The 121,896-nt window shown below is 39.7% G+C and overlaps 3 protein-coding genes across 8 annotated transcripts; 1 reads left to right on the forward strand and 2 right to left on the reverse strand.

Annotated features, from left to right (window-relative positions):
• Nucleotides 1-60,825: 60,825 nt before the first annotated feature.
• On the reverse strand, nt 60,826-73,850 carry CRELD2 (cysteine rich with EGF like domains 2). Of its 2 annotated transcripts, XM_071423841.1 has the most exons (10): nt 73,575-73,848; nt 72,477-72,559; nt 71,182-71,292; nt 68,840-68,931; nt 67,640-67,816; nt 66,396-66,494; nt 64,785-64,862; nt 63,924-64,019; nt 62,948-63,088; nt 60,826-61,397 (listed from the first exon to the last, which is right to left on the reverse strand). In XM_071423841.1, the coding sequence occupies exons 1-10, from the start codon at nt 73,743-73,745 to the stop codon at nt 61,339-61,341; spliced, it is 1,107 nt and encodes a 368-aa protein (XP_071279942.1). In that variant the 5' UTR covers nt 73,746-73,848; the 3' UTR covers nt 60,826-61,338. The 2 variants fall into 2 exon arrangements, with proteins under 2 accessions (XP_071279942.1, XP_071279943.1); XM_071423842.1 differs by lacking the exon at nt 66,396-66,494 and having other exon boundaries at nt 73,575-73,850.
• Nucleotides 73,851-73,991: 141 nt separating this feature from the next.
• Nucleotides 73,992-89,198, forward strand: ALG12 (ALG12 alpha-1,6-mannosyltransferase). 3 transcript variants are annotated; one of them, XM_071423837.1, is made up of 10 exons: nt 73,992-74,244; nt 78,012-78,201; nt 78,348-78,480; nt 78,999-79,172; nt 80,520-80,714; nt 82,028-82,131; nt 82,583-82,806; nt 83,521-83,690; nt 83,877-83,952; nt 87,885-89,198. In XM_071423837.1, exons 2-10 carry the CDS (start codon nt 78,037-78,039, stop codon nt 88,114-88,116), a joined length of 1,473 nt encoding a protein of 490 aa, XP_071279938.1. In that variant the 5' UTR covers nt 73,992-74,244; nt 78,012-78,036; the 3' UTR covers nt 88,117-89,198. The 3 variants fall into 3 exon arrangements, with proteins under 3 accessions (XP_071279938.1, XP_071279939.1, XP_071279940.1); XM_071423838.1 differs by lacking the exon at nt 73,992-74,244 and adding an exon at nt 74,738-75,327; XM_071423839.1 differs by lacking the exon at nt 73,992-74,244 and having other exon boundaries at nt 78,018-78,201; nt 78,332-78,480.
• A 6,374-nt stretch (nt 89,199-95,572) lies between these two features.
• On the reverse strand, nt 95,573-121,603 carry ZBED4 (zinc finger BED-type containing 4). 3 transcript variants are annotated; one of them, XM_071423834.1, is made up of 3 exons: nt 121,374-121,603; nt 114,703-114,779; nt 95,573-100,847 (listed from the first exon to the last, which is right to left on the reverse strand). In XM_071423834.1, exon 3 carries the CDS (start codon nt 100,446-100,448, stop codon nt 96,930-96,932), a length of 3,519 nt encoding a protein of 1,172 aa, XP_071279935.1. In that variant the 5' UTR covers nt 100,449-100,847; nt 114,703-114,779; nt 121,374-121,603; the 3' UTR covers nt 95,573-96,929. The 3 variants fall into 3 exon arrangements, with proteins under 3 accessions (XP_071279935.1, XP_071279936.1, XP_071279937.1); XM_071423835.1 differs by lacking the exon at nt 121,374-121,603 and adding an exon at nt 119,295-119,403; XM_071423836.1 differs by lacking the exon at nt 114,703-114,779.
• Between the last annotated feature and the right edge of the window lie 293 nt (nt 121,604-121,896).

Below are 121,896 nucleotides of genomic sequence, written 5' to 3' on the forward strand. Positions count from 1 at the left end.
GTCCCTTGTGATTTTTAAAAACCATTTAGGCAGCTAAGAGCAGCAGGTGTTCAGTGCTAGTGAACAGACAAGTTAGATTGCACTGCAAGAAAATAAAATACACATCTGTGAGGCAAGGTCAAAGCAGACTGACAGCACACAGATGCCCAGTGCTGGTCCCAGCTCTTCCATCAGCTAAGCCAGGATTCATCCCTAGAGAATTCAGCAATTGTATCTTGTGACATTGGGGCACTATTTAACATTACAAAATAGATGTAAGTTGTATCTTTAGGAAATTCCTCCCATTTGCTATTGACAAAGATCAAAACATGACTTCTGGGTCATATGTAAAAGCCTCTAAACAGAACCTTAGACCAGTTAACACCAACATGAACCAGCTGCTATTGCACTTTTTGAAACAAGAAAACAAAAGCCAAGCCACTTCTTGTTACTTTTTCATAAGGGTTTAAATAAGCAACCATTTGAAACACAATATTTTACACTGAAAAAGTAAGAGAGCCATGTTTCATTAAGAGCATTACTTTTTGTAGTCAGAAACAGCACCAAATAGATCAAAGAAATGGCTCTTTATTGATTAGTCCTCAGTGTGTGTTTAATCAGTGGCTGGCCTCTTCCAGGTAGACTGACAGTAAATTAACAGAGACGCTCATCTGTTCTTGGAAATGCCACTTTGCTGGACATCAGAAGGTTCTCTAAGTCCAGTGTTTTTAGTGAATTCATGTGACCATGGTCTAAATTATCAGCACACAGAGGATTAAAGATGTGTTAGTTAACGACCAATGGACAAGCAAACAAAAACTATTTGCATTATATTATGATACTCTTAACCTTGATAGTTACCTCAGTCTTTTTTTTTTACAGTTATTTTTCATAGCTGATGAAACCAAAGCATACCTTCAATTGAATTTATTAGGCTCTGTACTGCTGTTTCTATTTTGTTTCAGCTATAGGAAGACCAAGAAGGGATGGTAAATGCTCAATCAGAAAAAAAAGAGAAAAAAAGAAAAAGAAAGGAAGTAAAAGCCAGTCTGAGTCCCTTTTAAAAAGCTTTACTCATAACAAGGTGCTCTCCAATTCCACAAGTTTTGAAGACAGGTCCAGCCTCTATTTTCAAAGGCAGTGTAGCTGATCTACAGAAAATGTTCACCCACGTTTCATCAACCTGTGTTACTATTGTGATACCAGAAAGAAACTTTTTACTACACTGGCCATCAGCAATCAGACTACAGACAAACACTTCCCACAAAGAGCAGAACAGCCCTCTCTCCACGTGACAGTGTACCCAGGACTGGTGTTCCAGGAATTTCATTGCTTGCATGGCTGCATGGCACCAAGGCAGGCGGGCAGTGACCCAGGCTGGAGTGACACAGCACCCTGACCCGTGTACCCTGCAGCTCTGGGGGTGCCTGGCTCTCCCTTCTCTGCTGCTGAGCTTGTGCTCATCATCCTGCCTGACATAAGTCTGGACTTGATGAGGTTCATGCTTACATTTAAACCATTAGTCAAGCTGCAACAGGTGCTCTTATAGTGGTAAGGGAGATTATGGGTGGCACAGTCTCTTGTTCTCTCATAGATGTAGAAAATGCAATTTTCTATGAGCTGAAGGACAGGCCACAAGCCCATTTTACCTGCTCTTAGCCATCCTGCATGCTCTCAGCTGATGCAGCCTCACAAACTGTGTTCTGCTTGTGTTTCAACTGCATATATTTGCAACTGAAGTATTTTTTTCTGCAAACTTTACAGAGTAGTTTTCTTTTGTAAATTTTCTTCCCACTTTTTAAATGGGAACTGCCTCAAACTAGAGGGAATTTTTGTTAAGGTTCTATCCAGTAAGGTCTTAGAATTTCACATACCAGTGAATAAGGCAAGGTCTTTGTGACTCTGTCCTTGAGGGTCAGAAATAGGAGGGAGGGGAGGTTGCACATAAATGAGGCAAAAATGCAATCTTTATCTGAAAATTTATTTAGTACTTTAGAGACAAGAATATTTTTTAATGTCCCTAGGGGAGTTTCAATCTTCAGGACATATTGCTGCTACTGCTACAGCAGTCTGCTCACCAGCTAGTCCCTGGAGGAGATGGCAACTGCTTAAACAAGAAACACCACCCAAACTATCCAACACCTCCTGGATTTGCACACAGCTTAATCAAGACAGTGTGGGCTAATTTTTCTGCTCTGATAGGGAAATCTACACAAGCTCCCAGCACAAGAACTGATATCACTCCTGCCCTTGCCACAGTTCCACTAGGGAAGGGTACTCCAACATTTCATAGCCTGACAAAGGTCTGGCAGGGAGGGGGGCTAGTACTCCCTGTTTTGCAGCTCAAGACCTAAGACAGAGACCATGTGGAATGATCTGCATGACAGAAAATCTGAATCTGAGCAGGGATTCAACCTTCCATACCAGGCTCGCCTTGTGTTTTGGAGGGGGCTTTTTTCTTGCATGGTTGGATAGTAACATGGAATACCATACTTCAGACATAAAAAAACAGGAAAAGGTAATTAAAAGACATCCCATAATGAAATCATTATATTCTGATTGACCAAATCCTTTCTTGGGGAAAGAGTACTACCTGGCTGTTAAAGAAGAAAATCAAAGGGACAGTCATACTGACCCTGCCACACTGAGTGGTTTTCAGGAAATATTAAATTTAATATAATAATTCTAGGGCACTGTTTTGGCTCAGGGCATAGGAAGATGAGAAAATCTGAAATTGAAAAGCCAACTCTTCAAATGACATAAAACGGCCAGTTGAATTTGCATCAATCAAGGTGACAGCACAATTAATAATATAGGCAGCACTTCATTTGAAAATCAAAGGAACTGTGGATGTATGATTAGCAAAATACCTGTAAATCCTGTTTGAATAGAGGAGGGAGCTATGTTTTGTCTTATAAATCAGGATTTTAGTTGCTGTGGTAATGTTCCTTGTATAACTTGTCTACATAAATGAAACTCAAGCCCTGTTGTCTCAAGCCATAGAGGATTATAGAGTAATGAAAAACAAAACTAAACTGAAGGAACCTAGTCAACTGAAGACTTAAAACTAAAATTTTAAGTAAAAGTTAAACAAAAAGTTACACCAACAGATTAACTCTTTTTGATGTTTTCATTTCACTAAGAAAACAAACTTTGGAAACACTTTACAACTGAAAAACACAGTACTGATGGTAAAACAATCCTGTGCAGCTGGGTCTGTCTCCTGCACCTGCCTCTGGCACCTTGGGTAGATGTCTTTCAGGAAAAACACAGGGGTGCTGACTAACAGCTGGGGGAGAAGACAGCTGGGGATGGTCATGAACAAAGGCTGAGGTGGAGTATTATAAGATAATTGGGCAGATTTGAGGTCAGATAATAGACCAATCTAACAGTAATCAATGAACACATAGTCATTTTATTTCTTATAAAACTTCAAGGCAGTTGAAATTCATTTATGCTCTGTATTCTGGAAAGAGCAAAACAGACTTTCATCGTTTACTAAATAGAACTACACCATGGCCTGTGTTTTACTGGCTTTATCACTGCATGCAAAGTGTTGTACAAACATTGAGCCAGTGCATAATAAAGCAACAAGTCTGGACTGAGCATAACTGCCACCCCACAGTAAACAACCCTGGTGTAATCATCAAATATTATGAAGCCCTGGGAACAGCTTTTGGAAGACACAACATTGCACTTTTTCCAAGCGGCTGAAGCTGTTGGCTGTGGCAGGGCACTAGTTCAGGGTCCTCAGGGAAATCCATTTGCTTCCCAATGCTCACGTCTTTCTAGCTAAAGAGGGGCCAAAAACAGCAGCAGCAAGTGGACAAATGTCAGGATTGTGTAATCTACCACGTTATTTTTTCCCTCTTCAGGAAATAACTAGAGAAATTAACATAATGTATGCAAGCCATGAGATAATGTCTTATTTCTCTTGGTAGAGGGCATGGATTTACCTGTCTCTTACTGTAGTAGGATTTCACAGGCCATGTCTAACCATAGAGCTATGCTGACATGTCCCTGAATCTTTAAAAGAAAAGGAAAATCCCTCTACTGCACCCCTTTGTAAAATGCAAAATCTCCTGTCCTCATAGTGCTTACCCAGAATGCCTGGGGTACACTGAGCTGATTTTGCTATTAATCATTGAGTTATCTCTCCACCTAATTACCTGCCTCTCTGACTAATTGCATCTGGGAGGCCAGTAACTGCAAGGTAGAGAGGTTGTGTCTATTTATCTCATATTTGTACCTGACAAGCAGTTTAAACATGGGCTCCTCCCACAGCTGCCCTAACATGGCATAATATGCCTTGCCACAGGAATTGCATCAAGAAGCTGGTTCCCTTCAGCCTGGGTTATCAATGTTGTACATGTTTTTTCCCTCCTTTGAATGTCCCTTGATGGTGTCCCTTGATCACTCAATGGTTCATGCAGATTTCCCAAGAGGAGCTGCACACACACAGGCAATGCTTGAACCCATATTTGAGCAGTTTTCAGCTATTTCCAGGTGGACTTCAGACTGTTGATTTTTGGTCTGCAATTTAGAGGCAACTTTAGCAGCCGCACAGCAAATAGAGAAGTGGAGAGTGGAGGTAGAAAAGCACAGGGAATCCTTCTCTCCTCCCTCCCCCCCCCCCCCCCCATCATTTAAATTGGATACATGGTATGGAAGAGACCCCTGGAGCTGAGTATAACCCAAATTCTGACTGAATTGAAGAAATTAGTGTGCTGCAACATCTCACTGAGAGCTGGAGATAGGGCAGTGAGGCCAAAAAGAACAAGAACAGCATCTAGCAGAATTGCCTCCATCTTTGCAGGCAATAAAACCTGTATTAAGTCCCCAGGTCAAACAGAGACTGGTCTGGTTGCTTGTTGAGGGGGAGGTGGGTGGCATTTCAAAGCTTGCTGTATGGAGACTTTTTTCATCTATTTTTGAGGCTGTTGAGGGAAGTATGAGCTAAAGGCAAAAGACTGTGGGGAAAAATATTTGTAGAAAACATTTTGTAGGAACTTACAGGATTTTTTAAAAATTTATGTGGCAAGAAAGCAGAGACTTATATAAGTGCCAAAGCTGCATTATCAAAATGTTAGTAGGTAAAACATATTAATAAAAATGCTGTGAAATGAAGAATCATCTGAATTTCTTTTAACACAGAAGAGATGTTAATAATGGTCCCTCAACCCACTGCCAATATGCTTCAGGGCTCAGAGCTGCACATAACTCTGAGCTCCACAACTCATCCCATTTGTCCTTGCTTCCAGACTGCCAGAGTGCAGGTCGGTTCATGGTCAACAGTACTGGAGGCAGCTGACACATCCAAAAGAATCAGAATGACACCTGATCTTCATCCATCATTGACAAAAGATTATCAGCCAACACAAATATGTGCTGTGACTTCTGTTATCAAGTGGTTTGTAAACAACAATGTTTTACAGACAGGATTTCAAGAGAGATCAGTGTTGCCCTATCCAGGAAGAAAAACAGAACAAAAGTGTGCTTACATGAACTGATGCAAATTCAGTGCTCATAGCATATGGAGAGTGGGATTATCTGGCCATCTACTGAAGGATCTGGGATCTGACTGAAGGATTTGGGATCAGTTTCCTACAGAGAAGAAATATTTAAGGAAATAACAAAGATCAAATTGAAGCATATCATTGTGTGGAAGAGTGGTTTAAAACTGGGATTTATTTGGAACACTTTCTGTGTGAAACAAGTTTAGAAACACTCTGTTTCAATCTCTCAAACTGGGTGTCATGTAGAGAATTTTCATATGGCACATTTATTCCACAGATCAGTCAGAATTCATGTCATTCTGACTTTAAAGGTAATCTCTGGATTATTCTGTCCAAAATAGGGCTATTTTAATTTATACAAACAGAGAAAAAGGGAAGGGCTGCTCTTTGGACAAGGAGGCAATTCTCTCTGTGTGTGCCTCTTCTCGGACCTCAGAGACCAGAAAATAATATTCCTCCAAACTGGTAACGCTAACTTCTCCCTCACACCATACTGGTCCTCAGTCCCTTCTGTCCCAAGCCTTAAATTTCTCAGTCATTCCTGCCTAAAAGCTCTTTCAAATGTCTCCTGTGTTGAGGCTCCCCTTCCACATTGTCCCTTTCCAAGGCCTCTGCTGTTTCAAATCACCTTTCTCCCGTACAAAAGCCGCTCATGTTCCTCCCCATCTCTCCTTGCTTAGATTTACTTCATCTCTGACAATTATTTTCCCATAACTTTCACTAACCCTGTTCCTCCAGAGGCAGTCCTTGCAATCCCCAAACCCCTAAAACAGAGAAATAAGGCCTTCCCAATCCTTTTTGAAACCCAACCTTTCTTTCCCATCTGTCACCTTTCCTCTCCAAATCCTTGGAGAAGATCATTTTATTGAACATTTCCTCAGACCTTTAGTTCCCCTTTTGTTCCCAATTCCCATTTCCTTTCCTGCAGCCCACGTGCTCCACATCCTTAGTACTTCCAAACTCGTTCCCACCTCCTGAGTGGTGCCATTCATTTATAATTTTGCATATAGTTTGTGTGTTTCCCCCTGTTGACTGCCAAGGGACAGTACAGCCTTCTCATCCACCCCTGCCTCCAGCAGAGCCCTCCCCTTCCTTATGTTGTCCTCAGAGAAACACTTTGGAGTTGGCTGGGCACACACTTGGAGCCAGCTGCATTGGTTCCATCAGACATGAAGGAAACTTCTAGCAGCTTCTCACAGGAGCCAGCCCTGCAGCCACCCAGCCACCACAAACTTGCCATGCAAAGCCAAGACAAAAGTAATTATTCAAGAAGTATGTGCATCAAGTTTCATTTCCCTCCTCAGCCAGTGAGAATTAAAACTCATTTTTCCTCCTGCTTGGTGCTCTCTTTTTCATTTTGTTGGTCTTCTTTTTCCTGTGACTACTCCAACTTCAGCTCAAGAAGATGCATCAAAATATACAGAACAACCTGTATCTGAAGAGGTCTGGTGCTCAATCAAGAAATGAAAGACTTGACATTGAACTTTCTCAGTCTGGCCAAGAAAGGCCTGGAGACAAAAATTCACAATTTTTCCAAGTATTAGAAAAAGCTACTGTATCATATTATGAAGGAATTTTAAAACCTTCTTTCCTCTAAAAAAATATCCGTAACTGTGTTTTTCAAGCAGCACGCTGTTCTGCATCTTTGCTATGAATGTTCTGAGAATATATTCCAATTCAAAGGGATACTTAGGGGAAAATGCCTATTTCTGAAACCTGATCAAGTGTTGAACCAGCTGCTGAACTTCTCATACTAAGGCAATTTGAGATGGGCTGCAGAGAACTGAATTCTCACAATAGTAATGTTAAACATCAAACAGAGGGGCCCTGGTGAGTTTAGGTATCTATACTGGGCTAGCTGCAGCTGAGCAGGGGATTTCAGGATAATAATTACACTCAGCTACACCCAAGTTTATCCAGAACTTTTTCAACCGTGAGTCCTTTTGCAGATATGACCTTGTTTTGACTTTTTTCCTTTTAGTGCTCCAAAATCTCTTCCAGATCATTCTCAGAAACACAGGAGTTTGAAGTGGTTTTCTGCTTTTTTCCTCCGTACTTGGACACAAGACAATGGTTAAATGACCTCAGAAAGCTTTATGGGAGAGATTATGAGATGTTGTCATAGCAAATTACCAGCTCCTGATCAACATTGGTGTTGGCTCCTCACAAAAGCAAGAAACTCACGAGACAAGAAAAGCCTCCCCAGCTGAAGGGAGAAAGGAGACTCCCTGCCAGAACACTTTTCCATGGTGCAGAGAGGATCACCAGCAGCTGGGCTGGCTCTGTCTATTGTCCTCTGTTTGGGTAGCACATGAGGACAGTGCAACGTCCTCTCCATGTGCCCGGGGTGCTGGGATTCCCTCACGTCCTCAGGCTGGGAGCTGGAACCTCTCTCTACAGACCTGTGTCAGAAGGGATGTGGTTTTGACAGCTGGACTGACAACTGTCCTTTGGGAAGAGACTCAAATGAAGCATGTCAAAGTTGTCATGTAAAGGGTGACAACTGTCAGGTAACCATTGCCATTGATTACTGCAGTTATGTTTTTTACAGTTTACACAATATTTTGACTGCAAAATATTATCTAATTGCATACTTCCTAGTGGGAAAAATTGTTACTTTTTCTCATTTTTATTCCATGTGCTAGAATGTCTTTCCCATAGTCTTTTCTTACACATCCAAGCCTTGCTGTAGTAATTTAATAATTGAGGAACTAGCACTGAAAACAGCAGAACAATTTATTCCAGTTGTCACATCCACATCAGGGGGCTTACTTCTGGGGCAGATTTGGCTCTCCCATTTAAAGTTTTAAACTCAGTTTTTCAGTTGCAAAATAGAGCTTTTAGAGCAGCCCCCATACTGTCTAGCAAACTTCTGAAATAAAGCTGCAAGTCTTTTAAAAATCTGTTTTGCCTAAATGGCACTTTTTAATGAGGTAATTGTTTTTTTGAGACTAAAACAAGTGTGAGTAAAAAAACATTACACTGGGCTGTATCACTGGAGTCGCTAATTCTCCAATCTGTTTAAAGCCTAAAGAAAACTATTAAATTGAATCTCTCTGAAATAGAAACAAAATAATCTCAGCAACAATTATCACTCACTTCTGTATTACTTTCAAAAATAAATAAGGAAATATCTACCAGACCCATGATGTGCTGCAAAGAAGTTTTCCATTTGTTACCTCTCCAAACAGGATTCTGTTGCTTTTCTAGTAAAAGTTAAATTAAACGTTCTATAAATCCCTGCAAATGGTTTGCTTTCATTTCAGTACAAGGAAGATATCTATAGCACTAGTGATGAGAATAGGCCTTCTGTGCAGTGACCACTTCAGACAGCACTCAAACCTTTCACCTTCTGATTCAGGAAATGATGGCATGAGCTCCTTACTGCCTATCTGATTCCCATGCATGTGATTGACTAAAGTGCTTGCTGCAAAGATGAGCCAGGGCTCATCAGCAGTTTCTACACAAATTGCAGTCCTATGCAGAAACACCTGTCCTCACCTCTGCCATTCATTCAGCAGAGCTCTGGGGTCAGAGGAACCAGGTAATCCACAGAAACCATTTAGCAGGTGAGTAAATTTGGTCATTTCGAACTAGGCTGTGTTTTGCCACACAGAAGATGCAAAGACTACCAACAGAACTGGAAAATTAAAGCTGGTTTGTCAAGCATTTCCCTATTTTACTACATGGCAGCCAAAGGTCTGCCCTGATGTATTGGTTATTTGCACTGACCAATGCACTCTGAAACTTATGTGGTGCCAATAGCTCTCCTGGTAATTAAAATTTTCCTCATATGGATCCTGGAGTCTCCTATTTTGAGCTGGTGGCAGCCAGACACTGGGCCAGCAGCATGATGAAATGGGAGGCAGGAATAGGAAGGTTGCAGACAGAGTATCATCATGAACTGAGGGTGTCGTTACGTGCAAAGCACGACCACACATGCAAAATGCTGATTCCATCCAAACCCATAAAGCCTGACTTTAAGCTGATTTAGCTCTGTCTTTTCTGCTCCTTGCTGAGTCATCACAAGGCTTTCTTGTCCAGGATTAGACCTAATCCTTCTGTGACATCACCCTTTACACCCACTAATGTATAAAGTGAGGGCTGGACCCTGGCCACAATAGCTCCCACAGATTTGTAAATCACAGCATACATGAGACAGCTTTTTCCTGCCTGTGTTATAAAGTATCAGGTTTCTTTTTCCCTTTTCTAATTTCTGCACAGCATCTTGATGTAATTTGTTCTACTTTGGCGTTTTTTTACAAAGTGATATATAGCACAACCCAACATTTACAAAAATCACAATGATTTGTATTTTCTACAAAATATTTGCATTTCAGCTATAACCTTGAAGTTAAAAAGGAATGCTTTCTTCACATCTTACAATGGGGTTTATCTACCTTAATTCTAACATGTAGAAGTCTATCACTTCATGTAGAGGCCCTTTATTCTTCTTCCTCTCTTCATGCTTCCATTGCTCATTTTCTCATTTTACACTGTTCTTTTTCTGTGACTGCTTCCATTTCTCCATAAATTCTTTTACTTTAGGATTCTCTCATTCCTCTGTTCTGGCTCTACCATATCTTTCTTTCTTTCTTTCTTTCTTTCTTTTCTTTCTTTCTTTCTTTCTTTCTTTCTTTCTTTCTTTCTTTCTTTCTTTCTTTCTTTCTTTCTTTCTTTCTTTCTTTCTTTCTTTCTTTCTTTCTTTCTTTCTCTTTCTTTCTTTCTTTCTTTCTTTCTTTCTTTCTTTCTTTCTTTCTTTTTCTTTCTTTCCCTTTGGTCTTCTTCCTCCTCCATTTCCCTCTTCTCCTCTGATGTACCAGCTCCCTTATTATCCCTCTTTGTCACATTCCTACTTCTTCCTGTCTTTCCTTTCTCCTTCTCTGCAAGATACTCCTTCCCCCTTTCTTCTTCCTCCATTACCACCTGCTCTTCTGTGTGTCAGTTTTCCACTTTGATGTCCTCTCACTCTCACAGCTCTCATTCCCTCATTTCAACCTGCCTCCTCTAAGTCCCTATGTCTCTCACCATTTCTGCCTGCTCTTGCTCTACCATTTGAATTTGCTTGGGTTTTTTTAATGGCTTCTTTTCTTCTTCTTTCCTTCCCATTCTATAAGTGATTCTCCAGTGTTACAGGTTTTACAAATTCTGTGTGAGCCCAAAGAATAAAAATACCTGTCCTCCAAATTTCAGCTACCCAAAACTCCTGACAAGACATCTTGAATGGTGCCAAAGCTCTTTGGCTTCCCTAGGCCAATACATCACTAGGCCAAAACAGAAGTTTGAGTTTAGGTGGAAGGATAGTCCTTCCTTGTTTCTGGTCTTCAGATCAGGAAGGTCCTTGTGTAATCTCCCAGCTGTGCACTCAGGTTTTCTTTGGAAGGAGTGCTTATTGTGCTCCAGATTGCACTTCAGCCTGGACAACAAACTAGGACTGCATCCATTCAGCAGAACACAATGGACACAGCAGGATTTCCAGTTTCCCCAGGCTGGGGGATAGGAGGGTGTAGAACTCAGGTAAGTTGTGCTTTGATTTTCTCTGAGATGTACAATGAATTCTGCTTGTTTCCCACCATACTGTCCATGTACTAGGCAGGATACAGGACACAGGAGACATCACAGCTCTTGCTTGAGAGTATTCAGGTGTTTAAAAAGTCATTTCTCTGAAGAACAGGAAAGGGAGAAGCAAAAGGTACTATAGGTTATGTGGGTCTGAAATTGAGCAGTTTTCCTTTCTGAATGGGCCAACCAAGCTAAGAAGCAGTCCTGTAAATCCTGGAAAGACTAGAAGGCTGCAAACCCCAAAAGACGAGAGCAACATTGGCTTTGCTTTTTTACTGCTGTAAAAATCAATGCAGTAATAGAGGAATTGCAGCTCCTAGGGCCACTTTCCACTCTCTTCTTACATTTGGAAGCTCTAACTGCTCTATCCATTTAACACTCAGCCTTCTATCAGTAGGGAAAATACTCTTGGTTTTATTTGCTGCAACCTTATGTGAGAAAGAACGGAGTCTCACATCCAGCAACCACTAGGAGCTGATGCGTGTCCTTGGGTTCAGTGCTCTCAGCCAGCAAAGAGAACTGAGCTCCTCTGTCAAGGCCCATTCTTGCTAACTGCTAGGCTATTGCAATCTGCAGGAAGAATCTGATTCTTAAAAACAACTAAAAAGCAATTTGTCATCCCAGTAGAGTTTAAAGATACTTTTCTTAAGCCAGTTATGCATATCACCCAAAAGCAATAAGACATAGATAGACATAGATCCTCAAATATATTTAGATTCCTAAATCCCATTTATTTTGGTATAAATTTCACATGAACTGGAAAGGACCCAGTCTGCCCAATTTTTAACAATCCCAGATCCATTAAAGAGTAAATAGATGTAGATTAGTAATTCCATTATAGCAATGGGAAAAGAAAGGGCTTAAAGGATAAGGCTAAGGTCTGAGACATGAAAATTTCTAGTCACTGGAACAGGATCAATTCAACTTAACCAGGGAAAAACCAATGAGAGAAGGATTGTTGTGCAAAGAAAAAACCAAAGAGGAGTGTCAGGCTAGAAAAGAGAGTAAGGTATGTGGCATGGCAAAACTCACTATTTTCATACTACATAAAAAGCCAAGGTAGTGTTAGAAGGGGACAAACAGAATAAAAGGCCAAACTACAGATCCTGCACTAGAGCAGTCAGTAAGAATTTCTCAAGACAATCTTCTATCTTTCACCCTGTCAGTTCTTGGCACAGAGATTGCAAACACAGTCTACAATGCTCAGGGTTGATGAGTTTCCAGGCTGGAGACAACAGCCTGAGGAGTCATCTGTAGATTGTCTAAATGACACTGGAGACTTCTTAACTGAACGGCCTCAGCACCTCTATCAGCACAGTATGACCACTTTGAACTAAAAAACTCTCAAAATTGATCAGACAACTGACAGCTCTGAACATGCAGACAGGTCTAAAGAGGTAGAGCAGTTCCCAACAGCAACCAGCACACCCAGAAAAAAGGCAGCAAGGGAAGCTTGGGACCAGAGTGCTGGTGATCCTGTATTGCTCCCAGGTATCTCAGGGGATGCATGTGCTGCACCTTTCAATCACAGCTTAGATGCTCCTCTCCGCAGATGGAGTCACTTCTTTGGACAAAAGAATGAGCACATTCCTTTTGCTGTTTGATTTTGTTATTGAAATTATTGGATTTGGTCTGAATTTCTCGTGTAAATACATATAGCTGTGCTCAGCAAATTCCTTTTTGCAGTCCTTCCAAACGAGCCCTCGTTAACGCCTAGGCCTCCCAAGAATGGTGATAATGCAGCTGATTAAGTAACAGCAATACTGAAGCAAATTCTTCTGGAATTACATTACTTTAGAGTCTTCTGCTACTCCTCAGCATGTCTCTCCTAAAGAGTTATTTGGACTTTCACTCAATTAACTCAGCATCCCCCGAAGTGAGTAAGCCTCCAGATGGTCTCTTCTTTTGAGGTAGCTAAGATATTTTTACTGGGAGGGGGATGCAATTTCTTTCAGACTGCATCTGTGAGACATTTAGAATTTATATTGGTACTCACAAAATAACGATGCCTGTCCTGAAAAATCATCCTGCTCTTTTATGACAGTCTGTTTTAATTGGCTGCCTACCTAGTGTAGCTGTCATCTTGGCCCACACTTCTGCCTGATCTGGGCTGAGATGTCAAAAATGGAAGAAGAAAATGAATTATTTAAACCTTCATGTAAAAAAGCACCCAATTCTTTTTGTCATTACACTGATTTTACATTAGTTTGTAAAGTTTACCATTTATATCAGTACATTTTACGAAATCACTTTTAATTGACAGCACTGTGAGATGTCAAATTGGTATTAGGAGGTTGCTCAAACTTAAAGATGGCTCTTTATTCTGATATTTGGATTTAACACAAAACCTTTTTGAACCTTGATGTATTTGAATTCATGGCAAAGCTGATTCTGCATCATGGAATTCAGATCTGAATCCAAACCCTCAGTATCTACTGAAACTGCAAACTCAGTAACTATTGAAAAGCATTGCTCATGCTTTTCTATAGGGTCTTCTGAACCAAGCTGTCAACAATTTTTTTTTTTGTAATTGAAAACAGCCTCAAATATGGTTCCATCCTTTTTTGGTTTTATTTATTTTTTTTATTTTTAAAATTTTTTTGGGAGGGGGCATTAATTGAGATTGACAAAATTCCTAAAAAATCTTAAAATGCTCTACTACAGCCTTTGGCATATTTTAAAATATCACATAATATAATTTCCCACAAAACAGTTAAATTTACACTGATATTTATGAATGTCAGATAATTCTTGAAAATGTGTGTGTAAAACTCAATTCATTCTGGCCTTCTGCCAAAAGCTTGAAGTAATTTTTTGTTACACTAACTCAAATGACAAAATTATTGTTTGAATAATTTAAAATATTTTGGTTTGTATATTTTAAAATGTGAACTGTTTCAGTTGAGATTGACAACAGGGAAATGCTTTTAAGAAGTGGAAATGCTTTTAAAAAATTTCCAGGTATATAGCATTTTTTTAGTTAAATAATATTCTTTTTCAAAGTATCTTAGTTTACCAGTCCCTCTAGCCTCTATTTCAGAGCAACATCACTTTAGTATCACCTTGGTACTAATGGAAAGAATTACAAAAGGTATCTTAAATACTCTGATTCATAATTTAGAATATTTGTCAAACTCCAGTATAGCCCCCATATTTTACACTGAAACCTGCACTAAATTTACACCAAACAATCTTTCTACATTCTTATTTCTGTGTTCTTTCTTTTTCTTTTTTCTCCTTTATTCATCTCTTTGCTCTTATCTGTATTTAGGCTCCTTGCCCTTGTTCACAGAGGCTTTGAGAGCTGTTTCCTGACTGTTCTGGTTACTGTGGCTGCCTTCTGGTATATCAAGGACATACAGACATATATTAGGACAGAGTATTTGGTTTGAAAGCAGAAGTTTCATCATAAGTGTGAAGAGTAGGACACTGACTTCCTCCACCTTTCTAATTGTAATGAGACCAGGATTGCCAATTTGAGAATCACAGGGAGTATTTTGAAAATATAACCAACCCTCTGTTGAAAATATACCTGGCTTTTTTTTGGCTAATTGCAACACAGAAACACAGGAATAGATGGAGTATTCAATCTCATTTTTTAGTTGCATAGCATTTTCTCCCACACTGCAATTTTCCTAGGTAATAATATCACCCTCACATTGAAAGGGAGAGAAATATTTATAAATGTGTCAGAGCCCTAAAAGACAATTCTTTATTGAAAGCTAAAATTTGCTCAAGTAAGAACTTCAGTCATCAAATTTTCTGTGCCTTCTGCTACAGCATACTATTATTAAACTTCACCAGTGAGTATGAGAAACGTGACACAGTAACCAGTTACATAAACCGTACAGATGCTTCTGATGAAAGAGCTAATCACAAGCCCTGCTAAAATGTGCTGAACCGAGGGTAGTAGGATCTCTATCACTGATATAAAACTCTTCTTGCCATGTGGCTTGTGATTGTAACATTTGCTGTAATTTTCTGAGTGGATAACTGGTAAATGATGGTCCCTACATGATGGCAGCAGGACCCTGTCTCCAGAGCCTGTGAGACAGGGGAGATCTGCTACACTCCAAGTCTCAGGGGACACTCTGAGTACCTACCATGTTGCTAAGGTGGATACAGGTGGAATTTAATATCCATTCCCAAAGAAGAGAGGGATATCAGAAACCTCTATCCCGATATTAAGTTTTCTCACACCATACAAATCATGGAAATTCAGCACTAGGTTGACTGAAAAGCATTTCCAAATACTGCAGGCAGCAAGTTGCTGAAAGGCTTTTCACTGGAGAAGAAGTTTAAACCATCACTGTAAAACTCAATCTTCAACTCCCTCATCTTATGTTATAATTAATGGAATCATACAAAAATTGTTACTGTGCTTCCTCTTCTACCCATATGCAGAAAGAAAAGTATTCATCTCCAGACCAATTTAGTTTGTGTTTCTAGAAAAGCAGAATAAAACTCTAGATTCTAAAGACATGCTCCCATCCTCAGTATGCTGAGTTAGTGATGAGTAGCAGTGCACTTAATATATCTGTGGGTTTGGAATTCTGTGCACAGCAGTTAAATGCCTAACTGTGAGTTAAATTATCTATTCAGGAGACCAAGCACATGTCTGTGAGCTCCTTTAGTTCCTTTGGCTTATCTGGCCTAATGAATTTCTGGGTGTTCTTTAGGGAGATAGAGAGGTAGGCTCCTCACAGGGATCATTGGGAACTCAGCATTCCTGCAAGCCAGACCAGTTACCAGAGCAAACCCATTTCCTCACTAATACAGAGTTGCTATTCACTTGTTTCAAATAAACATACTCTCCTGCCCTTCCACACACTTTGCATTATTCCTCCAATTTTGCAGTACTTCTCCAGGAGGCACATATTCTGCTCTTCCAGCTATGGACCTAATGGTAGAGCTGTGTGACTCCAGACAAGGATGATAAAAGAATGGGCTGTTAGTTTCAGATTTTTGTTGTTGTTTGTCAGGAGCTCTGCAGTGACAGTGCATCTGTCCTTGGTTTGACACTGCTTTCTGTAATCTAGCCTGAATCCCACAGCTCTGAACCCCAGCAATTTTTCATAAGCAAGTCCTTTGTATTTGTCTTCTCATGGAAATTTGCACCATTCCATACCAGTTCTCCCCTACAGATGATCTTTGGATGTGATATCAAACATCATCACTGTGTACTGGAGAGATAACATGGCTCATTTGAACAAAATATCAATAACCATCCCCTCATGGACTGGAGTGACAGACTCTAAATTCTGGGGTTCTGTACTTGCAGTCAGGAATTGGTGGAATTGCCTTTATGTCCATCTTTCCCTTTCACCCAAACAGAAAGGAATGCTGCTGTGTTTGTAAGGAAGGTGCTATACTGAAAATGAAATGGCTGTGTGTTCTTGCAATAGAGCTTTTGGAGAACCACATCACTCAGGTGCAGGCTACACAAAACTCTGAGGAATGCATAGGAGCAGTGCTCTGAGGTCAGCATGAGGGCAAACAGGACAGAGGGTGGGTGACCCACTCTGCCTGGGATAAACCCTACCTGGTGCAGGTGCCTGGAGGTGGGATCAGTGAATGCACCAGCTGGCATGCTCAAGGCACCCTGACTGCACACCAGAGCTTACCTTCCTTAGACATTGTGTTAAAGAATTTGTGCCCAGTGAGACACTGGAAGCATTGCAACAGGACAGGCCAGAGGAAGATTTCTTGGTCAACAGGGTAAGAACCCCAGAATTACTGTGTGAAGAGAATCCACACTGCACACAGGTCCCATCTAGTGAGTGGGAAAGGAGGCTTCTCCTGCAAAATTTTCCTGTGCTGACTTTGCCAGCAAGGCTGCACTAAGCAGCAGTGTGATCACTTGGCAGAGAGTACACTCTTTCTTCTACCCTTTTCAAGTCTCATAAAAATAAAAGTGAACTTGTTGGTTCATGTTTTCATTGCTCAACCATCCCTAAAAGTTGGGAAAACCTATCCATAGGTGAGATACCAAGAAACGACTTTAAAAAAACCCAACCTTAAAATAACTTGCACTGTTTTCACAAGCAAATACTTAATAAAAGCAAGGATGCTCTTCTTGCTTTTTGTGCAAGTACCAAGCAAGATGCATGTCCATTACCTTGTCTTCCAAAAGCAATAAAAGAAATTCAGAATAAAAACATATCCATTCTTTTAGATTAAAAACACTGTATCATTTTTTTATATCTTTGAAAAGGTCTGGTTTCCTGGAGATTCCTGGTAATTCCAAGGTTATAAAATTACATGTAACAACGGAATTTATAAAAAACATGAGAAGACATGAGGTATCTTTTTTTTTCCAAAGAAACCATCAATTCCAGCTAGGTTTCTTCCTTTGAAAACTAAACCAAACCACAGTCATTTAAGGTCATTAGGCTGAAAAATTTCATTTTCTTGGAAGTACTTCCAAGTGTAGTAGCACAAGATATGAGGCTCTTTCCTTGGCTGTTTCCAACAAGTGCTCAAAGGAGCTCTGCAGTAGCAAAGGAGAGGAAACTTCCTGCAGCTTGCTTGTTCAAGGGGTTGCTCTGTGCTGATTCCATGCCCATTGTGACCTGGATGCATCTCAGGGCTGCTTAACCCAAGCTGAGTGGCCAGGGCACCTCATCACAGCTCCTTACAGAAACTGCCCCAGAACTCACAGGCAAATCTTCCTCTGTCCACAAAAGGATGCAGCCAAAGGCAAAGTGTAGCCACAAAAAACCCCCAGTAGCTGCTCATGGCAGCCTCTGGCACCCTCTGCATTGCCAGCAGAGCGCAGAGAGCTCCAAATGTGGCTGGAGTTGCTGCCTGCAGATTTTATAGCAATGGTTGTGGAAACGAAAACCCCAGAACTAACTTCATAGAAATAAAATTCTCTCTCTCATTCTCTCTCTCTCTCTCTCTCTCTCTCTGTCATTTACTTTACAAATCTTCTGGAATGGTAGCATCCAAGTGTTAGTTGTGCATCACTATCAAGCTGAGAGCTTGAGTAAACATGAAAAAAATCACAGATAAGCTCCTTCTGACTTGTGACAGCCAAAAGTGAGCTGGGATGTAACAAGGGCTAAGTGTGGCATGTCCTGTGATAAGGAGGAGCTTAATCAGGGAAGGGCCCTTGTTTTCAATTTGCTAATTTCCTTTTTCTACAACATTGTCAATAACAAGGGCGTAGAGGGTATTTTAATTGGATAATGTCCTATGTCTTCACTGATTCACTTGCAGGGTGTGGGTGGGACTTTCACCATTAGCACTACCCAACACTGTCCCAGTGCTTCAAAGTTTTCTGTCCCTCTGTATCCTGCATTGCAAGGTAAGGCAACCTCTTCATGTCAACCCATATTGCCACCAGGTAATATAGAATACAGTACTAAAAAGGAGACTAACTTGGAAGAGAGCTGGCTGAATCTCTAAGCATGGGGAATGACTAATGCCAGTGTGTAAATCAGCTTCATTCTTAGTGGCCAAATTCTGGTCTGATTTACACCTATGTGGATCCAGATAAACTCTGTGAAAGTGAAAGGAGGTCCTGTGGAGCTGCATCACAATAAGGCAGAAACAGAATATACCCCTTTGCTTAAATCCATCATGGTTTCAGGACTACTTCTTCCCAAAGAATTTGGGAAGACCCTTTTTTTAAGGCTTATGAACTAATGAAAAAGGTAATCCAGAAAGAAAAAGGTTTCTTTGGACTTTTACACAGTGAACAGAAACACAAATAGGGTGCTACTAAATTATTAATTTCAGAGTTGCATTCCTGGGAAAACAAATCAAAATAAAATAAAATAATGTAAAAATCAAACTCTAAAAGAGCAAAAGAGAAAATCAGAATAATAAAGTTTTCATTCTGTATAATGAAAACTTTGTATTTGTTTGTATTTGTTTCCACTTGGAAACAAGTTGTGCTTTATAACAGGTAAAAAACACATTAAACTCATTTGTGTGAGAGACAGTGTTTCCCCACATTCTGCATGGCAAGAAGCATGATGAACTGAGAGCTACACACTGGAAGTGACACTTTGCATCCCCAAATTCATAAAGTATCACTTTTGGGTTTTTTTTCTATGTACAACACAGTACCAGCTTTCACTGCTTGTTTCATCATAGTTCTAGTGGGCCAGAAGACCAAATAGCAGAATGCCAGGGCTGGTATAATGTTTTTAGCATAGAAGGATGGGGGGAACAAAGGTCATTGCTACTGGAAAAGAACAACCTACTTCACAGAAGCAAGACAGAACAGGGAGAACTGGAAACCAGCAGCTTTGTCTCTGGCTCCCATGCTGCACACACTGATCCTGCCTGTGAATTGTCACTGACTGGAAGTCCCCACTGATATCAGGATGTGAAGAAAGAGATGTCACCATTTTTCCAGGGGCATAAAATGAGGAAGGTAAATCCAGACTAGTGGAGAGATTCTCTTCAGCAGGAGGAGGAAAGCAACTGCAATGTTTCAGAGGGATCATACTGCAATGTTTCAGAGGGATCATATGTTTCTGTGAATTCAAGCTGTGAGAGCGCAGCAGAATGACCTGCTCAGTCACAAAATGGCCCCAAAATCCTGGCTGTTAGACAGAGCTGACAGATCTCAGCTTTCCTGCAGAAACCAGCCAGATGCTGTAGTCTCTCATATGGCTAGCTATGTCAGGCAGAACAGGGTATGTAATCCATGAGCCAGGAAAAATTTTGCAGTGTCTCCCTCTGCCCCACTTGTCTTGGTTTCCAAGGACTAAAATAACTTCTTGTGAACAGAAACAAGTACAATCCTGAGACACGGGACACAACCACAAGAATTTGATATTCACAGCTTATTTTCAATGCCAGTTCTCTTTCTGCTCCCAAAATGTAGACATAATCATCTCTGGAGAAGTCACATCCACTCAGCTTAGCTCTCTGCCCCTCCACAGCAGAGTAGTCCCATCCTTGATGTCCCAGAGGGAGAACAGTCCCTGGAAACAAGGCCAGGTACTTGTTGGTAGAGTCCTGGGTGAGCCAGTCAAACACACACCAGAGGCTGGGCTGTCACAGGAGAGACCCCAACCCTCCCTGCAGCTGTGATCCTTTCACCAGTGTACTCATGGCCCTCCAGAAGGCCAAAGGAGCAGGAGACTGCAGGGCTCAGCAGTAATGGCACTGATCTGTGGTCACCCTCTGTTACCTGCCATGGGCAGCTTCTCCTCTGTCCAATCACTGCAGCGCAGACCAGACTGGCACACAAAATTACTGTGCTCAGAGGAGCTTTGGCTACCAGTGTGATTGACTTTCCATAAAACAGTCCCAGTCAAAATATTTAAGATGAACACAAAAGACAGAAAACAAAAAATCCCTGTTCCAGAGGATCCAGTGAGGGAGTAACCTTCCAAAGAAGATGGAGCAAATTTCCTAAAGACACCTTCCAAAACATCCTGGCCAAAAAACAACAATGCTGTCACAACAAAAGCCTCTGCCCAACCCCATGGGAGAATGGCCAAGGGACGCTGTAAAATCTGCTTCTGGAGCAAGAACATGCTCAGATCTGATGCAGTGTGCAGACCTCTATAGATTGCTGAACAGTTCTGAAAATTCAACTAAGTTTAAATTCAACTAAGAAAAAGACACATAACACATATTTCTTGAGCCCTCTTAGCAATTTTCTTGCTTTATTCATTCAGGGCTCAGCGGGGATGCCAACCAATTTCCTTTGTATTGCCAGCAGTTTCAGGATTTCAGCATCACTGGTAAATGCCAAGACTTTCACAGTATCTGTGATATTTGAAACAGAGCTTTGGTTATGAGCATTTGTTTATAGAGTGCTTTCACTCCAAACTCCCAAAACACTGCCCACCACAGAAATTCCTGCTCTGGTACTAACAGGAATCCCTTCACTGGTCCTTGGCTTATTAAAACCTCTGGCAAGGCAGTAGCAGCTCTTATACAGCAGCTCTGTGCTGCAGTCTGAGGCAAGAAAGGAATAATAATTTATCTAACTAAATTACATGCACAAGTCAGCTAGACAAAATATAGTTACCCACATGGAATTTGGACAGAACACTTGTGTTAACACCCTAGCTCCTGGCCAAAGTGCCAAAGCACTTCTGGAAGTTAAGAGTGGCCAAGAACTTGGTTGTACAGCTCATCCAAAAGCCCATAATGTTTGCATTAATTAATGGATTATAGAATATTTACCATTTTAGTGACAAGTTGCAGCTCTTCATATGACGATTTTTTATTTTGGTGGTGGTGGTGGTAATGGTGCCTGACTTAAAATTATCTATTATTCACTGCTGTTGGTTTTTCCCATCCTGAGTGGGTTTAGTCCATTTAAAGTCCTGCAGGCACTCTTTCTTTTCTGTGTCTCTTGCTGATAAGTATTTCTACAGGAGTCGTTTATTCTGACAAAAAAAATCGAGACATACAGGTCAGATATTTTTTCAGAGAGCAACTCTTAAATTTAAGGAAAATGCAGATTTTGCACTCATCTGCAAAAGTTCACTGCAGTTCAAGGAGATTCTGTGTGACCTGCTTGTAGCAGATTTTAGCAAGTCACTCTCTTTCTTTCTTTCTTTCTTTCTTTCTTTCTTTCTTTCTTTCTTTCTTTCTTCCTTCCTTCCTTCCTTCCTTCCTTCCTTCCTTCCTTCCTTCCTTCCTTTCTTCCTTCCTTCCTTCCTTTCTTTTGTTTGGGCAAGTACAGGTGAAAAAAATATATGAACAGCAGAATTTATTAGAATCTATTGAGCAGCAGGAGAGACTATTATACAGCTTCAATACAAGACTGACACCACCTGGCTACTACAAGAGCTTGCAGGACTTAACAACGTTTGTGTGAACTACTCCTTTTATACCTGGAAAACCACAGTATTTTGAGATCCAGTTCCAAGTGGCAATCCCCAGGGAACAGTCAGCACCACCTGTGTGCACCCCATGGAAGCTGGAAAAGCAGAGGGCTTCTCAGCAGCAGACACCCTCCTGCTGCTCCTCCATCACTGCTCTCAGGGCAGGTGCAGGTATTTTATCACCACAGCTCTGCAATGTTGCCAACTAAAGCTGTCCTGTAGTGTAAGCAGTTTCTAGTAAAGAAATTGATTTAGCTTTTTTTATATCTGCAGGGTGAACCTCTAGCTTTTGTAGTATCTTCCCAGGAGCACAGAAGAAAATGAGGTGAGAAGCCAGAGTGTTCTTTGAGAAACTGCAGCGTTTCTCCCAGCAGATCACCGGAGGCTTAAGCCAATGCACTTGAACAATGTACCAAAGTCAATGAAATTGTTCATGCTCTTAAACTGAAGTGACTGGATAAGCACCTCTGAACAACAGCTTGAAAAACAAATTTAACTAAATGAGACCCATTATTTACCCAATTCCTGTACTGAGCTTGGATTCACAACCTATGAACTTGATTCCCTCCATCAGGAAAGAAAATAAGATAATGATCAAAATTACACTGCAGTTGAATATGAGATGACAAGAAGTAATTTCTCACTTCTCTAACTGCTTTTCCCCAGATACTTGCAGCTGACTTATTTGCATTTATTTGGAGCAGAATTGCTTTTTCTTTGCACTTTCCCAGAAAGGAGTAACACTGACTGCTTTCTTGAGCTCAGTGAGTCAGAATGAGTCAGACCACAAGGCGAGAGAAGGGTCCCTGGCACAGCACTCTCTGCAGAGGGTTTCAGGAAGAAGGGAGTTTCAAACCATACATGGAGCTCCCTTCGTGGAGCTTTTGCCAGGATGCCACAACTGCAGCACATCTCCCCAGTCAGATCAGAGCAAGGGGAAATGGAATTAAGTCCTTGCTGACTGACAAGGTGAACAATTGCGCTTTTGAGGAAGGAGTTATGCAATAAACAATAGAGAATATGATCCAAAGAAACCATCATTGCAATTATACAGAGAAACACTTCAAAGATATTGCAAGCAGATGGAGAAATAGGATTTTCAAAAGTACGATGTTTCCTTAATAAGAACTCCATCTGGGATTTAAAGTCTCCAGCTTTTTCTAGTTTCCATAGAAAACTATTTGCGTATCTTAACATAATATAGATTATTACCGTGTGTCCGCCAAATTTACTAAAGGAGTGTTCAAACTCTACCCAGAAAAGGAATTTTCATTCTTCACATTGCGTGTTAGGTTCAAATCTGTGTGTTCAAATCAAAAAGAGGTTAATTTTTTTTTCCCTCCATGCAATCCTGAAAACTGCATACAAGAGTAAATAAGCAGGAAAGAATTGTGAAATCTCAAATATACTTCCCTTCCTAAGAAATGGTCCAGCTTCCCAAATACGTCTTGGAAAACAGCCATCACCAGAACTACGAGCCAAAGCTATGTGAATATCTGTTTGTATCATTTGGCTGCCAAAAAATGATTAAATAATGAAATAAAAATTACTTTGACCTAAAATGAACTTTTGCTAATTCCTTGGAAAAACCGGACAAATCAGTGAAAACTATTTGAGGACAACAAACAAAAAAACCCCTTTTTTTAAACTTTGTTTTCTTCATATACTGAACCTACTACAAATGTTTACATTTGTTAGTATAGGATTTTCTTTTTCTGAAAATGAGGTAACTACTTTTAAATCAGGTTACCAGATTAAATACAAATGCTTCTCCCAGTGTTTGCTGTTCTGTGTTCTGTCCTTAGGAGGCTTCAGTGCTTCTGACCGTGCCCCATTATTAACATTTCAGCAGCTCTGAGATGGAGTTAAATGCTGCCGTGGGGAGGTGTTATTCTGCACTTTGTTGGAGAGCACTGGGCTGGCCTGGACTCTGCTAGGGAAGCTCTTCTTTTCTGTCTGGCAGTTCCTTGCTGCATATATGTGCTATTTTCTATCTTGTATCAAAACGGATAGTGACAATTTATTAAAAATTCACACAAGCATTTCCATGAGTTCACACTCTGTTCTTATCACAGATGGACCCAAATTGCAAAATCTGGATCCTGAATTAAATATTCTTTTGCTTTGGTATGCCAGATGCAAGGTCTCGCCTTCATTAAGGTAAAAAAAAAAAAGAAAAATAAAAAGAAAAGCAAAAGGTGTGTTCTCATTTTGAATTAGTTAATGAAACGTTAAATCCTAGCAAAGGCGAAGAAACTCAGATTTTATTTGGTTTCTCTACAGTCACCAGCTCAATGTGTCACTTATTTGAAGCCTATAAACTGCCCTGTCTTCAGTGGAGTATTGCTGTGCATCAATTGCTCTGAGTTATGGGTACCTATTATCCATCTTTAGTGAGGAAAATACCCAAGTACCTGAGCAAGGCCTAGTTCCAACCTCAAAAACACCAGAAACACTAAAGCACTGGACACTAAGATATTGATCATTTGGTTGTGCTGCCAGGACACACCTCATTGTCAGAGGCAGCAGTGAGGCAGGATCCCAGGATGAGAGACATCACCCAGATCTCCAGTACCACAGGAAAGTGGAGGAATTCTGCAGCAGATGTAAGGATTTTGCTGCTTTGTGTGCAGTGATAGGAAAGCATCATGTTTTGCTTACGCTGGTTTGTGACCAGGACCACTAGTAATAGCATTTTTCACACTGTTATTTTTGGCTGGTCTGTGTGTTATAACACAAGGAAGAGAAAATGAGGACCAGTCAAAATGTAGCATAAATTAGATGACTATGATGAAAACACTTAAATTTTGACAGGCACTCAACAGTTCTTCTGCACCCAGCAATGCTGGAAATAAGATGAACATGTCTGGCAGTAATGCCAGATCCCATAATATCACCCAGGATCAGTAATGAGAAGGGCTGCTCTCTCTCTGAAGATTACTGCAATCACATCTTTCCACGGAAGGTTTAATGCTCAGCAGTCTGTTAGGAAGAAATGTGTTTTAAAACAGAGTTGGAAATAGAAAAGATGATTATGACACAATTATGCAGAAAGAGAATGGCACAGAAGACTTCATAGAGAGGAGTCTGGGAGAAGTCAAAACAAACAAACAAACAAAAAAATGAAGCCTTTTTTTCTGTGTTACACCCAGCTTCTTAACAGATACCTCAGTGGGACTGCTACAGCTACTTCTCTGTATTGGTGTTTCTTCAGTCACTTTAAAAGATCCTTCTGTCCCATTCTGAACCTTCCAAAGGGTAAAATACATAATGCTGTGTACAGCTAAAATTCAGTGGTTCAAAAATATTGCAGCCAAGGCCAAAATCTTTGGCTTGCAGTGTCAGCTTTACGATAGTACTTTGTAGCACCAAAGTTGTCTCTTTCCACTTCATAAGCATTTTTTTTATTTGTTATGCTTTTTTGTATGCCTTTTGAAGTCCAGAAAATCTTACAGCACAGCATGCTGTATCACCAGACAATTTTCCTTTAGAATTTTCTTTAGATATTTCCTGGAAGATTGTCATCATGAAATTTATACTGTTCTATGATTTGTGCTTTTTCCCTGTGCCAAATAGTTACATGCTAATATATTACAATATATGCTCTCAGTATCACCAAGCAGAAACACACAATTTATTAAATGTTAACTAAGTTTCCCACATGAGATCATTTAAATTATGTTTAAGTGACTTCAATCCTCCAAATTCATTTAAAACCCCAAGAGCCAGCATAAGTCCAGAAGCAATCAAGGAAGCCAAAACCTACAGGAGATCGATATAAAATTTAAAATTTAGAGTCTCTGAATCCAAACTGCTGACAAAGAACTCAAGCTCAAAAAAAAAAAAAAAAGTAAGCCAGTTAATGGCTTTTCTAAGTAAACATCTAACATATTTTTTATCATGCAATGAAGCTTTTTGATGTATGTAATCTTTGCTCTTTTCCAGCTACTATCTCTCAGTGGAAATGTAATCTTTTATATACAAACAGATTAATGTTCTCAAAAGAAAAAAAAGGCGAAGGAATGCAGTATAGCAATCACTTTTTAGAAACACAGTTAACTAAACATTGAACATTTGACAGAGGACACTGTGAGGATAGACTTTATGTCAGAACACCTTTTCCTTGTTTTTATTTTTAAGCAGTGACTAACTGTAGAAGCAGCACTGCATCTATGCTACCATAATTAATGTGGTGACAGCTTTTCCACTATAAATTTCTGTTTTCAGGGGTTTGTAACTCATCTGTGGAAGACTGTTCCAGGCAAAAAAAAGAAATCTTTTTGAAGTGCAAAGATCAAAGATCACATTAAACTACATGTTTAAAAGAAAACTGTACCTTTTTTCTACAGCACAGCAAGCCAAAAGTTCAAAACAGCAGCAAAAGGATAAATGGATCTGGTCTGCTTTATTTTGACTTCACACTGGAAGAAGGGATAGAATTTATTTGTCTAATACTAAACACCAATACTAGAAGAACATTACACTGATTTTGAGGCAGCATGGAGACTGGCATTCACTATCACAATTTAAATTATTTCAATTCATTGCAAGACAAGAATGTGTCCTTAGAGTTTCAGGAGCAACTATTTTAATTTAAATTTGGGGTAACCCTTGATTTCATAAGACCAATTATTTTGCCCCCAGCAGATTGTACACAGCAAAAATTCAGCTTCATCATGGGAATGTTTGGGCAAATGGGATAAATAGAATGAAGGTTTATTTAAGTGTTGAGAAGAATGAAAATACTAAATCAAGCAGAAAATTTAAAAAAAAATAACAATTACATGAAGTCTATTACCTGTATCTTGTCACAAAAAGCAAAAAGCACTTCTATGTGTTGGTATTTCCATAGAAGTCTGTGCTTTTGCAAGGTAAAACTGAAATACAAGGATAGCTTGAAAACAAAATCAGACAGGCATGAATACCAGAGAGACAAACTATCAGAGAGAGCTCTGTCACTAAAAAAGCATCATCAACCCATCACACTATGCTATTTAGTCACCAATATTTTTAAAGCTTTTTCTTATTTACTTTTTAAATATGTGCAGTAGTTTTGATGCTACATGATATATGTTAAATAATAGGTTATGAATCATTAACCTGATGATAGTTTTTCACTTAGCATTTATGTTTTATTGGTGTGATGGAATTTTTTTGCAGTCTGTCTCTAATTATAGGAAGATTTTTTTTCCCTGTAGTTTATTTGACTTCATTCACCACTTCTCAACATATGCCCTATTTAGGATGTGATATAACTAAAATTTTGTGTGAAACCATGCCAGTTCTTCCATTTTAGGGCCAACTAAGGAATGCATCCCCTTTAAGTAAGCGTTTAAATGTCCTTTGGTTAAATATTATAATTAACCAGCAGACCACCTCTGTGGAGGTAAAAGTGATGCTGCTTGTAGGATAGAGCTTGGGCAGGTTATAGGAGACAGCCCCAGGGATGGAATTCCTTCAGGGTGGGCATCCTCACTGGCCTTTGCAGAAGAAACTCAGGAATCTTGCACACCAATCTTCTGTGAGTCCAAACTGATTCTGTGTCTCTTCTTCTAGAATGTGTCACTTCAGGCATTATTTATTTAGATATTATCTATTAATATGTTGACTTTAGACATTATATATTTGGCCCTTCTTGGTATTAATTTCTAAGCTATGATCAGAAAAGCACAAATAAAACCATTTTAGTACTTTTAAAAAATTATGTTAGGTCTAGCAAATCCTTGGGTGGAAAATCCATATTTAGTTTTGGCTGTTTCTTCCTCTCTCTCTCTGGCTGATAAATTTATTAAATATATGAAAGTTCTGCATCCCACCTATGTTTTATAAGCACAAAAGAAATCTACCCTCCAGATACACACAAGCCAAACCCTACCACATCACTTCCCTGCCAAAGACATATGCACTTCTTGAGAATCAAAAGCAGAGCCCAGAACAAATCTAAACCATTCACTTGAACAATAATGATACTAATAATAAATATATACAGAGTTTGTAACTTCTCTTGTACAATTGAAAAGGTCAGATTACCTAGTCTGTACTCTGACACATTACAGGTCATTACATTTTATCAACTTATCCTTCTCCTTCTATGTTTAAATATCTAAATTTAGGACTCTGAAAGAAATGCTCAAAGGCCTGAGTGGAGTTAAGCTACTTTTCACATGAAGTCTTCTGCTCTCTCCTTATCCCAAAGTTTCCTGCTCCTGTAGCCAGGCAAAAGGGTAATTGTCACAGCCTGCATCCTGTTGCTCCACCTTTAAACAAGAAAGAGGAGGTGGGAATACACCACTGAATGTACTGTCACCTCCAAAACCAGAAACTGGATCCAAATCTGAGCTCATCTTTTCAGCACTTGGGTCAAAATGCCCTGAAGCTCATCAGTGATCCTGTTTACAACAGGATCAAAGTCTTACCAGTGCCCAAGGCCCTTTATATGAAACAATACTGAAATTATTTCTATTGCTAATCTTGCTGTTATTCTCTGCATTTCCTTTGTATACAATAGTGATTTCAAATACAATTCAGATGTAAATAGCAGACTCTTTTATCCCTGGAGTCAGACTATTCTCCCAGAATACTGCAGAAGTCAGTAGGAGAATTTACACCCAGAATAGTTTTTGGTCTTTCCATTGTTTTTGACACCTCAAATATATGCAATTTTTTTCATGTGGGGCATGTGAACCATCTTCAAGATAAAATGGTCATAAAAGGCCACTGAAGAAAGTCCTTCATTGGTATGTGCCTTCCCCTGATTGGAGCAGTGCTGTCTCTGCTGCCTGTCTTCCTTCAGCTGCCTGATTTTTGACAGGTGATGTTTTGGGAGTTAGGATCTGAAAGGTGTCAAATGGGAGGTACCTCGGCAAATCTGGTTTTTCTAATTTCACGTGGAAACTTTTCTTCAACAGGTACCCATTAAAGAATCCTGTTTCAGCTTACACTGGGATCAGCCATCCTGAAATCAGTGGCCTGTCAATCCCTGCAGCACAACAGTCTGTTTGTGCAAAGCCATGAGGTACAGCACACGTGTCAGCCTGGGTCATCACTGTCTAATACTGAGTCTGCATGCATGAATCAGGGACCCAGACACCTTGGGGCTTGCTCATGGCAAGATGATCAATGCCATCTTCTCTTTGCCTCCTCTTAGGTTCTTGAAGAAAGTTCTCTATGAAAAGCCACCAGGAAGACTTATTCCTGTGAGAAGGCTGGGTGATGTAAACTCTGATGTCATGGCAACAGGCCAGTGAAGTTTTGTGCTATTTTTGCTTTATTTCAGGACACATGTCAATGCAAATGAGGATTTGCTCCCACTGATTAACACTGTCTGGTTTTTGTTGAGTCACCTCACAATAAAACTACTGATTTCTCTGGCTTAGTAGAAAAATAAAAGATGAAGCAAAGTTCCCATAAAAGTCATCTAGATTAGCCCTGTGATTGAGGGTGGTGCACAGAGATTACAGTAATTCAACTAAAATGTTTTGAACCTACTTAGTTAAAATCCATGACATTTCCGTATCCTTAGAGAAATTTATTTGACTGGATGTGTATTCATTTTAGGCACTGGGACAGATTGATAAGTTTTTACAAAAGGGAGTGAATCCCAGATTATCCAAATGAATTTACAAATTGAAAAACCCTATTTTCACACTGGGACTGAAACTTACAAATGTCTTTTTCTCTTATATTAACTGAAAGGATTACATGAAAGTTACTGAAATTAAAGTCATGTATTCCTGATTACTGTAGAAAAAACAAACAGCTTCTATATTCACAGTGCCAAAGACCAGAAGTATGGTGAGGCCATTTCTAAAAGATTTCTCATAAATTACCACAAAACTTTCTCACAAATCCAGAAATTATTTCTCTTATCAACCCAGGATTATTTTGGCATTAGGTCAGAGATTAACTCAGGCACTTCAAAAGTAAAAAGCTGGAAGAGGAGGGAAATATCTGGAAAAGTAAATCTGGTTGACTCCTGCTAAGTTTCTGGAATGTCAACTATTATTACAGTTGTACTTTGTAATGTGTGTCTCATAGGTCCCACTGTTCTACATTCTAAAGGGAAGATGTGATCCCTGACCCAACAAGTTTACACCTGCTTTTCAGTTTTGGAGCACAGAAAACACATAAGAAGAGGCCAAAATACAGAGCCTAAAAATCTACAGCAACGAGTCACACCTTAGTTTGATCATAACAAAGAACATCAAAGATTAGGTTTGGATTTTTTGTAACTAAGAAAAGAAACTTGGAGTTTTTAACTCATCTGTTAGACCAGGCAAATTAACAAGCTCAGATAAAACACTTGCTCTCCTGTATTCTATTTCAGAGGGATACATGAGCATTGCAAGAGCTTGCAATCTAAAAGACCACTTCTTTCTTTGGCCCTGGAGCTGTAGTGTTACATTATTACCAACTTAATGGATATTGTAATGGTAAGAAATGGACATTGTAATGGTGAGAAAGAAATGCAAACCTGGAAGGTCAATCCTTTCTGATTACTGATCCGCTTGTGTCCTTCCCTTTACACTAGTGCTGCATGGACTCCCATGTCAGTGACTGGTTTTGATGATAGGAGATATTGCAGGTTGTGTTTAATTGCCTATTACTGCCAGTTGAGGAAAACATGGGAGAGATGAGTTTCATAATGTGAAACTGGGGTAGTTTCAACCCATCACTGTGATGGTGGGTTTGTTTAAGCCAAAAGGTTATACCCAACTAGGACACCCTTAGGCAGTAACAGCTTCAGGTCTGTGCTTGATATTTAGATCCCCGTCTTCCATCTTTTTCCCTAGGTGTGAAGGCATTGAACTCTCTTAATTACTTCAGTGATGTTAAGGATTTACCAGCTCTGAGGAGAGACCAGAAGAAATGTCTTACATACAGATGTAGCATCTCACCACTCAGGCCATAGGATTAATCACAGAGGCATGGGAATGTGCACATCTGAGTGTGTGAACATAGGCACATTTGCAAGTGTTTAGGGAAGTCACATCTGTACACCATCAGGAGTCAGTGCCTCACTTTGAAACCACTTCAGAAATCCACAGAGCCTGTCTCAGGAGGGTGGAGGACAAGCTGAGACCCCAGGGAATGTGGTATGTGAGTATTTGTTCATCATTCTCCTCATAGACTGTCTGCATTTATTTATTTATTCTGCTGGCATTGCTTATGGAGGTCTTAAATCATCCTAAATGAAACATTTGAATAAAAATGCCTGAGATCTGTCAGCATGCAATTCCACTCTGTATTCTTTTCTAAGCTTTGCATCCAGCCTTCGCAGTACAGATGCTTGCAGTCTGGTGTGTTATAACTTGCTTTTATTCTCAAATAGTGCCTTTTTTCAACATTTCAGAGACACACAACCTCCATCAGGACATAATGACAGCTGAACACAGGTTTTAAATAGCTGCCTGATATTTAGAAATACCGCTTTCTAGGTGTCCAAGATTAACTCTGTGATTCATTCAAGGTTGAAAGAAGGAAGGTAGTGACTCTTCTCTGATGCACCATGGTTATGGAGAGGATCTATTTTTAAAAATCTCTGACTAACCAAATTGTAAAGCAAAGGAGAATGGCTAGTGTGCTAAAGAATGACCACTACATAGGAAGGTTGGTATTGACATACAGAGAGCCGTGGAGGTGTCCTTCACCACTGCTCTCCATAAGCTAAGGCTGCATTGTCTATAAAACCTTCAAAGAGCATTAGCAAAAAAAGACCAAAACAAAGCCCAGCAAATCTCTCTTTCTTGTCCATGCTTTGGCCCACAACCCAGAGGCAAGTGGAGCTGTGCAGACTTGCAGCAGCAAGATCTGAGGCCAGCAGAGCACGCAGGCTGTGCTGGCAGTGTCTCAGGACACTCAGCACAGAGCTGCTGTGTAGCTCATCCTCACAGGCAGGAGAGCAGCAGCACCGCTGGCTCTGCAGCCCTGAGACCGGGCTCCAGGCAGAGTTATCTCAGGCTCAGAGCAGTGCTCACAGCAATACACGGCTGCTGTGGCCATGTCAGCATCTGCATCCAGTGGAGCTGTAGACAAAGCCATCACTCAGAGCTGGTTCAGGGCTCTCCTGACAGTCCACCAGTGCAAAATTTTGTCTTGCCTCAATAGTGGCAGGTTAAAGCTCAAGAGTCAGGAATTAAATGCTGACTTTGTTATGTCTGACTTACTGCTTCAGTGACTCATTGCTCACTGCTGACTGTACTGGAGTCTCCCTCACTGGAGATATTCAGAACCATCTGGACACAATTCTGTGCCATGTGCTCTGGGATGACCCTGCTTGAGTGGGGAGGTTGTTCCAGATGACCCACTGTGGTCCTTTCCAACCTTATCCATACTATGATTCTATATAACTCAATTTAGTTCCACAATATTTTTTACAGAAGCAATTTTCAAAGAGGGAGCACAAAAGTAGATACTGAAATAAAATTTCTCAGTAAGCTCTGAAAACTGAGGTAACATTACCAAAGCAAATGTAGTGCTTTTTTGTATAAAACTATTTGCAAATTGCGAAATGTAGCTACTTTTTGTAATTGACTAGTTAAGAAATGTAGTACAAAGAAACAATCATAGCCGGCCACCTGAGACAATAAATATCAATCAAGTTTATTCTAAAAGTCACCAATCAAAATAGTTGGTCTGACATATTTTAACTGAGGTATTGTAACTAATTTCAAGTGTGCTAGTAAGGAAAAATACTGCTTATATAACTTTTCTAAACCAACTACTCTGTTTATTCTTTACATAAATTATATCTGAGGTCAAGTCCTAATGCTTCATTAGACTTCAGCTTCACTTTTTTTTTATTTAGAATGGTTTGAATAACTGACAGGATGACCCATTATCATGTTACTCATTCAGGCTTTGGTGGTCACTGCAAGGAAGGTTTTGGTGCCCATCAACCAGAAGAAAATTGGCTTAAATTTTGTTTAACCAATCACTGGCAGTTTAGAGATAGGAGCTTCTAGTCATCATACACATCTCTGCCCTTAATTCCTAGATTTAATAGGAATTGGTACCAATAATACATTGGTACTGTATCTCTCACCCAATTTAAATATCTTTCTAATGTCCTCTGAAAGTGTGTAGAATGCCAAGAAAAAATTGTCATGTTGCTATGATCATAGATAATAAATGACAGCTGACTGTAACTCAAGATACTGTCAAAATCCTTTATTAAAATCTCCTAATTTAGCAAGCAATATTACCCATATAAAGAGAAACACCAGCATATCCCGCACTATTCTCTGAACTAAGGGAAGACCATTCATTTATAATATTTGCCAGGATGTTTTTGGATTGTTTTTCTACCAGAGAAAGACACTAGCAATTTGATTCAGTGACTGATTTCATTGACTCCATTTTTTAATAGATTCCATGGAATACGTGAGTAGCACCATGAGTATGGTTTGGCAGGGACATAATTAATGTTAAACATCACTTGCCTTGATTACTGAAACGTCTAAAGTCTTTCCAAGATGAGATTCTGTTTTAAAGGACTTCTATCTATGCTGAAATGTGGACAGGCCCAAAGAAAACCCTCCTATCTGGAGATGAGAATCCCTTTCAGTTTCATGCAGCCCCATGGCATATCCAGCTCTACAGGCTGAAAACCCCGTGTGTACAGCCCACCTGCCCCTGGTGCCTCCAGCACTGCATTGACACAGGGACAAAGCTTCTTGCATGATTTCAGAGTGGCTGTGGGGTGCAGAGAGAAACAGAAGCTGGGGCAACAGCCTTGGAAGTGAGATCCTGAAGGCCAAGAAACCGCTGGAAGATCCAGAGCTGGGATAGCAGCATCACGGACAGATCCTTCCCTTTTCACAGGACCCAACACAGAGGGGAGAGAGCAGAAGCACTACTATTATATGACCCAGCCTGAGAGATATGCAGCTCCCAAATAAAATGCTATATATTGAAGCAGTCCAGCTGGAGAAAGATTGTCCTTCTTGGATGTCCCAGCTGGCTTTCCAACCCTGCTAGCAGTAGGGGAGCTCTATCCCAATCTCCGTGGTTCGGGACAGCACCTGAGGCAAACGCTCTGTGCTATGACAGCAGCGTGACCTTGTGGTAGGACGTGGCTTGGCTTGTGGCTACAGTCAGCAGAAATCAGACAGCACTCACCAGCTGTGGTGAATCCAGGTTTATTGGGCCCCAGGGGAAACCGACAACCGAAGAGCACAAGGGAGGGGTTGTAGCAGCTTATAAGGAGGGAGGGAAACAAGGGCGGAGTCAGTCCTTGGACGAATAGGGTTTCAGAGGGGAGTGGGATACAAAAGATTAACTTAGGGAAAGCCCCAATGGGGATAACTTGAGGGTGAGGCCCTGGTCCCTGAGCCAATCGCTCGACGCTCTAGCTGGAAGTGTCTGGAGAGTTCTAGAGAGAAAGGTGGGAGCACCAAGTGACGGACAGGGCACCGGGGAGGGATTTGAGAAAGGGTACATTGATCCCCAAGGCAGCTGGGGAGGAGTTGGGATAACTGGCAGCATAAAGGAGGGAAGGGAGAACCAGGGCAGAACCATTGCATGATAGGGGGAACAGAACAGTCCAACTTATACAGACACAACACAACCAATATATACTAAAAAAGAAAGATAAAAAAAGATTAGGTGTCTCTTCAGACATCTGTAAGGTCAGCATTCTCATTTCTTACATAAAGAAACAGTCCCCACTGTGCTGTTCCTCATGTTGGCACAGCCCATTCCCTCTGCAAACGCCTGGGCTGACCTAGCGCTATGTTGGCTCTGCCTTCCTATGTGTCCAGTGCCTCCTCCACCAGCAGGAGTAGCTCCTTCTTCCAGCATTCTCAGCAGCAGCCTACATGTGCTAAGCCTTTGTTCTCACCCCATTCTTATGTCTTATCACTCTTAACTTATGTCTTCCCAGATTCTTCCCATCTGGGAAGGACCTATTAGAAGTAATTTAACACCAATCTCCAATCTCACCGATCTCTGGCTGAGAGAAACAATTTAGGAGCCGTGGTGACTATTGATTAACATCACACCTCTCTACACTTTGCCATGACTGCCTCATACAACATAAAACCCCTGCCAAGTTGTGTTGAATTTATCTCATTATAGGTCATTGGATCAAGCACACAGACCAGTGTGGAAGCAGGAAGCAGAAACAAGGATTTCTCCTTGCTGAGAGTATTTCTATAAATAGTAGCCTGTAGATTTAGACACTTTTCTGCTTTCTGTTCTCTCATCAGTTTCACATTCTGCCTGTAGAATAAATGACCATTACCACAGTCTTGTCTGTAGGCTGCCAAGGAGTGCAATATCCTGGGAAGGACAATCTGAATCTCACCAGGATGAGAGGAATATTAAACCAGATCTCCCTTTCTGATTAACATCTACAGTCTTGTAGTACTATCTGTTTTCCTTAGCTGTGATTTGGAAAATGCTGGGTTTTTTCTGTGCTGTGTGATAGACAGGTCTAATTTGCTGCAAAATTTGCTTAGATTCAAGACAGGTGCCAGCAAGCTCCCACTAGGTATCACAGCCAGCCTCAAGGCACAAGCCAGAGAGCCCTGACCACCCCTGCAAGTGCAGGAAGGGTGGTTGTGCAGAGCATAGCACTGTCACCTGGAGAACCCAGGGACACTGAGCGACCTGGCTGAGTTCTGCAGTCCCTGTGGTTTGTGTGGGCCAGCTGGCATTGCTCAGAATTAGCTGAGACTGAAGCCTGTGTGAGCAGGGCTGAGCAGGTACACACCAGCCTGTGGGGCTGCTGATGGTGTCAGACAGATGTAGCCCCTTCTGGATGCTTCCTTCCCCTGCAGCAGGGAGGGCAAAGGGGCACAGCTCACAGGGCTGAGCCACAGCAGCTTGAGTGCTGGAACAAACTCAGAAACAAGCTCAGATGTTCAAGTGCAGCGCCGTGGTCTTTGTTCAGCAGTGCTTTGAATGTCTTTCTTGTTCTCTGTTGGCATTCTCTCCTTAGAGGCATTCTCTCCTTAGCAGGGATGGTATGAGAAAAAACACTGAATATTGTGAAGCTTGCAGGCATTTGGATAATGGGCCTGTGCAGTATCCACAGATGCATTGTTAGAAATTATATAGGACACTGGTGATTTCTTAGAAAATATTTGGTTTTTATTATTTTGTCTACATAGGTACATAAGTATATAGGGGTTAACACCCCTGAATCTTGCAACAGGCTAAATCTTTCTTTTCTATTTTCTGTCCCAAGGTGAAACCTTTTTTAAAGACACTTCAGTAAATTGCTTCATCCATCCCAAAGTTCTGTCAAGGTAAAAATTACATTTTGTTTCTCTCTTTTACAGAATTAGAAGAGTAGTTTTACCATGACAATAACTCAGGAACATTTAGAGAGGAAGAGACAGACTACCACCTACTAAACACACCACGCAAAATAAAAATACCTACCCTATACCTCATAGCTAGAATTATGGGGTTTTTTAGTTAAAGGTTTAACTCCATATAAGCAATAACATCAGTTACTATAGACTAAATGGCCTAAATTAAAATGGCAATATCAGACTATGAAGTGCACTCAAATAAGGTAAAAACCAGTGTGAAATACTCTTTCATCTGTGTATATGGTTGAATGAACCAATAATGAGCTTTGTTAGAGTCTGGCTACACCCAGGTGACTGCTCTGCTCTGGGTGACTGCTTTTGTATACAAATGGGGCCCATCCTAAGAAACCAGCTGCTGCACAAAACCCATCATTAGTTATCTGACAGTATCCTGATAAAACCCAAGGCAATAAAAGGATGAGGGGAAAAGGCATAAGACTCTTCTCATGTCAAAGGATTGGAGTTACCAATGGCCAAATGATGAAGTAGAAGCAAAAGTGTCAAAATGGACACCATGAAGCATATTTCATGTGTGGTCCCACTCAACATCCAGAACAGACTTAATAGATGAACTGTGCCGTTCAATGGTGATATGACGGTGAGAAGTTTATTAACAATGTTTATTAACAAATTCAATTTCTTAAACCACATTTAGCTCAAGCTAAATATAATCATCACAAAGCAATGAGGTGACCTCCAGCAGCCATGTTCATGTGCACGTTTGGGGAACAGGACACCCCGAGGTGCTCCTCTCCTTTGTACTTCCCGATGGAGTCCAAGCCTATGTCTGTGTCTGAGACCCGTGCCTGGGCAGTGCTGTGCCATATTGAATTTTTACAGCACAGCAGATTTTACAGATTTAAAAATCTTTTAGGGATAGCTGATCACCTGGCAGTACTATGAAAAAGGATATTATGACTGCCATAGTAACACAATGAGCAGTGCAGAAAAAAACTATCTAAAAGCTCTTCTGCATCAAAGATTATCAAGATGCCACTATTCTGGAAGAAGCACTACTTAAGAGTTTGAGAGCTGGTTAAAAGACAGAAAGCAAAAAATAGGGCTTAAGTTTCACTTATAGGATGGAGAAAATACTGGAGTATGTCCAGGTAGATATCCTGGAACTAGTTTTATTTAATATCTTCATGAATAACCTGGAAAAGCAAGTATGCAGTGAAACCCCCAATTATCCAGACCTTACTACTACATATAGTGAAATGCCATGCCAATGGAGAGGAGACACAGAAGGGCTTCCCTGACCTGAGCAAAAGTGTAAAGCTCCCCTTGAAAGAAAGAATCCCCTTCAGAACAGACTGCATCCGCACTAGTGCTCTTTACTGACACAGCTGTGCAAGAGAGGACTTCTCATGTGGGCAAAGATTTACTCCTTCTTTGGAGAGGCCATTATCCATGAGATTATAGCAATAGAAGTTCTTTTTTTCCAGGGAAAAATCTCAACCTTCATTTTGCTATCAATCACAAATTGCCATACTTCAGAAAGAAACTTAAGACTCAAGAAGATCTTGCAGGTCTTTCTTCCTTGCTGGATGAAATGTTGCATGAAAACAGGTTCCAGAGAGGAGTCCAGTAACACCTCCAGCTTCCAGACTGGATTCAGTAACTGATGACATCTTATTAGGTGTGAGAATACTGTGTTGTTCCATTCATCATTATAAATAAAGCAATATTTTTTACTTTCCAAATTTGAAGAGTTGTGAGGCTCTTTTTTTCCTTAGCAATTCAAGGAAGCAAAAATCTAACTCCTTCATATTTTCAAAGAATAATGAGATCAGCTGTCCTCCATCTTAGTTCAAGCCTACTACAAATTACTCCTGCCCAAAGCCTTCATCACTACTAACCCGGTGTGATGCTGGTAGCTATAAGTGCAGAGCTGAAGCCTTGAAGTCTGTTTTATTTGGAATGGATGTCACTGAATTTTTAGGAGTAGGATTTAGTTTTGGATTAAGACAATGAGGTCATGGTGTTGAAATTGTGTAAAGTATTCAAGGAATACTTGTAGATTCTTGTGCTTGTACTTTAGAGAGCTGAGGTACTTCAAGCCATTTGGCGGCAGCACGGGGCTTGCATATGACGCCGAATTTGCAAAATATTTGACGTTTCTTGGAACAGCAGGTGGTATGTCTCACAAGCATTTAAAATTACACAGGATCTACATTTAGATAACCGAATCCAGATGCACATGAGTCTACTCTAGAATGGAATAAACTTGAATTTTGGCAGCTTAGATTTAAACAGCTAACTTTTTGAGCAACTGGCATCAGATGAGCTCTATTTCTATCATATTCATGTAATGAATATAGGTTTCCTCCACATTTTCTTATCACCTCACACTCACTACACTACGACTTTAACTATCAGTGATCTCCTGTTCCCAGGTGGCCATGCAGAGCATGAGATCACAGCCCTCAGATTCACAAGCATTAAACATAGACACTGTGTATGTATCTCCAGCATGGATAGAAGCTGCATGACTGTGTCTCCAGATAGCTTTAGTCAGATCAGCCACTACACTGAAATAAATTTGCAGCAATGTTATCTTGGCTCTGGGCTGGGCACATGCTTTCCCCAGCTGCTCCCCAGCTTCCTCCCACCCAGCAGCCGCTCCACAAGTGGGCACGATCAGGCTGACCGGTGGCAGCTGGCATTGTGCTCACAGAGCAGAAGGGAGTAGGGTTTAAAATACATGTTGTACAGCATGCCAGTGCAAGGCAGGAGCCAGTTTTATGGCATTTGGCTGGTATGAAACGTCTATCCTCGATGCTTTAGGGAACGAGAAAATAAACAGCGCCAAATATGCAAATTGAAATCATTCTATTCCATACACGCATTTTACTAGTGTGAGAGTGTGCCTGGCAGTTCTGTCCTCAGCTAACCCTATAGCTAGGTAATTTCTCACTCTCCAGGCCAGACCTTTGTGATTATCAGTTATGAAATTTGTGTTTTGCACACTGCCTTGAAAATTTTTAAGTTGGGTGTTGCTTATGCATGCCTGCAACTCACTGCAAGCAATTTGGAGAAACATGGTAAGCAAGAGAAGCCCTGTCTTTCCACAGTGGTATGACTTGGCTACAATATCACCTGTAAATTGACATTTGTATTTAAATAATGAACTTTGTGTTGATCTTTCTTGAACTCTTGCACTATAAAATATGTATACAGGAGTACTTATGTGCAATGACTTTTTTATAGTTTTAAACTTTCAACCTGCTAAAAAAACTGCTGTAAACATGTTCTTGGACTCCTGCATTTTTCAGTACTACATGATTTCTGCAATACTATTAAATGAAGTCTTTCATACTTTTATCTGAACTAAAGGTAATATTTACTGGAGCATAATTCTATGGAATTTTTCAGCAAAAACCGCTTTTGCAAAGACTCTGAAATCCACTTCACACAGAGATGCTTCAGCAGCTTGGCACTTAACTATTGGATGTAAGAGGGATGTTGTGTGACATCTGAGGTCATGAAGCAGCTTACAGGCAGCATTCAAAAGCATGTATGAACAAATCCAAACTAACTGTATGAACACAAGCACCCTCCATTTACTTGTGAAGCCTGACTATGAAAGAGTTCTTTGTATCTGTGTGTGTGTGTGTGTGTGTGTGTGTGCAGATACAATCACTGGCAACTGGCCCTTCATGGCAGACCACATTCAAACAGCAAGTGAAAATGAGGTCATGAAGAACAACCTGCTCTGCAGTCACCTCAGTTCTTCCTTATATTTATTTTAATTTTTTTTTCAATGAAGGAGATCAGTTATGCCAAACAAGCAAGAAAGCAACCATGGCAATTATTCACAGTCCAACACAAATATGTAACCAAGCAGCAGAGAAATCACCCTAATAAAAAGGCACAAAGATAAATAAGTGAAAAAGGGGAAATGGTCTATGTTTTTTAGCATGGATATGAATAGGATAGGGTAGGATGTGCATAGCACAGGCTATAAAGCACCTGCTCAAAGTCAGGAGTTGGAACTTTTCTACCATATCCTGGTTACTCAGAAGTTGTTTTCTAGTGTTGTTGGTGTAAGCTTAAAGCCACCATGACACCTGATGGTGACTCTGAAGCACTGTCAGGAAAGAGAAAATGGCGATATCTGGGACTCCCTGAAAGTGGATGAAGTAGCATATTTCCAGCTGGACTTAAGAGGCCGGGATGTGGTCTGCCTGACTGTGGAGTTTTCATTCCCCTTCTACCTGGGGTGATTCACCTCAATCCCCATCAGTACTTAAAATGTCAAGTCACCCTAGGTGGCCACAGAAAGCCACAGAAGCCCCGTTTCTCACTGTGGCTGAACCACAGTGCTTGCTTCCTGCCTTCTGGAATTTCCTTATATAAATTGGAGCCCAGGGGATTCCCTCTCCTATTGCTTTTATAAGAGCTGATCCTAGGCTGTCCTCACTTTCCCCTTCCTGGACACACTGCTGCCTATTATGACACTGCACTTTTGACCTGCAGTTCCTGCCTTTTTTTTTTTTTTATTATTATTCTTTTCTTTTCTTAAGAAAAGGGATTTCCAGCTGATTTTCTTATATCATCTTGCTCCTGAGAAGCTCCTAAGCAATCTTGCAGATTTCTCCAGTACCTTTCTCTGAATATAACTCACATTAGAACTGCACAAACCAGAGGGATTGGGAGTCCCTGTTTGTTGGTCCCTTACCCCAGCAGAGAGGCTCCCACCTGTCAGCCAGCTCCTGACTGGGAGCCCCCAGCCCAGAGCCACTGTACACTCTGAGCTCCCACAGTTATGCCAGACCCTTGGAAAGCTTCACAGTCAGACACCTCACCCATCACACTCAGGTCAAACTCAGCCAGAGCTCAGATGAAGCAGCCTTCCAGTCGATTTTCACAAACAAACAAATCTCCAGTATGATCTGAGGGTGCTCTTGGAGCCTGGCCCTTGGCTTTGCTGCTCAGCTGAGATTTTGAGAGTGCTGAGGCAGTTAAATACTTTAACCATCAGCATGATTCTCCATCTCACAAATGCTTGAAAAACATAAGACAAAGATTACAAGTTTTAAAGCAGGATGGAAGGTTTACTCAGATTAACTTGAATCAGTGAAACATTCCTAGCTGACTCACTGGTTTGTAAGCTGGACTATTCCCAAAAGTTTTCAAGGCAGTTTTAGAGCTTTGGGGAGCTATAGGGAACACTACACCAAAAAAGTACAATAAAGCAAGCTGTGAGGAATTGGGAAGGTGACAAGACTTCAGGCATTTTTGGACCATGTGCCAGGGACTTGGCACTATACTCAGCCATAAGAAAATATCCCACAAAAAGGCGAAGATGGTAGCATTGATCCTGAAAAGAAATGGAAAAGGCATTATTGTTTTTTACTACTCTATCTCTGTGCTCAGAGCCCTTCTCTTGGCCCCGAGGGAAGCAAAGGATTTCATCTACGTGGGTTTACTCTTTTAAGCTGTCACATCTCTCCAATAAACGTACGGGACATGAAAACAACAGTGGACACAAACCAGGTGTTCCAGTTCTATCCGGAATCCTAGCTTACTTTATCCACTGTTTCTGAATAAATATCATAACTGCATGAGGGAATGCTATGTCCCAAATATATCCAGATAATGCATACATATTTTAAGCTTTATCCATTTCATAAAACCAAAGTAGCAGTTTCTTTACCATTTAAAGAAGTACCATTGGATGGGCTCTTTGTGAAGCCAAGTATGCATACACTTGTCTTGGCAATATGGAAATGATAGGCATGTGCACGGGTTAAACTTTGCCTGACCAGATTTCACGTTCCTAAGCAGGTTTCCCTGTGAACTGCCCTGGAGCACTTGTAGGTCTCTAGAGCCGAGTGTCGAGGGGACAGGAGGGGGTTTTGGGACCCCCTTGCCCTCCAGCCGTGCAGGCAGGAGTTGGTGCGAGGGCAGCAGCTCCCACCGGGATCTCCGTCCGTGCCCTCCGCTTTCCAGCTGGGTGAAAGGGAAAGCTCCAAGCACAACCTGCTCCTGCCTCTGCCGACTTATCATAGACACAGGCCAGGCCTGGCAACCAAACATGAAACAAACGCGTATTAGCAACAAAAAGTCCGTGCTCGTGAGCCCCTAAGCGCCGCTGCCCGGGCACGGAGCCGCGCTTCCCTCTGGCGGCTGCACCGCTCCCTGGGCACCTCCCAGCAGCTGAAAAACATCCAAGGTCTGTCCCCCCACCGCAGGAGTGTGTAACACGGCTGTACGGACAGATACACCCGTGTGTGTGCTGTGCAGGAAGAGGTAAAGATACGCACATGCAAGAAATCTTCAGTCAGGAATGTAAATGGTTTTGGCCCGAAGGATGATTATTTTAGGATCCGTCACACGCAGTGTTTAATACATTTATACACATGCATATACTTACATCTACATACAGACTTCTTAGTGCTGTTCCATCTGTGTGGGTTTTTAAATCAGCACCCTACTAGATAGCTTTTCCTTTTTATTTAGGCACTTGCTGTTCATAGACAGACATGAGCCAGAAAGAGATCAGAACAGATAAACATTGTATTCCCAGACTTCTTTCACTTTGCAAAGGAAAGTCCAAAAGCTCCCCAATAACAGGATGCAGGTTTCTCCAATGGAAAACACCCAGGGAACTCCCCAAGCCTTTCAGTAAGCCCAGCAGTTTTCCAGCCAAAAGCTAAAAATGACCTGATGAGCAAGTGGCACCTTCAGTAAGGGAAATGGCAGCAGGGAATGCATGAGGGAATGCTATGTCTTGACATGGCCCACACAGCATATTTTAAGCATGGATTTGTGCCATGCCAGGGAAACTCATCAGCCAGGATTTCTACCACCCCCTGGATACCACGGGTCGCAGATACGCAGATGCTGAAACATTCAAGGATGACACGTCACACCTTCCTGGCACTGCTCAGCAAGTGCTTTTCAGGTAAAAGCACATAAAGGAAACAACACATAAACACTGGCTTTCCCTCTAGTTGAAAAGAAGGAACAGAAAGAAACTTAACTGGGAAACTGAAGTAAAAAATTAGATTTGTGCCTTTGTAGTGCCTTTGTGTCAAAATAAGCAATTTAGAAGGTGGACTGCACCCATTGATTAAAAATGCAGCACTGCTTTTTGCTTCTGTTTGCTTACAACACAAACAAGTTTTGTGCCTTGCTGTCTTGGAAGGCTGCTGCATTTCACATTATTTGTGAGTTACATACTTTTAATAGCACCTAATGAGACATCTTGTGCAGAATCCTCCTCTGTTCATAAACGTGATCCATTCCTTGCATGTGTAGTATTACATACCAAAAATAGCTCACAGCTCTTACCCATATTCAGAATATATCACACAATAGAAGCAGCACAGAAATAGAAATCGTGGGCAAAGTGAAAAGGATTCTTGTAATTCAGGCTCCTGTAAGTGCATTGGCATTGTCTTTCCTTACACGGTGTCATCCTATTTTTAGTAAGATTCATATCTTATTTAGTACTTGCAGTTTGAATGAGATGGAGAAAAAGGTGAGAAAAAATGTTTTTCCACAATGGCTGTAAGCTTCCAAAGGAAAAAATATCTCTGGCAATTGAAATTAACCCTCACACTTTTACTAAGACTAATGTGGGGGGGGCCTCAATATAATGCCTAATCCCTTAAGTTTATAGAAGAGAGTGAGAGATTTTCATGAGCTCTGAAAGAAACAGGACCAGTTCATACCACAAAAAGTGGCGAGTGAGGATGCATGGTGAAGGTCAGGAGAGTAGTCATATGGTGAAGAATGTTTTTAGTGGTCACCACTTGTCACCCATTTTTGCTAGGGCTCCCAGTCCATCTGGGCTGGCCTCAGTCTTGTCTTTTCCACATCCCTGCCTCTGAAGTTTGTTCCTAATTTCCCCCTGGGCTGGTCCTGTTCTCCCTCCTAAAGGCTGGGCAGTAAGGGGTTAAGTTACCCCTGCCTTGGTCTGTTGAGGAAGCCTGGCTCCACTCTCACTCACCTCCCATCACTCCTGGATCCCAGGAGCACAGATTTCTGATTTCCTCTCCAAACTCCTCAGCCAGTTGCACCACCCTGGCTGGGGGCACCTCAGTCCCTTCCCCTCGTGCCCCTGCCTAGCCCATGTCAGAGTTCCACCTGCTGCCTTGGTTCTGCTGTCCCTGTTCTCCCTCTGTCCAACCTTATCTTGCACTTTCTTGGTCTTGCACTTTCTTACTGTTTGTTTGCATCCTTCAGAATTCATCAGCCTCTCTACTATCCATTATTTCCTTTCTTACTTTACAGTCCCAGATTCCTTGTACAACAAATTCCAGGTAATGCAGTAAATTAATCCAGCCATCATAGCAAACTTTATTCAAGTTTTTAAGTCCTGAGGAAAGCCAGGGGAAGAATGTCAAAGAAAAAGCTTCTAGAGATCCAGTGGAGACCATGTTTAGCCTCTTTAGTTTTATTAGGAGAGAGTTTTATATTTCTCAGGGGAGCCTGCCAAAGAACCCCTATGAAGAGGAATCACTTCTCTCTGCTGTCCTGGAGCAGAGTTGTGGAAGAATGAGTCATTTTGCAGATCAAAAGGTCTGGGAATTGTTCATGTTTACAAGAGACATGGATTCCAGATCTAAGCTGAAAACACACTGATTAGACAGGAGATCAAAGTAAGAACATCAAATACATCTGACCCAGATGTAACATGGCTACAAGGGCCTTTATGTTTTGTCATGTTATGCCAAGCCATATTTCCATTTAAAAACAAACAGTACCTTATCTGAGTAGAATGGGACATCACAGACAAATGCAAGTTTCACCATTTTGCTTAATATATGTAGTTTCATTTCTTTATCCAGGTGCTTGAATGCATAACATCTGTTGCTTTCATCCCTAATTCCCAAATGATCCACTGCCAAACCACTAAGGATGGAAGTTTTACTGGTGCCATGTGCTCCTAGTTCAAGTATATGTCATTTCAGTATTGTTGCTGAATTGCTTTGTCCTCCCAGGGAAACCTGACCAGAACTGCACAGAGACACCAAACAAACACACCCTGCAAAGCTGTGCTGGCCACGCTCACTGTGCAGTCACCTGAGTGTTACAGGAGGATGAAGGGAAACCTTCTCTGGGGAAGCAAATCACAAACTCATTCCACCATGCAGTACAACAGGCTCCAGTGCCACAGCCATGAAGCAAGAGGGATAGCTGTGGTTTTAAAGTAGATATGAAAAGCAGATTTTGTAACATTAATGCTTATGTAACTATTCATGTTTCAGAGTGACAACATGAATGTCAATCAAAGGATGTCAAAAGGAAAGATCAAGAAGTGCAAATGTGTAACATTTCTGATGATTTCTAAATTGCTAATCATAATTTTTGAATGATCAGTTAGCAGCTATTGTACAGCAAACAATTACATACATAATGTAAGTAGCATACAGTCTTCTCAGAGGTAATTTCTCCAGCATCTAAAGGCCTCATCCTATAAACTGATGCAAACTTACTGCAGTTTTGCCAGTTAATGATCTGCCCAATTGCAGTGAAAAGGGGTTTTATGTTTTTCTTTTACTTACTCCATTCCATTAGGTTAATTAAAATAACAAAGTATAAATAGTCTAAGTTATGAGGTCTCGCTATTTGGAGACATAGTGGTTTCAAATATTAGGGCAAAAATCAGCTGCAGCTTTAGGAGCACCCTATCAGAGACACCTAATGTATATAAGGCAAAAACTGTGATGTGCAACATCAGAACCTGGCATTTATAAAGCTAGTGTTTGAATTGTCTTGCTAAGGACAGTAGTAATAATGACAGCTACCTATTAAACACCTGAAAATGTTCTTTATAGTGTTTTAAAGATGTGAGGAGAACAGAGTTTCAAAACACCTCAGCATCAGTCAGCAAGAGAGGAGAAGACAGGGGATGAATGCATCATCTGCTGAGCAGAGGCACTAATTACCCAGTCAGTAGAGATGAGATCAACAAGCACTGGTGGGGCACTCACAAGGTAAAGCACCATTTAACAACAGGATTAAGTTTGTACCTAAGCAGGAGACCACAAGAAAGTAAAGCTCTTGTCATGGTCATTACCTCCTCAGCTGAAGTGGGAATGAAATTTATTTTGAGCTCTTCAGTGATAACCCATGGCCATTTTCATCATTAGATTCCAAACCAAACACAACCCAATTAATATAAAGCCTGGAAGGAATCCTGAAACCTAACAGAATTCTACAGTGCAGATAATCTGACTCCAGGTTGCAGTAGGTGAGGCTTATCATCTAACAGGCTGAAGAAGATACAAAAGATAATGAACACAAATGCTTGGATTCAAAGTGGAGAAGAGAGGGATATGCCATTTCCTGCTAAAAATGTTTTGTCTGACTCATTTGCTGAGAGTCATCTGCAGGACTCACTGCACTCACTGCTCGTGTTTCATACAATGCAGATCTCCCTTTTCCTAGGGAGGAAGTGGAAACAGGTGGCTTCAGTTACTTTTGTGAGTTACATTTGATGAATTGATGTATTCTGCAAAAATCTAAGTATTGTATGTATGTTATAACATAACATATGATGTATACAATACAATACATACATACATACATACATACAATACAACAATGATGTATTCTAAAACTATAAGCTTTTCTTTCTGTTCTTTTTTTTTAATGAACACTCAGCAAGTGCTGGATGACAAGAACATGGTATTTTTCCATTGTAGTTTAATTACTCTGAATTCTGAGAGAACTAGGAATCTCCTTTTCTCCTGTAATTTCATCACTTTATTGTCTCAGTGAGCAGACACACATACCATAGCTTTGCCTAGTTGTAAGTGCAGGAGAGGAGTATATCCTAAGAAGAAAGTAATTTCCTGCTCTGATTTGGTGTAAGCAATGAATCTCTAACACTTCACAGGTGGTTTTTATTGGCTAAACTATTCCTAAAGCTACCCTGAAAAGAGCTCTGTAATACAGAGGTCTGTTTCTGAGTGAAGATGCCTGTGTGGGTAGGGGCCATTTATGGGGTTTGGCTGACTCATCCAGGGCCTTGTGAGGAAACGTTCCCCTTGCCATGAGTGAGGAGTGGGCAGACTTGGAGCATGTGGAGAACAGTGATGAGCTTCTCCCACCACCTCTACCCAGCCAGAGGTCAAAGTGGCTCCTACCAGAGTTTATAACAGCACATAGGTTACTTCCAACCTAGCAGGGCAAGACCTGCTAGGTAAATAAGGGTTATGTTTCTAATTAAGGAACAAACTTCTCCTGCTGCTATGCTGTATTAATCCAGTTTTGGTGGTTTCTCTGCAAAGGGAATCACTGTCTGCCCTGATGGGTAAATCAACACCCACTTATCCTGAGCTACGTGCAACACAGACAACAGAAGTGCCTAGAGCTTCTGAACCCAAAGGTTTTGGTTTTGAATGTGGTCACAAACACCCAGGTGAAGATTTCTCAGACTCAGCTGCTGTGCACAGATAAAGCTGGCTTGAGGTCCCCATGCTGCTGCTCTGAAGAGAACCCAGCATGCAGATGGGTCAATGCCAAACACAGGTGCTGATCCAGAGCCAACACATCTACACTGAGGAGTCCCTGGGCACCTCTTGACCCTTTCAGACAGCCCTGGCAGTGTGGCTGTGGGCTATGGCAGTGGGCAGCTCATCACACAGTGCACCCAAGATATTGTAAACTAGACAGGACAGCAACACTTCAAGCCTTTTTGGAGAGACTTGATAGAGGAACAGGTAATTCCTAAGTAGCCCTAAAAGCCATCACTCCTGGGCACCACAAATTTTGTAGACACAAAGCTGAACAAAGAAAATTTATACTTTTTTTTTAGAAGACTTGGAAGATATTAAGCAGGTGTTATCAAAAATACCAAATAATTTAATTGCAACACACAGGTCTGATCCCAAAGGATACTCAAGGCATTTATCATCTTGTCATAAACTATCCTATTGTAATTACATTTTTGTTGGTTTTGGAGAAACTACAAATCTGGTCCAGAAAGCATATTCTCAGAGACAATTATTACCATTGATAATTGAATAGAAAATGATTTCATTAATAATAATGGAAAATTATTAATACAGTTTACTGAACTGAGAGACATAACCAATATAACAATAGAATCTTATATTGAAAATATACTCCTTGCATGAGAAGCTTCACCCTGGAGAAACGGCACGTTATTTATTAATAACAAAGCACAACACTAAAACTACTATACAGCTGATGTGATTTGGGATTAATTATCATTGCTATGAACCATAAAACTTCTGCAAGCATAAATTTTTATCAATGTGATAAAACAGGTGTTATAAAATATGTCTGTCAGTTGCCTGAGGGACATTCAGTGTCAGAAAAACACTTTCCAATTTAAAAAGGACACATTTTTCTGATTTTTTCCTTGGTGAAACTGCAATGCAGATCTGCCTTGAAAAATGTATGCTGATCCAAGCCCCGTTTGTATCCTCAGTCTGTGATAACCTGCATTCAAAATGGTGCAGTACTTCAGAGCCAGACTTGATTTCCATCATGGCATACCCATTTCAATGACATTTCTGCTAATTCAAGCCAAATTAAGCCTCCCTGCAGGACAAAAGACTATTAATTCCTGTACCAGGAGGGACTGACTTTGTTTGCTGAGTGATACTGTTTTCTCAGCTTCACTGGGGATATAATAGTCTGACTTTGCATTAAGTATCCTGACACATCCAGAACAAGGAATCATCATCAAGATAGCAGTATTTTCTTCACAAAGGGTACTAGCTTTTGTATTCAGAAATATTATCTGTGTTTTACTGGGGCAGCTGTTTCATAAATATTTCTACTTGCAGTTTTACTCAGCAGACAACCAGGCTTTGGTAAAGGTATATAAACATGTTGCCAGCCCCACTCAGTACTGCTTACCTCTTGAAGAGAAATCTGCAGTCATAATAAACAATTTGTGATATCTGTGTGAAACACCTACTGTGGGCTGGCACCGTACCAAGAGATTTTCAGCCACTCCAGCCCAGTGCAGTGGTCTGGAAGGAGCTTTTTAAGAGGCATTTGGCACCAGCAGGCCCAGAGATGCAGCTACCAGTGTCACCCAAATTACTGCTCCACTCACACTCAGTCCTTATTTGAAGAACTTCCCATGTGAGGGACTAGCTTATAAAGGTATTTTGCTTTTTCTTACATGTGAGCAAGCAAACCCATCTGCTATTCAAGTTATCCCTCTGTTTAGCTTCTACTCTTGTGTATCTTTGGAGTTGAGATTTCTCTTTGTGAGAGAGCCAGAATAAATAAAGTTTTATCTGTTATGCTATTGTCTAATTCTCTAATTCAAGTATTCAGACAGAATGCATTTATCTTTCTTCTCTTTTGATCTTTTGTTCCTTTCTGAAAGCTCATTCACTCCAATACAAGGAGGTGGTACCCACCCAATGACTAGGGTATTCTTGCAAGAGACCTCTTTAGAACTTTGGCAGGAAGGTTTCTGTTTTCACCCATTCATTTTCAGTGCTTTAAGGTCTCAGCCATGGTCCAGTTAAAAACCCTGGGTAAGTCTCCCACTGACTGATAGCAATGGTAACTCCTGACTTACAGAGATACCCCCAAGTGACAGGGTTGTCTGACTAGTTCCATCCCTTCAGGGGTGTTGAATTGCTGTGGATCATCCCAGTTTTTACTGGCAAAGGGAAGCATCCCATCCCTCTCTTTAGACACCAACAGAAGTGAGGTAAAACAACACCAAGTGTAGGAAAAAAGTAAGCAGCAAGCAAAGGCCTTTGGACAGCTGTGGTCTGAGGAAAGAGACTGGCAGCAGATAAGACCAAGAAGGGAGAGGGGAGAAATGCAGCAGGTGGGGAAGGGAGGGGCACAGAAAGCCAAGGGGTTAGCCAGAAAGAAATGATCCTCAGCATCACTTAATCAGTATGACCTGCCATCTCCAAAATCTGTTCAGTGTTGGAAGGCATTCTTGAACTTCTCCCTGCCTGCATGCACAACTTTACTAATTAGCTAAATGTTTGTCACTCACTGTGAAGCTGGAGAAGAATATCTAAATATAATAACTTAAGCTGTGTTTGCAGCTGGAAAAGAATAATAATTTCATTTGTCTGGTTTCATTGATTTCCACTACAATATCAATTCTGAAAATCTATTCCTACTTTAAACACTAATCACTGCATCTAAGAGCTTTATGTGGGAAAATCTGTTGTGACTCCTGCTAGTAGTAGAAACAAGTATTCTAGAAAATTGTTCATGACTTGTCACCACAAGACACATCACTAGCTATGGAAGAATGAGAGGTTAAAGAAGTCTGATGAAGTTTATTTCTTAACAAGTCCTCATAAGAAAAGGTGGCTCTGTGAAGAAGAAAGAACATTTTGTCCTGCTGTTATTGCCATCCCTTAAAAAGTTTTGTTTTTTCTTAGAATTTGTACTTTTTAGGTAAAACAAAGTGGAAAATTTAAAAATTTCATTTGGAAAAAAGAAGAGATTGAGACAATATGCATTTGTCATGTTGCATTTTATAATTTTCTGTCGATCTATTCTGTTCTTCCTGTGGGCATAGAGCAGCACTGATTCCCTGAATAAGAGGCTGTCTAAATTCCAATTATGACCATATAATCAAAGCCAACTTTTTCTCCCTGCCTGTTATTTTCCTTGAATTCTGGCCAAAATTGCAGCTGCCTGTCCTCAGAAAGTTTACATTGATTCTCGGATTGTTTGAACTGATGTGTGTTATGCTCCACAGTCCAAAGCCTGGAGTTGTTTCATCATTTTTTACACTTCACACTGGACTTTTGAGTAGTTCTCCCACTTCTGTGGTGATACAAATGTCACAGAAGCACTAGAAAGCACAAAATCACTATGATTCCTGTGTTCACTAGAGATGTTTGGTTTGCACCAGATACCACTGAGTTCATCCAAAGCCCAGGCTGCCACAGGCCTGTCAGGTTCTCCAGAGCAAGTCAGATAACCTACCGATGCCTTGAATAACAATGACTATGTGTGGCCACTTCACACATTAAATTTCCTAACTAAGGTTTTAATTCCTGAGTCTGGCCATCAAATTCAATGAGAGGCACCAGAGACATTCCACCCTCTGCATGGAGAGATGTGCTCTCCTACCTCACACTGGGATAACACTGCCCAGGCCAGTTTATTAAGTACAGGCCTACACAAAGGATAAAGCTCAATGAAGAAAATGATCCAAAAACCACACAAATAATTTACAGGAAGGCTACATCTAGAACTCAGGAATGTCTGCACTCCACCATGGATTTGTTTATGGATATGTTATCTGAACATCCTATGCTTTAAAAAAGGTACTTCAAAGGTGGACCTGGAGAAACTCAGAGCACTCTTTGTTGAAATCTTGCAGGATGCAACTGACTGATGCCTTGGTGTGCTGTCATTACACACATCAGTCATCTGTCCTTGCTGACAGATGTAAGTCAAAAAGCTTTGGAGGCATGTTCCACAGCTCTTCCTGTGGAAGAACTAAAGTAAAATGTCAGTGTGCTACTGGAATGACTTTGGTGGCAAGGGCCTGCTCATTCCATTTCACTGGTGCCACCTTTACCTTATATTCTGGGCTATCTGGGTTTTCAGAAGGTTCTGCATTTTGTTCTACATGTCATCACATCTATTTTTTCCTATAGTCCTATTGAGTTTTTAAAAAAAAGTATCGTTGAAGCTCACCTTGTTTGGATGCTTTGGCAAAAATCTTCTGCTTGCTTCTTATTCATAGAGAACAGTGGGATTAAAAGTGATATTAGCAATGACAAAACTCACCAGTGACTGTCTCCCACAACTTCCTATTTTAACAAATTCCCATCATCTCTTCCTTCAACTTGCTACTAGGAATTGTAAGAGGATTAAGGCTTTCCTGTATTTTCTTAAATACAGGCTTTCCTGTATTTCCTTAAATACAGTTGTCATGCTTAGTTTGCAGAATTATGACTTTTCTCCTACTTCTTTATATTTTTAAATACAAGGACTCAAGAAGTGTTGCCTGCCCATTCTTTTACTGGTAAACTCAAAAGCCCACGATCCTGTGATAAAATCCCTGCCTATTCCAAAGAACAGTGAAGCCTTTTGTTCCAGCATGAGTATTTCCTGGAACCATTTTTAAGTTCAGAAATAAACAAATTTCCCATGAAAGTTTATTCAACTGCTATTCAAAGAACACTAACTCATATAGCTGCTTCTTTCCAGTACTATGCTTCTAACTCATATAAACACTGTGTTCTTACTTCATATTGAGGGAAGTCCAAATATTATTACAATACAGAATGCAAGCCAATATGGAGCATGTACCTCCACTGGTGATGCTTTCCCTGGTAAATATCAGACTATTTTCAGAGTAATAGCAGATAACTCTTCAAAAGTACTACATATTCTTGTTTATAGAATTCTTTGAAAGCTGGCAGGTTTTTAAATTGCTGTTAACGGACGAATAAGTTTACAGGATTTGAAACACATGCTCTGATATAGCTAAACTCAACAACCACGGATGTTTCCCATGGAAGTGTGAGATGTAGAACAGGGGTCAGCATCTTTTCAAGTGCACTGTGCCAGACTACTTTTTCTCTCCAGCTAGAGGCTAAGTGCACTTGAAGAAGCTCAGTGGAAGCTAGAAAATACTGCATCTGAGGGATGACCTCTCCCCCACTTCTGTCATTTTATGTTGTTGACCTTGCCTTAGATGGAAACATTTCAGCCATATGCAGGCCTCTCTCTGCAGTGAACCCTCCAGGCTGATGTTGAACCCTTTCCTATTAGATTTAAACCCATCAATTACAGACTGAGATTATTCATAACCTTAAAATGAAACAAGTAACAGAAGACTAACCTCACCTTTCTTCAAGTAACAAGTATGGTAACTGCCTGGTCTATACATATTCCAGCACCTAATTTCCTCTTTGCTAATCTCTTACTTTTTCCAACCACGAAATCATAAAAAATGAAATGAAAGGAGAAGTATGCTAGACTGTGACCTTCACAAAACCATACTTGTTTTTTTGCTGACCCTGTGCATTTCCACAAGATTTTGTGAAGAAATAGGTAGAATTTAGTTGACCATAGTGTAAGGTGAAGGGTCTTGTACAAGACACTGCTATACTGCCCTTAATGAGTCCCCAGCTTTCATCAACTCATCTGGCTCATGTGGTGCCAGGTTGCAGACTGGTCATAAAAGTGGTTCCATTAGTTTCAGTGCTCTGACAATCCTGGGAGCTCCAGATGCACCAGCAAGAATTCTGAAAAGGTCCCCGTGTTTCTTGCCACCTCATTGTTATGCTTGTGATCTGCACAAAACATACAGCTGTAGACAGCAGGAGTAACTGGTGATAGAGTTGACTGGCAGAGGAGAAGATTGAAGAACAGTGATGGAGCAACAGTTGTACTTTAATAATCTCTGTTTCTACAATGAGTAATGACATAAATATATTTGATTTTTAGAGAAAGATTATGAGCCTTTAAAAATATAAAAGTAATACTTATAAGTAAGGGTTTCATCACTCTGTCAAGTTAAATGTGCATTTGTGCCTTGTACCTTGACTATCATATCACAAGAGAGATATGTAAGTTATATATATGAAAGACTATATTTCTTCTTGACATATTATTTTTCAAAGAAAAGATAAAATTCTGTTATTTTCTGAATAGACTAAAAATCCATGATCTAATTTTGTAGTTTAACTTGTAGTAACATTGTGTACAAATCTGTTATCCACAAACCTACAAATTTTAAGCTTCCTACATGATTCTAGCAAATTCATTCCATTAAAGGCAGCAGAACTGTTGATTTGAATGAAAACGGAGTGTAAATATAAGACTTAGAAAAATGGGATCTAGCTGAGATGGAGGAATGGACTAACAGTGCCTTATGAAACTCAAAAATGACAAGCCCGAATTGCTGCCCTTTGGAAGGAAGATCCTCTTGGAGTGACTCCATCTGGGGACTGAGAGCTGGAGAGCAACTCTGTGTGCAAAAGCCCTGGGGGTCCAGTGGGCAGTGAGAGGAATGCGAGCCAACAGCGCCCTGGCAGCAGAGATAATCAGCAGCCTTTTGGATGCATTAGGAGGAGCAGAGCCACTAGATCAAGGACTCACAGCAGTGCATGGCAAGAGGGCAAGAAACAGCAGGTGTAAGTTGGAACACAGCAGGTTCAACATGAACACACAGATGAACATTTTGCCTGTGAGAGCAGCTGCCAAAAGAGGACGTGCAGGCTACATCCTTATGGGTTTTCAAAAGTGGGTGAGGCAAGTACTCAGCTCTCACAGCAGCCCTGCCTCAGCACTTGTTTGGATGAGAAACAACCTGGAGTACCTTCAAGCCTGAATTTCCTAGTTTTTAAGATTGTATTATACTGACAAGATCTTGGTTTGCTGTGCTTTTGGAAAAACAGCAGTGTCTGTTTATTCAACAAAGTATGTGGCCTATTCAACACTTTTACTTAAGTACAATGAGGCCCATATAATTAAGGGCTCACATTTTCAGCCCCTCCCCTCAGCACAGTACCTCTGAGGCAGTAACCTCCTGAGACATCCATCCCATGTAACATATTCTGGGAAGCTCAAGAGTACCCTCTGCTGGCTTAACACTGAAGTTGTGAAAATCTGCGGCACAATATACTGAAACGGCATGGCAGAGAGAAACTCCTTTCTCTGAGCAGCACAGCTGTGCATCTCTGCATGGGACAAACAGCTGTGCTGTGGCATTTATCACCTACAACGGGAATGCCTGAAGCAACACTGCACCACAGGCCACAGAGCTCTTTCCCAAATAACTGGAATTCCAGAGATGTCCCATTAGAATGACTGTCTTGTCAAATAGCCTGTAAAATGCCATCTGTGTGAAGAGCTTTAGCCTAAACCAAAACTTATTCTAGGGACATTCTGTTTTGAACATGAACAGTGTGCAATTAATTGATAACAGAATTATGTCCTAAAAGACACAACAGCTTGTGTCTTAATGACTCATCTTTTCTCCCCTGCAAGCTCATGGGAAGAGTTTATCCAGTTTCTCCAGGCCACACTGCAATAAAATTTCTTGTTGCAAAAGTTGACATCAGGTAGGAAGAATTTATTTTAATGACTTTTCATTATTTTATGATGCATAATGAAAAAAAGTTAAAAGCTATGAAGTACTTCAATTGGCAGTTGTTTATCTATGGCACACAGGTCTATATATACCTACCTATGAAAGTGTTTCTTTATGAACATAAGCATTTCAATGTAAGATGAGTAAATGAAAAAAGGGAGTAGAGACAATTCTTTACACCCTCACCTAAATACTAAGAAGCTGCTGCTTCAGTCGAGGCTCTTGGTCTCATTATTAAAGAGCTCCAAGAGATTGCAGCTGAAGGTGGATACCTCACCATCCCTTCCTGGTGGTAGTTTCTGGTCTTCTTTGCTTTAGTGTTTGAAAATGTGATACTGCTTATTCCAGAAACAAAACAAAAACAAAAAAATAAAAATTGAAAGCCAACTAAAAGGCTGAATATTTTTTATGCTAAAGGTCAAAGATGAGTCTCAGTTCCCTGAACAGGTTCCTCTTCCACCTTTTGCAAAGGATTGTCCTTTGTGTCTGTGCATTACCTCAAACAAATGAGGCATAATCACAGCTGCATGTGGAAGAGTTCTTCTTTATTGTGCCAGTCATTAAAAAGAATTACTATCAAATTATAATATATTCTGATAGATAAAATAATGTGGGATGATGGAAAATACATTACCTCAGCAAATTTTTAATTAGATACTGCATTTCCAAATGGCACAGAGAGAGAATAATTCCACATTGGTGAGGGAAGTGTAAGATGACCCACAAGGTCTTGCTTGTTAGAATACTGACTAATTTATTCACATATCCCTTTTTTAAGCATCCATTTTTATATATGAAGAAAAAAACCAAATAACAAAACAAAACAAAAAAATACCCCAAAGAACAAAAAACCCAACGAAACAAAACCAAAAAAAAACCCAAATAAGTAGGACACTTTATTTCTTAGTATTAAAGTATGTATTGCTTCTTCCTCCATATCATTAAAAAAACAAAAATAAATCAAACTTTTTTTTAAACTAAGAAATACTAAAGAAAATCAATGTTTGTTTAGTTTTTAATGGCAGTGCTAGATGTGAATCCTACACATCAAATGCTGTGATGCAAACTGGGGGACAAGATAGGGCATATCTCTAACATAAAAAAGATGACCCTTAGTCCCAAAGAGCCTACAGTCACCCCACTGACTAAGACTCAATAAGAAGGGCTGGATTCATCAAAAAAGCACCACTAAGTAGAGAGACAATATTATTACCTCAGCAGTAGATCAAGAAATGTAACCAGGTACTATTTTGCCTTCAAAGCAGTAGCAGGACCATAACCCTTTATATCAGAATAGTAGACCTGGGCAGTTCAGGCATCAGCATGAGAGGAAAGCTAAGGCAGAGGGCCCTAGACAGAAGAGTCCAAGGCAGTTGGCTGATTTTCAGTGATCACTTTTCCCAATTCTGATGTATGGGAAATCAAGCAAAGGTGGCAGGAAGCTGACAAGCTGACAAGCATGAACAATGAGCTCCTGACTAAAGCCATAAAAAGGAACACACAAGGTGGAAACAGTGGCAAGTGACCCAGAAGGAATACAGAGCCACTGTCATAGCATGAAGGAATGGAATCAAGAAAGCCAAAGCCTGCTTGGAGAAGAACCGGCAAGGGGCTTGAAGAGTATTAAGGGCTGCTATAGGTATGTCTGCAGCAAATGAAACCACGAAATTCTACAAGGTGTGAAGCTGCTGAAAGGGATGAGAAAAATTCCATTTGATGCAAGGAAGGGGAAAAAAAAAAGCACAGGCATTTGCTTTGAAAACCTCAGAAGATTCCTTTCAGAACAGATAAAATACAATCTTGGGCAACAATCCATAGCAGTCTGACAGACAGAGGGCAGGGAGGGGTATCAGGAGGTCAACTAGGACCATTATGGACAACTGTCCTTTATATTATTGCTACATATGATCCAAGACTTCTTGGATTTTTTAAGGCTTTTATTTTGTTGCTGAGGGCTTTGTTGTTTATTTTTCTCTCAACACATTTTTTTCAGTTAGTCACTTGTTAAGGCAAATTGGAATGATTTGTGTGCCTAACTTTGCGCAATATTAAGAATGGTCTGAAAGTAACCTGAAGGACAGGGTACATCCTGTTCATCAGGGAGAATTGTCTCTATATATCCACATAGTGCCTATACACCAAGAACTTTATGCTAGAAGTATGATTTGGTGATTTTCACATTCTTGGTGTTTTGCAAGTTGCAAATGTCATTGTTTGACTCTTCAACTGACAACTGCCTGACTGAGCAGTACCTCTCCCATACACGTTAGGATGATGCATGATCAGTTCTCATCATCCATAAATGGTCCTGTGTTTATACAGTATATACCATATATTTTACAGTCACTTGTATCCTGGTCTTGAATATAACTTACAGACTTTGGCACCTTTCCTGAGAAAGATTATGATTTGATCCCTTTCAGGTGATCACTGACTTCCTGAATTACCTAAGTCACCAAGGTGTTGTACAAAAGAGAATTCATTTGCCCTATTTAGGAATGGATAGCATTATACTTTGAAGATAACTCAGTATCTATTACAGACATGTTGGGAATTCACATCAAAGAAAATATTCAGTATTATGTACCAATGTTCGGCTGAAAACATTTCAGCACACCTTAACTTCTAAGTTTAGGCACTGCAGGATTGTTGTATGGATGCTGCATACTTGAGACTGCTTTCCTGGTCTTATTTAGAGCCTTAATTGAAACATGAAGATCTCTAAGTTTGCTTCCTCCTGGAAAGTGTTTCTGGACCTTCTGTAGTTCAAGAGAATCTTGTCCTTTCAAGTGCCTAGATACACTATTGAGTACTATTTCTCATGGTAAAAATCCACTTAGTTTTAGGTCAAGAAACTCCAAAGTAGTAGCAAAACAATCTAGGAAAAGGGCTGCTGCTTCCAGTTTGATACCACAGTATGAAGTTTACAAAATAAATCATAGGTCTGGGTCTAGAAGTTCACCTTGGTACTTATGACAGAAGTACCTAACCAACACTTCACTGAGGCACAAATCATGTTTGTTGGATTATCTCAGATCACTTCTGAAGTATTTACCAACATACTTGTATAGTTGGACATAAGACCTCTACTTCCAGACAACCCTAAGTCCAAAGTCCTGTACCATATAACCAGATGTCCTTACAATGCAATGACAAATTTAATGGAAACAGCTTTCTTTTAGCACCAAAATATTAACAAATACAGTAAAAAGCATTGGTAGTCTGTACTGGCTTGATTAACAAAATGCACTTTACCTTCATGGCCAGTTTCTGGAAATCAGTTCAAATCTTACTCCTCCACCCCCTCCATTCTGATTATAAAGGGCAAAACCCAAGACAACTCAGAATCCAATCCCCACTGTATTCAAGGCAGAGAGGGGAAAAAGATTAAGTTCAGCCAAAAAAAATTTTTGGTTTCAACTTCTAAAATGAAGCAGTAATTACAGTCTGAAGAAGTAAAAGGAGAAAACAGAACAAAATAAGGGAACTAACTCTTTCAAAACTAGCATCAAAAGGGCAGAAGACAGCAGCATCGTACTAAATATTTATCACATACATACCTTGGCTTATATTCCTTCACTGAAAGCTCTAAATAGTTGAATTCACCTTTCTGGACCCCACAATAATTTAATGCAGAGCAATATGTGCCTATATTTGGTGGCAGGAAAATGGGAGAATTGAGGAAAATAGATTAGTGACTCCTAATACCCAGGTACTACAGCTGTATGTTTTGTAGGGAACACCACTCTGACTGATGGCTCTACTCTGGTAATGGAAAGCTGAAAGCATTTTTCTCCAGAACTGAAAAACAGTCTGGTTGTATTAGACTGCTCATTACTTTTGCAGGTCAGGCAAGGAAGAATTTCTCCTCTTTATCACCACAGAAAAACAAAATCTTGACATTTTTGTTTTTTATCAGCTCATCTCAGACTTGGGCTTAACTAAGACAATTTAGTTAAGGCTTTCTGTCCAAAGCCTTGGAAGGTGGGAAGCAAATGCTTCCACAATGTAGTTAAGAACCTCATCAGGTATACCCCAGAGTCCCAAGTAAGTTGAAAGGTGTTTAAGAGTAGCAAGTTCTTTTTCAGAAGGAAGCATTATTTCAGGCTTGGAACACTAATAGAAGAGTTTGAATTTGTCAGACAATTAATTCCCTGAGTGTGAGCTGATGGTATTTTCTAAACCAACATTTCCTGTTATGATTAACGACCATTCATACCACAACCTGCAACACCCAGGAGTTCAATGTGAGTGAGTGAGTGAGTAACATAGAGAAGCTACACTCCTGCAGGATCCTTAGGGGCTAATACTACTGTAACTGGCTACACCTGTACTAAAAACCCTGAAGATCCTTGAGTTGTATTCCATGTGCTTCCCAAACTGCCTACTTTTTCCTCCCTTTGATTTAGTACTCATTAAATACAATGACTACCCTTCAACTTGCAAGACTTTGTGGCAAATGGGCCCATCTTAGACAATTACAGCTGAGAAAGCACTGAAGATTTCATACTCTGACTTGCAAATTAAGAAACATCTAGATATAACAGTTTAAGTTACAGGTACCTTAATACCACTAGGTATTTAAACTATCATGCACAAGATCAGCTTAGACAGCTTTTAACCTAAGAATCCAACAGAATCAAATTTTGTACAATATTCACCTAGGTATCTATCACACATACAAATCCTCCATGCACTGTTCACAAACTGAACTGAGACTTAGCTTGAACAAAAGTCTTCAGAAGGATATAGAAGATGTCTGATTTTTTCTGCTCAACAGAATAGGTCAATTCTATTCATAGCCTTTTTATGTCCCCTTACCTCAGAGTTTGTAACTTCTTCATAGTTAAGCCTAAACTGTGCTCTTCTTAGCTGTATTCTACAACCCCTTGTATCCACCATCACAATGTATTGTAAACTTTACTCACTTTTACCAGAGACTGTTTGTGGACGGTCCTTATTTTATTTACAGCTGTGACAGTCCTACAGGATATATCCATTTTAGCTTTTATACTTGCCTTTAGGCTTAGAGAGAACACACAGGAAGCTGTATCTATGCTATGCTTATAAGCTTTCCCTCTGAAATGGCACAAGAGACAAGGAAAAATTGATTGTAGTATGCTTGCTCTGCAGCAGACAGGAAGCTATAGCACACAGCAGTAGGTTGTAGTCAAAGTCCTGTATTCACCAATCCTAGACAGCATTCACATAATAACTATGAGCCATTGCAGGCATGTGTTAGCCAAACCTACTTTTCATCACCTTCTAAACTAGTTTACATAGTTGATGCAAGTATCTGTCAGAAAGACCTGTTTACCTGCCTTTGAAAAGTTAAGTTGACATAATTCTTCCTTTAGAGGAAAGTGTGTGTGAGAGAGAGATGTTGTTGGGTTGGGGTTTTCATTTCAGGTATATTCCAATACAACTGAGTGTTTGAATTCAGTGCTGAACTGAAATACAGTTTACAAGGTTCTGGGGTTTTGGTTTTTTTGGGGGTTGTTTGGGCTGCTTTTGTGGTTTGGGGGTTTTTCACTGACTTAAAAGAAAAATAAGCATGACAACACATCAAGGTATTAACATCTTAAAAATTTTAAGGCACATTCCAACAAAATACACTTTTATTGAATGCAATATTAGGCATTCTATTTTGTTTAAGGGAACAGTGCTTCCCTCCCCCCCAGAGAGATTCCCTTTGACAATTTCCAAAAGCTGTATTTCAATTACAGAAATATTTCTCATGATTAGAAACAACGAACTTCAGTCTAGATTTTCCTTAAATTATGAAGTGCAACTAAATTCTTCCAGAAGATAACAGTTTTCAGTAGGCACTAGAATGAGAAGCCTGCAAGTTGTTTACAGTTGCTGGGTACAGTGTTATGTTCAGTCAAATTTTATACTAACCCATCTAGAGTGTTGTTTTTGAAGAATTATACAAAAAGTGGGATTTAAGAATAAAGAAATGCAGCTTAAAGAGCAGGTTGCCACCATTTACAAAAAAAGTCTTAATGGCAACCTGCATATTTCATACCACTTCCACAGTATGTCAGCTAGCAGAGGCTTAGTCCAATAATTTAAAACTTTAGATAGGAATGTCTTTTGGTTCTGAACGCAGATCATAAGTCAACATGTTCAGTATGTGAAGGCTCAGTTGTTTCACTCTCTACTTCCTCTCCTGTGAAGTTAGATAGCACAGTTAGAATACAAATCTATTACCAATTATACATAGATAATTAATTACAGATATACAACTGTGATTTTTGAAATTAGGATTTTTTTCAAGAGAAACCCAAATTAACATATTTATCAAGACCAGAGAAGCAATTAAGCCATATATAACACCTACTTAAACCGTTCTCCTAACCTAAGGCTGTATTATTTTTTTTTTTACTATATGAAAACAAAATTTTTCAAATAAATTGGCATTTTACTATTAGTGGAAGAAAAAAAAAATCAGCACAGGCACTTCTATTCTAGGCTTTTGTTTTCAGCTATTCACAGTGAATCTCCTCCTTTCCACACAACCTGTCAGTAGCAGTTTAGGTATTTGAAAAAGTAGGGCAAGTCTTATTCAGAATTGTTTTTATAGTAGAAATTGCTCAGTTCAGATGTTAAAACAACCTTTAAAAAAGCAGAGCAATTTTATTATATTGGGAAAAGCATGATCTAAACAAAAAAACCTAAGTCAATTTGTCTACCTTTTATTTTACTTTTGGTCTCAAAATGTAAGACCACATTAACAAAGGTAGTAACTGATACCCTGCATATCTGTATTAGAGAAGATTCTAGAGGACTAATAATGGTGAGCACTGAGAGTAAAAGGAATGAACTGAGTGGCCTTGAGCAGCAATACAACATCCATCATTACAACTTTTTAGTATGAAAAAATGAAAAATCAGCGTTGGGGATGGAAATGGGGGGATAAAAAAGCCACCCAAACAAGCTACGAAGTAGAAAGAAAAGGTATGAAATTAGGTGTCTCTCATCTATTCTCCTACTGCTGTTATTGCAAAATAATCCCATCTTTCTCTTTGGAATTGTAAAAGAGGCCTAGATGGAGTAATGGAATGTTTAATGAATGTAGTTCTGTCCATATGGGTCAACACATCCTAGAAAAAATGATAGTTGAATTTTTTGACTGAAGTTATAATTTAAGTGAAGCTGAACAGTTCCATGACTGATAGATGGATGTCTTCCCCATTTTCACCTTAACACCAGCTCTGGCACTTACATGATCACAAAATAAACAAATTCAAACAGCATTTTTATCCAGCAAAGAGAATTTGTAATTCTTTTTTCAATTTGCAATTTTCAGAGATTTCAATGAATTGAAGATTGCATGTAATCAGATAAACCCTTAAGTTACTATAATTAATGATAAAGGAAAGAAATGGGGAGGACATGCTCATTTTTATGACAGCAGAAATTTGCTACCTCATTTTATGTAACAAAGCCAAACCCTTAAGTGACTTAAAAACACAAACTTGACTTAAGCAAAAATGTAGCAACCCAAGAACAGAATGTTTAAAAACATAAACTATCTTTAGGCAAAAAAACACACATCAGAGTGTGGCCTGGACTATAAACTATTGATACAGACCACAGCTGTGTGAAGATGAGAAATAATAGGGGGATTTACAAGTAACTAGACCCTTAGACTTACATAAAACTCCAAGTTGTTAATACAGCATATTTTTTTTAAGTTGTCCCTGAAAAGCTACTTACCTGGTTTTACAGTTTGAACACATGTTCCATCCTTATCTTCAAACCCTTCTGAACATACACACTTGTAACTACCTGATGTATTAACACAGTCGTGATTCTCTTCTGTGCAGACCTTTTCAGGAAGGTTACATTCATCTATATCTAGAGACAGCACAGGGAAAGAAAGAGTCCACTGCTGTTATTTTGTTATAAACCTTGTTTTTGCTCAGTCATATAAACAAAACTCTATTCAAATATGAAAAACACTGTGGAGCAGAATGCTGCTGCAACAGATGTAACATCTGTTAAAATAATCTAATTCTTCATGATTTAGACTGTTTCAAAGTTATTCAGATAACACCCAGTACTGCTGCTTTTTAATGTTTTGCAAATCCCTGTACAGAGAAATGTACTTAGTAGTTATGTTTGTCACAATTAGGCAACTCAACCTACTGAACATTTCCCCCACAGTCATTTTCTATTTATGCCATCAAAGTATAGCTAAAGGGAACAGAGCTTGTAAATACTACATCGTCACAGTTAATAGCTACTTCAGATTATGCATATGTCTTGTTCTTTTCCACAGAGGAAGTCTAATTTCACATTATAATTCACTAAGAATGAATATAATTTGAACTTGGACATTGATGGATTATCACAATGCCTGCCTTTCTGCTACAAAATGAATAGAAACACAGATCTGATGAAGTGGTAAGTAACTGACAAAAGCCTCATGTAGCTGTTTCCTGAAGCTACTATAAAATACCTTGTTCCTTCATACCAGTGATTCACTTTAAGTTTTGTCAAGCGTATCAGCTCAGTAATATAAAGTAATTTATTGAGAATGTCTTTGCAGCTAATATCAGAATGACTAGGTTCACTTTGACAGGCATGAAAGATGAAGCACACAAATGTGAATGCACCCATGAGCTCCTCAGCATGGCTAACCAAGAGTGAGCTAACCAGCATTCTACCAGGTACTGCTAAATCCACCAACCTGTACACTTCTCATCTTCCTTCACGTATCCAGATGCGCAGGTCTTACATTTTTCGGAACCTTCTCCTGTGCAACCTACACAGCTGGCATCACATGCTAAAGATAAAATATTTTATGCATAAAAAATTGTGTATCTGGGGTTTAAAATACCACCCTAAAGTCAGACATCTTACCCACACAAGGACAATGACAAGGAATCATAGAATGGCTTGGGCTGGAAGTTGACCTTAAAGATGATCTAGTTCCAATCCCTCTGCCATAGTTTAGATGCCTTTCACTAGACCAGGTAGATCAGGGCTCCATCCAACTGGTCTTTGAACACATCCAGGGACAGGGCATTCATAACTTCTCAGGTCCAGTGCCTCAACACCCTCATAGTAAAGATTTTCTTCCTAATATATAATCTAATTTATTTCAGCTTGAATCCATTCCCCCTTGTCAAGTCCACTACATGCCCTTGTAGAAAGTCCTCCTCCACCTTTGTTGTAGATCTCTTTAGGACTGAAAGGCTCTGGAGCCTTCTCTTGTTCAGAATGAACAATGCCAGCTCTCTCAGCTTGTCCTCATAGGGGGGTTGACCCTCTTGATCAAGCTTTTCACAGCTGTCCTCTAGACCCACTCAGGAAGGTCCATGCCTGCCTTATGTTGGAGGTCCCAGAGCTGGAGGGTCTCACAAAAGCCAAGTAGAAATAACCAGAAATCTCTTTATTTGCTCATACAATAGGTCTAAAGCCTCATCCCATGCCCAGTGAGGATCAGACCACACTGTACCAAATACCTATCAGACATTTTCTAAGCATTACCTCTAGCATTAGTTTAGGATTCTAGACAGAACAATACAACAGAAGATTGAAAAGAAACCTTTGCATGAGAAAGATCCATCTGTGTTCAAACAAAACTGGTGATCTTTGCAAGGAGAAGCAGCACATTCATCTAAATCTGAAAGATAGAAAGTGACAAGTTACCTAAAATAGTAGTTATGATTAAATAGACAGATTAATACTTGAATGCTATAAACTGACTGCACTGAGAATTGTTGTTGCAATGAGTTTGGGGTCAGGTGCAACATGGTAGACACAGAACTAGCATGGTAACAGACACAGTTTTGTTCAGCTTAAACCTGCATTAGAAAATCAAAACTGATCCTCATATACTTTGTGATGACAATAAGAGATGTATCAGAAATTCAAAAGGTCAAATTAAATAAACTTCCAGGATGCCTGCAGTCCCTGCCATTTTCAAGTCATGCATTTATGCAGATATCATAACAAACAAGCAGACACACTATTGTTCTGAAACACTATTTACTCCTACGTTACCAAATTACAGAGCTTTTTATATGACTAAAAATGTGTACTATTGCACATACATGCATCTCTTAGTATTCTACAGAAAGCAAAATGAAACAAACCAAGTTATGATTAGGACCAGTCAAGCTGAAAACCAATTCTACTGCAGAGTTAAAACATGCAAGCCTTATGATTTTGAGGAAAGGGTGCAACAGTATTTCATTAAAAAATTCAAACAAAGAAAGGCTATTTCAGTCCCTCTCTTCCTGTCATTGCTGTCACTCTCCTCCTGTTGCTGCACCCATCATTCCTACTGATTACTCAATTCATTTATGAGTCATTAGTGGTAATAATTATCTGTAAAAAACTCAGCTGTACAGAAGACAGTACCAAAGCATCTTAAAAATGCCCTGGGAGTGCTTAGTAGTTGCCTAAGCAGATATTGCAAGAGCTGTAATTTAAAACGAGCTCTCAGTGGCATTTTGAAAAGGAAGCAGTATTCACATAATTTCTAAGACACTGTTTCTGGGCATTATGTTAGAGGTCTTTAAAGGGTCAAATTCAACCACTTAAACAAAATGTGTTACTCTCCCCTAGTGCATTCCTGCATTGGGAGTATTTTTAGTGTTTGAATTTTTCGTAAAGTATTTCACACTTATCTCCCTGTAACCCAACTTAAATGCTAAGACAGAAATAGGTAAGAAATTAATGGAAACACTGATCTTGATGTCTCCCAGTATTTCTGTCCAAGAACAGAAGAAGTTTGCATGCATGGCTTTTAGTGAAGTGTTTGACCTCCATTAGGGTTGAGCATTTATGACAGTTATGTGAAGGTAACTGTGGAATTAGTACAAAATATGTAGCTAAGTTCATACCAATCTTCTACTAATTGACAAAATAGTTTAAGTCAAAAGCAGGACATTGTTTAGCATACAAATAAACACCAAAAACATACAGAACAGCATGATAAAGGTAACTATCATCACCAGGCAATCAGTGGTGAGAAAATACTGCTTTCCTGCAACATGAAATAAGTGAGGAAGAGAGAGACTAATAAAACTGTAGAAATCTAAACTGACAAATCATTTCCATAAAATACAATAAAACTTGGAATTGATGCCATCTAATCTTACTAGCCAGTGTTACTACAAAACCTGTTTGAAGTCTTACTAGCATTACTCACCCACACAAGCTCCATCTTCATTTTTAATCCAGCCCTCTTTACAATCTTGGCAGTCCTTGTTACTTGAACCAGTACAAGTCTTACAGGCAGCATGGCAGGCTGAGAGGAGAAAACTTCAACCTGAGTTTTGTTGAGAGATCCCAAGAGAAGTTCGGGCACACAAACTCTCAGAGAAAACTTTATTTAGGATTCAGTGGAAGCCATCATTTTTTAGGAGCTTGAAACTCCCATTCACAAGACAGCACCTCCATAAGATCAAGATTTAATTTAGAAATATGCAGCTATCTGACCAAAACAACTCCAAATCCCAAAATACCAGAGGAAACCAAATCTAGCAATTACAGATATTTGCACCACTGAAAACACTGCCATGAAATTCTAGTGACTAGAAGTGGCAGGTCCAATTTCTAAAATATTTGGAAAGAGGAGATCAGGAAGGCAAACTTAGCTGAGCCCCTCAAGGCTGGGACAGGAGTTTAAACATCAAACTCTGAACTTCTCTACCTAATGAATCCTCACACAATTTACATTTTCAATTAGCTATGAGAGCAATGTGTGATTTAATTCTGAAGAATTCAGAAGGAACTATACTAGAAATCCAGCTGTATATGCATAATGTATACATATACATAACATGCATATATAATATACCCTATGTAACATTTGTATGTTATATATTGTCATCTAAAACAAATCATAGAGAAGAATTACTACACAACCAGATTAAAAAAAAAACCCAACAATATAGACTACTTAAAACCAATCTTGTTAGACCCCAGGGTCAGGATACAGCTGTTGGAGAATCTCATCAAGGGTCTAAAATGAATTGAAAATTTGACCAATTCAAAATTTTATTCCTATGACCCGACTTTGTTTCAAAATTAAACTTAGGCATACCAAACCGGAATCTAATTAGTTTGCAGTACAGATCAACTCTTTCCATTTATTCCATTTAAGCTTAAGTAATTTCAGCTCAAGATTTCAACAGTACTTAGGAAGCAGAGAAGCAAAGATTTCTACGAATTTTTCTTAAAGAAGAAAAAAACAATTTAAAAATCAAGGGCAGTGTGGAAAGATGACTTAGCAAAATCTTAGAATTCCACTAAAGTGACTGACATGTCTTTTATGCTTAAAGCTGGCCAAACTATGTTTTGTTTCTACATTTGTTAGTTTCAAATGTTTCTAGTTTTGCAAAAACTGAAGAAGTAACACAAAGATATAAGCATGTGTTAAGACTTTGTTACCTGTACAGACAGAATGTGTCTCGTTTCTCAAGGAACTGAAGTAACCACTAGAACAGTCCAAACAAAATTGTCCTGTGTACTCCTTCTTACAGCTACATGAGCCATCTCCACCTCGGGTACCATCACCATCACAGTGGCCATTTCCATGGCAAGGTCTTTCTGATCCACCACGACAAGCTAAAAAAGGATCAAAAATATTTTTAAATCAGGTGTTTAAGGAAATAACTTTCTACTCTCAGACACAAACACCCAAAATCCCTCCCTCTTCACAGAAAATAAGAATTAATTTTAAATTGTCACACTAAAGTAGGATATAATTTCCAAGAGTCTTTTTCACCCTTAAGAATAACTAAAAGTTTTGCGATAAGGCAATGGCTTAATAATATATTCAAGTATAAGGGAAACCCAAAGCAATCTCCAGGAAAGTTCAGTTATCAATTTGATTTAGGGTAAAGACCTAAATGGCTCAAAATTTTAATTATTTTCCGAGCTTCCTGGATAAAATTGGTGTTTTTATTTTTTCTGTATCTCTGAGAAGGCTCATATTACATTTGTAAAAATCTACCAGCTATCATTTAGATCAATATAGGGAATGGGGACTTAATTTTTACCAATATATTAAGTGGCCAAAACCGGTCTCTTAATAAGGTGTGAAGTTTTAGAGATTTATAAATTTTACCAGCTTCAGAGGCCAAGATATCTCTCATCACTTTTGCAAAGACCTTACTTTCATCTCCCACCTACTTTTACCCAATTTTTCTCATTGCCTTTTTAACTGATCCTCAGTTGCAAGGTTCTTCATTTAAACCCCAGCAGCGTTTGGGTTGTTTTACTCTTGAAACTGATCAAGGATTCTTGTATACATAGATTCTGCAAGGCCACCTAAACAACAGACTTCATGTTACAGAGAGCCTTTAAGGATGGGTCAGGTATGGATATCAACATCAGATTGATTGTTTCTGCACATCTTGGTACCCTTGACAGCTCAGTACATTACTACATGCCCAGAAGAGTTTTATCCAGGCAGGATATTCCCAAGGTAGCTACTCAACTATGAGGCAGCAAGCAGATACATCCTACACAGCAGCCCATGTCTCATGCAAAATATCATACATCATGCATTTGTCTGTGACAGTAAAGACTGAAACAAACAGGTAAAAAAACTCTATCTGCTACTGAATTTTTCAGAAGAAAAATTACCGAGGCAATCTGGTCCATAAGTTCCAGCAGGGCAGCAAACTTCTATTGTTTCAATGCAAAACCACTTAAACAAATCTGGATACTTCTTCTTTCTGTATATGAAGACATTCATTTACAAACAAAAAGAACAAAGATTCTTTAAAAGCCAGCTCACACAACTGACCCAGAACAACACAGGAGAGAAACTTATTGCACATGACAGATTAGAAACCTAATTCTTCTGAAGATTTCAGGAATCAATTTCTAGAAGAAGTCCTCCAATTTGAAAATGTTGCTTTTAAAATACAATACTATTAACAAGCTCTACTCAAATGTTATAAATTATATTTAGGAAAAAATTGAAATAAGAGCAACAAATATAATGAATTTTTCATACAAGCACACACACCTTTTTTTAAAGGCCTTACTTTTAGGGAAGGTTTAGATACAGTTTAGACAGTCTTAATTATGTCTTTCTCTTATAAATACTTGCTGTATCTTTATCTCAAGTATACAGAAGATAGCCTGGAAGAGATGTTAACATTTGTTCAAATTATTGGCTACTTGATGATTGGGTTAAAATTTCTCCTTTTTTTTAGCATTGATCGAGTACTATTTTAGAAGACATTTTTAAAATTAAGAAGTTAGTTGTGTGCTACTTGAGCACCCGCATACAGCCCCAATTAATTGAGTCCAGTTCCCTGCTCCTCACGAGACTTCCTAAGCTAAACTACATGAGCAAGTGTCCTCCAGATGATTCCTGAACTCTGACAGGCTTGGTGCTGTGGGGAACCTGTTCCAGTGATCGACCACCCTTTATGGAACAACTTGTAAAAAATGCCTAAGGTATTCATGGGCAAAGAAACTGTCTTAGGAAACTACCACAGAAACTGAATGACATTTGGATACTGCAGGTTAAAGAAAGGAAGGCAAACAATCAATTGCATGCACTCAGAAGGTCTATTAAATACAGAAACTTTCCAAAATCCAATGTATTTTATGAATTTTTTTGATTATTTTAGGAAGTTTACTATGCCAAATTTTCTAGTTAAGTTCTGCAAATTTTAGCCAAATTAAAGACTCTGGGTTGCATAGTTTACCTTTGTGGAAGGCATGTCCTATGAGGAGCACCTAAGGACTGTGTGCTTGTCTAGAAGGAGGTGGAAGGGGTGGCCTCATTGCCCTCTGCAGCTTCCTGAGGAGGGAAAGGGGAGAAGGAGGTGCCAATCTCTGTTGTATTTAATGACAGGACACAGGGGAAGGGTTCACAGCTGCACCAGGAGAGGTTTAGACTGGACATCAGGAAACATCTCTTTACCAAGAGGGCGATCAAACACTGGGACAGGTTTCCCAGAGAGGTGGTGGAGGCCCCAAGCCTATCAGTGTTTTAGGAGTGTTTACACAATGACCTTAACAACATGCTTTAACTTTTCATCAGCCCTGAAGCAGTAAGGCACTGGGACTAAGTGATCATTTTAGGTTCCTTCCAACTGAAATATTCTACTTTCTGTTCTGCCATTCTACTCTATTCCCTTCACTACGTGTAAACATATATACAATCCTGTATAGTTAGGTAAAAGGCCAAAGCAGTGATTTAGAAGGAAGCAGAGTATCAAAAAGCCTTATCCAGTTATGAAACATTGTAGTGGCAGATCACCCTATTATAGTCTAGCTAATTAGGAGTGCTGACAGTTTAAATTAGTGAAAAATACTTAGAAGAAATGTGATTTGGAACTAAAAACTCAAACATTAAGAAATCTAAATGTTACACTGCCATTCATGCACTAATTATATTTAAGACTGGTATACAAAAAGCTTAGCTATAACACAAATTCCAGTCTAGTTTAAATTGCAGGTAGAAAAGTCAGCTGCTGCTCTACCATCTGCAAGAGATTCAACTTCTACCCTGATTAGCACCAACTATTCTTTTGATTGCCAGGAGAACAAAATGTAGTTTCAGGGAAAAAAAGCAAGCTAACAAAAAACCCACAAGAACCAAAGAGCCCTTTGCAGTTTTGTGACAAAGGAAAACATAAGGAACTAAACTTCAAAATTTTCCAATGTTAGCTTACCTTGACACACTACTGTCTACTGAGTAGACAGTGCATAAGAAACAACTGTAGATCCTTTGGTGCAACACTGCTGGAATTGAAAATCCAAAAGAACATAGTACAGCACCACATAATACTAAAAGTTAGCCTGAAACCAGCAGTACCCAATGGCAACTCTTGAAAGACAATGAATAAATTACCCATACCGCTATTGTTCAGGCACAATAATGTTAAATAAGATTTAACATTATTAGTTCATCCTCTTAGATAATTTATTCACACAAAGATCTCCACCAAGAAAATGATACTTACAATTTGAACCACCATTTCTCTATCAGTTCTTCATGTTCTTCTACCATGTTGTTACATTCAAAGTTACTACTGTCACACAGATTCTCTATGATCTCCACAAGACGAATTTCACTACAAGCAGAAAAGGAAAACTGTAAATTTAATTTAAACTTTCAATACAACTCAAGACCTGACAGAGCAGTCAGACTTCAGTGAGAATATTTCATCAGTGTATAGGGTAGCCTGAATTAGTTTCAAAACATCAGAGTAAATAACTAATAAACATTACTTCAGTCAAAAAAAGAAACCCAAACCCAGAATAATGACTACAAGAATGTTGTGACTTGCTTGCATTTACTATATTTCTAGATTGTAGGTTTGATAGATTTTTAGCTTCCCAGAAAATTCGAGTGCAGTACTTTAATGTTCAACAATAAATTTAATGTATTTTTATTAGACACAAGCCTGTGAATCTCACAGCAACATCTCAGTACTCCAACTAAGATAAAAAAATGAATTTGAAAAGTAACTGATATCCTTCTCCATCAATAACCAGATATGCATACAGTAATCTGCCTTCTCTTTGGCAGTGCAACAGTGACAACTCTAGGGAGAAGATGCTGCCTTCAATTCTAAATCAATTATTTCAGTACTCTGTACCTTTTATGACTAGCAATAAAAAATTGACCATTATTAGATCCATTATTTTATTACTTTAATAGGTAAATAGAAAAAAACCCTACTACAACTAATAACATGTGGAGGGCCAGAATGTAAGAAAAAAAAGATAGTGCAGAAGGGTGTCTCACACCTGAGGAGTTGCAGCTTTACCAATCACCAAAGATTAGGAACAGGCCTGCTCTTAATAGGCCACAGCTGTGTCCAATAAGAAGATGAGTGCTACAAAAGAGTGAGTTAGCTGGGTGAGGAGAGAGTTGGAGTTTGTTGGTTGGGCTGTGAAGAGAATTGGAGTTTGTTGTCTGTGCTGTAAAGGAGTCAGTGCTGTGAGGAGATGCCCATGAGAAATCACAGAGAAGGTATGGGAGCTTTGCAATAAGATAACAACAATAACAGAATTAACTTTTGTAGTTTTCAGAAACAAGACGAATAGAGGAAATAATAAGGCATTGAGTCTTTACTATAATCTTTAGATTACAATGTTCTGTAACACTATAATCATTAAAAATTTAAGGTTTGGATAAGAGAAACCTTTGCTGCCAAGTTCAATATTTAAGTTCTAAACAAACACTGGTATAGTGAAGTTGCACACAGTGAACACAAAACTCAGCAGAATGAGAAGTACTGAGACAGCTCACCTGGACTCATACTTTGACAGTGTCTTCTCTTCCCAAGCAGTGTTTCCACCACCAAAGTTTTTTTTAGCTGTATCTGCTAAACCCTACAAATAAAAGGTACCAGGAATTACATAGGGTTTGTTGCTAATAAAAATTAAGGGCAATAACAAATGCTTATATAGAAATTATGAAAAGCGCCATGCATAAACTACAGTAGAGCTCTCAAGCTGCTGATCAAATTTCTGAGTGAAAGCAACAGCTAAGGACAACACAAAGTGAGAAAGTGTATGTTACAGTGTAACATGACTAATTTTCCTAATACATAAACAAAGCCATGTTACAGTCATGATTTACAAAAAAAGCTCCCTGCATGTGAAACTTTACACCCTTCTTCCTCAAGTTCTCAGGAAATTTATTATCATTTGAACAGAACCTCTACTTCATTCAGTTTTGATAACAGCCCAGTCTGCACCAAGCTGTAAGTTACGCACACAACCGTACAACAGGGCGATGAGCACAGCTGTCCCCAGTCACAGCCGATGCCGCCAGACGACACCTGGCAGAACACCCCGCAGCTGAAGTGACCTGGCGAGCCTGCAGCAGCCGATACGCGTGTGGAGAGCACAAAGCACCGCTCCCCAGGCGCAGCAGCCCTCGCTGCCGGCGCACAATTTACTGTGCCACACATAAGGCTGCTGCAAGTGGCAACAAACAGTGAATGGTTGGGAACGAAGCTTTCCACCAGCACTTGCCATGGAGCTGGACACGCTGCAGCGGAGGCAGCCTTTTGACACATCTTTGGCGGCAGAGATGAAGGCGCTCTGCCACCCATCCGCCTCAGCACTGCGACCGCTGCCGGAGCGGGACCGCCGCTGCCCCATCACCGGGCTGGGCGCCGCCCCGAACGCGGCACCGGCGGAGGCGCTCCCGTAGCGCGGCCTCTGGGCACGGAGCCGGCCGGACCCGCACCGCGCCCGCCGGCGCTGCCCGGCCATGGGGCCGGCAATGCCCCTCGGCGCCGCAGGCGCGGAACCATCTACGCCGCTGCTCGACCCCGCCTGGAGCCCCCGCGAAGCCCTGACCCACCGCGGGGCCGTCCGCCCGCACCCCGCGGCCCACCTGGTTGAACCTGTCCACGATGCCCCGGCAGGTGGAGCACGCCAAGCGCCGCCGCTCACCGGCGCCACGAACAGGCAGCGACAGCAACAGGGCGGCAGAGAGCAGCACGGCCAAGGCCACGCGGGACTGTCGTGGAGTGGGGCCCGGTGGCGGAGAGGGGCCGGGCCCCATGGCGAGGCCGTAGGACCCCTGGACGCGGAGCGGGGCCGCCCCAGCCGAGCCCCCTCAGCAGCGGCGGCCGCGCTGGCCCCGCCCCAGCCTCGCCGGCCCGCGAGCTCCATTCAGATTTCCGCGTCAGCCCCACGCGCGCACCGGCCGCGGGCGCTCGTTGGTCGAGGCAGAGGAGCGAAGGGACGTGGTCCAATCAGCGCCCGCCACGCTCCGGACCAATGGGAGCCCCCCGCGTGCCCTGAGAGCCGGGCGGGGTCGAGATGCTGGAGCGAGCGCCGCCGCCATCATGAGAAAGGGCAAGCACAGGCTCCATAGGGGCTTCAGAACCGCGCGCCATTTGTATTCGGCAGCCGCCTCAGAGACCTTCTGCCTCCGGGGGCGTGCCCTGCCCTCACCCAAGATGGCCGGCGGGGGAGGCGGTCACGTGCTCGCGGGGCTGGCGCTGCCGCTCCCGCGCTGCCGGCGCCCTCTGCGGGGCGGCCACGTGGGCGCGCGCGCGGTGAGTGCGGGAGCGGCGGCGGACGCTGCTCGGGCCGGCGGTGCGGGCGGGCGGGGAGGGAGGGACGGGGCAGCGGGAGAGCCGCCAGCTGCCGTGCCTTTGCTGCAGCCCGGCCAGAGGGCGTTCCCGGTAGCGCCGCCGGGCGCTGCTTGGCGCCCGCCCCAGCTCTCCGCCTCCCGGGCGCGGGAGCTGTGGCGCGGCGGGAGGGAGGGAGCGCGGCCGGGCAGGGCAGCCGCCTCCTGAGGGTGTGCGCGGGGCGCGGTGCCTGCCCCTGCCGCGGGGGCCCGGCGGCCTCGGGGCGGCGCCGGCGGCTGCAGGAGCGGCGGGCGGTGTTTGTCTCGGCCCGGAGCCCTCATGGAGCCCCCTCACAGGAGCGACCTGGCAAGGGCGGCGCTTCAAACCCGCCCTGGAGCGCACCTGCGGGGCTGGGCTGGGCTGGGCTGGGCGGGTGGGGGTCCGGGTGCCCCTGCGGGGACCGGGAACGCTGGGGGCGCGGGGAGGGTGGTCGGGTTGGATTTGGAGAGGTTTGGGTAGGTTTCAGTCGAGAGCATTCTGCAGGTTTCTTCCTCGGCCCCAAGAGTGCCATTTCTTTCTCTATCGCTCTGTCGTAGCTTTGTGTCTGGTAGCGACCCACACTGTATTTCCTGCCTCAACCTCTTCTGTTTTTATCCCTCTTAGTTTTTTGGGTTTTGGTTTTTTTTTTGTTTTTTTGTTTTAGCCAGTCTCGAAACTCATGAGGAAGTGTATATAAGAATAGTAACTGCAGTCTTTTCCTAATACAAGGGAAAAAAAGCAATCCCAGCAACTAAAAGGTTTAAATCTGACCTCATTGAGGTGTTAACTCTATATCAAACTTGGAAGAGCTATTCAAACATAGGAAAAAAGCCATGGAAATTTAAGATAAGATATAGTGGGTTTGCCAAAGCTAGATCAAGCCCAAGAGAGAAGACCTTATGCTGGGGTGTGCTTGGTGGTTCTGCTTAGATTCCTCCATGCGAGGAAGTGAAATGACTGCGGACACATTTAACATGCAGTTTGGCTGCCAGACTCTATCACAGCTCTTCTGAAGTGTGTCTGAGAAACGTAAGTGAGCTAAATATGGTAGGTTTTTCATGGAAAGAGTAAAAAATCTATGTGAACTAATGATACTTCCACTGAAAAAGTATAAAACAGCAACAAACCATTTTCGATGGAAGTTCTTCAGCTTTTTTTTTTTTTTCATGAAAATCCAATATTTTTTCCACCCAGTTTAATCCCAGGAAGAGATGAATCCTTTTTGTTTAAGACCCCTGCTCTTCTATGATTCAGTCTTCATGTAAATTCCTGGGGGGAGTCAGTGTGGCTGTGTTGTAGAGGCCTGAGGATGATTCTTCTGAAGTTGCCACAATGTAATCTGTGGACAAACCTATGTGTATTGCTTATGATTATCCTCTAAGCTTCATTATTAAATTATTTTTATTAAGTGAAAAACTGTTTCTGTGGTTTTGGCATTTAAAAATAAAAAACTGTAATTGCAAGTATTTGCTTTTTATTATAGCAAATTTATTTTAATCATCAAATTCAGTGTCCACCTGTCTTGATAAATTCCACTTGAATTTTGATGCTTGTCAGCATCAATTTTCAACAGAGCAAGTTATCTTGATTCTTGACAAGACCACTGAATTTATTAGGCTTTATCTCAGAAACCTGGATGCTGTCTTCACGCTTTGGTTTTTTATCTTCTAGCATGCTTCCCTTCAGGGAATTTCAGGATTTATAATGCATATAATTATCTCCAAGATGTACAAGTATGCTGTCGTGCTTACTTGTTTCAGGCATACAAAAGGATTGGAGTCAACAAGATTAAAAAAAAAAAAAAGCTTGTGATAAACTGTGTGTGGGCTATGTAGCTTCACTTCCATTCTGATTTAGGAAGCTGGGGACTGATTACTCATGTGGTTATCAGCTAAAGATACCAGGAGCGGGCTGTGTTGTAGATCGGTCAGAGGATAATGAGTGCACTATTTATAGGTGATAGTAACAGCTCATTGTTATGCAGATGATGTAGTTTAAAAGGAAAAAAATAGAGCTTCTTGGCACTCGGGTTCTTTTACAAGGATTTATTGAGTCCTAAAATACCTGCAGTGCTAAGAAGCTGAGAATTTGGAGTCAGGAGTACCTACCTTGCAGGTCACTATGTGGTTTCACCCGATGCATGAGCTGCTCATGCCGTGTTGCTGTGTGCAGCAGTGGATTGGTCCTGGAGTCTCCATTTTTCTCTTCAGTTAAGTTTGACCAGAATCATGAGATTCTTCTGCATTTATTGGAAGGATTCAGCAAGAATTTGTGCAATGTAAATTGCCCTGTGCAGGGACTTAGTTCCTGCCTGACACTTTTGAGGGGTCAGTCCCATGCCTCTTTTCCTGCTCCTGTGGGATGAGGATTCTGTTGTAGCATAAACCACGGTTATCCATTCTTGTAAAGAAGTAATACTAGGCACAGGTTTAAAAATCTATTCCCTCTTCCTGGGGTGAAGGGTTTGTTTAGGCTCCTGACAAGGCTCTGTCTTTGAGCTCAGGCTTAGAGCTGCAGTTACAGCCTGCAGCAGAAGCAATCATCAGAAAAAGAGATGCAATCAATGAGGTATTTAAAATAATATGCAGATACATGCAATTTACAGGAAGTGCCCAAATTTCAGGATTTATTGCTGCTCATTGTGAATACAAGGAACATGAGCTCACTTATTTTTACTAATGAGCAGCACAAACATCACTTCAGGAAAAGGTAGCTCTAGGAGGCAGTTGCTAAGTGATCCCAGGAAATCTGCCAACTATCTTGCATCTGTTTGATGGACATATTTAGACCAAAACACAGGAGAAACATCTCTAACCAAAACCCCAGTTGTATCTTAAAAGTGCTGGTTTTGAAATTTTTCTCTGTGAGAACAGAGCAAGAATAACCAAAATCTCTTGTCTTTTATTAAATTGTAAACTTAGAAAAACTTGGGAAGCTTAAAAGAACATGAAATAGATTTGCTCTGGCATCATCTGGATACATGATTTTATTGTAACGATCAAATACAACATAAATACTTCCATAAGAATAGCTCAGCAGTGTTGTGAAAGGAAGCACTAGGGAGAGTGGGCCTTCATTTCTGGGTAGAAGTGTGAAGCAGAGGTACAGAATGTCTCTTGCCATAGTGGCACGTGTGGGTGCCAGAGGGGGTTTGTCCTTCTCTGGCCAAGTCCAGCCCGAGCTGCTGGCAAACTTGGGAGATCAAAGTACTCTGTTCTCAACAATTTCTCAGCCTTATGGATCCTCTTCCACTGGTTTTGGAGCCCTGAACAAACAAGAGAGTATGTTCTAAAGACCATCTGTAAAAATCCAGTGTGCAGTTAAAGTGAGGGTACATTACCAGGCTGTCTGTCCCACTAATCACAGACATAACTGAGGTGACACTCAGCAGTGGGGCAGTATGGAGTGCAAAGGGATATACTTCCTTAGGTAGGGTCTATGTTGTCTTGAGGTTTTTTAGGTGAAAATTAAAACAATTATATTTATAGATGGTGGCATAAATTCTGAAATGCTTTTGAATATATTTTTGACTACCTTAATTCACTGAATGTAGTAAAAAATTTCTTGGATTTTTTTGACTTACTAGTCTTTGTTTGAACTTTTTGACTGCTGTAATACATTTTCCTTGCATTATCAGTCTTTTTTTTCTGGTTGTACACTTCATGCCATGTTATTTATGTAATTCATTTTTATTTTCTTTTTAATAATCATAGAATATACCTGAATTTCAAACCGAAGATGGCTCAGAAGAGGAGCTCAAGTGGGCGGTCATTCCCATTGCTGCTGCTGCTGATTGTGGTGGCCTTTGTTCATTTAACTGTCTGTCCTTTTACAAAAGTAGAGGAAAGTTTTAACCTACAAGCTATCCATGATGTGGTGTACCACCAGCTGGACTTGGATAAGGTAAATTGAAAACAATGTCTTCATTTTTGGACAGTATTAAAGGTGACAATTCCCTGCAGTATCTGTAGGATAAATGCAGTGTGAATATGATTTTTTTTCCCTTTGTTTCTAATTTGCTTATTTTAAGTAGATTCTCCTTTTTGCAGTATGACCATCATGAATTTCCTGGAGTTGTCCCAAGAACGTTCCTTGGACCAATTTTTATCGCTGCTCTTTCCAGCCCAGCAATCTACATACTTTCTGTGCTAAGAATGTCCAAGTTTTATTCCCAGCTGATAGGTATGAGAACTTTGTATCCTCAGAGATGTCACCCATTAGTGCACCAATTAAAACATTGTTTCTACATTTGGACCAATGGTTAAATTGTGATATTCTTTTCCTCAATGAAGGAAAACCCATGCTATGGTACGTGGGGCAGCATGGCCATTCAGCTCCCTCTTTGGGAATAACTAACAACACACAGAAAGTGTGTGCTAACAAATGTCAGGCACTGTAGAAAAAACAAGGGTCTCAAGTCTCTTCAGAGAGTTCCCTCCCATGTGTGCTTCAGAAAGGATTGTTAACTTTGGCATGGAAGCATTGACCTTTGTGCAGAACTACCAGACAAGTTAAAAGTGGATTAGAACAGATAAACTAAATGGAATTTTGTTTGGCTTTTTGTTTCTTTGAAGGAAGTTATATTGTGGTATCTTAAGTGTTAATCTTCAAAATATCTTCCATTACATTATATAACATGGCTATTCATCAGTGATCCATCTGATACTACTCTTTGATTCCTGTTTTTATTCTCCTGATAGTCCGAGGAAGTTTGGGGCTCAGTGTGATTTACACCTTATGGAAGCTGCAGAAAGAAGTTAGAAAACAGTTTGGAGCAACTACAGCATCAATCTTCTGTCTCATCACTGTTACTCAGTTTCATTTGATGTTTTACTGTACAAGAACTCTCCCTAATGTGTTTGCACTTCCATTTGGTAGGTATTTCATAGGAAAAAATTTAAAATCTAAAACTTCTTTTCAAATGTATCAGTAGTTAAAGCACAGGAAAAGTATGGTCAGACCAAATTGACATATCTACTTGATTGATTTGTGTGATAACAAGACTAAAAAGCTTGAGATTTCATTCTGTTTTTACCCTCTATGCTTACAGTGACTGCTTAATCAAGTTTTATTGAATCTGAGTACATGTAGGTTTTGTCAGATGGCTTTGATTAGCTAGAGTATTGGGTTCACATGTCTAATGCATAAAGCATAGAGCTATGAAAAGGGATGAGGTGTACCTGCAGTTCAAAAAAACCCAGTGAACTTGGTCTGCACAGGAAGGGACTTTCAAATGGGATTGTAGAAGAGACTCCTACTTCACCATCATCACTTTCCTCTTCTGAAGCTGTGTACAAATGCAGCAATTTCTATACTTACATTAAAAAAAAATTTAAAAAATCAATGTCAAGCCCTTCTCTACATACACAGTTTTCCCCCAGAGCTGATGAAGAGGAAGATTAATCACATGTGACAGATATTTACTGAGTCACTAAATGCTTCAGTGCAAGTTGTTCAGCTAATAACATTGTGAGGTTGATGTAAGAACCTGTACAGATGAGAAATGATAAACAAAAGCAGATGAATTGTCAGATAAAGTGTCTAGTAATGTCTCAGATAATTTTTGAATATTAAAAAATACAAGTTGTTTCATGATTTTGTACCTTAGTATTTCACGTTTTCCTTGGGATCCTGAGCAGATTACTATGTCGAGATTTAAGCTAAAGTAGAGACAACTTCATCTGTAGAGATACAGTGTGTCCCACCTAATCATGTGAATGAATTTATAGATCTTCCTCCCTCAGCAGAAGTCTGTAGTCTCATTTATGTGTTTGAAATGGGTTTGTGTTATCATGAATATAGAATGTACTTAGCCAAGAGAATAAACTAACTGCCCAGCTGATATTGAGCAATAATAATAATTATGAATTGTAGTTTGAGAAGCTTTTAGTACTCCCTTAAGGTTTGTTTTTTTTCCCCCCCACCAATAGCTATTAAATACACTGCCTAGAAAGAGTTTCCATCTGTTCCTTGTGGTTACACTTTTCCTAATTACTTAAGCATCAACAGTATAAAGCTGTGCATTATTCCAAATTACATTTCTCTAGCTAAGGAAGAATTTCTGGACTAGAAATGGTGGGAAGACCAAGAGAGGCTTGCTGGGAAGTTAGAGGAACAAGAAGATAGCATTGAATGTTACTCTTTAGAAAATAAATAGTTCAGTATGTTGAGTGATGTGTTTTGGGGTTTTTTTGTTTGTTTTGTTGTTTTTTTTTTTGCAGTGCTCCTGGCATTGACATTTTGGATACAGCAAAAGCAAAGGCCTTTCATTTGGTTCTCAGCTTTGGCAATTATAGTCTTCAGATCAGAGCTCTGCATATTCTTAGGCCTCATGCTCCTGGTGACATTATTAACTAAAAGAATCTCCATTTTCAAGGTGCTTTCCCATGCTGTTCCTGCTGGAATATTTTGGTTGGGTAAGTGTTTGCTTGGAAGAAAGCAAATGACATTAAGTTCAAGAGAAGTCTGGAGTTTTGACTGATTTATCTGTTGAGTGGCCCTTAAGGGTTCTTTTTGGGGGGTGGCAGTGGAAAGAGAGTAAGTGGGGTGTTGTGAGTTGTTATTGTTTTAGTTTGATTCTATTTGCTAATAATATGATGAGATTTTTTATTTCTTTGAAAATTTCTGTGTGAGGAAATAGATGTGTGCAGAGCAGGGAAGGCTACTGTGGCCTCTGTCTTTAGATGGTTACACTATAATGTCCTGATCTTGAAGAGGCTGAGATGTGCAAGTTGACTTCAGTACAGTTAATACCTGGCTGTAGCTACTTGTGCATAGTCTCTATTGCCATAGTGATAAGCTGAGTCCCAGGATAAAATACAACTGTGTGACAGGCAGAAATACCAAGCAGGAGGGTTGTGGGGAAAGTTGCAGTTCAGTTCTACTCCATTATTAAATTAAATTTAACAGCTTAAGTGATCTCCATGCTGCAGAGGTTGAAAAATTCCTTTGTCTCTACCCATCCATGGAAGACCTCATGTATATGCACATAAATACTCTAAGCTGCTCCACCAGCCTACCTAATTAAAAATGCTGTTGTTAGATATGTGATGGTGACCCCTGGCAGCAGAGTGCACAATAGAAACATTAAACAATTATGCCAGGTGCATTTGGAGGCACCTCATGATGTAAGAGTTTGGAGGTCCAATGGGAATTAACCACTGGCACTCCCCTTTCCTATTTGAGCAAAACCCTTAAATACTAGAGCAATTTTCACAGAGCTGAGTGGAGGAGATAAGGCTGACAATTTTGCTGCTTTCTTTTTGCTTTTCATCCCTTATTCTCATTCTCTCTCCCTCCACCTAATGAATAGTAGTTTTGTGATTGTTTTTTTAACTTAACAAAAAGCAGTTGTAGCTTTACAATAAAAATTTATTTAGTACTATTTGAAGTTAACATGAGCTTCTTATCGTTCATTACATTTAATGCTCTTAATACTTTTCTAAAACAAACCTCAATTACACCCTTTTTTCAGACCTGGGGTGGGAGTGGGGTGAATCCCAATTGGATTCATGTCTAACATGCTCCTTTAAAGGCTTCTGTTCAGAAGTGCCTCACTTCCCTGCACAACAGACATATTCAGCCTTAACTGTGGTTTTGATTGAGGCTTACAGTGCATGTTTCAGTTTATGTTGGTCTCAATGTGCTGTATGTGTTCTATTTGGATGTGTTAGTTTGCTTTTCCCTGGTTTTTAGTTCATGCAGATTTTTATCTCTTTAATTCTTTTAGGGCTAACAGTTGCTGTGGATTCTCTATTTTGGAGGCAGCTTGTGTGGCCTGAGGGGAAAGTGCTCTGGTATAACACAGTTTTAAACAAAAGTTCCAACTGGGGAGTATCCTTTGAAACATCCAGAGAAAAAGAACACTACCAGCCAAAGCAAAGACTTGATGTGACTTACTCCTGAGACTCAGGGCGTTAGATTCTACTTTTCATTATTTAAAACTTATGAGACAGTGTCTGTCCCTTAGGTGTTTCTGCAAATTGTAAGTCTCCTCTGCTTTTTCTTGCCTCTTTGTGTTCTACCAGTATAAAGCCAGGTTTCTTCCCCTTGGTGTTTCATGTTGCCCATCATTAGTGCCATTTGATGTGTCTCTGTTGGGTAATGTAAATGTAATTAAGCAACTGCTTTTAGTTCTCCAAAGATGAGACAGAAAATGAAAGGCTGGAAGAATGTGTACATAAAAAGTATACTTCATATTTGCAAAATTTGTGGATACTAATGTAATGAATAGTTACTTTACTTGTTAACAGTGAAAGCATCCTTAACTCTTTTCACCTTGAAGACCTCTCCCTTCTTGTGGTATTTCTATTCAGCCCTGCCTCGTGCTTTGGGATGCAGCATAATATTTGTACCTTTAGGGGTAACAGAAAAGAGAACTCGGATTTTACTTCTGCCAGCACTGGGCTTTATTTTCTTGTACTCGTTTCTCCCACACAAAGAGCTGCGTTTCATCATCTATACTTTCCCCGTTTTCAACATAGTGGCTGCTAAAATGTGCTCACGAATGTAAGTTCAAAATCCTGTTTGTTGGGTTTTTTCCCTCTGAAAATGCAAAAGGAAAACTATTAGTACTATTTTTATGCACTTTTTTCATCTTGACCTCTGGATCATACTGAAATATTCATGTGCTGTAGAAAGGAGTTCGAGGTCTTTGTACCCATTTGACTGCAGAGAGAAGTGGAAACTCAGAAAAGTCAAATGCTTTGATGGGACTATTTGGGAAGTCTGGAGGAGAATTGAGAGTAGAGCCCTAATTTTACTGTTAGGTTGTTACAATGCACTTTATTTACCAGAAAGGAAGACTTATTCCAGTACTCCTGAGCTGTTAGCACAGTTTACTTCAGGAGATAGTTTAATACACAGGCAAGGCTTGTGAAACATGGAGTTATAGTTCTGTTTGGGTATATTGAGAAAACAAATTGAAGTTCAGAGTTTAACTTCTTTAAAAGAGAATATATTCATAGCTGAAACACAGAAATACTTAGCTTTATTGATAAGTTTGTCTTAGTTTTATTAATGAGAGTATTCTAATTTAAATGTCACTAGAAGTTAATCTTCTAGAAATTGGTAATAAATATATGCCATACAGAGTTAATAAAATTTCTATTAATTTTTATTATCTAGAAGTGGAGTTTCTGTAAGAGTTGTGTCGCAGTAGTCACTGAGCAGTGTGAAAGAAAATAACAGTTTATTCTTCCTTGTTTTTCTCTTCCTCAACAGTCTGAATAACTACCGGAGATCCTGGCTGTACAAACTTGGATCATTCTTTATTATAATGCATCTTCTACTCAATGCTGTTTATTCAGGAACATCTTTATATGTTTCACATTTCAATTATCCTGGAGGAGTGGCAATACAGAAGTTGCATGAGTTGGTACCTTCAACAGCAGGTATGTAAAGCTGGCTGGAGGTACGTTCACCTAATCTTAATTTCAGTATATCTTTTCATGTATTGAATACTACTTCTTCAAACTAGGTACACCCATCTTCTTTGTTACTATTTTGTTAATTTATTATTAATCAGAGTGTACTTGGAAGAATTTTGAAATTGTATTCTATTTTCTTTATTTATGTAGATGTCTCTGTTCACATTGACGTGGCTGCAGCACAGACGGGAGTTTCTCGGTTTCTAGAAATCAATTCTGATTGGAGGTATGTTCTGAACGAGATATTTTCATCTGAGGACAGGAGCCTGCTTTTTCTATTTTTGCATATGCACAGGGACAAGCATTGCAAACACCATTTCTGGTACAGCATATTTATTAAACCAGCTTAAGAACAATATGAATCTTCAGAGAATTTTTGATGTCTGCAGTGCTGCCGTATCAGAAATAAAGCACTGCAGTGTTTTTTCATTGTTTTGGTTGATTCTGATTTGCCTGTACAGCATAGAATATTTCAGAGGACAAGAGGAAATGGCCTCAAGTTGTGCCAGGGGAGGTTTAGGTGTGATACTAGGAAAAATTTCTTCGTGGCAAGGGTTGTGAGTTACCATCCCTGGAAGTATTAAAAGTTTGGATATGGCTCTTGGAGCCACGGTTTAATGGTGAATGTGCTGGTGGTGGTGCTAAGGTGACAATTTGGCTTGATGCTCTTAGACATATTTTCCAACCTTAATAATTCTGGGATTCTAAAGACATCAGAAACAGCACAAAAATTGTTAGCTTACCAAACTTAATACCAATATGTTTAATGCAGCTAGGTCTGATACCCCACTAGACCTTGTGAAACAGAGCTTTCTTGGCAGAACAGTGTACATAATTATTTGTCTGAATGATGTGAGGCAATGTGAGGCTCATGTACATTTTAATATTGAAAGTCTGGTTTTATGTGGCACATCCCTCATATAGATGGCATTGAAGCTGCTGCTGTGAACACATTCATTAGCTCAGAGGGAAGGCTGTTGAGTGCTTTGTTACTAGGACCAGCAGTGATATATAGACACTTTTTTTAAAAGAGAATATTGGAATGAATAGTAGGAAACATTGTGAGGTGGCATCATTTGCTTTTCAGAATGAAAACCAAAAAGTAGGCACCTTTCTGATTTTTAAGCCTACCTCTTCAGCTGAAACATAAGGTTTTAATTTAAATGAAAATTAATTTAATGAAAATGATTCATTAGAAGGTGACACAAAGCCTCCCTTCATACTGCACAAAACATAAGGAACACAAGCAGATTTTGATTTAAGAAGTATTCTGAGCATAGAGTTCTTTTTCCCCAGTCACAGTATTCAGGACCAGATGAACATAATTTAATTACTGGTATGTTTAGAGATAAAAGTACTTTGGAAGTAAAGCAGAAGAAGGAGAGAATGCTTCCAGGGGAATAAGAAAAATCATCAATCTTCCTATGCCTTTTTATTTCCAAGCACTCTCCTGATGATGGTACAGACTGTTTAAAGCCTTCACAATTACCTATCCACTGTTTTTTTGAAATTGTTTTTTTTGTATGCTGAATCCAGAGAAAGTCTTAAACCATTAATTAGGAAGACACATTAAGCTGCTAGAGTACAAGGGATAGAATGTGCATGACAGCTAAAATGTTTCAATATTTGGGGTTTTAAAATATACTTAAATACACACACTACTCTGAATACAACTCTCTCAGTAGTGCTTCATTCCAATGAGCTTTTTGAGTTGGAGAGTGTTGGATTGCTTTGGGTTTGTAAGGCCTGGTGGGATTGGAAGGTGAATTAATAATATCCCTGTCACTGATAATGTTTCATGGTGTTACAGCTACAGAGCAGTTTCTCTCTCACTTTTATCTGTACTCAGCAAAACAAAGGTTAAAGGAAGGGCTGATTCAGCATAAAGTTTCACATTAAAAAAATCAGACAAAATCCACAACTGAGCATCATACACAGGACTACCACTTGGTCTGACAGCACAGCAGTGCAAAGTTTATTGGCACCAACTGTCCATTTTCTGGTCCAAGAAAGTGACATCCTTTCACATGGGTGAAAACTAACTTAACCTCTTCATTGACAGTATATGTCAGGTGGAAACTGATTAGGGATGGGGTGGCTGTGAAGGCTGATGATTCATCAGATAACTGCAGTCCATAAATAAAAGTGTCTTAAAGTTATCAGCTTTCAGTGGTGTGCTCAGATTAGATCTATTTGCCTCAAGAAAAATGCAAGCAATCTATTATTTTTCTTCAAAGGGTGATTGAAAGGAGCTTGATGCAGGTTCTTACAAGGAACAGGTGTTACAATCTCATCTTCAATTAGTGCAGTCTCTTTGAACCCTGAATAAATATGCTGTGTAAGCTTAAAGTATTTAAAATAATACAATTCAAAAATACATGCAGCCAGATGAAAGGCCTTTTACTTGCTGATGAAGAAAATGTGAAATTAGTAGTTGGTAAGGTTGTTACAAAGTAATGCAGTTTCTTCTGCCAGTTTGGATATATCTACCAACCTAAGGGGTATTGTGATATTTTTGGAAATAGCAGGTGAAATTAGCATGCAATTGTTTTAAAAGTAGAAAACACCTGTTCAGTGTGCAGTCTAATTCTGCATTATATGGTGTATTTAGTGACACTTATGAATTCTGTCAGCCTGGGGTCCTTCCTGAGTTGCCAAAATTTCAGTTAACAATTCACACAAAACCTCTGATTTTCTGTAAAGTACTTCCTTCAAATATCTTAAATGTTAATGACTTCCCTGTCAGGCAGCATTATAAAAATGTCAGTAGAGATTTTTTTCAGGGAATTCAGGCAGATGAGAGGCCAGGCCTGCAAAGATGCAGGGTGGATTTAATCCTGGTGCATTTAAGGGTACGTAGGGCTGGGACTGCACTGCTTCCTTACCTGTGTCTACATCTGCAAGGAAAGTCACAGCCTGAGTAAGATGCCTGTGAAATGTGTGGAAGGATTCGGGTGCCTAAGAATGGGAGCTCCAAGTGCTGGTAGAAAACAGTTCACAGAACAGGGCAACAGAAAAGGTGAAGAATGGGGCACTGCTCTTCACTGAGGTTACAGAGCCCAACAGTGGTTTATGGAGTGCTTTGGAATGAACTTACCTCTTTCTTCTCCTTTGAAGTTGCTGGAGTCAGGACTCGATCAGGCTGCCATGTCCAGTATGAATATTCTAACATTATAGAAGCTATAAATTGCACCTGACTCTCCTCAGTGAATGAACAAATAACTATTGCAAAGTAGAACCATGTCCTCATGAGACAGTGAGGGAGATCTGTCTCAATTCCTAGAAGATTAAAGGGGCTCATACAGCTCTTAAGAGATAATGAACTTCAGTTTTGGGCTTAGATTAAATGAAAACTGGCTGAAACTAGATCTTTCACATCACTGCCAAAAGCTAGATTGAACATAAATCCTTTTAAGAAATAACTCTAAGTGTACATAATGAATAGTCCTAGAACTCAGTAGTTCCTTTTTTTTTTTTTTAATTCTATATATAATTTATATGTATTCTTGTACTTAAACAGTTTATAAAAGCTGACCCAAAGTGACCTGCCCAAACATGTAGTAGATCAGGGAACTGAACTTAGAAATAACAAGTGCCAAATTAGTACTGTAACTGCCAGGCTCCTTCTTTCCTCCAGCGTTCAAGGAGGTCTCCTGCTATTCTCTGAGGCTCCCACTCTAATGTATGAGTACCAGAAGAAAAAGGTTTCTGATTAAGTACCACATAAGGTATTTTTTAGCATTACTAAAAAACCCCACAAACAAAAAAAAGCAGGAAAAAACCCAAACAAAAACAAAACAAAACCACCTCCACGTTTCTCCAAATGCAATTCTTGTAGAGTAAAACTTAAAAATTGGTCCAGTTTCCTACAATCTTAGGTTTTGGAGTCCTTTCTCCACTAAATTGAAATAGGAAACTAGTAAGAAGTTTTCTAGGAGTCGTGATGTATATCGCAGTAGCAGCAGAAAGACTTGCGTGGAATGACTGAGTCCCTACATTCTTAAAAAATACTATTTCCTCCTCCAGTACTATTTAATCAGGAGATGTAACTGAGAATGTTAGTTTATTTTTGTGTTTCATCTTGGATGCCTCTGCAATAATGGCCATCTTTAATAGGTAAAACAAGGAATAAAAATAAATCTTCTTTGTTCTTTACAGGTATGACAAAAGAGAAGATGTTAAACCAGGAGACCAGTTGATGTTTTCTTACACACATATACTGATGGAAACAAATCCTCTTCAAATATCACATTACAAGACAACCCACAGGCCACTGGCAAATATACCTGGCATCAGTAAAATTGGGTTGAACCTTACTGCACTACCTCCTTTTACTTTAAACTTGAAACCAAAATTAGTACTGTTGGAAAAACTTCCTCTATCATCTTGACTGTGAATTTTAAGTAAGTCTTTTGATGTGCTTTTGCTGATGAGTGAACTATATAAGACAGCAGCAAATTGTCATTCCAGCACTGCAACTCAGCTTCTATGGAGAGGCAGAGAAAATCTCTGTACCAGTTGGTATTGAGCTCTGTCCTGTTTCTTACAAATAATACAGTGCATTCCTAGTCAGTATATGCTCAGTATACTGAGTTGTATTGTTAGATATGTTTGAGAGAGGTTGCCTTCAAGTTTAGTGGTATTAAGTAAAACCTGTCTACTTGGTTTGGTAGTCTGTTTCATCATGTAGCACAGGTATGTCCTAATTGTCCTGTATAAGATACAAAACCAACAGGTTTGTGCTAGGGCAATAATTTAATATGTAATCTATGTGTGCAGAGTTGTATTACTTTATGTATCTGCAGGATTGTAACCCCCTCAGCTGTCAGATTGCCAGTGTGAAACCCAATGGTGTTATAAACATAGGAAAGCCATATTCATCGTTGCTTCGTCATAATGCCTAATTGTGCCCTGTAGGCTCCCAAACTAATGAAACATTCACTTAAAAAGCAGTTGGACCTCTTCACAAGCACTGCTTCATAACAGATTTGAGTACTAAGGATGATTATCTTCATTCCAACAGCTCATGAAAAAGCAGTAACTTGGATTTCCCGAGAAAAAGAATCTTTAAAATAATCTTTCCCCTCTTCTGCTGTAATGGTTTCTTAATTTTCAGTGTAAAAATTACCTATGAAAATGCCCACTTTAAGATACGTGCTGTTTTCCTTTTTTTTATTAAGTTTGGAAAGGAGTACTCTAATGTGCCATGTGTTGCATTATATAAACTCTAGGGTAAGATTGCATGCTCTGTAGTTTCTTTATTAGATGTTTTTGTTAAGGATGTCTGCATAGATTGCTGAATGGAACAAGGAAAAAAGGTTAGAATTCTGGTTAGGGCCAGTTGTTAAATTACAGAAGTTCCATTAGTGTAAAATGTCAGAATCATTGAAAGTATCATGGGCAGAAAACTATTCCTTGCTGACTGAAAACTTGAGTAAAGTATAATTATGGAATAAAGTGGTTTGGTTTTTTTTTGTTTGTTTTGTTTGTTTTCTTTTTATTCTTAAATTTGCTTGATTCAGGAACTACCTTTACCCTGTGTATATTTCAGTTTTTAGAACCATGTTTTCTTTTTGTCATCTAGATTATGTATCAGTGGAACTGATCTGGTGGGGTGGGGCCTGCTCCCTCGAGGGTGGCTGTTGTTGCCCAGGCTTCCTTGGCCTGAGCAGATCTGGCAAAAGCAACCTGCAGAACTTGTTGGTCCAGTCTCTGGCCGCTCTTGAAATTTAAATCATTCAAGTATTTATTATCTATTTGACTTGTCTTTGGAAGAAAACCTACCCTCCTCCAGAGCCAGTTTGAACATCAAACAATTCACAAGAGACAGAAGGAAATACATGTGCAAATAGCTGCAAATTTGGAACCACACAAAGGAAAACTTTTAAGGATGTAGGTAGGCCTTCATGTTAAGGCTAATCATTGACTAACTCCCCCACACTGGAATCCACAACTCAAGAACCCAAACTAAAATTTATCCTGCCCAGGTGTATACAAATGTCTGTGTGGATGCTCCAGCTTTCCAAATCCCTGGCTGTCAGAATCCCTCTGCAGGAACTTGCTTCTATCACCTACAGAGAAAACCTAGGGCCACTGAACTCAACTATTCTGCTTGCAGAATAGGCATCTCAAGCTGTTGTCTGAAGTGGCAGTGAAGACGTACACGAGGCATTTGAAGAGTTTCATCTTGCTGAATTTCATCCTCACATCATACAGTCCTTCCACAGACTTACTCTGCTGTGTGGGTGCTGCTACCTGTGGGACTTAAACCAGTGATGGTGTTCAGCTGTGGAGCTCAGGTCTACTACTGTTCACAGCCTCATCGCCCATAGAAATAGAAGCAATCAGCTCAAACCGGGCTTTTACTCTATTTGTTTGGGGTAGAGAAAGATAAAATACATATAGGGAGACAGGAAAGAGATACTGGATTGCAGTTTTGAAGAGTGTCTGAAGTTTATTTGTGTCCTGTTACATCTTGTCCTCCATGTGTGGTTATTGAAAGTGCTTAGTTTGAAAATCTGCAACTTTGGTTTTGTGGCTAAAAGGGCTAGATTGTGACCCAGGCAGTGCATGGAGCACCACAGTACCTGAGGCTGTATGACCTCTGTAACAGCATGTATCAGGGCAGGTTGAAGTTGGATAATAGGAAAAGGTTCTTCACCCAAATGATGGCTGGGCACTGGAACAGGCTCCCCAGGGACATGGTCACAGCACCAAGCCTGACAGAGTTCAAGTATACGTGGTGTGTCTCTTGGAGATGTCCTGTGCAGGACTAGGAGTGAACTTTGATGATCCTTGTGTGTCCTTTCCAACTCACGTATTCCTTTCTAGCTATGATTTTATGGGTAACTGCCTCAGACACAGGCCATGAATATCATGGTGGCCCTCACCTGAAATAAGCAGGGGCAGCTGGCAAACTGGGATGAAGATTACTGCAGTTTTTCCCTAAAGGCTGTTTGAATAAAACAAGCAATCCTTGGAACAGAAACTAAAGCCCTCTCTCCTTAAATTAATTTTCTCGTCTCCAACATCTCTTGTGGTGCTTTTCTTTAGCTCCATAAGAACAGAGCGTATTTTCTCATTTAATATAAATGAATATTCAGGGTACTTGCATGGAAGAAAAAAGTGAGTTCAAGTTCCCTTAAATACAAGAAGGCATAAAGGAAGTCTGCTCCTTCTGCAAACTTGAAGTGGGATAGTACAAGTTCTTCTGCATTTGGGGGACATGCATAGGAGGAAGCGTCAGGTTAGAGAATGAACTGGGCAGGTAGGAGGACAGTGACTAATCACTTGGGATTTTTGAAGAGACTTTAAAGTAATAAATTTCTCATGCTTATATAAGTTCTTAAAAATACCTTTTGAATTGACTGATTACAGTAACAATAATTGTTTTTCTTAACAAAAACAGAAATAAGGTGAGTATGTTGAATTAACTGAAGGTTGAATTAACCTGAATAAAACAAAAAGACAGATAGTACAGTTAATCTATAATGCTGGTATAGAATGAGATTTATTTCAGGGTGTCTTGTTTAAACTCCCCAAGGGTCAAATGTTGTGTAGCATCATACATTGCTCTTTTAAGTTTGACTTAATTTCTTGGAAGCAATGCTTGTTCCTGTAAAAAGTTGAACAGATTATTTGGACAAAAATACCTCACCATGCCATTTCACTTGAAGAAGGTGAATAATCAGAGTCTTACAGCCTGAGACGTAGGACATTCTTGTTATAAAACTAAATAAAGTAATTGCATGAAAAAAATGTTGTGGAACTTGCTAATAGAGGACATTTCTGGAAGCTGAAAGTAAAAGCTGCTTCAAAACAAAGGTGAACAGATGACTCTTGCATCAAGAATCAAAAGAACTAAAGATCAAGGAACAACTTCCAGTTCACAAAGTCTCTAATATCAAGAGCTGGAAAAAATCAGACTATATTGATCTTATACCTGCCCTAAGTACTTGCTATGGGTCTTCTCTCTTGATCTAAATTGGGGTGAGGAGGCATGGAGAATGGTTGCATTGGATCTGAAATCAAATACATTTATCTGCTACCACTGAGGGAAAAACAGAGCATGTCTCAGGTTTTAACTTTGTTTATCCATCAGAACACAACCTCAATGCAATCTATTTGTGCAATGCATTCTGAAACACTGAGCACACTCCTTTTTCTTGCTCCCTGGCTGTTTCACACATCCCCTTAGTGAGACAAGTTACACATTCAGAACAAAGCTTGAGATTGTGCTGCTGCTCCTGAAGTTACAGTTGTTCCAGGATCATTCTTATTTTCCTTGATATTTCTAGTTCTTCTAATGTTAAGAAACTTGGAAATGGATATGAGTTCTTAGCATTGCTTTGCTGTATCAATTTCAATGCAAGAAAGAGTGTTTCCCTTGCATCTGACAGCATTTTTTAATAACTTACACAGAAATTCCAGAAATCATAGCCTAATGTTGCTTGCCTTTACTACATGTATAGACTTTATATATATAGACTTACTACTTAGACTTATATACTCCCATTCTAGCACCACTCTCAAAGAGCATTCCTTCATAGTATTCAAAGGCTCCTTCGTGTACAAGTGACTTCGCTTTCTGTTTGCAAGAAAAGAAGAAAACTTTTCATCAAGCTGAACTTATCATTGATGTAAGCAAGAGTGTTTAGCCACAACTATCTCAGTGAACTGCTTACATAATTAGTCTCAACTATGCCAAAACTAATGTTAAGAGGCTGTTAAACAGTGAGACATGAAATGCATCACTATCTGCTTAACACATGACACCAAAGATTAAAAGGATATTTGCAAAAACTCCTTATGCTAAATAACAAATATCTCTACAAAGGTTTTCTTCATTTCCTATTTATATATGTAGGATTTCAAAGTGTAACTGGTCCATTTTGTATGCAGCTACTTATCTTAGATCAGCTCTTTAGATAACCATGAGCAACTCTAACTACTTTTTGGTTGCTCATTTCAGACCTTTATGATAGAAAGGGAAGCCAATGTTTCTTTTGAAATTCTACATCTTACTGTTACAGGCAGTCTTTCACCAATTCTGCTTTATTTCAGCTACAGGTGCCTGTGGTTCTGTTCCAAGGCTTCATCTGTCAGTTTGTGCCAAGTATAAGGTAAAAATGCTGCCTGAAATGGAGTCCACCTTTTCCTTCAAAATTGCCAGTTTAGGAAGCTGGAAGAAGGCATTGGTTCATAGATTAAATAAGAGTCAGGGACAGCTTAAGCAAAGATCCAGTCCTTAGGACCCAAGGTGATACCTGAGTTGGGGATATCACCGTGGTTACTATTTCTGGTTGGCATACTCATTTTATGAAATCACTTTTGGGTGAGCTTTGCAATGAAACCAAGAAGGTAAAGAATCACAGTTTCTTGTTGCTAAGAATAAAGCAAAAGATGAATATGTTTGTGTAAGAGTAAAATGCTTAGTTTATAAAATCTAAATAAAACTAGAAAGTGTAATTTGTTAATTCTGTATTATATATATATATATATATATATATGTGTGTGTGTGTCTCTGTGTGTATTTAGTTTTCCTATGTTTGGAGGTAATTAAATGAAAATTTAATACGGTCAGGTCTGAATAATGGCAGGAAAAAAAAGCTACTTTAAGGGAGAAATCTCAAAAACTGTAAACACCTACTCTGAGCTGTTATCAATTCAATCAATTACATCCTTACACTGGTCTTGACACTGCTCTAGTTGAGATTTCAGTTCTTTATAAATTCAGAAGCTACTTTTGGGAAGCAAGGGTTTTTGGTAGCAAAAGCTCACTGACTAAATTCTGCAAACACGTTTTCTTCACTTGGACTTGGTAAGCAGGGAAAGAGGCCCCATATAAAAAGAAGCAAATGTGGGGGAAGCATTATCTCAGGTTTCTGAAGCATAATATACATCTCAATAGATACTTTCCATTATATACCCTTCACAAGACCTGAGTTCTTTGAAAAGGCTGTTGCAGATCTCAACTTCTTCCCCTTCCTACCTTTATTACTACAAACTATTTTTTGTGTATAGTTGCCACACCTGCCTACTTTTAAAAGAAGCAAAGGCTTTAAGATTTTTATGATGGCCAAGTATCATCTACACTTTACTTTCTATGCTAACACTGAAAAAAAGTCTGCTTAGTATATTTATTTCTGAAGTTGCTAATGTACTGAAAGTATCTGTTTAAGTATCACTGTTGCAGGGTCACCATGTTATGCATCAGGGAACTGTCGCTGCTACAGGGATTGGTGCAGCACAAACTCAGGTTGATGAGAACTCCCACTATTTACAGCTTTATTAGTCTAAGGGAAAGCAGTGTAAAAATTGCTTTTTACAATTTTTAAAATTTGGGGGGGGGGTCTTATCTATTACAAATATGAGAAGGGTTGTAAAACCATAAAATTTTTGCAATCACTAAGAATTTACATTAAAAATAATAAGGCAAACCCAACATAAAACAGTCACTCAATAACTTACCTCAAGCTTCAATGAAAGCTTTCAGCCCTTCTTTTGGAACCATTATTTTCTGACAGGCAGCAGTGCCTGATCTGAAGGAGATGCTCCTGTAACTCCTATAGAAGGATCAAGGCTTACAACTGAAAACAGCTGCTTTATGTTCTCAGTTTCCCTTATTTTTATTTAAGAGTTAAGTGCTTCAATTTGAAGGTCTTTTGGGCCTGCATATTATCTTAAAAAAATTCTAACATAAGCCTTTAATTCATTCTTAGCCAAGCTGACACTGAAACAGTGCAGTCTTAAGAACTAAGCCCTTTAAAAATCCAAATGAAAGCAAAATGAAAAAGGGAAATCACTGGTATAAATAGACTAACTTGATGAAATTTTACTTTTAAAAATAGTGACTAGTTCTTTTGTTCTCAGGATGTTTTGATAAAAAGCATGACTATACAATTAATTATCTGTATGACTAAGAAGCAGATTTTGGACTACAAACTGCCATCACTACAACTCTCCACCACAGAGGGAGTTTGATAGGAGCTACAGCAAAGACTCCCTTCAGAGGAGCCAAGATTCTTGAGTCCAGAGAGCTGTGTTTTTCAGGTGAGCTTGTTCACTGCCAGCATTCCTCCTTGTTTGATGTGACTCCACACTGCTTTAAGTCATAAGCCTGTATTACATTCAAGCCTTGAGTAAAAATTGCATCACTTGTTTATAAAGAAATATGGTTTTTTTTCATCCTCTCTCTTCTCCACTGGTTTGGAGAGATTAAAAATCTCCTCTACAAGGGTCAAGGTTATATTCACAGTTAAAATGTAGGAGAAAAAAACTGAGATAATAATTAACCAGTAACCATTTAAACATGTTTCCCAATAAGCTGCTTCAAACTCACCTACTTCCAGCTACATATAAACTCGACCAAATTGTTTTATTACTGCAGGAAAAATGTGTGCTGTTCTCATTTAACTCTAGAAGAACAAAGAGATGCTCGCTGTTGATAGAAGTAAACATTATCTTTTAAAATACTGCAGGGGAAAAAAGCAGTATTAGTCTTTCCCAAGTGCACTAAAGTCATTTACTTTAATTGTATATATATAAACAGAACATGATGGAATAACACTTGAAATACCTGAAACTGTGAAATGTTTAGAGAAATGACACATGGAAACCAGAGCCACTTGGGAAGTAATTCAACCAATCTTCCTGAAGTTAAAACAGCTTTTGGAAAATGAAAAGAAGCAGAATCCAGGCTCAAGTCATAAGAGCTAAAAGGAAAACCTGTCTTTTCAAATAGCTTGTTCTGTGGTATATTTATGATTACAATTGTTTGAATTAATTTTTAGTCAAGAGTTGTCTTAAATCCATCTGAAAATAAAAGGCAGTGTTGACTACCACTGGAAAATTGCAAATAAAATGTTTAATTTCAGAAACTGAGTTCACCATTTATAAATACACTAAAACATAGTAAATGCAAAATTAGATTAGGCATAGGTAGAGTATCTTAACAAAGCTACAACTTTTCTAAAAGGTCATAGGCAAATGATGACTTGTTTCCCAAAAATGTATTCAATGAAAACTGAAATTAAAAGATAAGTCTTTCTAGAGAAAAACTAAGGAGAATGTTCCTTTCAAATTAAAATGCTGGCTATTTTTTCCAACTTATCTGAAGCTTTAAAGGCTTTATATCCCATTTGCCTGATGGACACCAACAGTCAGGAATCAACCCTACTACATAAAGTTCTAAGCAGTGCACCATATCCATAAGGCTATTACTGAAAACCAGAAGATCAGATTATTTCTGTACTAGGAGCTTTAAGAAAGGCTGTTCTACACAATTGAAAATACATTAGGAGTAAGGGCTCAATTTTTACAATAGGGACCTTATAGTTTTGATGCACTAAAGATTAGAATAGGCTTCAGAATGACATTAGAGTCTTCTTGGTAAGTTTCTTGCCTTTTTTGTACACAGCATTAAATAACAAGCATTAATTCACAAACTTTAGGACCTTTTATAAATATCCAGAATATTTCTGTAATTCACTTAAAATGTAAAGCCTGAACAGGAGAACCCAGAATGGGAAGTTTTACTACCGATTGCTGTATAAGTGACGTTCCATCTCATGTTAAATTTAAGATTTATTTTCAGATATTAAGTCAACAGTCTCCTGTAAACACATCTTCCTCAATAACTCTTCTTAATCCTTTAAGTACTTTAGGGATTGCAGTTAAAAACATCATATGATAAAAAGACAGCTTGAACCCCATCTTTCACGTACAGCTTTCTTTTGACAACTACAAAACCTGTTTTCTTGCAATTAAAGCAATGTTCAACTAAAATACAGTACCTGGTTTATGGTTTTTACATAATAATTGAATAAAAAACTACAGAATAGAACTGTTTACATCTTTTTTTTTCCTTTTTTTGCCATTCTATTAAAACAAATGACTGAGCTTTTTAAAGTTCATTTACAATTATGGATTAAAACCTACATAATTTTGTATAATTTGACGAGACAGGCTATCTCTAGTGTGAACTTTTAAAAAACATATATACAATATCTGGCCTGAAGTACTATGAATAAGGCACATGTAGACATATTGAAAGCTGAAAAAAATGAATCTAAAATTTGGAATTATAGTCACTGATTAGATGTCATACATGGCCCCTACTGGAGCAATTTAAAAATCCAAGTTATAGATAGTTAATATCCAGTGAGCAACAATAAATTTAGTCTAGCAGTTTGTTCATTAGTTTCAATACTGGAAGTATATTAAAGGAAGATTCACTTTCAAAAAGATAAGCTTTTCAAAGTGTTCAATCATTAACCTTGACTGACTAAAGTTGTTGCTTTCATTGGACGTATTGAACAATCTCTCTGAAGGAACAATGCTTGGTGGACAACCCAAGAACCTGACAGCCAATTTTGACAGTACTGGCCAAGATGACTTTTTAAAGTTCCAGTAAGTTAGAGGATCACAGTTATGCTCAAGCACTTCTTCCTCCAAGTAAGAAAGCACCATTTCCTCTGGTAACTTTGCTCTCTCTTTCAGGTCTTTTGTTTTCTTCATGTCACCCATGAGTGACCAGAGATTATCTTCCCCATAAGAATTTGTAGATGGTGAACCTATATCACATCCATTGGAAACAGGTTTATCATCATCTGAGGTAGAACTCATTATTTCCAGCTCCCTGATTAAGTCTTGTTTATATTGTTCAGCCTCCTCTTCTGTAAATAATGATGTTTTATACCGGGGATCCAGAAGTGTAGCAAAAATGTACCTTGGATCATGAAGCGTGGAGGACAATCTGCTCACCATAGCTTCTTTCAAAGATTTCAGCATAGTATCTATGCCCATAGTTTCCTCAAAAAGCATTTCTATTTTCCTGTTAAGTATATGAATCATTGGAATCACTTGGCTTAGAGTAGACATGTGTGTACTCATCTCCCTACTTGCAGCTTCAAAAGGTTTGAGAGCGTGACACACTGACTGCATGACTTCCCACTGATCACAGCTTATTAGCTCCCGGAAGCTGCACTCTATTGACATTTCATCAATTGCTCTTTTCTGTTCAATAAGGCGTTCAAGCATATGAAATGATGTATTCCACTTGGATGGAACATCTTGTATTAGCTGATGCTGAGGCAACTCATACTCCTTTTGCAGCTCAGCTAACTTCTCTTTTGCTTTTGCTGACCGATGGACGCGTTCACAGATCTTCCTTGCAATACTAAGCAAATTCTGAACCATTCTCTGGCTTTTAATAGCCTCATTTACAATTACATTAACAGTGTGACTAAAACATTGTACACTTGAATGATCACCTTCATTTAAAGTTTTCTCTATACTCTGATTATCAGTAACAGTAATGCCAATCTGAAGTCCAATGGAAGTAATCCATGTTTCCCACCAGTATTCTAGCTGCTTTTGAATACTGATTCCATTGTAGTCGCAGTCAATCTGTGATACATTTAATAGTGCTGAACAATGGTAATCCTCACACTGTGGCCGAAATGAAGACTCAAATGTTACCCAGTGAGCAGTCAGGGTTAGATATTCTCGTGTTTGGTTGCTCATCCATATTCCAGATGTAAAATGGATCACTCCACTTTCAGCTTCTTTAAGATGTGAAATAATTATTTGTTTTACGTTATCATACATATCTGGAATTGCTGTCCTAGAAAAGTAAGATGGAGAAGGTAAAGAATACTGAGGTTGCAAATATTCAAGCAGCCTGTTAAAGCCAATGTTGTCTACAAAAGAATATGGCTGAAGGTCAAGTGCAATCATTTCGGCTACAAGACTTGTGATTTTTTTGGCAACTGGATGAGAGTCACAAAACTTGTCATTGGTTTCGTCAAAATTTGAAGATCCTAGTAATTCTGTGCGGAGCGGCATGTGATTATCCGTAGACGAGGATAACACTGTCTCTGGGACATCAGTTTTCAATACATTGTTATGGAACCGCTGCAAATGTCTTAGAAGGCAACTCGTGCCTAGGTTTGTTGGCTTTTTCCCCCTGCTTATTATACGTCCACAGTGTGTACATATTACTTTTGTTGAATCTGCAGAACAAATTGAAAAGTGATTCCACAGTTTTGAGGTCTTCTTACTATTAACAGGAAATATAATTTGATTATCATGTGTAACCATTGTAGGCAAGTCAGTCAACTTTGAGGATGAACATTCTGCAGAAGCCAAAGTGGCATAAGGTGAATTTGCCAAACTCACATCGAGAAAGCTCTTTTGGTTTCCAATTACATCAGGATGGCGTCTATATAGGTGTCTCATTAAGCAGCTTGTGCCCACATCTCCTTTCTTACCACGACTTATCATACAACTGCAGTATCTACATACTGCTTTTAAACTGTCTGCAGGTGAGAGTGAAAAGTGGTGCCAGACTTCTGACTTAAGTCTTTTCATAATCCTTTTATTTTGCTGAAACACAGCAGTAGGTTCAAATATTAGTGGACCTAATCCCTCACACTGTTTTTCAGGAGATGAAACAAAGGAGACTTCACCTATATCATCAGAAGATGACAGCATTGAGTCTTCCACTAGAGTATCTCCAGAAGTGAGATTAGTATGGATCTCCTCGGAGATTCTGTCTGGAGAAGAGGAAACAGAAGTTGGTTCTTTCATTAGTTTTCCAGGAGAGGATGACATAGAATTCAGATCACTGTCTGATGGTAGTAAAGAAGGCAAGAGAGTAGGAGGTGCAGTGTAGAGAGGTGGTATGCTGGTACCACCCCCATTCTCTTGCAGGACAATGGAACGATGGGCTCTCCACATGTGTCTTATTAAACAACTCGTTCCAAGGTCTTTTCCATTTTTTCCTCTACTGAATTCATTCATGCAATGGATGCAAACAGCTTTAGAATTATCTAGAGGTGACAAATAGAAGTGTTTCCAGACAGCGGATCTCCTTCTAGAACCCGATGCACTCTTTGGAATTACAACTGTTTTTTCTGCTACATTCTCAACAGTGTCATCATATTGGTTGTTGGCTTGCTGTGGAGATGAACCAACCATGACTTCTTCTTTGCTGCACTTTTCAGAGACTGAGAGGTCTGATATTTCTTCAGAAGAAACAATAGAAACAGATTCCTCAATTATTCGATCTGGAGATGGTATTTTAGAAGCCATTTTCTTGACCAGTTTTATGGGGGATAACATAGAACTCAGATCTCCAACATCTGCAGACTGAGGTGGCAGCAATAATGTAGATGAAGAAAAGGAAGATATACCTGGCATAGTTCCATTTTCTTGAATTAGTACAGTGGGATGAGCTCTCCTCACGTGTCTCATGAGACAACTTGTACTCAGGTCCTTTTCATTTTTACCCCTGCTAAATTCTTTCATACAGTACATACATATTGCTTTAGTGCTATCTCTAGGAGATATAAAAAAATGGTTCCAAGCAGGTGACTTTTTTCTGGAGCTTATGTTTCTGCTCGAAAGGAGGCTTTGTGTCACAGCTTCCATTGCTACATCATACAGCGTATTACTATACTGAGAAAAAAGAGATCCATAATCATCTTCATTTTCTGTAGACAAATATTTGCCAGAGTTGTTTGTAATGAAGTTCTTTTCTTTGTCTTCCTGTTCATCACTGCTGTCCGCATGTTTGAAATCATCTTGTTCTGTCTTTATATCCGTTCTTTCTAGAGTACAGTTAATGCTGTCGTCTTCTTGCTCTACTTTCAAGTTATTGATTTTACCCAATACAAAAGTATCATCCATTCCGGGGCAATCTGCTTTACTCATGTCCATGGATGATAAATTCTTGCCAAGACTTCATTTATTAATAAATATAGATAATTTAAAAGATTATTTGAAATTTGATTAAAATTATGTATCTTGTATACTGAACGTAAAACAAAATGTGTTCATGTGTTAAAATAATCTCTGGTTTATGAATTCCGTGTTGTGCATAAGCAAATATAATTAGTCATGAAAATGCATTTAAAAATTATAGACTTAATTAATGGAATCCCATTTTTTTTTCCCAGGATCAGGACATTTCAGGTCATATATGAATGTTCTCAAAGACAGCTACTGCTAAATGATTCATGTTGTAGATATAATCCTAAAAAATGGATGTTCTATTTTCTTGTTGAAGAAAGCCATTCTGTTCATCTTGATTGGGAAACGGAGATTCTTTTACACCATCTAAAAAAAAAAAATCAGAAGACCAAGTTGACTAACGCACATTAAAGAACTACAGTAAAAGTGAAACTAAAGCAAGCACTAGGTATTCTGCATGTTTTCGGTTTTTTTCTCTATTGAGATAAAAACAATTCAATGTACTATTAAAAAAAAAAAAGGAAAAAGCCCAACATTTACTCAATACATTTATTGTGGGAAAATATGTGTCTACATATGCAGCTTTGGTTCAACTTTGATAAAAAGAGTCCCAGCATCACTTTCATATTTGCCCACACATACGTATGCCTATCCTATATCATCATTCAACCACTGCAAGTACATATATACCAAAGTACATACACACATATATCTATACTGCACAGGTGTCTATATCTACTGATAGATGTGAACACAAGCAGGCATTTAATTACATTAGCACAGAAATATGTCCTTAAATCCAAATGTTGTTTCACAGTCTTGTACATGTGAGCCCACCATAACTGACAGCAGTCTTTAAAAAGAAAACAAGTAACTTCTGTAAGGTTGTTCAGCATTGTCACACTATCACTCTGCTTCTGACCATAGTCACACATTTGTGTTCATGTCATAACGCTGCCAAACAATAACATGCTATGGAAACAAGCTACTTTTAGAATTTTCTGAATAAAAACTCAAATGTTTAATTTAGGACAATGCAGCTGTATAAATGCTATACAGAGAGGTCTTCCAAAAGTGTAGCAACATCAGTCAGGAGCAAAGACACACAGAGCTGCATATGCTGGTGCCTAGTGCAGCACTGCCAGCTCAGTCCCTCACATGCCCAAAGGTTACACTAGAAAGCCATTTACAACAAGACAGCTAATTTCACAATTTCAGTTGTGAGTAAAGATTATTCACTACCAATTCCAGTACAAAGAGTAGGTTTTTGAAGTTGCATATAAAGTTGTATACAAAAGGGAAACAGCAGCCTCAAAAACTGGAACCGAGTAGTCCCTCACAAATATTAAGAAGCTGTCTGCATTTATCAGTCACTTTTTTTCCCACTGAACTATATTAGAATTTTAAATTTTGCCAAACCCTTTCTCATTTATTCTTCTGTGTCATTAATGCAGTTATTGATGCCTTCATTCGAGATAACAAACATTTCTGGCCATCACATTGGTGATGCTACACTATGCATTGCAATTTTTGCAAACTAAATTTTATGGAACTCTCCACAGCTGAAGCCAAAACAAATTTAAATTATTTTAAACATTTTCCACAACTTTTATGTGTTGCTAAAACACAGGCAGAATTGGGGTGATTCTTGGGGTGTCTTGTGCAGGACCAGGAGTTGGACTTGATAATCCTCATGGGTCCCTTCCAAATCAGCATATTCTTTGATTTTAGCAATAGCAAAATTAGCCACAGCCACAAAACACATTAAAAAGGGCTGTTTTTCACACTGTATCAAGATCAATGTCATATTAGCTTTGTAACCTATTTTAACTAATTTTTCTCTGAGTTTTGTTTGCAAGAGAAATTAGAAACTTTCACTTTCTGTGGATTTGTCATGTATGGAAAGCCTATCATTGTGATAACTTCCTTTCTTTTCCAGTGCAAGGAAAGGGGCAGGGAAAAGGAGGGGCAATGGTCTTACTGCAGCTATTTTAAGAAAAGGGAGATGGAGCAGTCAGAACTCGCTAACAGGTAGGGAGCAATTCTGCTTTTCTTTCTGTGTGAGTTTTAGTATTTGTGCCTTTCTTTCTTATTCTCGGGGGGGGGAAAAAACAACCTCTTTTCAGATACCAAAAGATATGGGGGTTGAGCATGAAGAATAATGAAGGAAAAGACTTGAAGAAAAACCTTAGATTTCTACAAGAAATTTACATTACACAGGACTTTCCCTTGGCTTGTGAAATCATATCAGAGAACAATTCTGGCAGCCAGACTAAATTTACATGACTCAAGATAAAATTGAATGAAACAGAAATTACTGATCACACACATACTGATGATACGGGACATATTTGGATCTGGGACGAGAAAGTGTAACACAGTCACTTTTTAAAATAGCAATCAATTCAAGAGGATTTTTGTTTCATCTTTGATCTAATCTGTGAATTTGGAGCTTGTACTGCAAACACGAAAAGCAAGAAAATATAATAAGATGTTGTGACTTAAGATCACAGAATAGAAAGGCTCACAAACAAGAGCCTTGATGCAGAGCTTACAGAACATAAATTATGCATGGAGTGCAAGTTACAATAAGGACATTACAGATTCTTAGCTAGATTCACACAAAATAAATGTATATATCCACTGGCATTGGGTTCTAATGAAGCTGTGTGCAATTTCGTTGACTCAAAACAGGTAATCACATCTTTATCCTGTGATTCCTGTAATTTCTTAACAATGCAAAACCAATTCTAGGCTTTAAACAGAAAAATCTGCAGAACCGATTCAAGTGTCCCTGTCCTGATAAGCAGTTACTGCTTAACATGGTGAAGCTTAAAGTAGCTGTGATGGGAAGATCTGAAAACCTGATAAATAACACCAGTTGCAAACTTTATAACCACGCTTAACTAGATTGACATTCATTAACAACACATTGCCGGTGGTTAAGTTCTTAATCATTATCAGCCATTATCACTACATATTCAAACACTTAGGCCCTAATCACCTTATCCTAAATTAGCTTTGAGTACACAATACCACTGAGCTGATGCCATGTAGTTAAATACTGATGGCTGTGGTCCTTGACAGTCTTAGTTACTGAAGCTGAGGTAAAGAGGTGAGGGAGATGTTTGGAGTCTGAAGCAGGAACCACGGTGGTAGATTTCTTCTGTATGTCTCCTTGCTGTCACCGTGTCTTTTTAACAGTCATATTCTCCTCCACCAAAAAATATGGGAAGCAATCTCATCTGCTCCTGACTCTATTATCTTCATTTCATTAGGACAAAAAATTGTTCTTGGTCCACCAGAAATCTTTCCTGATTATTCTGTATCCTTGGTTTCTGATTGCAGTTTTTACTGCTTGAATTGTTGATTCACGTCGTTTTTGTCCTCCTTTGTGCAATTAAACCTAGGTCTCCCTTTGCAGCTACGTGTTATTTCTATATTTATGCTTAGCTGCGAAAATGCCTGCAGGCTGTTAACAGAGTTATGCTATTAGCAGTGTTAAAAAGCACTTACGGATGGTGGTCAGTTACACTGTTTTAGTGTGCTTATAACTGAATGTAAGACAAGAAAAAATTATTTCTATCTTGTCCACTCTATGGCTGTTATAGGTCTCTGGCTACACAGTATTTATTTTTCTCGACCTTGTTGCTGCCTTTTAGAAATGAGCAGAAATAGCTGAGATTAGAGGAGACAATCACTTCCTGGGAAATCCCCAAAGCTGAATGCCCCTTAGAAAATTCTGAATGTATTTTTTTTCCATTTCTTTCAAACATCCAAGAATTATTTTTGTTGCTTTGAGAACTGGCTAAATGGCAGAGCTCAGAGGGCTGCAATCAGCAGGGCAGTCTGGTTAGAGGAAACCTAACTAGAACAAACCTGAAACACAGGAGGGACCATCTGAATATAATGAAAAACTTTTCTTTTGTCAGTGACAGAGCATTGGAAGCAGCTGCCCAGAGAGGTTGTGGAGGCTCCTATGGAGATATTCAAAGCCAGACTGGACAAAGATCTTGTCCAGCCTGCTCCAGCTGAACCTGCTTTAGCAGGGAAGTTGGAGTAGATTATCTCCAGAGGTCCCTTTCAACCCCCATCATTCTCTGATTCTGTTATGATGTTACATCATATAAAATTAAGTCAAGCTCCTTCCCTTTAAACACCCTTGCATGTCCAACTGAAAGTTTCTTTAGAATACAGTCCCCAGAATACTAAGGGTCAGAAACATAAGGATGCTTTTCATCTCCTCCTCCCATGCCAACTCTATGCAAGAGTCAGTCTGTTTTAATAAGAAACAAAAAAGGATGTTTTAAAATTTTATAGTCACCTAGAATGAAGTATGAATTTGATTATGACCACGTTTACATGGCTTATTTACCCTTGGACCCAAGCTACTCAAAATTAAGGACTACTGCTAAACAAACAGGATATTCAAGAAGGAAAATGTTTTCAAAGGTACAAAAAGCTATTGGCACTTAGCTCAAAGTGATTTATGCTTTTCAAATCTCCACAATGATACAGAGACACCCTGCAACAAAACAATCTTCAAAGAAAATAAACAGAACTCAAGAACAAAAATGCACTACACTGGACTATTAGCTCCTGAGCAGTCATTTGCTGTGGTAAGAAGCCTACAGAACATTTTACAGGATTTCCCATTCAAAATGGGATTACTGAAAGCGTGCAGTGGTTGACAAGCAATGTCTGGAGAATGTGACTGATCCTGAGTGCCACAGCAAACTGCCATGACCAGAAGAAATCACTGCTGAAGGAAGGAAGCAAAAAGTGAAACACTGGTGTCTTTTTGAATTGCAAAGATATGCATTACCACATGGAGAAGTATGAAAAGTATGCAAGAATACCAAACCATAAGCTGATTATTTTTTGTAAAGCAGAGAGTGGCCTGTAAGCTTTACACCATTTTAGATTCAATAGTCAGGCAATAATCATGAACTTGATTGTATCACAGAATCTTGGTGGAAATAATGGTCTAGAAAAAATTGTTTAAAAAAAAAAAATTTACATTATTATTGAAGAGCATGTAATGTAAACACAAAGACACACTTGCAAAATGCAAGAACACTTTTTTTCAAAAAAGATGTGAAATGTGAAGACAGTGAAAGTAAAAGCATTTACTAGTTTGAAAAAAATCAAAAGTAGTGACAGATTTTGAGCATAAGATGTACATAAAAGCTCATTAACAGTAATTTGCACAAATGGATGTCAGTTTTATAATAGCATTAATCTTATTTATTTTTGGAAATGTACAAGCATCATTAGAAATACCTCAGAGCAAGAAATACAAACAATAAGAAATACATACTTTAAGAAATTATTTGCTTCAACTTCAATGGCAGTTACTTTGCTAATAAAGGAATATTTGCTAAAGCAAAACAATCAAACAAAACAGAAACACACACACAAAAAAAACCCCCTCAAGAATCTAGAGAATACACATCCAAAATCATAAACAAATCAGCAGAATGTATTTGTATAAATTTATAGTCCAGATGAACCTTACTGCTTCTCAAAGTTATAAATCCCTTGAAGAAGGAAAACTAAAACCAGTGCATTTTATCTACAGAAATTCCCTATGATAAAATATCAGTACTGGCTCACCTGTATGAAACTACAGAGATTTGCAAGATACTGATCACTAAAAATGAAGAATTAGAAACGCAAAATTGGTATGTCAGTCACACTGAAACAAGGTGGGTCCTAGTCTCAAGTCTCACAGAAGCTCACAGGAATTGGCACAGATGTACAAACATGAACTAGAGGTATGCAACAGTTTAATCTTGAATAAAGTAACAGAAAACCAGGCTTAATAGAAGACACAAGTCATTCTGGACTTCATGGGAAGCATGATTTGTAGAGAACTGCTGGAAGAGAAAAGCATTACTTTCAAGTCACCTGTAAGGCAGGTTTTATGAAAAACAGTAACTGTTGTGGTTTTACAAGGGTTTTCTCTCTAACTTGTAAAACAACCTCGCACATCCACAACCCCAAATGCTCCATCTGGACTCAAAGGAATGAAGTGTGGAAAGAACACCACCATAATTGAAAACTGCTCCTTGTTGACATGAATAATCTTCTGTGAGCTCCCCCGTGCACTCATGCTACTTGTCAGGACACGACACAGAGACCTCTGATTTGCTGAGGTATAAAGATCACTCATGTCCCTTCATGTTACTGGAAAACTCAGGGCTTGGTGTAAGCTGGGGCCTAAATCAGTCATTGCAGGCAGAGAAAAAAACAGGTGTATAACAAGGTGTATAACAAGGTGTGTAACAGTCACCATTACACTCTGAGTACTCAACTCTAATTACAAATGGAGGAATTTAGCTGAAGCAGAGACTAAAAAGATAAAAATGGACACTAAATCTAAATATTCCCCTCTTTCTTGCCTCTTGCCCCGCAAAACATAAAATAATTTTATGGTGAACACAAATGATTTTAAGCAGTAAAACAGATCTTCTAGGGCCAAGTTATACTTTTCTGGTTTAGTGGACTCTTCTCTGTGTTTTCTATTTTCCCCACCACCTCTCAATTAATAATACTTCAAGAGGGTAACAGCTCAGAAGTGAAAATTTTAGTAATTTGACTATTGTTAAATGGACAGTGCTGAATTAAAATGAAATCAGCACACAGAAAACACCTAACACTGGATGAACTCAAACTCCTCATATTTAGCTTCTTACTCTTGAAAGATGTTTTTATTTGTACAGCTGTTTTCTTCTCTTGTTGCTGTAAACATGGAAGTCAATGGGATGCTGTTTACTAATAATTTTCAAGTAGTCCCTGAAACCTCAGAAAAGATTCAAAACTAAAAGTTCCAGCTTTGTACCAGTATCTCCATCTCAAACCCTAAATCATCTGCAACACAGTGTGCACGCCAGCTGTGCCTGCACAAAACTACACTGGCTCATACTCCAATGTGTAAAAGGTTGAAAATAATTCATGATAATGGTAAAACTGAAGACAAACAATATGATTTCCAAATCAGCATAATTTAAAAAAATACTTTGGAACAGAGACAAAGTGGAAATGAAGATATATTTTTAAAGCAATATTTATTTAAAAAAAGAAGATCCAGTTCTTTATTCAGTTCTTACACTTGCATATCCTCAGTCATAAAACTTCTTAAAAGAATTGAGATAATGCTTTTAAAATATAGTACATTACTATTATACAATATTATACATTTCATATTAATTAAAGTGTGATAGAAATAAGGATGCTGAAGTTAGCATGTATATTATTTACATTGGGCTGACACTTAGTTCTGGTATCCCTGTTTAGTGCTGTAGCAGGATGCTCAGCCTGGAATGCTGTGAACCAACTTGAACAATGCCTTTTGCAAACCTACAAGTGGTAAATGAAGAAGGGAGCATCCTGCTGCTTTTGGTGTTGAATAACGCTGAGACCAGCCTGACTCATCAGTCCCAAAGCTAAACATCCTGATAGTGAGATGAAGGTGTGGTAGATCTGCTCCTGGATAAACGACCAAACAAGTGATACTACTGATAACTTGTCCAAAGCTGCTGAGCTGACACAGATGGAGACTTCTGCCCTGACATCTTACCATCATCAGTCACTTTATAATATAAAAGCCCAGTCCCAATTTTTAATGCAGGGTTTTCTGACATAAGCCTTCTTGGAGTATATGTATGGAGATTCCTCCCTTAAACAGGTAACATCCCTCAAGGTTACTCCTCTTACTCCTTGAGGCTGAGCTAAAGAGATCTGCCCAAGGTCACTGTTATGGGTGAGTAACATCAATCTACTTAATTGTTTTGCCAGCTTTGTTACAACTGCTTCAATACAGCTGCTTCACAGTGCACTATATTATAATAATTGTTACAGTTCCTGCACTGTGTAGTAAATAATTATGTAAATTATTTATATCTAATCATTATCATAATACATCATATATATTTATATAAATATATATGGTTTGCCATCCTTAATCCTGCAGAACAAAGTTGTATAAGGTTCAGTTACACCTCTGTGATCCTTTAGACGAAACCCATTGAAAAGTCTGGGGCTAGACCGGATCCAGCCACACCCCGGCTCCTCTCTGAGGAGGAGTTTGGAAAGCATGGAGGTCATTTCTGCACCCTGTGACCCCACAGGAGGGCTTCTCTAACAAACTTTGAAGCTCCCATTCAGCTCACTGGGTTTTGTCAAGTAGCTCAGTGCTCAAACGTTTTATCAGACTCAATGATGCAGGCTCACTGCACACCATGTGTAAGAATAAACCAGGTGTCTGATACAGGGTACTGAGCCAAAGCTCAACCTTATTTCTGCAGAAATCAATCTTCATCACTTATCTGCCATGTATTAAGTATATATCTATTTGAAGCATCATCCTCCACCACCTGGACTTAAGTAACACTCTTAAACATGTTAAAGCCCATAGCACAGAAATCCCCATTCCACACGGTTTTGAGCAGCATTTATCTTAAAAGTAAAATAAAAATGTAAAGCTACAACAACAAAACAATAACCCTGGTCAAAACAATATTACTCCAAACTTTTAGTAAGAAAACTAAGAAGAATGTTGCATTACCACCACACATAACATTATGTATCACTGGAATTAGTAGCACTATTCACACCTACAACCACCTGATAAGCCTTTAATTGTTGCTATTTTTTTTCCTTAGTGCACTAAAAATACCATCAGATCTCAAATGGGGCTATATCCCTTCTCATGTCCTTTACTAACTTCCCATTGCAGCACACTGTAATAAAGGACAAAAAAAACCCCCAGGTTCTACACATGCTAATAATTTGTCCCAGCTTCTACTAAGAAATTACTCATAAAAACCAGATCTATCACACTAAGTAAATCATGTCAACATTTGTCTAGGATCCAAACTGTCTCAAGTGTTGAAGTGTTACTTCTCATTATCAGGCATGCAATACTTGCAGGATATGTTTCTGAGCTATTGTTCACACCTACCAAATGTCAGATCTTTCATTTGTTAAAATGCTAATGTTTTAAGCAATAGTTTCATTAAAACTTTAAGCAGTATTTTCCCAAGTTTTACACATCAGTTCAGTGTTGTTACAGCAAATTTTACATTGGTTTTGATATTTTTATCCTTTATAATTTTGGCAAATATCATATGCTGATATGATGGGGAAAATCTTAATGTCACAAAAAATAAGCTGGTTTTCTTAAGAAAAAAATTAGATTTTTTTATACAGCTGAAGCATGTATTGTTTGGTTTAGAGCATTTTTAGAGCAGGACATCAAAGCTGCTTTTAGTATCACATGCTGTACAATTTGGGGCTGACAGGAGACAAATGAAGGTTGCAGTAACACAGCACAAGGGTAAAATGGAGAAGATAGAAATAAGAACAGAGTAGGAAAGATGCATCAGTATTATCACAGAACAGGAAAAGCACACAACCAAAACAGCAGTAACAACAGGTAAGTCAGAAAAGAATGAAAGGCAAAAGACTAAAGATTTACTCTATATTGCTAGAGAACAGCAGTCTGCTTTCAGAAAAGCATCAGAAAATTCAAAGCAAAGCTCCTCTAACAACTCTCCTCTCCAAGTGATCAATTCTCTGACCAGCCCAATAGACTCTTCTCTTTCTCCTCCCATACAGCCCACAGCTGACCAAGTAAAAGGGACAGGATTAGGACAAGTGATTTTTCTACTGACTACTCTATCTTCCTATCTTGCAACACAATAAAAACCATACACTTTTGTGGGTTTTATTTTTGTTAAATGCTATCTTTAAATCCAGTAAGAGTGAAACTTCAAGCACTTAGGGATTATTACAGTAAGAAATGAGGCACTTGTGAAGAGGAAAGCTGAATAGGCCGGATGATGAAAAACATAAAAAAAACAGTTAGGAGAGACACACCATGTTTTGGGTAGTCTGTCTTCTTGGAACTCTTGCTGAAAACATCCATGTAAGTAGAAAGGAGAAAAAGACCTCATAGAATGTAAACTGAGTCCTTTGAGAATATCTTACATTAACCTGTTACAAGTATAATTTTTCTGATATACAGAATGGAACAATTCGGAACTGTTAAACTGCTAATACTACCATACAGCAGAATTTATTTTCATGCTAAAGTCTGAAGATGTCTGTTTTAAAAACTTTTCAAAGCTACCAATCAACCAAATTCTGTGCTCACATCGATGTCAATTAGTTCTATGCCCCCACATAGTTTCAACAGTGCTATTGAGAAGTTTTCCATGATCTATATAAATAATATCTGTATATGTGTAACATGACATAATACTATGCTTCTATTAAAACGTTTCTATCCTGGAATGCTTGTGAACTCAAAGGAAGGTTAGAAAGAAAATGCAATTCATAGTACCCAAAACCACAAAAACATATATTCAAGAGTATGAACAGTAGTAGTATGAATAGTATGAACAGTATGAACAGAATTTCAGAGGGATTTTTTTAAACCTAACCTTAATCTTTCTTTTGTCACAAAACTTTATTTCAAGTCAGAAGACACCCAATATGGAAAAGAAAAATTTTTTTGGAAAATCATTTGCAACTGAGGCTACCTTCTTTCTTCCTCATGCAATAAACTGAAGAAGCATGTCTAGATTTTTTTTGAAGTAAGGAAAAGATCATCTCTTTACTAAATATACTAAATAAAATAGAAAACAACTTTCACAATACTATCCAAGGTAATTAAGAGTTCAGAAACACTCAGTTTCATCACCCTGCCGATGACTACAAGAACTGTAACAAAAAACAAGAGGTAACTTTTAAAACCAAGCTTCCATATCACATGCAGCCATAAGGCACATGCCCACAATAGGGGAGAACATCTTATGTCTCTTTCAAGTATTTTTTGTCATTCTCTATTTTCTAAGTAAACTGTACCTTCATCAGTAGCATCTGACAGTTTCATCTGAAATCACAGTTTCAAAAAAACAATTATCAGCTCTCTCTTCCTCTCAAAACCAACCTTCCTATTCATGGAACAGGGCAGAGGGAGGGAGAAATGAGTGTGCATACCTCTGTATTCACTTGTCAACCAGCCTGTTCCTAGTCTCCATGACAAGAGGTATTCTCCTCTTAACCTCTTTTAGGGATATATTCTCTTTGTCTTCTTCAAGGTAAGGTGAGATTTTGCAAAGACTTAACAGACTCAGACAACCAAGCTAAGGGAAGCCAACACTGTTTCCACCAGCACCACACTGAACACTAGCAGGAAGTACACTCTCCACCCCAAGGACACAAGTAGCTCTAATAGCTTCTTCTCCCAAAAGAAATGATTTATTGAAGAACCATCCTACTGCCATAGACAGATCTTAATTTGACCAAATAAGATTTTGCTCAAGGAGCAAAAAATACAAGAAATCTTAAATTAAGAATAAAGCTTTTTGTAGTACTTATTCTAACCAGTGCAGTTCACGAGCTTTAATTAATGTAATGCAACTTGTTTTTTAAATAAGTTTTACATAGTACAACTACCTAAGTGTCCTGTTCAGGACAGGATCCACAACACTATTAGTACAAGAAAAGGTAAAGAAATGGATAACCGTTTCCATTCACTTTATTTCTATTATTTTTAATAATTATTTTAATAAACCTAATTTTTTCTGAGGAACAGAAAAAGGAAATAAAAACATTTAGAGAAAAGTATGAGGAATCTTCCTCTTCTTTATGAGCATCATTGTATTTCCTGTCATAAATGGATTATGGTCTCCCCACAGTTCAGTAAGCCACTAAAGACAACTCAAAATCACTAAAAAAAGAAATGAACAAAACCTCAATTTCTCTGTTTCCCAGTACCAAAGCAAGGTTGATGCTGACAGCACAATCTGCACACTGTTTGACTCCTGAAAGCTGACCCACTCTTCCCACCGTTTCAGCAGCTATTAATGCAAGTCACAGCAAGTGACAACCTCCCATGAAATGAGTTTTACTTTCTTGTCTTTCAGTTGTTTTTTTGTCCTCCCATCTGTACATACGCTCCCATATCATGCTTATCACGCTTCCACCTTTGATGAATAATAAATAAGGGGAACCACAGAGTAAAAAAACCACAAAGTTTATATGATTGCCACGAGCTATGCCACATTTTAGCACTGGGACTTGCAGTCTCGACTCTAATATTAAGAAAAGTTGTTGTGAGCTGGGAGCCAGTAGTCTGGTGTGAGACAAACAGGCAGCAGTGTTCATACTGCTGTGTTCTCTCCCACCTTCTCAGGCCACATCTAGCACTACTAGATCCCTTTAATCAGGAACTAGATTTTCTTCAATGATCTAAACTGCACATAAAAACTACTGTATAGCATATGCACTGAAAGACGAATTCTTACAGTGGATGCTAGAGGACTTAGAAAGGTAACATTGCTGACCTACCAAAATTTAAAATTTTAACAGTAAAGGTAACATCTGGAGAGTCTTTGTTCTCAGGAGACTGCAGCTCTAGATAAATATCTGTTTTTAGGGTACCCACTGTCAAGAGAGTGCTGCTTTAATCACAGATTAAGAAAGGATCTATCAGAACACTGAGCTTGCAGTCAACAATTATTTTATATGGGAGTATAAATCAAGAAATAGTTCTTGAAGGTACAAAGAGCAGATACTCATTTTCATTAGATAGGTAGTACTAAGGTGGATTATTTTCATTGAAGGCATTTAACCTTGAGAGTCACAATGGAAAGGCACTTCAAGTATAATATACTACAGTGCTCGACATCATATAATGAAACCATGCAAAGCATTCAGTGACCTTGAGATGTGTGTATTAGAATACAGCATTAACTACATGGAGAGTGAACTTTTGGATATTCTGGAAAAAAAACCATTGTCCCTTTTGTCATATATCTTCACAGTGGTCTAAAAGTGACCTGGGAGGCTGGTACAAACAACAGCTACTCTCCTGCTCTTAAGCTCTCCTCTGTATTTGGAAAGCACTAGCAGCTCATTTTTGCTTGGACTGATGAAGAACAATCCACAGGCAGATTCAGTATGCAACAAAATCTCCCACTTCTTCTGTATGTGTCACCTAAGAAAAGTTTCCTTCAAGGAATGAATTTGAATCATACTTTTAATTTTCTCTTCCTACAGAGACCAGTCTTACAGGGAAAGGCTGTGGAAGTTGGGGCTGTTCAGAAGAGAAAGCTCCAGTGAGACTTTAGACTAGCTGTTCAGGAAGAGGAATTTCTAAGAAGGATGGGGACAAACTTTTTAGTAGGGTCTGTAATGATAGGAAAAGGGGTATGGTTTTAAATGAAAAGAGGGTAGAGGCAAACTAGATATAAGGAACAGATTTTTTACAATGAGGATGGTTAAATGCTGGAACAGGTTTTCCAGAGATGCAGTAGATGCCCCATCTCTGGCAACACTCAAGGCCAGGTTGGATGGGGCTCTGAGTGATATGGTCTAGTTGAAGATGTCCTTCCTTCCTCATGGCAAGGGGTTTGACTAGGTGGTCTTTAGAGGTCCCCTATTCTGATTCTGTGACCTCAATAAGACTTCCAAGCTCAACATTTTCTCCATCTTAAACATTTTGTCCATCTCTTGCTAGCATGCATGTTAACCAATAATACAGATGGTTTAAAAATTGAACTATTTTATTCAGGGCACAGAGAGGATGGGATAACGAATTAATACAAAGCTCTCAAACACTATACAAGAACAACATTTATTGTTACTCCACGTATAAATGCTTATCTTCATAAGGACAATTTTTCTCTATGGCATCTTACTCAGGAATCTCAGGCTTCCAAAAAATCTTTATTCAAAAGCTCAAACAGAATATATAATGTTTTAATATTTTCAGATGAAATCCCTAGAAGAAAATATTAAAACTAACTCGCTCAGTGAAGACATAAAATCCGATTAAGACGCCGGTAATTCGAGTACAGTATGAATGCAGCATCTAAGTTATCTCCCCTTTTTAAACGGTATAATTCAGGGTAAGGATGTATATATGCCAGCTGATACCACAGAGTAAAAGGTGCCCCATAAATCATAAAATAGTTACTATTTCTGTACCACTCTAAAGATATCCAGGCTTCCAAACTTAATGCTTAAGGCTCAGGCACTCATACAAACCTCCTGCTAAATTATTAAGCTCCATACAAGTCACTGCACAGGCATACAATTATTCATTCCCTTTTTCCATTGTCTTCCTTCAAATTAATAAAAATAATGATACAAGACCGAAAACAAACAAGCTGCTCACTAGTTTATTGAGAAAAACAAACAAACTTACACATCTGTTCCACTGCAGGCAGGCGGCTTCATTTGAGGTTAAATACTTGCTACTCAAACTTAATGAGATGATTGTATCTAAGGAAAAGAAGAAAGTAATTACTTTTATTGTTTTTTTAAACACATTAACTGTCACAGTGGCGACTCATGGGATGTTTCAAATTTCTCTTTAGGTGACAGCTCCAGGAGCTGCACTTACATGACTCTCACCTTTTTTCAAATCTCTAGCCCTCACAGCTATCATGAAAAATGAGACATTATCACTTCTAGAGCTCCAAAGCAAAATAAAAATTAAAAACATAATAAAAACCCCTCAGATGATTGCTAAGACAAAATTTAAAAGCAAAATTTTTGATTTATTTTAGCACTACTCCATTTTTTATGCTTATGCTGAATGAAACAGAGTCTACATTACATGCAAGATTTCAAAGGAGCTTGCTGACACCTTTCCATGCACTACAGGATTCACCTTGTTGCACCTTCTCTTCCTAAACTAAACATATTGCTTATACACTGCACCAACCACGTGTATTAATCAACATGCAATAGCACAGAATCAACACAAGATTATCATTCCCCACCTATGAGAAAGGAGCGATTGCAAGTGGAGCATACTAGATCATGTATTTTGACTTAGCAACTAAACAGACCAAAGCAGCCTATTGCAGGACACCTTTTCTGAGTTTTGCAACTTCAGTCCCACTGATCTCATCAATATACAGACATGAGTGCCATAGTGCAGAGGACCCAGTACACTGAAAAAAACCCAACCCAACAAACCAAGAAAACATTTTGCCACCTTAGAAAATCCACAATCTACAAGCATTCTCTCTTATATTACAGTGATTACTCTTCTTAACCAGACTGAGATGTTTAACACTACATAAATACACACACACACACACGCATATATATACACCCACACTTAGGGGTTTTTTTCTTCAGGAAGGAGATCACCTCTCAGAGGGCAAACAGTCCTGATGACTGGCTTAGTGTGCCTTATGAAATGAACTAGGTGTCACTTCTCTTAGTGACATTTTTTACTTAAAACCACTCCTATAGTGCCTCTTAAGCAACTGAACACCTCCAGAGCTGTGCTGCTAGCTAATTTGACTGTTGAGATACTGTAGCTATCCCTATTACAGCAACATTTAAATAATGTATGCAGAGGGGAAGGTGTCAGCCAAGGAGGCACAGACCCACCAGAGGCACAGTGCTCAGTGGAGCAGTTAGGGAACTCTCCTCAGATGTGGATTAAGCTCCTCAGGCAAAGCAGGGAAATGAACCTGGCTCTCCCACATTCCTTGCAAGTGCCAGAGCCATCAGACTACAGGCAAAATAAAATACAAATATGCATCTTCATGCTCCCTGATGTCTTTAAAAAATACCAGAACCCCTCAACTCTTCTATTTTCCCCCTCTCTAATTTGTTAAAGATGACTATAGTTTCAATCCCAGCCAAACATTTTGTTCAATTCAAATTAATGTTTGGGTTTTCTTGATTGCTTATTTTTGTGAGAAGAATAACAAAGTAATTTTTTCTGGATCACAGATTACTTTATTTAGAGGCAGACAGTGATTCAGCATATAGAATTATAGCAACAGGTAAGCAGAATAACTACTGAAAAGCCACTTAACCTATTTGGAGTAAAACAGGCACAAATTCTTTGATCATTGTCACATGAGAGAAATACATTATTAAATATCTTGTCCCAGGTATTTTGCAAATAATTGCAAAAAAGTGTTGGTAAAATGTTTAACTGTTAAAAATCCTATTTTCAGCCTTGATTTTCAAGCTAATGAGTACACCCCAGAACTGGCTTTTATATTAAATACACAGAAATTCTGAACAGTCACTGCAAAAATTACTTTAACACATCACAGGAAAAACGTATCTGTAGGACACCAGTGAATGCAAACTAGAAGACATTGTAAAGAAAAAAAAAAAAAGAAAAATTCAACAACCTTTCACACAGCTGTAACAAAAAACTAGTAACCTTCTAAACCTTCAGAGAGGGATTGTCCAACCCTACATGTCTTTAAACAACAAAGGGGGAAGGGAAAGAGCTGAGAGATGGAAAGGACGCAGCTGCACAGTCATTGCTAAAGAGAGCACACAGGTTGTGAGTTTACATAAAGATTATAGTAATATAATAATACTTCTTATGTCAACATCCACTGAAAACCAGTCTTAGACTATAGAAAATACCCATACCTCACCTTCCAATATGTTCAATATAAAAAAAAAAATCACCATGTATCCTGAATCATCATACTGGAATGAAAAGAAGGGCCTTAAAAACCAAGCTATTTCCCTGTTGCTGCTTCAACAGCCAATCATATGAGTTCTATCTCATCACAAAAAAAAAAAAAACCAAACAACCAAACCACAACCCCAAACCTAAACCAATACTACCATGATTAAACTATATATCACACTAATTTGGGACAGAATTCCTTTGCTTCAGCAAACAAACAAACAAAGAAACAAAAAAAACCCCCTGAAACCAAACCAAACAAACAGACAAAAAGCACAAAAAATTATGATAAAAGCTTTAGTTTTTCTTACTTCTTGACCTGAGAGCTTTAAACTCTAGATTTCATTTGAAAGCTACTGTTAGGCCACATATAAAGCTACCATTAGGCCACATATAAATTTTTCACTAATTGGCTGAAATGAAACAATTCCATAGTTGTAAATTGACCAGTACTGAGGATGCCAATAACAAATACAAAATAAAATAGTCAAGGAAGTGCAGAAAACAAGGCACATCTGTCACATCGGAACTCTTTCTTTGTGAAGTCTGTTTTGAAAGTATACACTACAACAGGGAGCACGATGTAAATTACATTAACTTATGTTGATACTACTAAAATACAAAGATCGTCCCTGCTTCAGAAAAAATGTCAGTCACAATGAGTTAAACACTCTGCTCCATACCGTACAAAATTCCCCACTAAACTATCTATAATATTCTTTTCTATATAAAACTAAGCCAATACACATGTATCATCATTATTATTTACATATGGCTGATTATTTTAAGTGTTCATTACAGGGGCAACCACATAGCAAAACATGCTCCCTTTGAAGATTAAACTCTTTTAAAATTAAAAGCAAGCTGCAAAAAAACAGGATTTACAAACCCCCCCTTGTAAATATTCTTCACTGTGAATGGTAATAAAATGCAGCAAGCTGTTGGGAAATACAACATGTACATTCTTTAACTCAAACTTACTCAGAGGAAAAAAAAAATCTCTCAGAAGTTAACGTATTTAGGAGTCTAAAAACTAAAAGAGAACAAATTCCAAGAAAAAGGTAGAAGAAGACAGAAAGATCCAGCAGGCTCAAAGGCTACCTACTTCTGTAATACCCAGTTTTTGAAAGTATTTGATAGGATATTCTACTTTAGTGGATGGACAGTTTTAAATAAACATATAAAATTCCGTTGCCCTCCTGTATTTTCCAAGGCCCTGTTAAAAGTCTTAGTGATGTGTTAATACTTATTAAAGAAGACCCCCTCTCCACTAACCACCTGTGACACTGGCTGTTCTGCAAACACAGATTCTTGCTCTGGACATTTACTGTCTCAGTATTAAATAAGCCATAGTAAGGGGAAGCAGCAGATAGAGAGGCTGCAGACAAGGTAACAGAAAGACAGCAAACATTACTCTAAGCTCATCACCTGTCTAGCCTTCTGCTGTTCTATACTTTGCCTCTCACATTATCAATGAGGAGGATGCTGTACCTGTTACAATTTTGCCTTATATAGACATCATGAATGAGTGGTTTGGCTGCTTAAAGAAACACTGTCAAAGGTACTGGCAAAAGCAGAGTTTAATATGGATATGTGAAAATGCAACTTTACAGAGTTCAGTGGCAAAGTTCACTCTACTAATTACTACACAGACTAAAGTAAGCAAAGAAGATCAAATAAGAAGCAATTTGGAATGATTTACACAGAAGCTGTGAGTGCAAAAGCAGTAAGACTGCAAAGGATATGGTGTGGAAAGATAAGGGTGCAGAAGGATTTAGCAGCACTTAATACTTGAGTACTTTGACAATTACAAGGCGGTTTGATAGTTTTCACAACAACTATAACAATGACTTAACTATGGATTCAAAATATTTGTACCACAATCAAGTCACATATACACAGATAAATGATGTATACACCTATTTCTATGTATGTAAAGGCTAATACGAAAAATTCCTTTTGAATTCACTACAATATGTCAAATTCCTTTGCATTTCCCAACAGGCAATGGTTGCATCTTGAGGAACATGGAGATGGAGGGAGAGGGGCTGACAGTCCTTGAGTACCACAAACTTAAGGGTTTGCGAGCTCTGGGAGGTGCTGGTCCAGGCAAGCCCAAACAACATCACTTAGGATTGCAGTTTATAGGGTCAGAAGATGACTGACTTTGGCCATCAGTAACCTTCCTTCCCGACCATAAATCAAGTCAGTGACTAGTAAGCTTTTCTCCCCAAAGTGCACAAACAATGGTACCGTTCCACTCGGGCTACAACCAGGTAAATGGTTCACCAAGGCTACAAGAGGTAATTACAAGAGGCTTATCCTTTGTTTCCCACCTTCATCAGGCCAGAGCTCCTGGTATGATCAGGGAGTGCCTTGCAGCCCAACTGGTACAGTCAAGGGACACTTCACCACTCAGCTGGTTTGGTCACAGCTCACCAGGAGCTTCCAAGAAGGCAGAGTAGTCACAAGGATGAAGGGTGTTACACCACAAGAAGTAAAAGAGTTATTGTTATGTAACAGTACAAATGTTTAGAAAACTTTTATCCGAGATGCTTAGTTTAGATACTTCATCTTACTTATTCTCAATCAATTCTTACATTTGACTGCTCTGGAGAACTCCTATGGAATAAATTCCTCAACATCTGTTAGAGCTGCAATATACTAGCAACATAAAGTACCAAAGCAGACACACATCCAACTGTACAAAAACTGTCAGCACCTTGCCTGTTGGTCTTATACCTAGTGGACAGAACTCAAATTCCTTAAAGTACACAAAAGAATTTATTTTGTTTTGAACAAATTTTTTTTCCTCTGCAAAACCAGTCTCCATAGTGAATAATAACGAGAATGCCCTTGCCCAGTATTTGCACAAACACAGGCTTCCTGGTAGCTGCATAGTATTTTAGGGATAGTTGATAAAGTCTTCCAGACTTCACTCCCCCCAGTAATGTCCTCTCAAGGGTGCATGCCTGCTCTTAAAGTGAAACACTGCATTAGTGGAAGTAACCTTTAAAAAAAGTGCTGTGCTCATGCTCTTGAAAAGCAACACAGATGCACATGTATAGTAGGCCATAAAGACAACAACATGTAAGGAAAGTACATTCATATTATGGGGGCTTGAAATACTTTATTTGCTTAGTATTATAGGTGTAGCATGACAGCTCATGCTAAATTACTGAAATTTTCTAAGGACCCCCCCCCCCCCCCCCAAAACAGGACTGCTTCTAACACATAAGCACTACAGAGAAAGGTCTCTACACTGCAAAGCCTAGCTCTACTAAACTTAGCAATGATAAATAGAATCACCATTAATGCAAAAGACTCGTCAACCTCTCATTACAATAATATATGTTTTTATACTTTTAGTAGGCTGTATATGCAGCAGACAACTTTAAGTTCATCGGACACCCTGAGAACTCCAGTAAGCATTCTAACACAAGCTCTCTAACGTCAGCAGCTGTCTAAGTGTAGATCTAGACTCTACAAAAAACATTTTTAAGCAAAAACTACCACGCCTCAAGCAGAAAACGAGAGCAGCACTACATGAAAGCTAAATTCTGCACTTTTCCGAGACACCATTCTTGAGCGACTCTGCCCAGGAGGGATGGCTGGAACTTCACCGCACACACACACGCAGAGACGGGGTGCTCACACCACGGCCGAAGCCGCTGGCGGGCGCCTGTCCACCTCGTGTCCTGTTTCTCGGGGGGGAAAGGCTTTTTAGGAATTCCCGGGCTTTCCGGTCCCGGCACCCCTCTCGGGAGCCCGTACCCGAGGCGGTCCCCGGTCCCGGGCTCGCACCCTGAGGAGGGGGACGGGTTCTCCACGCCAGGGCTGCCTGGGCCATCTTGGGTCGGGATGGCAGCGGCCACATGGTCACCGCTCCCTCCGCGGGCCCGGCTCCTGCGGCCCCGCCAGGTGGGCGCGGGCGCTCAGCCCCGGCGGGTCCCGCCGGCCCGGCCCGGCCCGGCCCGCGCCGCGCACACCCCGGGGGGACTCGAGGCGTACCCGGCGGGCACTCCTCCTCGGGCGGGGGGCGGCGGGGTCTGCCGGGCGGCCCGGGACAACACCGAACCCCTCGGCACCAGCGACCTTCGTTCACCGGGCCGTCCGGGCCCCCTGCGGGGCCCCGCAGACAATAGAGCCGGCACCGCGGGCCTGGTTCCCGGCTTCCTACACTACCCCGCCGCCACACGCCCCCTCCCCGGCCTAGCGGCGCTGTCCCGCGGGCGTTGCCGGGAGGGACAAGGCGCCGCCGGGCCCGGGACGTAGGTCCCGAGCGGCGCAAGGCACCGAGGCCGCCGAGGCCAAACGCGGCGGTGGCGGGCACGGGAGGGGGAGGGGGGGTGCGGGACCAGAGAGCCGTACCGCCCAGCCCAGCGCCCTCCCGGTGCCGGAACAGTGCCACTCACCTCCCGGGGCGGCCACCGCGGGGGAAACCGGAGGTCGCCGCTGCCGCCGCCCGGCCGGGCCCGAAGGAGTTAAGAGGAAGGGCCGGGCGGGCCCGTCCCATTCATTACCCGGCGCTTTGTCTCCGCCGCCGCCGCGGCGCTGAGCAGCTGCCCCGGCTCGGCCGCCGCGGGCGCGGGGCGCAGGCGCGGGGGGCGGTGCCACGCACTGCGCGCGACATGTCAGCGCGCCAGGCCGCAAAATGGCGGCACCGGGGCGCTGTGGTCTGGGGGCGCTGGGTCCCCTCGCATCCGCGTCCCGGCGGTGCCCCAGGCGGGCCGGGGCCCGACACCGGCCTTCTCCGCGAGGGTGCGGCCACTGGTCGCTGCACTCCGCTTCGTTCCTGGGGCGGCTGAGGGCGGTGGCTCTGCGGGCGGCGGGCCGGGGCCGGGGTCGGGGTGGGGGTGGTTCCTGCGGCGCTTCAGGCCCAGCGATGCCTCCAGGGCCTCTGCCGCGCCTTCCCCGCGGGGCCGCGGGCGGGCGCTG

The sequence above is a fragment of the Agelaius tricolor genome, unplaced genomic scaffold, assembly GCF_023055355.1.
Source record: "Agelaius tricolor isolate 1412-34295 unplaced genomic scaffold, bAgeTri1.0.p SCAF_3, whole genome shotgun sequence".
In the NCBI taxonomy this organism is placed as follows: domain Eukaryota; kingdom Metazoa; phylum Chordata; class Aves; order Passeriformes; family Icteridae; genus Agelaius; species Agelaius tricolor.

What these genes read in the sequence shown, in the direction of transcription:
- CRELD2 (XM_071423841.1), bottom strand. Translation starts at nt 73,745, where the DNA reads ATGGGGCCCGGCCCCTCTCCGCCACCGGGCCCCACTCCACGACAGTCC. An exon ending in TTATGGACCAGATTGCCTCG is followed by an intron (nt 67,817 to 68,839) that starts GTAATTTTTCTT and finishes ATCCTTTTTTAG; the next exon opens with CTTGTCGTGGTGGATCAGAA. An exon ending in GACACATTCTGTCTGTACAG is followed by an intron (nt 66,495 to 67,639) that starts GTAACAAAGTCT and finishes TTCTCCTCTCAG; the next exon opens with CCTGCCATGCTGCCTGTAAG.
- ALG12 (XM_071423837.1), top strand. Translation starts at nt 78,037, where the DNA reads ATGGCTCAGAAGAGGAGCTCAAGTGGGCGGTCATTCCCATTGCTGCTG. An exon ending in GTTTTATTCCCAGCTGATAG is followed by an intron (nt 78,481 to 78,998) that starts GTATGAGAACTT and finishes TTCTCCTGATAG; the next exon opens with TCCGAGGAAGTTTGGGGCTC. An exon ending in TGTGTTTGCACTTCCATTTG is followed by an intron (nt 79,173 to 80,519) that starts GTAGGTATTTCA and finishes TTTTTTTTGCAG; the next exon opens with TGCTCCTGGCATTGACATTT.
- ZBED4 (XM_071423836.1), bottom strand. Translation starts at nt 100,448, where the DNA reads ATGGACATGAGTAAAGCAGATTGCCCCGGAATGGATGATACTTTTGTA.